This window comes from Salvia splendens, chromosome 19 (genome assembly GCF_004379255.2).
Source record: "Salvia splendens isolate huo1 chromosome 19, SspV2, whole genome shotgun sequence".
NCBI lineage: Eukaryota > Viridiplantae > Streptophyta > Magnoliopsida > Lamiales > Lamiaceae > Salvia > Salvia splendens.
The window spans coordinates 26475148-26614907 of record NC_056050.1 but is presented as its reverse complement, the minus strand read 5'-3'; the positions used below and the strand labels follow the sequence as shown (position 1 = coordinate 26614907).

The 139760-nt window shown below is 38.0% G+C and overlaps 16 protein-coding genes and 1 pseudogene across 29 annotated transcripts; 10 read left to right on the top strand and 7 right to left on the bottom strand.

Moving 5' to 3' along the window:
- Window positions 1-1604: 1604 nt before the first annotated feature.
- LOC121779722 (chaperone protein ClpB1) lies at window positions 1605-5305 on the top strand. 2 transcript variants are annotated; one of them, XM_042177112.1, is made up of 5 exons: window positions 1605-1764; window positions 2088-3266; window positions 3352-3533; window positions 3614-4714; window positions 4800-5305. In XM_042177112.1, exons 2-5 carry the CDS (start codon window positions 2114-2116, stop codon window positions 5091-5093), a joined length of 2730 nt encoding a protein of 909 aa, XP_042033046.1. In that variant the 5' UTR covers window positions 1605-1764; window positions 2088-2113; the 3' UTR covers window positions 5094-5305. The 2 variants fall into 2 exon arrangements, with proteins under 2 accessions (XP_042033046.1, XP_042033047.1); XM_042177113.1 differs by having other exon boundaries at window positions 1611-1764; window positions 2112-3266.
- A 1213-nt stretch (window positions 5306-6518) lies between these two features.
- Window positions 6519-9548, top strand: LOC121779914 (protein CANDIDATE G-PROTEIN COUPLED RECEPTOR 8-like). Its single transcript, XM_042177380.1, has 6 exons — window positions 6519-7007; window positions 8078-8269; window positions 8635-8794; window positions 8888-8990; window positions 9067-9148; window positions 9229-9548. Exons 1-6 carry the CDS (start codon window positions 6726-6728, stop codon window positions 9304-9306), a joined length of 897 nt encoding a protein of 298 aa, XP_042033314.1. The 5' UTR covers window positions 6519-6725; the 3' UTR covers window positions 9307-9548.
- An 851-nt stretch (window positions 9549-10399) lies between these two features.
- Window positions 10400-15090, top strand: LOC121779376 (PLASMODESMATA CALLOSE-BINDING PROTEIN 3-like). Its single transcript, XM_042176714.1, has 4 exons — window positions 10400-10556; window positions 10952-11191; window positions 11492-11525; window positions 14588-15090. The coding sequence occupies exons 1-4, from the start codon at window positions 10505-10507 to the stop codon at window positions 14811-14813; spliced, it is 552 nt and encodes a 183-aa protein (XP_042032648.1). The 5' UTR covers window positions 10400-10504; the 3' UTR covers window positions 14814-15090.
- Window positions 15091-19337: 4247 nt separating this feature from the next.
- LOC121779963 lies at window positions 19338-23260 on the top strand. 3 transcript variants are annotated; one of them, XM_042177452.1, is made up of 3 exons: window positions 19338-19764; window positions 21453-21678; window positions 21913-23260. In XM_042177452.1, the coding sequence occupies exons 2-3, from the start codon at window positions 21475-21477 to the stop codon at window positions 23128-23130; spliced, it is 1422 nt and encodes a 473-aa protein (XP_042033386.1). In that variant the 5' UTR covers window positions 19338-19764; window positions 21453-21474; the 3' UTR covers window positions 23131-23260. The 3 variants fall into 3 exon arrangements, with proteins under 3 accessions (XP_042033386.1, XP_042033388.1, XP_042033387.1); XM_042177454.1 differs by lacking the exon at window positions 19338-19764 and adding an exon at window positions 19771-20274; XM_042177453.1 differs by lacking the exon at window positions 19338-19764 and having other exon boundaries at window positions 20288-21678.
- A 303-nt stretch (window positions 23261-23563) lies between these two features.
- Window positions 23564-27411, bottom strand: LOC121780282 (angio-associated migratory cell protein-like). The gene is made up of 12 exons (XM_042177826.1): window positions 27283-27411; window positions 26503-26604; window positions 26313-26363; window positions 26145-26186; window positions 25898-26017; window positions 25139-25284; window positions 24909-25059; window positions 24727-24810; window positions 24391-24506; window positions 24249-24307; window positions 24032-24131; window positions 23564-23952 (listed from the first exon to the last, which is right to left on the bottom strand). The coding sequence occupies exons 2-12, from the start codon at window positions 26600-26602 to the stop codon at window positions 23725-23727; spliced, it is 1197 nt and encodes a 398-aa protein (XP_042033760.1). The 5' UTR covers window positions 26603-26604; window positions 27283-27411; the 3' UTR covers window positions 23564-23724.
- Window positions 27412-32802: 5391 nt separating this feature from the next.
- Window positions 32803-46043, top strand: LOC121779305 (formin-like protein 20). Of its 9 annotated transcripts, XM_042176610.1 has the most exons (17): window positions 32804-33423; window positions 34323-35029; window positions 35140-35361; window positions 35440-42245; window positions 42660-42774; window positions 42963-43034; window positions 43228-43326; window positions 43419-43460; window positions 43617-43697; window positions 43790-43840; window positions 43922-44003; window positions 44069-44163; window positions 44279-44350; window positions 44436-44552; window positions 44637-44705; window positions 44794-44860; window positions 45174-46043. In XM_042176610.1, the coding sequence occupies exons 1-17, from the start codon at window positions 33351-33353 to the stop codon at window positions 45302-45304; spliced, it is 8901 nt and encodes a 2966-aa protein (XP_042032544.1). In that variant the 5' UTR covers window positions 32804-33350; the 3' UTR covers window positions 45305-46043. The 9 variants fall into 9 exon arrangements, 4 of the variants coding, with proteins under 4 accessions (XP_042032545.1, XP_042032544.1, XP_042032543.1 ...); XM_042176609.1 differs by having other exon boundaries at window positions 43790-44003; window positions 44637-44681; XM_042176608.1 differs by having other exon boundaries at window positions 43790-44003.
- Window positions 46044-51240: 5197 nt separating this feature from the next.
- On the top strand, window positions 51241-54065 carry LOC121779593 (vesicle transport v-SNARE 13-like). Its single transcript, XM_042176934.1, has 6 exons — window positions 51241-51410; window positions 51722-51837; window positions 53063-53121; window positions 53214-53393; window positions 53531-53701; window positions 53790-54065. Exons 2-6 carry the CDS (start codon window positions 51744-51746, stop codon window positions 53952-53954), a joined length of 669 nt encoding a protein of 222 aa, XP_042032868.1. The 5' UTR covers window positions 51241-51410; window positions 51722-51743; the 3' UTR covers window positions 53955-54065.
- A 158-nt stretch (window positions 54066-54223) lies between these two features.
- On the bottom strand, window positions 54224-59102 carry LOC121779592 (two-component response regulator-like APRR1). The gene is made up of 6 exons (XM_042176933.1): window positions 58301-59102; window positions 57009-57170; window positions 56803-56936; window positions 56207-56377; window positions 56013-56121; window positions 54224-55579 (listed from the first exon to the last, which is right to left on the bottom strand). Exons 1-6 carry the CDS (start codon window positions 58431-58433, stop codon window positions 54705-54707), a joined length of 1584 nt encoding a protein of 527 aa, XP_042032867.1. The 5' UTR covers window positions 58434-59102; the 3' UTR covers window positions 54224-54704.
- A 2941-nt stretch (window positions 59103-62043) lies between these two features.
- On the top strand, window positions 62044-63666 carry LOC121778265 (thioredoxin-like 1-2, chloroplastic). Its single transcript, XM_042175584.1, has 4 exons — window positions 62044-62559; window positions 62657-62839; window positions 62933-63097; window positions 63198-63666. Exons 1-4 carry the CDS (start codon window positions 62356-62358, stop codon window positions 63408-63410), a joined length of 765 nt encoding a protein of 254 aa, XP_042031518.1. The 5' UTR covers window positions 62044-62355; the 3' UTR covers window positions 63411-63666.
- A 17195-nt stretch (window positions 63667-80861) lies between these two features.
- On the top strand, window positions 80862-83999 carry LOC121778463 (protein NRT1/ PTR FAMILY 5.8-like). The gene is made up of 4 exons (XM_042175818.1): window positions 80862-80981; window positions 81072-81289; window positions 82110-82624; window positions 83102-83999. The coding sequence occupies exons 1-4, from the start codon at window positions 80912-80914 to the stop codon at window positions 83892-83894; spliced, it is 1596 nt and encodes a 531-aa protein (XP_042031752.1). The 5' UTR covers window positions 80862-80911; the 3' UTR covers window positions 83895-83999.
- A 5417-nt stretch (window positions 84000-89416) lies between these two features.
- LOC121780278 (pentatricopeptide repeat-containing protein At2g03880, mitochondrial) lies at window positions 89417-92464 on the bottom strand. Of its 2 annotated transcripts, none has more exons than XM_042177822.1 (2): window positions 92109-92464; window positions 89417-91882 (listed from the first exon to the last, which is right to left on the bottom strand). In XM_042177822.1, the coding sequence occupies exon 2, from the start codon at window positions 91834-91836 to the stop codon at window positions 89905-89907; it is 1932 nt and encodes a 643-aa protein (XP_042033756.1). In that variant the 5' UTR covers window positions 91837-91882; window positions 92109-92464; the 3' UTR covers window positions 89417-89904. The 2 variants fall into 2 exon arrangements, with proteins under 2 accessions (XP_042033756.1, XP_042033757.1); XM_042177823.1 differs by having other exon boundaries at window positions 89417-91866.
- A 1005-nt stretch (window positions 92465-93469) lies between these two features.
- Window positions 93470-93943, bottom strand: LOC121779254 (probable calcium-binding protein CML46). The gene has a single exon (XM_042176569.1). The coding sequence runs from the start codon at window positions 93941-93943 to the stop codon at window positions 93470-93472; it is 474 nt and encodes a 157-aa protein (XP_042032503.1).
- Window positions 93944-98961: 5018 nt separating this feature from the next.
- Window positions 98962-101926, top strand: LOC121778468. Its single transcript, XM_042175824.1, has 4 exons — window positions 98962-99409; window positions 101234-101272; window positions 101434-101518; window positions 101699-101926. Exons 1-3 carry the CDS (start codon window positions 99029-99031, stop codon window positions 101515-101517), a joined length of 504 nt encoding a protein of 167 aa, XP_042031758.1. The 5' UTR covers window positions 98962-99028; the 3' UTR covers window position 101518; window positions 101699-101926.
- A 6448-nt stretch (window positions 101927-108374) lies between these two features.
- Window positions 108375-111479, top strand: LOC121780294 (malate dehydrogenase, chloroplastic-like). Of its 2 annotated transcripts, none has more exons than XM_042177846.1 (2): window positions 108375-108486; window positions 109986-111479. In XM_042177846.1, the coding sequence occupies exon 2, from the start codon at window positions 110000-110002 to the stop codon at window positions 111233-111235; it is 1236 nt and encodes a 411-aa protein (XP_042033780.1). In that variant the 5' UTR covers window positions 108375-108486; window positions 109986-109999; the 3' UTR covers window positions 111236-111479. The 2 variants fall into 2 exon arrangements, with proteins under 2 accessions (XP_042033780.1, XP_042033779.1); XM_042177845.1 differs by having other exon boundaries at window positions 108439-108593.
- A 948-nt stretch (window positions 111480-112427) lies between these two features.
- Window positions 112428-117081, bottom strand: LOC121779958 (annotated as a pseudogene).
- Window positions 116813-120230, bottom strand: LOC121779959 (probable arabinosyltransferase ARAD1). The gene is made up of 4 exons (XM_042177446.1): window positions 119937-120230; window positions 118603-119734; window positions 117523-118019; window positions 116813-117191 (listed from the first exon to the last, which is right to left on the bottom strand). Exons 2-4 carry the CDS (start codon window positions 119521-119523, stop codon window positions 117170-117172), a joined length of 1440 nt encoding a protein of 479 aa, XP_042033380.1. The 5' UTR covers window positions 119524-119734; window positions 119937-120230; the 3' UTR covers window positions 116813-117169.
- Window positions 120231-128776: 8546 nt separating this feature from the next.
- On the bottom strand, window positions 128777-130788 carry LOC121780058 (myb-related protein 306-like). The gene is made up of 3 exons (XM_042177584.1): window positions 130346-130788; window positions 130026-130155; window positions 128777-129547 (listed from the first exon to the last, which is right to left on the bottom strand). The coding sequence occupies exons 1-3, from the start codon at window positions 130476-130478 to the stop codon at window positions 128956-128958; spliced, it is 855 nt and encodes a 284-aa protein (XP_042033518.1). The 5' UTR covers window positions 130479-130788; the 3' UTR covers window positions 128777-128955.
- Between the last annotated feature and the right edge of the window lie 8972 nt (window positions 130789-139760).

Below are 139760 nucleotides of genomic sequence, written 5' to 3'. Positions count from 1 at the left end.
CATATGGGGTACTACTTGGCCGATGACATATACCCAAGGTGACCTGTTTTTGTAAAGACGATCAGCTGCCCAATGGGTGACATGAGAGTTTTATTTGCACAAAGCAGGAGGCTGCCCGGAAGGATGTGAGCGGGCATTTGGTGTGCTCAAAGCGCGGTGGGCAATAGTGAAAGGTCTGACGCGTTTCTGGTTCAAGGAAGTCATTGTCGATGTCATGTATGCGTGCATCATCTTGCATAACATGATAGTCGAACACGAAGGTGGAAGAGTCACTGATTGGGGCGATGATGAAGGTGGATCTAGCTTCAGCACGACGACCCCGCCCCACGTTTGAGGATTACCGATGGGCTTCAATGAGGTTCTATCTAGACATGCCTTAATGCGCAACCAACAAGACCATGCTCAACTCATTAACGACATGATTGAAGAAGTTTGGAACCGTAACCGCTATTGAGAATTTGTAGTTTTTTTATTTAGTACTGTAACCTTTGAACTTTCAATGAAATAAAGTTTTTTTCCAATTTTTGTAGTATTTTAAATATTTAAATAAATAAAATGCTTAGGGCAGATTATAGAGCGGCCTATAGGGCATCCCACTGCAGGTGAATGAGTAAAATGATAAAATGCTGATGTGGCGAAGCATATAGCGCTCTATAGGGCAGACTATACCGTTGTGGATGCTCTTATAGTACAAAAAATGTAATGGAGCTAATACACTGAAATGAAAAAATGGAATATGTTGTCGGACTGGAGAAGTAATGCTTTATTTGTCTACAAAAGTAATTTTATCTACAAAAGTAATTTTAAGAGGAAACGACTCAATTTTTAAAATTAGTAAAAGTAAAAATATTGCACTGGTATTATGAGTGACAACAAAACTCATACTCCCTCCGTCCCTGAAAATTTGTCACCTATTTCCTTTTTTGTTCGTCCCTAAAAATTTGTCACCTTTCACTTTTACTATTTTTGGTAGTGGACCATACATTCCACTAACTCATTCACACTCACATTTTATTATAAAACTAATATATAAAAGTAGGACTCACATGCCACCAACTTTTTCAACCCACTTTCTATCATATTTCTTAAAACCCGTGCGGGGTCAAATGATGACGAATTTTGGGGGACGGAGGGAGTAGTATTAATTATACTACTCTATCCGTCTTTTTAAAATAGAAATGATTTCATCCTTATAAATAGAAATATTATTCTCTTAATAAGATAGTATTATAACTTATTTTATAGTAATATTTTAATTATTTTTTCTTCAATCACTCTTTAATTTTATATTATATTAAAATTCGTTTTCAAAAAATTTTATTTCTAAAAGATATATAAAGTTTTAAAAATAAAGTTGTAGATAAGTGGAATGTGCAAATAAATTAATTTTTATAAATAATATATTATGAAATAACATTTATTACCTAAATTTTAAAATATTTCTTCATGTCAAAAAGTTAGTGATATTTTTTATTTGAAGGTATCAAATGACGAGAAAGCGCCACGTAATAAAGAAAACAAGGAGAATATAAAAATAAAAAGTGCAATTATTAAATTCTAGTAGTTTCTAGCGGCTGCTTTCAAATTCCAGAAATGTCTTTTGACCTTATCAAAACTGCCGCTTTATCTCGCCTCACTCTTCGCTTCTAACGCAAACATCAATCAATAATCGCAATTCACACAGAATTCACCAAACAATCTTTCGACGCTAGATTCATCGAATCCGAACTCGTAATCACGCGTTGCCAGTGTTGTTTAGCACAGGTACGATCTATGTTCCATTATCGAGCAGTTCTGTTTATTGATCTTCTTTTACTACGATTCTGTTGGTATATTCCTACATTGTTGAGTATAAATTGTTTTCATGGAGTTTAAAGTTTTAATCGATAGCTTTGGCGTCAATTTGTTTGATGCTCTGTTTTTCACTGTTGAAATAGAGTAGCAATGTAGAATTTTGTCATGAATTGCATTGAACAAGTTGAAATTCTACCAATTATCGTTGTTTTGTGTGTGTGATTGTGTTTTTCGCGTATGTCGCAGTTTTTTTTCCTGGTGTCTGATGATTGTGTTTTTGAATTCCGTTGCAGTTAATTTCAATTGATCATACGCAGAAATGAATCCCGAGAAGTTCACACACAAGACTAATGAGACCCTCGCCGCGGCTCACGAGCTCGCAATGAGCTCAGGCCACGCTCAATTCACTCCTCTTCACTTCGCCGCAGCGCTGATCGCCGATGCAAACGGTATTTTCCGGCAAGCAGTGGCCGGGGCAGGTTCCGGCGAAGATTCGGTTAAAGCGGTGGAGAGGGTTATCAACCAAGCGATGAATAAGCTGCCGTCGCAGACGCCGCCTCCCGACGAGATACCGGCCAGCACGTCTCTGATCAAGGTCATCCGTCGCGCTCAGTCGCTGCAGAAATCGCGTGGCGACACGCACTTAGCAGTCGATCAGCTGATCCTAGGGCTTCTGGAAGATTCCCAAATTCAGGACCTTTTGAAGGAGGCCGGCGTGACCACCGCTAAGGTGAAATCGGAGGTTGAGAAACTGCGGGGTAAGGAGGGGAGGAAGGTCGAGAGCGCTTCTGGTGACACCAATTTTCAGGCGCTAAAGACCTACGGCCGTGATCTCGTGGAGCAGGCAGGGAAGCTCGATCCGGTTATCGGAAGAGACGAGGAGATTAGGAGAGTGGTAAGGATCCTCTCGAGGCGTACTAAGAACAATCCGGTTCTAATTGGGGAGCCAGGAGTTGGTAAGACTGCGGTGGTGGAGGGATTGGCACAGAGGATCGTTGCTGGCGATGTTCCGAGCAATCTTGCCGATGTGAGGCTGATTGCGTTGGATATGGGCGCGTTGATAGCCGGAGCTAAGTATAGAGGGGAATTTGAGGAGAGGTTGAAATCCGTTTTGAAAGAGGTGGAAGAAGCTGAGGGGAAGGTTATACTGTTCATCGATGAAATTCATCTAGTTTTGGGGGCGGGACGTACAGAGGGGTCGATGGACGCTGCGAATCTCTTCAAGCCGATGCTTGCAAGGGGGCAGTTGAGGTGCATTGGCGCGACGACGCTTGAGGAGTACAGGAAGTATGTCGAGAAGGATGCTGCTTTCGAGAGGCGTTTCCAGCAGGTGTATGTGGCGGAGCCCAGCGTTGTTGATACGGTTAGCATCTTGAGGGGTTTGAAGGAGAAGTACGAAGGGCATCACGGTGTTAAGATACAGGATAGGGCGCTTGTGGTGGCGGCGCAGTTGTCATCGCGTTACATCACTGGTGTGTGTTCAGGCTAGGCTGTGATATTTTGCGTTGTTGTCTCCTATGCTGTTTTCATTGTCTAACGTTTTCGAGTGTGGTGTAGGACGGCATCTACCGGATAAGGCGATTGATCTGGTTGATGAGGCCTGCGCGAATGTGAGAGTCCAGCTCGACAGCCAGCCGGAGGAAATTGACAATATGGAGAGGAAGAGGATACAGTTGGAAATTGAGCTCCACGCTCTAGATAAGGAGAAGGATAAAGCTAGCAAGGCTCGTCTTGTTGAGGTGAGTATTCATTTACGATTGAGTATGTGTTCATGCTAATTATGTGATGCAATGATCTGACATTTTTTACTATTTTGTAGGTGCGTAAAGAGCTCGATGATCTGAGGGATAAGCTGCAGCCGTTGATGATGAAGTACAAAAAAGAGAAGGAGAGAATTGATGAGCTCAGAAGGTTGAAGCAAAAGAGGGATGAGCTAACATATGCCTTGCAAGAAGCAGAGAGGAGATATGATCTTGCGAGGGCTGCAGATTTGAGGTATGGAGCCATTCAGGAAGTTGAAGCCGCCATTGTGAATCTTGAAGGTGGTGCTAGTGAGAATGGGATGCTTACGGAGACTGTGGGGCCGGATCAGATTGCTGAGGTCGTGAGCCGCTGGACGGGTATACCTGTAACGCGTCTTGGCCAGAATGACAAGGATAGGCTGATCGGTCTTGGTGAGAGGCTGCACCAGCGTGTAGTGGGGCAGGATCAGGCGGTCACTGCTGTGGCGGAGGCTGTGTTGAGATCGCGGGCTGGTCTTGGAAGGCCTCAGCAGCCGACTGGTTCGTTCCTGTTCCTTGGTCCAACCGGTGTGGGTAAAACGGAGCTAGCCAAGGCTCTGGCTGAGCAGCTCTTTGACGATGACAGCTTAATGGTGAGGATAGATATGTCCGAGTACATGGAGCAACATTCCGTTGCTCGTCTGATTGGTGCTCCGCCTGGGTACGTTGGGCACGAGGAAGGTGGCCAGTTGACCGAAGCTGTGAGGAGACGGCCTTATTGCGTTATCCTGTTTGATGAAGTGGAGAAAGCCCATCCGACAGTGTTCAATACTTTGCTGCAAGTTTTGGACGATGGCAGGCTGACCGACGGGCAAGGCCGGACGGTAGACTTCACGAACTCAGTCATCATCATGACCTCGAACCTTGGAGCTGAGTATCTTCTGAGAGGATTGAGCGGGAAGTGCACCATGGAAAGCACTCGTGAGTTGGTGATGCAAGAGGTGAGGAAACAGTTCAAGCCGGAGCTGCTCAATCGCCTGGATGAGATAGTGGTCTTCGACCCTCTGTCGCACGACCAGCTGAAGAAGGTGTGCCGCCTCCAGCTCAAAGACGTTGCAAAGCGTCTGGCAGAGAGGGGCATTGCCATGGCCGTCACTGAAGCAGCGCTTGATGTCATATTGGCCGAGAGTTATGATCCGGTAAGATCTGTTGCTTGGTTTCTGCATATATATATCAATAACCGATGTGCTGTGTTGCTGACTATGTTGTTATTCATGCTCTCAGGTATATGGTGCACGGCCTATACGGAGGTGGCTGGAGAAGAGGGTGGTGACGGAGCTCTCGAAGATGCTGGTGAAGGAGGAGATAGATGAGAACTCCACCGTGTTTGTTGATGCTGCAATAGATGGAACAACGCTAACGTACCGGGTTGAGAAGAATGGAGGGCTCGTGAATGCAGCAACGGGGGAGAAGTCGGATATATTGATCCAGATCCCTAACGGGGTGCGATCAGATGCAGCCCAGGCGGTGAAGAGGATGAAGATTGAAGAGATTGATGATGAGGACATGGATGATTGAAGATTTTAATTGAGTTTGGGGTTTTTTTCTGGTTGTTTTTGGCTGTGTTTCTTTGTTTGGCTCCTTAATATCAAGTGTTGGAGTATGGTAAATAGGTCCTCTATAACTTCCTCGCTTGATTTGTTTGAAAACTATCATGTGGAGTAATAATTTTTACTCTTGTAATCAATGTATAAATACTTTTGCAGCAATTTATTTTCAATTTTTATCAATTCTTGACATTTCTCGGTGCTTTAAATTTCAAATGACTGATATTAGTGAGATGTTTTGAATGAGATAATATAGAGGAATAAGGATAGTGAATGAAACACTTGAAAGGAAACATCAGAAAAGAAAGTGAGATGTTTTAAGTGAGACACTGGAAATGATAGTGAGGCGCTAAAAGTGTAAGTGAGAGAGATTGCGTATGAAACTATGAAAATGAATGTGAGGACTGAGGACTTGGAATGAGAAATCGATAAATTGGGACTGAAAATGAAAGTGTGATGCTTCGAATGAAACACCAAAAAATAAAATTAGTTATTATATTTGAAGTGAGAGAGACATCGAAAATAAAAAGAAAATCTAATGTTTAAAAAAATGAGAAAAGAAAGTCTAATGCTTTAAAAAAAAAGAGACGAGTCAAACATCGAAAAGAAACCGTGACGCCTCAAACATTACACTGAAAAAGAAACTGAGATGCTTCGCGAGATTCATCGAACGAGACATCGGTAATAGACTAGGAATGCTATGTTTTAGGGATTTTTGATATAAATTATTAGAGCATCTGTAGTACTGCCCTAGCCATCGGCGTGCAGTTAGGGGTCGACTAGGGCGGTATCACCGAGCCGATATGAGGAGAGAGAAATGCCCCAGCTCACGGGCATGACCGAGAGGCACTAGGCGATCGCTAGGCGTCTATTGCGCGCCGAGCTGTCCGAATAATTTTTTTTTTGTAATTTATTATTTCAACTATGTTTTGATAGAATAGACTAATTGAGTAATTGAAACAAACATAAATGAAGAGACATAAATTTACGTTGTTCACCAGCGTTGTGTACCGTCGTTTGGCTAGCGGCAAACAATATAGATTCAAGACATACTAACAAACCCTATATATACGACTCGTTGCATTTTATTTTATTCACACCACTCGTAGAAGTTTTATTTTTAATTTTTTATTTTATTTTATTTTATTGAAGTATGTTGGAACTTTCTTTATTTTTTGTCTAATTATTAATTTCGTATTTGTATTAATTTGATAAAATGAATGTAATAGGAGGACTATGCTGGGCTTTTGCTAGGATGTGGGAAGTCTAGGGCATTGGCTAGATTGTGGAAGGATGAGATGCCGTGGCAGGAAGAGTTTTAGGTTGGACTGTTGCTAGGCTATGTGACCGAGCCTTCGCTATTGCGGATGCTTTTAATGGGTGAAAGGAGAAATTACCAAATTCAAAAGGGTCATGTGTGAAAATATCGAAACGTCAACCCACAGTTCATCATCATTTTCTCTCTCACCGTTTTCGCTCTCAAATCATTGATCTCCGATCTCCGCTTACTACAAATTATCAATCGAAAGTTGTTGAAGTATCGCGGTTCTCCCATGATTGATCAGATGATCATCGCTCCTCTAAATTGAATCGAATTCGGCGAATGTCAAACCCTAACATAACCCTCGCGATTGCTTCAGAGCAGAACATTACGGATCCTCCAGCGCGGATTTCCGAATGGTACACCTCACAAAGCGAAGGGTGCAACAGTTTCTGGCGCGAAGCGGCCCTGCTCGTGCCCTCAGTTCTGCTGGTGCTGTACTTAGGGTTCCAGGCAAGGCGCAATGTGAAGAAGCTGCGCCACCGGAAGTCTTACGTCATGATCGCGTACTACGCCCTCCTGTGGCTCTCTGCTCTTCTCAATTTGGCGTGGGCTGCTCTTCAGGTGATGTTTGTTCCTCTGAATTTTGGATTTTTTTTTGGAGTGCGTGTGTTTGTGAATCCTTAGATTGAGCTGCTTTTCGCTTTGTTATCGTGTAGATTTAGGCGATTTTAGTGACTTATTGCTGCAGATTTTTAATAATCACTATGTGTTAAAAGTATTGGTTTTGTTTATTGTACTGCATTTTCGATATCAGTATCTGTTTGTAAGGGAGGGATCATAAAAATTTGTCAATTGAAACTGAAAGGTTGAAGTATGAGTTGCTAGTTGCCTGATCTTCTTAAATAGATCTATTGTAGGCTCTTTAGTAGGGAGTGTTTTAAGCATGCCTTGGTACCATGTTATTTGGTTAATTTCAGTGCAGTTTAAGTTGAGTTGACATGGTCATTCTCAAATGTAACGTGAGAATACTGCACACAGATATGCATGATAAACACACGTGATAAAGATGGAACAAGTTATAATTCATCAGTAGGGGAGAGGGTTTTTTGGAACAACTGCTGTAATTTGGTTAATTTCAGTGCAGTTTCAGTTGAGTTGACATGATCATTCTTAAATGTAACACACGAATACTGCGCACAGATATGCACGATAGCACACACGATAAGATTTTATTGGGTGATGGAACAAGTTGTAATTCATCAGTAGGGGAGAGGTTTTTTCGGGGCAACTGCTATAATTTGTTCGGGTTTTAAGTTTTCCATGCTATGAAGTATTATGTGTGCGTTTCTGAAGAATCCTTTGTTTGCGTTACTGTGACTGTCCACAATCTGAACTGAACGGTAGTCAAAATCAGTTTTTGCTTTTGCTCGATTTGGTTGTTCAGTGAAGAAGTATAGTGGTGCCTGATGTTTTGAAACTACAGTTATAGATATGCATTGTAGGTTTCACTTTCTCCACTAATTCTTTTGAAATTTGTTTCCCAGTGATGTTAAAACTGTCACTTCCCTAAAATGTCTGTGTGTATAGTGTTGCATTGCTCTATTAACACTGAAGGTTGGCATCCCAAATCATCCCTTTCCCTCTCTCTCTCTCTCATTCATTTTTAGTGATTCATTTGGTGATAAAATCAGGGATGGGAATGTGCTCCTGAAAAGGCAACTGCTTGGAACCTGTTATCGTTGCTCACAGAATGTGGAATGCTAACTCTGGAAATTAGCATAGTAGCATTCCTGCTTCAGGAGAACTATGCTAATGGATTGGAAGCGCTAGCACATACTTTCTTCGTTTCAGGTTCCTCTGTTGTCGTTGATGTGCTTATCCAGGTAATGAATATCTCTCTTTTCTTATATATCATGGGTTTTAAATAAATCTAGGATACAACTAACAGATCTTACTCATCATCACATGATTCACACCAAGACATAGAAACGATAAAAAGAACGAAAATTAACTTCTGGGTAAGAACAAGCTTGTGGAAGGATATGATAGGTTATATCCCAATAGAAGTTGCATAGAGAATCACTGACAGCAATAATGAATCCCTATCTTTTTTGATCCCTTCTTAGAGTTTTCGTGTATTGCTTTAATCTTTCTGCGAGTAGAATCCATTTCGTGTATGTTGAATTGTTGAACTCCCGTGCCGCCAACTGGCGTTTACTCAAAAGTACGTGATCACTCTTCTCTATAGGCTATCTTCATATTCGGATTTGGGGTGCCCCTCTTCACTAACGCTGATACTGCACGCTGGGGAAAATGGACTCTACTCTTTGTTCATACTTTGCTCCTGTCTGCAGTCTACTGCTACATACTATTCGTTCACTACTCAAAATGGAGGGATAAGTTGCCACGTGAGTTCTAAGTTTCTTTCATATTGAAAACCTTTTGCCTCTGTTTCAATCATGTGCTGGGACTAACGTTCAAAATATGTTTAACAAATGCAGCTAGGCCTTCATTCTACAACTATGTGGTCACTATGTTTGTAGTAAATGTTTTGGGATTGTGTGCTAGCGGAATGGCTGGAATCGGTTTTGGCTTTGGATTTCTGTATGTATCTTAACCAGGTGACCTTCGATCTAGTACAGTGGTCGTTTTGATTCTGCTAATGAAATTGTTCCATCAGGTTGTACAATCTTGTAGTCATCTGCCGTCACGCCCTCTATCTCCCCTTCCTTTATGTAACGTTCCTGGCCGACTTTTTCCAGGTAAACGTCGTTTAATCTGTATGCAGTAGAGAGAATTGCAAGATTAGTTCTTTTTTTTTAACAATTACTAATGTTTGCAGGAGGAAGACTGGCTCTTGGACAACGCGTATTACTCAGAGATGAAAGATGCTGGTTTTTTCGACACTGAGTGGGACTAGCGGAGGCAGCGTCGGATCCAGGCTGGTGCCGGGCGGAGAAGAAATGGAGTAAGCATGGAGCTTTTGGGAGTTATAGCCAATCTGGATCGATGGAGAAGAAACAGAAAGAATAGATAACAGTTTTAACTAATGATTATGTAAAGTGATGTGTTTTTTTGGATAATTGTGGGAGCAACTTAAAGCTAAATGCATATTAATGCTAGTTCATTAATTTCAGTAAATATATTTTTATATTTGTTTCTTTTTGCAGCCTCTTATTTTGTTTATTTGGTAGTATTAAATCAGCATTTACTCTGTGAATGACTTCTTCTATTATCAGTATTTACAATTAATAGAGTACAAGTATTTTATTAAATATTGATTTGTTGATAATTAAATTAGTAAGTACTGATTTAATTGATACAATATCACTAATACTTCCAAACTTAGGGTATAATTACTTACGGGCAATATCTCTTTTCACTTTTTTACTAGCGAGTTACTAACGAGAAAGTTCCGTTAGATCTCCCTCCAACATATCAAGTTCCATTTGAATTTGAATTTGGAAAAAAATGAATTTCAACGAGAAAATTTCTCTAAAGCTTAAACTCGCAATGTGAGTGAGACTTCAGTTTGTGGGATCCAATTAGAATATGGAATTGGGGCACGTAAACTTTTTCATTTTAGATGGAGTAATTTTTTCATTTTTTTCTTTTTTCTTATTCTTTTCTTTCACAAAATACGTGATCTGACCAAACCGCCACGTGTACTATGTCTTATCTTCTCTAATTCTTTTGCTAGACAGATGAGAGGTTCGATCCAATTAATCACCGGTCCAATTTAATCCTCAAAACTAAAATCCCTCCCTCGTAAGTGAACACGCGCCGTGCGATTAGCCACGAAACGGCCATGTTGCACGCGCTACTCGGAAACTCGCATGAGAGAGCGTGCAGCACTCCGGGTGGTGCACAAAAAAGACGCACACAGAGCTCAAGCGGTCCCAAAAAAGAAAGCGCAAATTAAGTCGGAGAAGGCGACACCAGCACCAGGCTGGCCCCACCTTCTCCCCCACATTCTGCACTCTCTCTCTCTCTTCCTCTCAAAAACATTCACCAATTAATAATCGCTCTCTCACTCTCTCCTCCCTCTCTCTCTCACTTCACTTCCACCATTCTCTTCTTCTCCCTCTCGAATCCAGCTACACTGCGTTCAATAATCAATGGCTGCTTTCCTGCTTATCACTCTCCTCCTCTCCATCGCCGGCCACTCCAGTAAGCTCCTCATTTCACCACTTTTTTCTCAAATCAAAACCTCCAAATCTTCGCTATATAATTTCAATTTCAATTTCACCTTTTAGCTCCTCAATGCTCAACAAAACTACGCTGTTCTTCTTCCTAAATTCAATTTCACCTTTTAGCTTCTTTTATTTTCTTTCTAATTTTGTTACTTTCACTTCAGCTACTTCTCTAATACGGAGTAGTAATTACTAAAATATTGTAGTTGCATTTCAATTTCTCCTTTTTAGCTCCTCAATGCTCATAAAAAACACGCAGTTCTTCCTACATTCACCTTTCAATTTTTATCATCCTCTAAAAAAATTAGGAAAATAGTATAGGTGCATTTTCCTGCTTAATTAAGAAATGGAAGTAATTATGATTTGATATAGGCGCGTTGTGGTGCGTGTGCAAGGATGGATTAACCGATCCAGTGCTGCAGAAGGCGCTAGACTACGCATGCGGAGCCGGGGCGGATTGCAACCCGATCCATCAAACCGGGCCGTGCTTCCAACCCAACACCGTTAAGGCTCACTGCAGCTACGCCGCCAACAGCTATTTCCAGAGAAACCGCCAACAATCCACCGCCTGCGACTTCGCCGGCGCCGCCACCGTCACCTCCTCCGATCCTAGTCAGTTTTCCTTTTCCTTTTTTGATTTTACTTTAAACATTCACAACTCTATTTTTTTATAATTTCGAGCTTTAGAATAGAGTAGATCGAATGGATTTGATGAATATTCGTAAATTAAAAAATATTTTCAATTTAATCTCTACATTTTATATGTATGCTAGTATGATTAGATGTGAATCAAAATTAGTACTCCGCATTATATTTTATAATTTTATTTAATGTTTATCAGATCTGCTTTGTGATTACTGAAAATAAATTATTGATTCAGAATTTTTGTCTTTTTTCTTGTGGATTTTTCAGGCATTTCTGGATGTTCGTATCCAGCAACTGCAAGGTAATTTTAATTAACTTTTTTACAATCTTACCAAAAAGATTTAATTTTTGTCATTTTGATAGTACTATTAATATACCAATTTACTCACATTGTAGGTTAGATACCATGTTTATTAAAACTTGTGTCCAAATAAATTTATCTTTTCTTGGGAAGAAGTATATAATTGTGTAGTACTACAAAATTTTGTTTCATAATCTTGAAATGAAGCACGAATATATAATTGGGAATATGACAGTTCACTCTTCAATGCATTATCTGAAACCCTGTTGGTTTTATTGGGGTTTGAAATCCCTAATTTGCCCTCCAGTTGTATGGAACCACCCACCCCCATATCAAAATTTCCTACTTTATGTCAAGTCCTTTTTCACTCAAAAGAAGCTATCCTCTTTCTATTCTTGTCATTATGCTGCATTGGAATCCAATTTGAACTGCATAAAAATTTCAACTTTAGGTTGAGAAGATAGTTTAGGCCATCCACAACACCGTTCCTATACCGTTCCTATATCGTTCCTTAAATCACTATTTGAGGGCCCCACTGTACTTTTTTACTCCATTCCTTAACTAAGGAACGGAACCTGCAACCCTCCGTTCCTTAACCGTTCCTTAAATTACTATTCATTCAATTTCATTTTTTTTTATTTCCAACCCAATTCAATTTAAATAAACACACTTCATTAAAATTAAAATAACATTACAACTTAAAATTCAAAAAATAAAAAAAAAAACATAATTAAAATACTAAAAAAATAAAAAATGACATAATTTAAAATACAATTTTATAGAGACAACCAAGAATGAGTTTGTCCCACATCGAAAGTGGAACATAAAACATTCAAGGATGTCTCTATAAAATAGAGATAACCAAGAATGAGTTTGTCCCACATCGAAAGTGGAATATAAAACATTCAAGGATGTCTCTATAAAATAGAGATAACCAAGAATGAGTTTGTCCCACATCGAAAGTGGAACAAAAAACATTCAAGGATGTCTCTATAAAATAGAGATAACCAAGAATGAGTTTGTCCCACATCGAAAGTGGAATATAAAACATTCAAGGATGTCTCTATAAAATAGAGATAACCAAGAATGAGTTTGTCCCACATCGAAAGTGGAATATAAAACATTCAAGGATGTCTCTATAAAATAGAGATAAACAAGAATGAGTTTGTCCCACATCGAAAGTGGAACATAAAACATTCAAGGATGTCTCTATAAAATAGAGATAACCAAGAATGAGTTTGTCCCACATCGAAAGTGGAACATGAAACATTCAAGGATGTCTCTATAAAAGAGAGACAACCAAGAATGAGTTTCATAAATTCGCAAGCCCATCAAATATATATGGGCTAATACGAATTTCTAGTATTCATTTATTTGTAAAAATTGTTTTTAAATATAAAAAACAATTTTTATAAATAAAAAATATTTTTTTTAAAATTCATTTTTTTTTTAAAATGAATTTATTGCGTCAGCGTGACGACGCCCACTCGCGGGCCGGCGAGTGGGCGTCACGCACGACGCAGGGCGAGCCACGTCGCCGAAGCGCGTGGCGGCACGGACCGTGCCGCGTCTCGTGCCGACGGCACCCGGGACGGCATGGGAACGGAACCGCGACGAAACGCAGCGCCGCAACGCGTTCCGCTACGGTTTCGTTCCGAAGGAACGAAACGCGGAATGCCCGCGGCCCGCGTTGCGGGTGCCCTTAAAATTTCAAGACTTTAAATGGTTTCCCTTTTTTGTCCGTACCCTTTGCCCTTTCCTTGATCTGTTCGTGCACTTGCATAAAACATGCTAGTTAATTTGGGGTTGTGTGGTTATTGCATTTTAAGCTGTCTAGTTTCGTGTCGAAACACTTGATCCTCTATCCCGTTTTGGTGTATACACGCTAAGAAACGGTGCAGTGGATCTCGTATTGAGGTGGAGGTTGCTTTATACTCCTCTTGCCCAATTCAAGATTTGCCACATTTCATTTTCGATTTGTGCCAACTAAGATGAACATATAAATTTTCTCATCTCTTCAATAGTTGAAATACTCTCATCGTTCTTTCTATTTTACTACGCTCAACAATTCCACCTAAAATACTGTATCATTCAAGAAATTGGTCATCTTGATTGGGAGGACGAAGGGATTAAGTTTTTGTATTAGATTCTTGTTTGTTGAACTAGAATGGCATCTTCCAAAAGGTCAAATATGCTTCATAAAGAATGGCCTTTTTGGACCATTGAAGATTCACTCCTATCAAATGCAGAGATTTAGTTTTTGGAATAAACAAATTGAGTTTGGTATTCGTATTAAATAAAAAATTCATCTTTCAACTATCTTTCAAGATGTTCCAAAATAATGATGGGAAAATGGTAGAGCATCTAAAGCTTTAGCTATTTCACGTTTTTCATCACTCTTTACTCCTTTAGTCAAAAAAGTAGTGGTGGATATTCCAAGATTGCCAAAATTTCTGCACCCATGAGAAAGCCACAGGAGTCTACAGACTGTAGAATTTATGGCAGTAATTGCTTACACTATTACACAACCAATCACTGCATATTTATTTTTTTCCTGAGAAAAACAAATAAATGTGATGTGTGCTCGACAAATAAGGATCTATGTATCATTATTAGAATTGGATGGAGTTAGGTGTGTCCTTAGTTCCCTAACATTGAGCATTCATTCCTATAGCTAGTTGTCTTCCTTGTGATCACGGTTCACGAATAGACATGGTGTGTAGAATGGACGGGATCCCCTTTCGGTCTTCAACCGTCCTATGAATCTATGATGTTATGCAATATCAAGAACGGGATGAATAGATTCATCTGTCAACGAGTGCAATGCCCCTCGTATATTTTACACCGTACTATAATTAACTAGCTATCGCATGTGGACGTGCGTGAATTTGAGGCGAAATGACACTAAGTTTGGATTAACACTAGTTTTTCTTATGCCATAAAATTAATTTGAAGTAGATATTGTCAGAAAATCTTGTCCATTTTTTTTATAACTTGAAATGTTGTCAGAAGATCCCTTTTCATGACTCATAAGTAACATGATTTGCTGTTAATTTGTGCAGTGCTTCCACCACCCCCACAATGGGGACTACGACTCCGGTCTCCGGGACAAGGGGTAACACCCCGGGCATGACAAACCCCAACACCGGCGTACTAGGCAACCCCGTTCTAGGCCCGTCAGGGATGAACCCCAACACTGACTTGAGTGGTGCAGGGATCCGGCTCTCCAATGCCGTCTTCCTCTGCTTCTCGGTGTTCCTCACCTTCTCAGCACTCGTTTTCTGGTGAGCTCGAACACGGCGGCAATGGTGTTCAGACAAGTTGCTTCAAGATTCATGTCAATGGATGAAGAAATGATGGGTTTTGAGGCAGCTAATGGTTTTTGTTCCTCTCTCTCTGTCTCTTCTCCACGGTGTAAAAACATGATGGGATGCTCAATTCTTTTTTGAGTTTGTAGTTTTTGGTGGTTGTTTGATCTCTCTCTATAAATAGGACAAGTACTATTTGCAGAGTGCAACTTCAATATTATTAATTATTATTATTATTATTATTATTATTATTATTATTTCGTTGTAAATGATAACATCTATGTCCTAGATTATGTGTTAATCTAAGTAACTTCAATTCAACCCTTCCACAATTTTGAAATGATGATGATGGACAACGTAGCTTTTAATTATAACTGTTAGTACTAGTAAAGTAAAAGAGATGAACTAGAAAAAGTGGCTTAAGTAGAAAGAACAATCTACCATAACATACAATTGGTGATTAATTTTGATGCACAGACTAATATATGAAAACAAGACTATAATATTTGCTACCATATAAAGTTATGAGCAAAACTAGAATTTGACTAAACTTTATAATTTCTAAGAATATAACAAAAATATAATATTATTAATGGTACAAACTACAAAGTATATTTATATTCTATAGTCAAATTCTATAAATGAATAATAAGATGATGTTTCGCTTTCCAATCTATCATAAGATGTTACGAAAGATAAAGGAATAGATTATCAGACGAAAATCAGTTTAATTGGTAAAATAACTCTTCTCAATCTATTATAAGATGTTATGAAACAAATAGTAGGTAGTTACACAAAATGCAACTTAATTAGTAAGAAAGACATAAGTTGACTAGGCGCAATATAGACTATAGTATTGCGCATGAGGAGAAACAGTCTTAATTTTGTATTTATGACCCAATTTCGAAAGGTCTATTCTTTAGCTATATTAACTAGCTTCTATAATAGAGCAATTTGCATCATTTTCATTTATAACTTACACTCTGTAAATCATTAAAAAAAGAAAAGGAAAAAGCTAGTATTATTTGAGCCTTAGATAGTAATGTCTCATAGAGAAGCATTTATAACCTTTAAAATCTTAAATTGATAAAATGCATCTTTCAACTTATTTTTAAAGCCTTTAAAAATCTCTAAACTCTGAAGGAGAAACACAAACAAATCATAATTGTAAGTCTATAAAATGAGAAACTATTATTTATAAAAGTGTTTTAGCTTCCGCACTTAATGAGGATTCAACAATGACAGATCCATGTGAGGTCGAAGGATCGATCGACCTGTTGTCGAAATAAAGAACGAAAAACTCCATTGAATTTGGTAGCTTGTTCCAACCCTTGGTTTTGTTCTTTGTCGTTTGATGTCGTTGTTAACACCGGTTGGCGTTGTATCACCTTTGTTTTCCGACTAGGATCTACGAACTTCTTCGGTGTGTGAGGCTCTACGGGTAATTGCCACAAAACATTAGTAACAATTTTATGAATAGGAAAATAAATACTCTTTTTTGTTAAATGTGAGGAATAGTAGGAATTTGGCACTATCTGATTTTAAGAAATTGCGAAAGCGAAACCTTAAAAAAAATATCTATTTGAGACATTAACTGTTATTGAGACTTGAGAGGCATGGAAGAATTTTGAAAAAAAATCCAGTGGACACAAATATATTCATGAACTATTTTCATTTATAATTATAGGGTTATATTTATTAATTTATTTTATATTTATCAAATTAGAATAGAGATTAACATTAAAAATTAGTTATATATTAATATTGGTGGGGCCACTACACCCACCACATTCACAATATAGGTGTGACATATTATACACTATCTAAGAAAAAAATTGTGATATCTCAACTTTGTTACTTCAGATATGTCTCATTGGTAAATATATAAATGTAATTAATTTCGAAGAATAACTAAATCCTGATTATGCAATTTATTGAATAATTTTTCGATTAAACTAAACTAAGACGAGTCAATTTTGCCGTTTGAGATTTGACATATTGGTTGATGGTTGATACTATTTAAATAAAATTAGCTATTTGAGTACAACCTTTAAAATTAGCTATTTGACACTTAATTTGACTCAGGATTTATGTCATGAATTTATGAAATGACATCAATGAAAGAGAAATGAATTTATAATATGATATGGATAGAATCATAGAATAGCAAATGTAAATAGTACATGGAATACCAAGAGTTTTAGTAAGTACATTATGTAACTTAGAAATATTAAAAGATCATCATAATTAATAATACTAGTAAAATAAGACTTAATTTGCTACTGCTGTTATTAATTAAATTAAGACATTAGTCCTTCAAATAATTAATTTTTTGTAAATCCAGATCACGATCGACTTCTATTATAAATATTATATGCAAAACTTTATCATGGGTAGTTGGAAGAGTTTAATGTATATTAATTGGAATCTCAAAATGGGAGAAGTACTGTCGTTAATTAATTACTCAACTATTTAATAATGAATATTTTACATAGGATATACTATAACATCATAGGAATCTAACCTCAATATGATTTTTGTCGAAATTAGAAAATCAATTTATAATTATTCAATGTTGGAATTTTGCAATAATAGCATATGCTTACGAAAGTTGTTGACACTATTGAACAATGATATAATTGTAAATTAATTAATCTAATTTGCGAAGATAAGTAGCTTTAATCAGTTAATAATCGAATTAATTGCATTCATCTAAATGTATTTTAAGGCTATTTATTTATTTATATAATGTTGTGATATAGTTAGAAGATTAGAGTTGACTAAGTGAAATTAAGACTAAATTTTTAATTAGTTGACATGTTGGTGGTTAGGTTTCTCTTATACTTTAGATTATAAAGAATATTGTTGGTAGAATAATTAAAATCCCACATTATTGGTAATATACAAATATAATCTTACTAATATAGAGCCCCCCCCCCCCCAAAGTAAAACCATTTCAATTAGGGCTGGGGAAAAATACCGAAATACTGGCCTTATCGTACCGAAAAAATATCGAAAATACCGAATTTTTGGTATACCGTGACTTTCGGTACGATATGATACCTTACCGAAAAATTTCGGTAAGGTAACGGTATGAATTTTCAAATACCGCGGTATGCATACCGGTGCATACCGAAATTCGGTATATATCGTAAATTAAGGTATATACCGTAAATTAAGGTATATACCGTAAACTAAGGTATATACCACAAAAATATATTTTTTATATTTTTAAATTATAAAATCTATTGTGAAATATAAATATAATTATAATAAATTATATTTAATTTATTTTTAAAATTATAAAATATAAATAATATTCTAAAAACTCTAATTTTCTATTTTAATTGATGTTGAAAGTCAGGTATACCGAACTTCGGTATGGTATACCGAAAATGAGGTACGGTATCGGTATGGAAATTCGTCATACCGAAAATAAGGTATACCGAAGTTCGATATACCGAAAACTTTGGTAAGGTAAAGGTATTATTTTTTCGCATACCGTATTTACGGTAAGGTATACGGTATGGTGGTTTCGGTAAGGTATACCGTACCTACCCACCCCTAATTCCAATGTGATTAAAGCTTGATTTATTTACAATTGAGTTTGTATCTTTTCAGTTTTTTTTTTGTTTTTTTTATATTAATCATAAGTGCATTAACGACACATGATAAGGTGCACACAATCATCCCTGACATGTATGCACCGTGCATGGAGCGCAAGGTTCATTGGAGGGTGGTGGTTCGTCTTGCCTCCATCACACTAACGCGTGCATAAATGTTGTTTTTTATTTCTTTTCTGATACCAAAATGATAAGTGAAAAATGAAGTGTATATCGTAACGTATCGAATGGAAACGTCCCCACATCTTCTCCTCCCATCCGTTCGCCCCCCCACCCGACCCCTTCACCCCATCCTCACCATCGACACCGTCTCCTCCATTGCCTCCCACTTCCTCATCCCCCCCTTCATGCCTTGTTATCGTCTCCCCCTCCTCCATCGCCATCACTATCTTCTCTCTCCTCTTTCACCATTAGCCACCTTACCTCCCCTTCTTTACTACCGTTTCCTCACTCCGATCAGATTTGTGCGCATTGTGAGCTCAAACTCACAATTATATCCAAAATTATATAAATATAAATAACAAAAATTAAAACGCACAAGATAGTAGTAATTTTTGCAGAGTGCCAAAAAAAAACAAAAAATGTCTATTTTAATGTAATACTATATCATATCCAAGCCCCTTGGCCTAGCGGTAAAGGGTGCTGATACCGCGTCCATCCTGGAGGTCTCGAGTTCGAACCCTGGGTGGCGTAATTTGTCTTTCCTCCTTGTTCGAACCCTGGTCTCGAGTTGATTTGTAGTTCGAAAATATAGTACTACTATCAATGCAAAGTCCACAAAAATTAGGGAAAATCTCAACAATTAACCTTTATCTTCACATATTTTAAAATTTAAACCAATCCACAGAATATATTGGGACCTCTGTCTCCCTCTCAGAGAGTCATATGTATATTGACAAATCCAAGTTTATATTCCTCTTCTCTCTCTCCACCTTCTTTGCTCAGTGCGTGTGGCCCCAGCAGATCCAGAAACAAACTCCAATCTTCTCTCTCTCACGCAGCTCACCTTTTTCGCTTTTCCTTTTGCCTTTGCTTCTCTGCAAATTTAAGCCTCCTTTTCAATGTTTTCATGCCTCCCTCCTCTCCCTCTCTCTAAAAAAATGCAAGCTTTCTCAAAGTCTTTGAGCTGTTTCAGTTTCAGTTTCATCCCATAATCCGCTCTCTTCACTGAGATTTTTTCCTTTCTCCAAGCACCCTTTTCCCGCTTTCATTGTTACCTGATTTTCCGAGCAATTTCGATGTTGGTGAAGTAATCAAGCTGTGATTTTGAGTTGGTTTTGGTTTTGGTTTTGGTTTTATCCTTTTCAGGTAAAGTTCCAATCTTTGTTGTTTTCTTCGAGAAGAAGGATTATGGGTCTGATCATTTCTTCATTTTCTCATCTGGGCATTTCTCTCTTCTCAGAATGCCCCACTGTGTGCGTGTGTGTGTTTGTGTTTCTTTTGTCTTTCTCTTTTGGGATAAGTTGAGAATTAATTGGTGTGATCTCTCATAATTCAAGACGGTTTCTCTCTTGTTTCCATTTTCCAAATTCTTGGTGAAAAATCTCCCAAAAAAATCTCAAATTCTTGGCTTTTCTGGTTCATGGTCAAGAACACTAATCGGTGTGATGCTTTAAAGTTGAGATTTAACTGGTGTGATCTCTCATAATACAAGACAGTTTCTCTCTTGTTTCCATTTTTCAAATTCTTGGTGAAAAAAGTGAATTTATCTTCCTAAAATATCAAATTCTTGGCTTTTCTGGTTTATAGTCAAGAATTGGTGTGATGCTTTGAAGTCCAAATCTTATCTTGTCACAATCTGATCTTCTGTTGGAGGTGGTGAGTTTTTTTTTGGCCTAATGTCAACATAAGGAATCATATTGATGGTTTTTTCCTTGCTTAGCTGGATAAATGTCGGCTTGATCTTATCAAACGATAAAGTATTCTTGGATACTGTTTGGTCTTATATGGATGTGCAATTTTGTGAAAAGTTAGTTAGATTTTTTCATACTTCTCAAATTAGGACAGTTTTGGATTATATGATCTCCTTCTCAGAGGCTTGTGTGTTTGCTTTTCTTATTTGAAGAAGGTGGTTCTTGAATCTTTCTAGTTTGTACTTGTGTGTTTGTTGCAAATTCATATAGTTAGTAGAGAGAGGATAGGTTGTAGAAAACTATATGAAATGCTTTGGTTTAAGAAATTTAATTTGTGGTGAAGTTTGTGGAGAGTGATGTCTATTGCATGATAGAACTGTTTGTTTCTTCATGATTTTCTTTGAATTTCTGTGTAATCTTTGAGTTTTGGAATGTGATGTGTTAGTATGTTCGATCTCCGTATTCGTGTCTTTGTTCTGTTTGTATCAGATTTGGAGTTGAAAGAGAGGATAGTGTGACGAAAACTTTGTGAAATGCTCGTGATTTAATGTCTTAAGGATTTCATATTTGTGGTGAAGTTTGTGAGGAGTAATGTCTATTGCAGGATAGAACTGTTTTTTTCTTCAGAATTTTCTTTGATTTTCTGAGTGATCTTTGGGTTTTGGAATATGGTGTGTTGGTATGTATGAATTTTGTATTCGTGTGCTTGTTCTGTTTTGAAATTTGAATCAAATTTGGAGTCAGAGGAAGAGATGGTAGTTTGAAGAAAACTATTTGGAATGCTCGTGATTATTCGTATATTCGTTTTCATATATGTGGTGAAGTTTTTGATGAATGTCCATTGCTGTCTGTATTGCAGGATACAACGACTTGTTTCTTCATGATTTTCTTTAAATTTCTGTGTAGTCTTTGAGTTTTGGAATATGATGTGTTAGTATGTTCGAATTTTGTATTCGTGTGTTTGTTCTGTTTGAAACAAATTTGGAGTCGGAAGAGAGGATAGTGTGAAGAAAGCTATGTGAAATGCTCATTTCTGTGAAATTTTGTGCGATCTTTGAGTTTTTGAATGTGGTGTGTTAGTATGTTCGATTTGAGGGGATATTGAGCTTCTTTACGCGCAATACTAACTTGTGTTGTTTTCAGTTCAAGGTGAGTCGGAGCGACTATGCAGTGCAGTAGCTACACGCCCGTGTATTGCCACTCGAGAGATCTGAATTCCGGTGCAGGTGGCTATTCTTGGCACCTGTATGGAGAAGAAAGAGGCTACAACGACACGATTTTTGTGCCATCGTCTGATCAGTACTTAGGTTATGACAAGGGAATGGTGAAACAGATCATACAGAATCACGAAGCCACGTTTAGGTTTCAGGTATTCGTCATCAGACCTTTTAACTTTGTTTCATCTGTTGATTGACACGAAACGTTGATATATATGTTTAGTATTCTTCGTTCGTTTCATCAAAACTAGAGTGGCCCTCTCGACATAAAAATGATATTAGGAGGGGGCAGTCGTGTAGCATGAGAGGAACGCAATGGAGATAACATGTCATCGATTGTGGGAGAGTTGCGTAATGTTTAGCTGTTTAATGTTTTCAACGCACAGGTTCAGGAGCTGCACCGGTTACACGGAAGGCAGAGGGACTTGATGGATGAAATTAGAGTGAGACGGCATTTACTGTCTCAAACATCAGAATCAGTCTATTCCTCGTCTCATCCCGGGGTTGGAATTCCTCATAAGCCTTCTCCTGCAATAGACTGGCTTCTCGGAAATCTTTCACCTCGTGAGTTGTCTGAGCTAACATCAAGGAACGTGCAAGGGCCTAAACGTTTCGTTGCAGAGAGCTTTCTGAGACCTGCAACTCTACAATCCGAGTGTGGCATAAGAAGAAATAGTAGCGAACGAAGTGGAATTGTCGACCTTGATATTCCCGCTCGTATGTACCAAGACTATCAGGTGCAGCAGTTCAAAGCACCCGAGTTGACATATCGTACCCCTGAGAAAATATCCGACTTCCTGCATGCTACTCGTCCTGACTTTGGTTCGACTAAAACATGGGATTTGTCGAGATCCAGTTCGGATATCAGGAAAACGTATTGTTTCATTGATTTGAACGAGCCCATACAGCCGGAGTCATTGCCTACTAGTTCGTCTGATCCTCTTGGATCCTTCACTGGTCTCGATATTGATTTGAATTTGTTACCATTTGAAGACGAACCGATTGTACAGAACGGATGCAGTGACATTTTCTTGAAAACAGAAGGTTACATCGACTTGAACAGTGGCGTAGCAGACGAGCACCTGGCTCCATCGAGCTCCTCGACTCCTGAGCAAAGATCGTTGAAGGGACCAGTGAGCCCGGAGAACGAGGAGCGTTCGCCTCCAAGAGGAGAATCCGAAGATATTCAGCTGGAAACATCGGAAGAGCCATTCGTTGAACTCGATAACACCACTGCTGCAAAAACTCTAGTCACGATTTTTTCCTCCGGAGTCGAGGTAGACGCTGATGTTCTCGATCCACTAGCAAACTTCCGAAACCTGTGCTGGTTTGCTGAAGTGGTCATGAAACTTGAGACAGATGCAACGGAGGAAAACACTCTAAATTCGTCTCGTTTCAGTAAACGCTCTTCCGGGAAGTGCCAGAAGAGGGGGAAGAAGGGCTTCAAACAGGGCAGCGCGAAAACAAGGAAACAGTCCAAGTTATCAATGAGCTCGATCTTGAAGCAGTCCGGTGGTGCTGTAGTGCGGGGCTGGGGAGGGACGAGGAGACGGCAAGGAGGCCGGAGGCGTAGGGATAGTCGATTCTTGCCTGTGATGGTTTGATTGTTAGGATATGTTGCTCGTTGTTGGAATTAGATTCTTGACTGGATGATATGTTGATGTACATATACAAATGAATTAGTCTTGCTGCTGTCATTGATTTGTTCAGTTAATTGAGATTAATTTGTTCTAAGATTGAATTAGCCCGAGATTGTCCAAACTTAATTTTGTAATACACACAGAAAGAGCAAGAGGCTCGAGACTCGAAGCCGATATTTCATGTGTATTTTAGAATTCGGTTAACCAACATGTTAACTAATTGATTACGACCGAGTTATACTACAAAATCAACTCAAAAAAGATAAATTTGATAACAATACATTTCCCACAAACTAAATATATATTCTATACTATTGGCATTAGTTCACAAATTTATTGAAGATTATTACGCTTCCACTTGAGTTCCATATATATTTAGTGTTCAAAAATCTGAAAATGAAGATAAATAAATCAAAACTTCCATAACAGTATATAATCATCCAAGCTATGATACATATACAAATACCACACTTACTCAACACAAGCTTTTAAGGTTGTCTGAAAAGTAAACCAAAAGATAATGAAGATTGAACTCACGATTCTGCCATGAATTAATATCTATCTGAACTCTGCAATCTCAAACACCCGAGCGGTTTCATCGATCGAAACAGACACAAGGTATTCTCCATTAGACGACACAGCCAGGGATTGAATTGCATCGGAGTGTCCACTGAGCACTTTGGCACAATCTCCGGATAGGCTGTCCCATATGCGTACCTTCCCGTCAAGACAGCCTGTGGCTATGTATCTCGAACCGGCAAGCCATAGCAAACATGTCACTGTGTCCTGCACAACGTAGGGTAAGCATGCACTATCAAGCCTGCCTCTATCGAAAAAAGAACTCATGACAACTAGTTTTGCAAACCTCGTGTTCGCATATGCAACGTGGAGATGAATGCTGGTCCCAGATTATAAGCTTCTGGTCCAGGCCTCCGGTTGCAGCCCTCCAGCTATCACGTCGAGAGCTACAAGAAGAAAGTTATACCAGTAAATATTCTACGCAATTTTCACAAGAGAATGTCCGAATGAATCTTTTCTAGGTTTAATTCATCCAGGAAGAGGAAAAAGTGGCAGGCGAAGACCTTGGTTCGAAAGCAACGGACTCTACTGATTCTGTATGTGCATTCAAGGAGAGAACAACCTGTGGATTGAGACATGGTAAGATCATTCATTTGCTTAAGCAGTATAAGAAATAATGAGAGGTGAAATGAGGTAAAGAAGTACCTTGCCCGTGGATATATTGACAACGTGCACCGAACCATCGCTTGAACCAGTAATGACAAGACTAGAATCGGAGCTGATTGTCAAGCATGTGATTCCTTCAGTGTGATAAGGATGGCCTTTTAATAAAAATACAGTTCGTTTATCAGATTTGGTGTGGTAGCAAAAAAATTGCAGATATGAAAGAATTTAAAGAAAAGAAAAGGAGAATGGAATAAGTAAAATAATAATGGAAATGGAAGTCGTAAATAGTGTAACCATATATAGGAATACAACAAACAGGCAGCTCGAGCTTCACACATAAATGAAAATGAAAATGAAAACCAACCAAATGTATACCTCTAACATCATGAATGATTTCCGCATTTCTAGGATTCCAAATTTTCATAGTTGCATCATCAGAACCACTACATATTGTTTTACCTTCAGAAAGTGAAATTATCAGAGGATGAAGCCACCAAAATACAAAATCATAGCAAAAGGAAAGGTCAGAGGCTTTTCTCATGACAACAAGTCCATACCATCGGGCGTAAAATCTCCGCAGGTCACACTACCCCCATGACCTGAGAAAACATTGAGATAAGCGCCCCCCTTGTCAGCATTCCACATCCAGATTGAGGAATCCTCAGCACCAGCCAAGACTAAGTGTCCTTTCGGATGCCACCTAACCCACTGAACAACACACCGTTGATATAGCATAAACATGAAGTAAACTATGGCAAATTACACCTCCATAACTTTGTAAAATCACCTCAATGCCTGCACCAGGACCCTCAAGAGTACATTTCAGTTCTTCCTTTGCTACGTCCCACACTTTCACTACTCCATCCAAGCCTCCAGATGCAATCAGTTGTCCATCCATGCTAAAGGATAAACCAGACACAGTTTCCTGGTGGCCTGTAGTGGATGTTTAAGGAGATGAAACATACAAACGGACGTACTAAAATCGTTTCTACTATTCGATAAAAAAGAAGTTGTTCAATATTGAGACATGCACTTCATAAGAGATAAGGTTAGCAAATAATTTGATAGACTTATGCTTTAGTAGTCCGAAAAAAATACCATAAAAGCAGTATTTACATGTCTAGTTCAAAAAGTGAAACAATTTGAAGGTGATTCTGTAGTTGAAGTTGTATTATTGTCAGTGCTGCTAGGACTGCATTTATACCATGCTATAATAATAAATTAGCAAAACTGACAATTTAACTGAGTAACTTTATAGAAACAATAAATTCTTCAGCAATATATGATTTTCACTATATAATAAGTAAGAAGACATGGACAATTTTTGATAAAAGTCAATCTACTGAACTTGTATTTGAAAAGTTATAGTAGTATATTTTTCATCCAGTTCTTTGCTCCAAGAGGATTTAAAACAAGAAAAAATTGTTGGAAAGGTTTAGATTGTTGATAAACACATACTTAAAACTCTGATACATTAAAAGCCATTTACGTTCATATATCAGACAACTAAAACTGTGAATAGGGAGACAGGAGACCAATTCCACACCTTGCAATTCAAAAATCCAATCCCCTTGACCAATCCTCCACAAAAATCCTTTATCATCTCCGCCTCCAGTTGCCACTAGAGAAGCATCTGTTGGACTACAAGCAGCACTATACAGTTCACCTAGATGCAAAAGAAGCATATATTAAGCACACATAATTAGATGTACAAATCAGATCAGATTTTTAAGAATGAGTAATATGTGCACAATAAAAATAAAAAACAGAAAGACGAGAATAGTATAGGTCACCTGTGTGACCAGTGAATATATGTACAGAATCATCAACTCCATCTGCAGCCAAAGAAGGATGATGGGGTAAGACAACAATACAAAATTGTTTTTCTTTCACAAATGCCAACATGGATTAAATTTAAATAAGTGACATTATTGAAAGAAAATTGCATTAAATGGACGCACCGAATTCTTCTTCTCCACCAGAGCCACCTTCGTCATCCGCATCAGGGAGTTCTAAAGCCACAATTAGGTGAATCAACACAAAACGTACGGAAGCACATGACATATATTATAAAGTGGATAGAGTCTCAACCAGCATGATTTTAATCAAATACACTCTATAGAAGATAATAACACAGCTGCACAATTGTACCTTCTTCATCGATTTCATACTCGTTAATTATATCACTTTCATCTATGAAAGTCTGCTCCCCATTATCATTGTCATCGTGGACTGGAGATGGCACATTCATTTCTAAGAAAACAAACATATTATTTAAAGTCAACAAAGCTAAAACGATAAAAAATCAAACAACACAGCAGAATAATCATATCAGAGTGTGATACTATTAGACTAATCAAACTCAAGCATCAACCAACGTAATGCCTAAAAATGTAGTATAAACATATATACATAATTTCTTCATTGGCATCCATTTACCGATCTAATCAAATCTTTGAAATTTTCACATAATCTTCAGATGCAAATCAGTTGAGAGAAAAAAATTAATTCAGCAGATTTCAACCGTAGTTCTCACACAAAATCAACAAAATGGACACAGCATCATACGGTTCATACAGCAATGAGCAGTAATAAATATACAAATCGATAACGATACACAAGCTTAAACAGCCTATGAATATAATAGATTGACCAGAAATTCCAACTTCAATTATGCCAAAACATCAAAAGCCAAACTATTGAGCAAAACACTTAATTATATATCAAAATTCCTACCATACAAGTTTGAGCATCACGTAAAGCCAATTACTATGAAACACTCCCAAATCAATTTACAAATTCACGGCCAGCTCAATTCAAGTACAACTTTCGCTACTTCAATCTTTTAGAATAAAAGAGGAATAAGAAAAAAAAATGACCGATTTTCCACAAGCAATAAGCTTCGGTGTGAAGCTTCAAGCTTTCAAATACCTCTTTAATGGAGGATGGAGAAGGAGGGGAGAAGTGGCGGCGCTGGAGAGCTGAAGAACGTTGGTTCACGCGCGAGGAAGAAGGCAAATATGTAGAGTAGTAATGAAGAATTTAAAAGGGTTTTGTTTGATAAATTTAGGGCAATTTTCATTTTAAATCATAAATTTTAAAAAAAATAGAATTATAAATCACGATCATTGGAATTTTTGCAATTATCTTATCCGATGAAATAAATTTAAAATCGTTACTTTTTTTAAATTTTTTTGCATACCTAATTGAATAGTAAATTTCTAGCATGTCTCCAATCAGCAAGACATTTTTTTTTATATTGGCACCTAATGTTTTGAAATTTTCAAAAAATTGTATTTTTCCCACTAATTTTGAAATTGATAAATAATATCACAAACTTCTTGGCCCTTCGTTTGTTATTTTACACCAATGAAAAAATTCCAGTAAATAATATTATTTATTGTAGTTTCTCGACAACAACTTCGAGAGTTTTAGGATTTTCAATCTTTGAGAATAGTTTTTCTTGAAGCACACCCTTCAAATTTTTCTTGAATCTATTAATATAGCCGAAATTTTTTCATTGGTTGAAAATAACAAACTCGAGGTAAAGTTCATGATATTATTTGTCAATTTCAAAGTTCGTGGGAAAAAATTAACTTTTTAAAAGTTATATGCTTTTAGGGGTCAATATCTCTTCTTTTTTCACAATTGATGGTGTTTATTGAATTGAGCAGAGAAAAAAAATTTCTCTCTTCGTTCCATTTTTTGCGAAGGATTTTTTGTTAGCAACAATTTAGTCTTGCTTTTTGATAGCTCAAGATAAAGATTACTATCATTTTCCAAACCAACATTTTCCGCAATTATATATCATTCTCTATCTTTCCAAATAAAATAAGAGAATTTCATTGTTTCAAATAATGATTTAAAAACCTCTTCATCATAATTCATAATATAATCAACAAACTTGAGATCAAACACAGGTTGTTGGTTGAAAAAACTAGGAAAGTTAGTAGTTTGAAGTAGAAAAACACAGTTGCTTTAGTCTGAAAATTTAACAAACTCTAGATAGATATATGTATATATAGAGGTTGGATGTTCAAAGGAGTCCTCGGCGTTTGAGGTCTTGCTTAACGCAATGTTGCTTTCCCTTGAGATGCTGCTCGAACGCGTCTTGGTTCATGCAAGGAACTCCGCACACCTCACAGATTATAGGCGCTTTCGAGGATTTCTTCCCACCACTCTCCTTGCAACGCTGCAGCTCTTGCACCTTGGCAGTGTGCTTCTGCCCCTTGAAGTGCATCTGCAATGCACCAACGTCGCTGCACCCGATTTCACAGAGGTCACATTTAGGTTTCGAGGCAGTGGTGGTGATGGTGGATTCCCTCTTCATTGTCTTGAAACTAATCTTGGCCTTGTGCTGCCGCCCTCTCAAATGCTGCTGCATTACTAAGGCGCTCGAGCAACTGGCCTCGCAGAGATGGCAGACCAAATTCTCCGCGGGCTTGCTCATTTTGCTGGGAGGAGGTGGTGGTGTGGCAGGCTTCTCGGGCGTTGCTTTCCTCTTCAAGAATGAACGAGGCCGTGTTGGGACGAAGGTCTTCGCGGGAAGTTTGAGCTCTTGAAACTGACTAGGCCTTGGAGATGGATTTCCTCTTGAAAATGGCAGCTGAGAGATAAAAAATAGATTAAAAAATGAAAGTGAAAAGTTGACATGTCACATTGAAGAAGTGAGTGCACGAGAGAAGTTTGATGGTGATTGCACACAATCACAACTCAAACACAAAGTCTATTGTGGATTCAACTACCAACTCAGGGGTCCACTCATGTACTTGGAGAGACGTAGTGGCGAATCCAGGATTTTCGATATGAACTTGCGAAATAAAATTATACTTGCAGTTTATATAATCGACTAATCTTTTTTATTATATTTCTTATATTTTCACGATTATAATCTTTGTCTTTATTTTTTATTTTATATAAAAAATCCTTCATTATAAATAATACTAATAAGTTACTACTCCTTCCGTTTCTCCATAGTTGAGTCATTTTTCCATTTTGGGAAGTTCCATTATAGTTGAGTCATTTCCCTATATAGTACTAACTTTTTTCTTTTTCTTACTTTACTCTCTCTTACTTTATTCACTTTCTACTTTATTCTCTCTACTTTTTTATCTATTTATTTAACACATTCAACATCTCTTTCTTAAACTCCGTGCTAAAATTTTTTACCTCAACTATGAAGAAACGGGGGTATTTTTTAGTTGAATGATTTCTATCGTCTGTAACAAAGTTTTTAGACTTTTACTACTATATTATAAATAATTTATTTCAACCTTTAAAACGTTTGTTATCTTTATTCTATTTAAAATGATATTTTTAGATTTTTATAATATGCAAATTTTGTTTTAAACTTTTGCAAAGTAGGTTATCTTTACTAAAAAGAAATCATCTTTTGTCTCCGACGGGAAAACTTTAAGAATACAATTGGATTTAAAATTCATCCATTACATGTAATAGATTCTATATCATGATTTTAATTTACTTTTGTTTGATATTTTATTTTATAAGTATTGAAATCACCTAAACTTTTTCTATTTATTGAAATATTAGCTACATGGAGTAGTATCTATTACAATGTAAATTAAAAAAATAATGAAAATAAAAATAAAGATATTATAAAATTAATTGATAGCTATATAAACATTTATTACACAAAAATTAAATAATAGTAGTAGAAATTACATACTAATCAAATCAAAATCAATTTGAAAAGACATTGAGTACATTTAATAAAATTAAATTGAAAAGAACAGTGGGTATCGTGAAAGAGCGGTGATGAGGCCAATAAAGTTTATCAAAAATGGCCATTACATTTACATTATGAGGGATCGAACCTGAGTTTGTGTTTGAAAAAAGAGAGCTTCTTATCACTGGGCTACTGACGAAAATTGCGAAAGAAGGTACCAATATAGTATTAAACTAAAAGATTTTGGGGGTACAGTTCCTGTGTGCATCCGCCACGGGAGAGACGTGGTGATCAAAGGGACCTCGAAGAAGGTAGTATAGTAGATTCAGTTATGCTTAGTTTAATTAATGGGAGATTATGATGTAGTACAAAGATCATGGAGTTGTTCCAGATTGTTTTGAGGTAGACTTTATATATGTTGGAGATTATGATGTAGTACAAAGATTAAGGAGTTGTTCTAGATTGTTCTAAGGTGGACTATATATATGTTGGAACGTTGTAATACTTTTTTTATTATGAATGAAATACTATTTCTCCCTATTGCTATTCATGGCATGTTTCTACTTTACTTTCTTCTTTATGAATTCTTTCATCGGTCTGTGCAAAGCATAGAAAAGTATGAACATATGCCTTTTTCACTAAATAAAATTTAGCTCCTACCACCCAAAAAAATTATGAATACATATAAGCACTCAATTTAATCAACATCCAAAATTTTTTAAAAAAAATGCTCAAGAAGCATAAGAAACACACATCCCAACCGCGCAAAAGTAAACAAGATTTCACATCACACTAAAAATACAAGCATTTCCCGTTCTTAAAAAACCCCAAAACCCCCCTAAACCCTATCAAGAATCTGCACCCCATCCCTACGGCTTTCACCACCCCACACCCGTCGAAGAAGAAAATAGAGAATTCAAAATGAGTAGAAATTGTATATTTGTTAATTAAACGATTTTCTTTTCGACTAATTCTTTTGTTATTATGATTTTAATATATGCCGAAATTAAATTACGAATGAGTAGTATAATTAATCAATTATGTTTTCGATGTATGTTTTAATACATGCCACTAATGGGTGTGCTATAGTATTACTAACTCATTCTTAAATGGCCAACTACAACTAAATGATAGGTATTGAATCATTAAATCATGGCACAAGATCATCCGATCAGTATCAATGCAATATACAAAAAATGTCAATGAGGTGTGTTAATGTCAATTAACAAGTTATACTAACTTATAAAAAAATATCTCAAAACTTTAAATAATTATAATTATCTTAATTTAAATTTTACACAACATATATCAATTGCATATATTCCAATGTCAAAATTCTAAAAAAATTCTTGAATTTTCGTATTATTTTAAGAAGAAGTTTAATGTCAACGTAGCTATTAAAATATGTCAATATAATACATATACAATGTCAATGCTAAATTGTGTTTACATATTCAAGGAATCATAATGATATTTTTTATACACTATATTTACAGTTTGTCCAAATCCCCAAATTTGATACTCATTCTTCTTATCTTTTTAAATTAAATAATAAAATGAAATTACAACACGTGACAATTTATAGACCACTAGACCTCTGAAAATTATATACGGCACAGACAAAATTCAATTTTTTTAAAAATTTGTATATTAGTCACCAATGCCTGAAAAATGTAAAATTAAGCTAAAGTATTTTGGTTTCAAATTATACTTAATTTTCTAGTAAATCAAAAAAATGAAATAATTGAGAAAAATAAAAAAAATTATGGAATAATAAAAAACGAAAACTATCTTCTTCTCTCTCCTCTGCATGCATCGTTGCATCTATCCCTGCATTAATGGGGTTTTTCTATTTTTGTACTAGAATAGAGTTAGCATTCCTAGTTTGTTCTAGACTTTTTTTTTGTTCCGGGTTTGGGAGAGACGCATGAGCCTCATGCGTCTCCTTTTAATGAGACGCTCATAGAGACGCATGAGGGTCATGCGTCTCTCTTTTTTTTTCGTTTTTTTTTAACGACGCATGAGGGTCATGCGTCTTAGGGAGAGACGCATCTCCCTCATGCGTCTTAGCCCATATATATTTCGTCTTAGCCCATATATATTTAATGGGCTTTCGAATTTATGAAACCATTCTTGGTTGTTTCTCTTTTATAGAAACATCCTTGAATGTTTTATGTTTCACTTTCGATGTGGGACAAAATCATTCTTGGTTGTCTATCTTTTATAGAGACATCCTTGAATGTTTATGTTCCACTTTCGATGTGGGACAAAATAATGCAAAAGAGAGACAACCAAGAATTATTTTGTCCCACATCGAAAGTGGAACATAAACATTCAAGGATGTCTCTATAAAAGAAAGACAACCAAGAATGATTTTGTCCCACATCGAAAGTGAAACATCAAACATTCAAGGATGTTTCTATAAAAGAGAAACAACCAAGAATGGTTTCATAAATTTGAAAGCCCATTAAATATATATGGGCTAAGACGAAATATTAAATATATATGGGCTAAGACGCATGAGGGAGATGCGTCTCTCCCTAAGACGCATGACCCTCATGCGTCGTTAAAAAAAACGAAAAAAAAAGAGAGACGCATGACCCTCATGCGTCTCTATGAAAGACGCATAATTGTCATGCGTCTCATTAAAAGGAGACGCATGAGGCTCATGCGTCTCTCCCAAACCCGGAACAAATAAAAAGTCTAGAACAAACGAGGAATGCTAACTCTATTCTAGTACAAAAATAGAAAAAACCCCGCATTAATCCATCTTCTTCCAACATATCTCCAATTTTTCTTCCCCTTTGCTTCAAACCCTAAACTCAGAATTAATCGATTCTGAGAATTGATCGCATGCTTTTTCTCTCTCAGCTGCATGATCTCTCTTACCCTTTACATTATTTGTTTTGGAAAAAGTGAGGTTAACGAAATCCAATTTTAATCGGGGGATAATTGTTTTCCCTCTCAGAATTGATCAATTCTCTACTGTTCCAGTTGCCCTGCAGAATTAATCAATTTTCCCTCTGTTAATTGAGCTCAATTTATCCCACATTGCAACAATACACTGGTTGATTGCGGGGGTCAAAACCTTAGCTGAAATTAGCAGCTTTCTGCTTACATATTGGTTGTGTGTGTGTGAATTGACCGAATTCAGGCCGCATTATGGCGGCAGTGAAGATGTGATCGCATTTTGGTGCTAGTTAGTGAGTTATGGAGATGTTTTCGTTGATTGCGGTTGGAGAGAACGGAATCGAGGGATTGGGTTGGGAGGAGGAGTGTTGGATCCAATCAGGGGTGAGACAGCGCCGCTAGAATGGCGCTGTTCAGAAGGTTCTTCTACCGGAAGCCGCCGGATCAACTTCTGGAAATCACTGAGAGGGTCTATGGTATGCTTTGATTGCATTTTGATGGCATTTTAGTTTTTGTTGTGTGGTTAATGTAGTTGGAGATAAATTGGAAGGATAAGTGCATCAGTGAACTATTTCATGGCTTCTGCCTCTAAATCTTATAGATTTTGAAGTCCTTTGATAACTTTGTAGGTCAAGACTGTTTGTGGTAGTGGTAATTTTGAGCCTGGTGATTAGAGTTGATCCTTCATTTCCTGTGAGGATATAGGTATAAACTGTGTTGGAAATTTGTTGTTACTATTGAATGCTACCAAAGTTTTCCCCCGCTTGTGGTTTCTTGTTTTTTCTTGGTATTATTACTTGAGAATGAGGGATTGCATTTGAATGACATTGTTAAAGTGGACGATTGTGTGAACTGTTTCTGCTTCATGACGTTTTGCAAACTGTAATGGGGTCGCACCTTTCCAATATTTGGTTATAGAGTATGGATTTTGAATGGTACTGTTATATGAAGATTGGAATTGTGCTTTTGAAGTACTTGGATAAATTTGTAGTTCAAAACCGTTTGTGGTAGTAATAATTTTGAGCCTGATGATTTGAGTTGATTCTTCATTTCCTGTGAGGTGTGATATTGTGCTGAGACAGAGTTATATGGTGCAACAAGTAGTTTAGGGTATTTTGGCATCTTGACAATGCTGTATTCGAGCTGGTGTTGGTATTACTATTTGAAAATGGGGGATTGCATTTGAATGACATGGTTAAAGTGGACGATCATATAAACTTTTCTTGCTTCATGACCTTCTGCAAGCTTTAATGGGGTCTCACCTTTGCAATATTTGGTTATAGAGTATGAGTTTAGAATGGTACTATTGTATGAAAATTGGAATCGTGAATTACAACAAAATGATGATGCCATTTGTTTTTTGTTCTCAATGCAGTGTTTGATTGCTGCTTCTCCACTCATGTGCCTGACGAGGGTGAGTACAGGACATACATGAATAAGATTGTAGCTCAGCTGCATAATCAGTTCCCTGATGGAACTTTCATGGTTTTGAATTTCAAAGACGGGGATGGTAGGAGCCTATTTTCTGATCTGTTAGCTCAAAATGGTATGACGGTCATGGATTACCCTCAGCAGTATGAAAGGTGTCCGCTGTTACCTATGGAGATGATCAACCACTTCTTGCGATCGAGTGAGAACTGGTTGACAGTTGAGGGCCAGCATAATATTCTTTTAATGCTTTGTGAAAGGGGAGGATGGCCTCTGCTTGCATTTATGCTAGCTTGCCTTCTTCTTTACAGGAAACAATATACTGGTGAGCAGAAGACACTTGAGATGGTATACAAACAAGCGCCCAAGGACCTTCTTTCCCTTTTGACTCCTTTGAATCCACAGCCGTCTCAGCTCAGGTATCTTCAATACATCAGTGAAAGAAATTCTATGTTGGATTGGGCAACATCGGATGCGCCTCTGGCCTTGGATTGCATAATACTCCAAGCCCTTCCTCGATATGACCAAGGACAAGGATGTCGACCGATAATACGAGTATATGGTCATGAATTTTCTTCCAGATTGTCCAGTATAAGCACAAAGCTTTTGTTTTCACCTTCTAAAGTGACAAAAGATATGCCTTACTATCAAAAGGTAATGGCATGATATTATATTTAAAAGTTTAATTTGAATTCGATTCAATGGTTGTTTACTCTAATGATTTCTCGGTTTAACCAGGCTTTGATGATGATCTTTGACTGCAGGAAGAGTGTGATCTAGTAACAATAGATATCCATTGCCGTGTTCAAGGAGATGTTGTCCTTGAATGCATCCATTTGGAAGATGATCTAGTGAGTGAGAAAATTATTTTTAGAACCATGTTCCACACTGAATTTGTACGGGAAAATATTTTGATGCTGACCCACAGCGAAGTAGATGTTCTTTGGGATGTAAAGGACCTTATCTCGAGGGAATTCAAAGCAGAGGTACAATTTTGTATTGCGTGCATCAAGTGTCTCAGTTTCTGTTACCTTACTTGTTGAAAACCTACCTCTCTTTATCAGGCTCACTTCTCAGATGAACCTTCTCTCCTGCCCATCATCACCACAGAAGTTGTGAACAAAGATGACGAAGACAGTGAAACAGAAGTTGCCACTCCTGAGGAATTCTTTGAGGCGGAGGAGATCTTTAGTAGTTTCGTTGGTGTGCAGGATGACATGGTGGCATCTTATGACTATCCAATTGAAGTTAGTGCCCATGTTGATGTAGCTAAATTTCATAAAACTCTGGTTGATGAAGGTCGTCACGACATTCCCTTGGAGGATGAACCGGAAAAACAAGTGCTTCAAGAATGTACTATAGATGAGACCAGTAGTATTTGTGGCAGCACGGTGGAACAACAAGTGTTTCAAGAATATACTATAGATGAGACCAGTGGTATTTGTGACAGCACGGTGGATCCTATTAGCAACTCATTGCATAACGGGGAAGTCCAACCAGAGGCGTATGTATTTTCTGAGGTAGCCACCGACGCTGAAACCTTATATAAGGATGATGGTACGAGCAGCAAGTATGAAGAAGATGGCAACAAACAAAGTGAAAAGGAGGGTTCAAAACAGAAGTTAGGTGGTGATAATGATGAGCACAAGGGTCTTCACGACATTGTTGATGAAACCACAGTTGATAAAACTCTGGTTGATGAAGGTCGTCACGACATTCCCTTGGAGGATGAACCGGAACAACAAGTGTTTCAAGAATGTACTATAGATGAGACCAGTAGTATTCGTGGCAGCACGATAGATCCTATTAGCAACTCATTGCATAATGGGGAAGTCCAACCAGAGGCGTATGTATTTTCTGAGGTAGCCACCGACTCTGAAACCTTATATAAAGATGATGGTACGAGCAGCAAGTTTGAAGAAAATGGCAACAAACAAAGTGAAAAGGAGGGTTCAAAAAAGAAGCTAGGTGGTGATAATGATGAGCACAAGGGTCTTCACGACATTGTTGATGAAACCAAAGTTGATAAAACTCTGGTTGATGAAGGTCGTCACGACATTCGCTTGGAGGATGAACCGGAACAACAAGTGTTTCAAGAATGTACTATAGATGAGACCAGTAGTATTCGTGGCAGCACGGTGGATCCTATTAGCAACTCATTGCATAATGGGGAAGTCCAACCAGAGGCGTATGTATTTTCTGAGGTAGCCACCGACTCTGAAACCTTATATAAAGATGATGGTACGAGCAGCAAGTTTGAAGAAGATGGCAACAAACAAAGTGAAAAGGAGGGTTCAAAAAAGAAGCTAGGTGGTGATAATGATGAGCACAAGGGTCTTCACGACATTGTTGATGAAACCAAAGTTGATAAAATTCTGGTTGATGAAGGTCGTCACGACATTCCCTTGGAGGATGAATCGGAACAACAAGTGTTTCAAGAATGTACTATAGATGAGACCAGTAGTATTCGTGGCAGCACGGTGGATCCTATTAGCAACTCATTGCATAATGGGGAAGTCCAACCAGAGGCGTATGTATTTTCTGAGGTAGCCACCGACTCTGAAACCTTATATAAAGATGATGGTACGAGCAGCAAGTTTGAAGAAGATGGCAACAAACAAAGTGAAAAGGAGGGTTCAAAAAAGAAGCTAGGTGGTGATAATGATGAGAACAAGGGTCTTCACGACATTGTTGATGAAACCAAAGTTGATAAAACTCTGGTTGATGAAGATCGTCACGACATTTGCTTGGAGGATGAACCGGAACAACAAGTGTTTCAAGAATGTACTATAGATGAGACCAGTAGTATTCGTGGCAGCACGGTGGATCATATTAGCAACTCATTGCATAATGGGGAAGTCCAACCAGAGGCGTATGTATTTTCTGAGGTAGGCACCGACTCTGAAACCTTATATAAAGATGATGGTACGAGCAGCAAGTTTGAAGAAGATGGCAACAAACAAAGTGAAAAGGAGGGTTCAAAAAAGAAGCTAGGTGGTGATAATGATGTGCACAAGGGTCTTCACGACATTGTTGATGAAACCACAGTTGATAAAACTCTGGTTGATGAAGGTCGTCACGACATTCGCTTGGAGGATGAACCGGAACAACAAGTGTTTCAAGAATGTACTATAGATGAGACCAGTAGTATTCGTGGCAGCACGGTGGATCCTATTAGCAACTCATTGCATAATGGGGAAGTCCAACCAGAGGCGTATGTATTTTCTGAGGTAGCCACCGACTCTGAAACCTTATATAAAGATGATGGTACGAGCAGCAAGTTTGAAGAAGATGGCAACAAACAAAGTGAAAAGGAGGGTTCAAAAAAGAAGCTAGGTGGTGATAATGATGAGCACAAGGGTCTTCACGACATTGTTGATGAAACCAAAGTTGATAAAATTCTGGTTGATGAAGGTCGTCACGACATTCCCTTGGAGGATGAATCGGAACAACAAGTGTTTCAAGAATGTACTATAGATGAGACCAGTAGTATTCGTGGCAGCACGGTGGATCCTATTAGCAACTCATTGCATAATGGGGAAGTCCAACCAGAGGCGTATGTATTTTCTGAGGTAGCCACCGACTCTGAAACCTTATATAAAGATGATGGTACGAGCAGCAAGTTTGAAGAAGATGGCAACAAACAAAGTGAAAAGGAGGGTTCAAAAAAGAAGCTAGGTGGTGATAATGATGAGAACAAGGGTCTTCACGACATTGTTGATGAAACCAAAGTTGATAAAACTCTGGTTGATGAAGATCGTCACGACATTTGCTTGGAGGATGAACCGGAACAACAAGTGTTTCAAGAATGTACTATAGATGAGACCAGTAGTATTCGTGGCAGCACGGTGGATCATATTAGCAACTCATTGCATAATGGGGAAGTCCAACCAGAGGCGTATGTATTTTCTGAGGTAGGCACCGACTCTGAAACCTTATATAAAGATGATGGTACGAGCAGCAAGTTTGAAGAAGATGGCAACAAACAAAGTGAAAAGGAGGGTTCAAAAAAGAAGCTAGGTGGTGATAATGATGAGCACAAGGGTCTTCACGACATTGTTGATGAAACCACAGTTGATAAAACTCTGGTTGATGAAGGTCGTCACGACATTCCCTTGGAGGATGAATCGGAACAACAAGTGTTTCAAGAATGTACTATAGATGAGACCAGTAGTATTCGTGGCAGCACGGTGGATCCTATTAGCAACTCATTGCATAATGGGGAAGTCCAACCAGAGGCGTATGTATTTTCTGAAGTAGCCACCGACTCTGAAACCTTATATAAAGATGATGGTACGAGCAGCAAGTTTGAAGAAGATGGCAACAAACAAAGTGAAAAGGAGGGTTCAAAAAAGAAGCTAGGTGGTGATAATGATGAGAACAAGGGTCTTCACGACATTGTTGATGAAACCAAAGTTGATAAAACTCTGCTTGATGAAGGTCGTCACGACATTCCCTTGGAGGATGAACCGGAACAACAAGTGTTTCAAGAATGTACTATAGATGAGACCAGTAGTATTCGTGGCAGCACGGTGGATCCTATTAGCAACTCATTGCATAATGGGGAAGTCCAACCAGAGGCGTATGTATTTTCTGAGGTAGCCACTGACTCTGAAACCTTATATAAAGATGATGGTACGAGCAGCAAGTTTGAAGAAGATGGCAACAAACAAAGTGAAAAGGAGGGTTCAAAAAAGAAGCTAGGTGGTGATAATGATGAGCACAAGGGTCTTCACGACATTGTTGATGAAACCAAAGTTGATAAAACTCTGGTTGATGAAGGTCGTCACGACATTCCCTTGGAGGATGAACCGGAACTACAAGTGTTTCAAGAATGTACTATAGATGAGACCAGTAGTATTCGTGGCAGCACAGTGGATCCTATTAGCAACTCATTGCATAATGGGGAAGTCCAACCAGAGGCGTATGTATTTTCTGAGGTTACCACCGACACTGAAACCTTATATAGGGATGATGGTACGAGCAGCAAGTTTGAAGAAGATGGCAACAAACAAAGTGAAAAGGAGGGTTCAAAACAGAAGTTAGGTGGTGATAATGATGAGCACAAGGGTCTTCACGACATTGTTGATGAAACTCAAGTTGATAAAACTCTGGTTGATGAAGGTCGTCACGGCATTCCCTTGGAGGATGAACCGGAACAACAGGTGTTTCAAGAATGTACTATACATGAGACCAGTAGTATTCGTGGCAGCACGCTGAATCCTATTAGCAACTCATTGCATAATGGGGAAGTCCAACCAGAGGCGTATGTATTTTCTGAGGTAGCCATCAACGCTGAAATCTTATATAAGGATGATGGTACGAGCAACAAGTTTGAAGAAGATGGCAACAAACAAAGTGAAAAGGAGGGTTCAAAACAGAAGTTAGGTGGTGATAATAATGAGCAGAAGGGTCTTTCAATAGCCCATATGAAACAACCTGTGTACAGATCAAGATCCGATCTAGATGCAGTTTTTACCAGTAAGAAAAATAAGGAGCAAGATTCACCAGATGTTGTAGCGAGGTGGATACCTTCTAACAAAGGTTCTTACACGAATTCAATGCACATGCATTATCCTCGGTCGAGACATAACAGTGCTCCAGCATTATTGACTCTCGGCAAGGATTCTGTGTATGGGGTGAAAAGAAAGCCCCAATCTGCTCCTGCATCCCACTGTACTTCTCCATGGTTTCCGGACTCATCAGCAGTCGAAGCGGCTGTTGCCCCAACTTCTCCATCTAAATCGCAAGTCATAAATCCTTGTGAACTTAGTCTAGTGGAGATACGTACCAAACACACTTCTCCATCTCCCATCTCTCCTCCATCAGAAGCACCTCCTCCTTCAGAATCATTATCAGAAATACATGCTTTACTTCCCACATCAATTCCTTGTGAAGAAGAACTGAGCTTGTCACTTCCGCCTCCACCACCACCACCACCTATTGCTCTGCAACTTCCGCCTCGACCTAGGAGGCTTCCACCTCCGGCTCAGCCCACTCCTACTCCCACTGTAACGCCTATGCCTTCGCCTCTGCCTCCATCTCAGCCCATGAGCACTCCTACGCCTGTGTTTCCGCCTCTGCCTCTGTATCAGCCCTCGACCACTTCTACGCCTGTGCATCCCCCTCCCCCTACATCTCAGCCTACAACCATTCTTACGCCTGTGCATCTGCCTCCGTCTCTACCTCCATCTCAGCCCACGACCTCTCCTCCGCCTCCGCCTTCGCCTCCATCTCCATATACACTTGTGCCTCCTCCTCCGCCTCCATCTCCAGCCACACCTGCTCTATCTCAGTTCACAACCACTCCTACAGATGTGTCTCCGCTTTCTACTCCAACTTCATCTGAGCCCACCACTCCTTCGCCTGTGCCTTCACCACCATCTCAGCCCACAACCACTCCTACGGATGTGTCTCCGCTTTCTACTCCAACTTCATCTGAGCCCAACACTCCTTCGCCTGTGCCTTCACCACCATCTCAGCCCACGACCACTCCTACGAATGTGCCTTCACCTCCTCCTCCATCTCAGCCGACCCCCACTCCCACAACTCCACCTCAGTCTCCATCTCACCCGACATCCATTCTCATGCCTCCACCTCTGCCTCCATCTCATCCCATGACTACAACCATGCCTACACCTCCGCTTCCATCTCAGCCAATGCCCATTCCCACGCCTCCGCCTATGCCTCCACCTCACCAGCTGAGGCTGCCTCAGCTGGCCTCCGCTTCCATGTCTCCACCTCAGTCTCCATCTCAGGCCACATCCATTCCCATGCCTCCACCTCCGCCTCCATCTCAGCCAATGTCTATTCCCACGCCTCCGCCTCATCCTATGCATATGCCTCCACCTCACCCTCCACCTCCACCTAGGTCTCTATCTCAGGCCACATCCATTCCCACGCCTTCACCTCCGCCTCCACCCTTTCCATCTACTCATACTACTACTTATTCACTGGCAGCCCCACCTGCACAGGCATCATCTCCATCTCTCCAGGATTCGACTCCCCCATCATTGTCTGTAGATTCTAGCTTAGCCATAAATTTGAAAGGAAACCAAAATCATCCTCCAGTACCAATACCTCCTATCTCATCGAGCATGGAGAATACTAGTACCGTCATCCCACCACCTCCACCTCCACCTCCACCACCAATTTGGTGTAAAATGGTTTTAGTGTTATCAAACTCTTCAACTTCAGGTCCATTCCCATATACTTTTCACGCTGCTTATCCATCACTACCTCCTAATCAGGGAGTTTATTATCTTCCACAGTCTCTACCTCAAATGACTAGTGCTCCACAACCAACATCAATACCTCCTGGTTTTCCAGGACTTTCACAACCCCTTGCTTTGTTTGGAGCACCTACTCAACCTTTTCCATCTCTTGCGACTGGTGTTACACTAACTCAACCTTCACCCCCACCTTCTGCTTCAGGAACGTTACCTCCCCCAACATCCTGGGCTTCCACCCCCTCTCAACCTAGTGGAGGAGCACCCCGTCCCCCTCCCCCTCCCCCTCCCCCTTTTGGTGGAGCACCTCCACCACCCCCTCTGCCTAGAAGAGGTGGACCACCTCCACCACACGCTTTGGCTAGAGGAGCCCCACGTCCACTACCCCCTCCTCGAGGTGCACCTGGCCCACCACCGCCACCAGGTCCACCGGGAGTAGGAGGTCCACCACCACCACCACCAGGTCCACAAAGAGGTCCACCACCCCCACCTGGAGTAGATAGAGGGATTGGTGCTTTTAGGGGGCAGGCACGCCTTGCAGTAAAAAAATCTAAATTAAAGCCGCTTCACTGGAGCAAGGTGAGCCGGGCACTAAAAGGAAGCTTGTGGGAAGAATTGCAGAAACAAGGAGCCCCTCAAGTGTACTACTCTTCCTCTCTTTGTTAAATTTCTTCAGTTAGACATGCTCCGCTTATTGTGTATCTTCATTATCTTCTATAATTTCTTTGAGCATTTTTCACCCTCCTTCCAAAATAATATCAAGATATTGTTTTGAAAATTAATTAACTAATTTTCAAATGTGCATTCATTTGAATGAATTAAATCTGTTCTTGATTTATTGAAGTTACCAAAATCCCGTCCTCTAATTCTAGTGAGTAACATTATGCGTTGATCTATATGAACTATGCATGTTGCTTTGTGTTTAATGCTTATACTGCATGAATTAAATATCATCTATGTTCATGGACTTCAGTTTATAATATGAGTTTGTTGTTTATTTCCTTTTGTAGCTTCTGATTCCTTGAAGTTACTGATTTCTTGCCCTCTAATTCTAGTGCACCAGAATTTGATGCGTCAGAAATTGAGAGTCTTTTCTGTGCAACAGCCCCGGGAAAAGACAAAGATGGAGCCAAGAACGCTGCTGCAGCTAAGCCTACCAAAATCCAGCTGGTAAAGTAGTATTGGCAATCCAATAATTTTTTTTCTTCAGTCGTTTCTTTTTGGGAGTAAACTATAGAGCGGCGAAATACCAGGCTACCAGCTGATAATACTTTTCACATTGTGATCAATTTACTTTGCCATAGCTTGGATAAACAAGATATATTATTTTTCTTATTCTATGGTTTGGCATCTTGTAGATTGACCTAAAGAGGGCCTATAACGTTGAAATCATGCTTACAAATGTGAAAATGTCACTTCCTGACCTAATGGTAAGCTAAACTAGTGCATCTTTTCTGTCATTTGTTTGTGTTTGCATTGGTTAATTACATAATGGATATGTTCAAAACAAATTTGTTTTATGGCCAGGCCAGGAAATTGTGTGAAACTATTTAAAGCTTTATACTACTAGTTAGTAAATTGTCACATTTTTCATTTAATATCATGCATGGTTTGCTTTCACAGACCGCGATACTTTCACTGGATAACACAGTTTTGGATGCTGATCAAGTGGAAAATCTTATTAAGTTTTGTCCAAAAAAAGAGGAGATGGAGCTTCTCAAGGTGAAGTATTGAAAGACAATAACTGTGAATTTGTAACAACTGTGATCTAAGAAGCTGTCACTTTTATTGATTTTTAGCATTATTTCTTTTAGACATACACAGGTGATCCAGAGATGTTGGGAAAGTGTGAACAGGTCTGTGAACTGGACCCTAACTTTCACCATTATGCTATTTTATTTTATTTTTTTCTTGGTGCTCTGGTTGATGAAATGAAGTTTTTTGTCCCTAATCAAATCACATAATTTTTCAGCACAGCTTCATTTTTGTTTGTGACAGTTTTCATGTTTTAGTTTTTCCTAGAACTGATGAAGGCACCACGGATGGAAACTAAATTGAAGACTTTCCTTTTCAAGATTCAATTTAACTCTCAGGTCTGATTGATGCCAACAAACTTCGAGACTTAGTAAATTCTGCAAAATTTCCCATGTTTTTCTTCTAATTTAATTTTATTTATCGCTCCCAGCTTTCTGATTTCAAAGAAAGCTTGGTTATCGTAAACTCCGCCTGTGAAGAGGTAAACAGATGGATTCTAGTGAGTTCATGGTTTGTAGTTATAATCACTGGGAATGAATTTGACATCTTCCTCATGCTTCAGGTCCGGAACTCCGATAAACTAAAAGAAATTTTACAGAAAATATTAGTTCTTGGAAATACATTGAATGAGGGAACTGCAAGAGGTGTATCCGTATTTATGGAATTAGTAAATTTTGCCAAAATTATGAAAACTTTCTCTGCAATGTAGGTGCCGCCGTCGGATACAGACTGGATAGTCTTTTGAAACTGACGGATACACGTTCAACCACTAGCAAAATGACACTTATGCATTTTCTTTGTAAGGTATCTGCATATTTTATTTTTAACTTATTCTTCATGTATGTTTAATATCAATATTGGACCAAAAACACATTATGAACAGAGGATCACATTTTGAAACTGTTTTTTTGTTTTATAGTCCCTTGCTGCTAAGAATCCAGATCTTCTAGACTTTTACAATGATCTTCCTAACCTGGAGGCTTCCACCAAGGTTCTTTCTCAGCTACACCACAAGATGATACTTAAATTTGATTTTGTAGATACCCTAGAATTGAAAATGACTTCCCTTTCCGCAGATTCAACTAAAGTCGTTGGCAGATGAAATGACATCTATCTCCAAGGGTTTAGAGAAGGTGAAGCAGGAATTGGATGCTTCGGAACATGATGGTCCTATCTCCGAAGTTTTTCACAGGGTACAAATTAGAGCATCTTGTACATGCTAACACAATTTTCCGAATCATGAAGTTGTTGAATTTTCATTTTGATGTGTTTGGCAGACTCTGAAGGAATTTATTGGTTCTGCTGAGAGTGAAGTAACCAATGTAATGAACACATATGCTGTTGCGGTAAAATTTGACCTATATTATCATGTGACAGCCTCAGAATTTATTTGCTTTGGTAATGTGGTTATTCATCATTTGAAGCGTTTGGCAGGGTAAAAATGCTGAAGCAGTGGCTATGTACTTTGGCGAAGATCCTAACCGAATCCCTCTCGAACAAGGTAACTTGGAAATAATCCATTCTTTTTTTCTGAAAAATATAGGAAAATGCAACGTTTTCCCCAAAAATGTCGTTGCGTTTAAACATAAGAATTTTGTTGCGCAACCTTTGAGCAATATATCCATAAATGCACATCTGACTGGTTTTCCAATCTCGAAAAAATTCGACTCGCCATTTTTGTTTGGGTGCCAAAATGTTGCAATTATGACATTTGTGAGAACAATGTTAAATATTTGTGCCCCTTTTTCCTTTTCTTTTTCTTGTGTGACATTCACATTTCAGCCTGCTGAGCCTGTGTTTTTTAATGTATCCAGTCACTGAAACCCTCTCAAACTTCGTGAAGCTATTCCAGACAGCCTGCGAAGAAAACAGTAAGCAGGCTGAAGCAGACAGGAAGAAGGCTCAGAAGGAGGCTGAAGCCGCAGAGAACGCGTCGAAGGTGTAAATATTGTAAAACTAAAATATGAGAACAATTGTAGCACAGCCCCTGCTGGAACAACCAGATTTGCACCTCCGGAAAATGAACCCGGAATGCTAGCGGCTGCTTTGGATGATGCAGGCAGCCGATATGCTAGTCTTGGGGATGTACTTACCACTTACCGGAGGAGGGATTCTTCACAAACCAAGTCATCAGAGGCCGGGGACAGAGCTGGGGGGGGGCTCGAGCACCCCAGTTGCTGGAAATATCCGATTCAGTTCCCTCGAAGCTATATTTCTGGCCTGGCCACTGATCAGAGGTATGTTCGGCCCTCTTATCCATCCCCGAGATAAATGTTGAACACGGGCTGGATTGATTGAGGCTGATTGAGCTCTCCCGTCCGAGTGGAACCAGAGCCTGGTCGGATTTTTGTAAATCCGAGCTGTGTTCCGACGTCAGCTATATGAGGATATCATGGGAACTATAATGCAGATTGCTGATGCGAAAATGTTTCATGTACAAAGCACTAACATTCATACTGATTCTTTGGTGTAGCATAGAAAGAAGAGAACCTTCCAATATATTTTGTTGTACAGCAGTAAAGGTAAAGTGATAGAGTGTATAAGAAAATAGGCTGTGGTAGTCGAGTATATAATCATTTTTTAGAGCAAGTTTTAGGTATTCCCATTGATTTTTTATTAGAATTATCATTCATTCATTCGTCAAGGAAAAAAAAACTTTGGTTGGGTAATAATTGTTTTTGTTAGAAAGAAATGTTGGAATTTGATTGATTTTTTTTTTGTTATAGTGTTATTGATTATAGCTCTAGCACTCGTATTCGCCTTGAAGAAAAACATAAATTGCAGTTTTTCTCATTATGGTCTTATAGAACGACAATTACTTGATACTGTATATGGAATAGTATTACTCCATGTAGTGAAATGATAAATCTTGTACTACAAAAAAAATCTTGTAGTTTGTATCATGCACCCGAATTTACATATGGAAATGATAAATCTTGTACTCCAAAAAAAAGTCACTTAATTCATTATATCGGGTATAGTTGCGAAAACAGGGAGAAAATGAGTTACAAACCAAACAATTGGATGCATAACTAGTATGTTTATTCGAATGGGCGATTTGGTAGGATAGATAATTCATTTATTTAGGAGTTATAGTAATTAAGAATGACCTAAAACATGTGTATACTTATCTATGTTTTGGATTATTTTTCCAAATGTTGAATTGGTTGTAGATTACATGTGTCGAACTAGTAGTAGAGTAATTGGAGTAACAATCGAGGATTGGGTTGGAAGAATCCTATTTCTCAGACGCAAGATTCTCTATTTTTGAAATCTTTCTATTTATGGAAGGTTTACTTTGACCAAACTCAGAGATTTTCTATTTCAAAAGAGGTACTACTATATAAGGAAGATATCGATTGACCTAGCATAGATTTGTTATTGTTGAAAATAAAGTTTGGACCTGCCAACATTATTTTCGTGAATTACTCTACCTCTTTGACCAAATTACAATTAATATTATGTATCCACAATCACCAATAATATTTTTAAATAATTGTAGGAGATTTTATAATTCAAATGAAGTATACTAAATTGAATGTTTTGAGATATATATTCCTCCCATCTCCTTTTCATACTGCTTGTCGTCACTATCTTCTAATGTGGAATGAGTAGTGATCTGCGACCAACATCAATATGATAATTTGAGATTTTCACAACTCCTTGGAGGAGCCCCACATCCACCATCCTCTCCTATAGGTAGAGGGGTCGCTGCTGGTAGGTGGCAGGCAACCCCTAATGAATCGCCAATTCAGCTTCAATAATGGTGTGATTCTCTATCTAGAAATGGCGATGCGGATTGTGATTTTGACGTTGTTGAATGCTCGATCGGCGCTCCGCCCCTTCGGATTGGGGGAGAACGGTGGAGCTCCGTTTCTGAGCGGAATGCGCTTGTGTGAGGGAATGAATCGCCAATTCAGCTTCTATAATGGTGTGATTCTCTATCTAGAAATGGCGATGCGGATTGTTGAAGAAGCTCGTGAATGATCGAGGTGAGAAGAGAGTCGATATTTCTGTTAATTCATCTTGTCTTCTTCAATTAAAAAAAAATACTCATCTTTCTGTTTTGTTTCTATTTGTGTAAATATTAACGGTTTTGTATTTGACCTTCCAAATGCAGGTTTATTTATTAGTGCAAAATGAAATTGTAAACTCTTTACCTATCAAATTTTTATAGGAACATCAAATAATAATAAAACATTTTATATAGACAAAAAATTGGCAACGTTAAAGTATAGATGACTTAATGTAATTGAATTTTTTTTGTAATTATTTATGTACATATCAAATATTTTGTATTAATATAAAATAACAAGGAAGTATTTTGTATGAATAATATGATCACTTCACTAAATTTATGATCTTTGAAATGAATTTTTATAACTAAATTGGTGACATTACATTTTAGAGTATTACTGCCAACTTTCTGTAAAAATCATGGATTAAATATGCCCGGTCAATGGATTTTGACCAAATAATAAATGTGACGAGACATTTAATTTTGTGAAATTAAATGACATAGCGTCGATCTACATTTTACGTAGGTAAATGTAGTATATTCACTTTCTCAAATCCGATTTCCGGTGAGTGAGAAATAGTGGATTAAAGTTGGGCATAATTAGCTTTTAATTAAAGCTTGGAGATGGAGCTTAGGGAATAATTAACTAGTGTTAATTATCCCACATTGGAGGATTAACACATCTTTAATGTGTATAAATTAAGTGACTTTATGTTACTTAATAATTATAGTGGACCAAGATGGGTGAAAGAGCCCACACGCGCGCACACGCGCGCGCCGCCGCCGCCGCCCGCCCGCCCGAGCCCGAGCCCGTGCCCGTGCACGTGCTCGCGCTCGCGGTCACGGGCCGCGGGCCCGAGCCCGATCCCGATCCCGATCAAGATCTTGGATGTAAAGACCGCGTTTCTAAATGGTGAACTAGAAGATGAAATCTATATGGAACAACCCGAAGGGTTTGTAGTACCTGGACAAGAGAAAAAGGTATGCAAGCTCGTGAAATCCCTATATGGATTGAAACAAGCGCCATTGCAATGGCACTTGAAGTTTGATAATGTGATGTTATCAAATGGGTTTAAAATCAACGAGTGCGACAAATGTGTCTACATCAAGAGCACTAATAACGGTCATGTTATAGTGTGTCTCTACGTTGATGATATGTTAATCTTGATGTAATTCTTGGAATGAAGATTCTAAGAACGAATGATGGAATCATCTTAACACAATCACATTATGTTGAGAAGATATTGAATAAATTCAAAGCCTATGATGGCGCGCCGGTTAAGACTCCAATTGAACTCGACGTTCACTTGAGCAAAAACAAAGGCGAGCCCGTTGCACAAGAAGAGTATGCACGGGTCATCGGGTGCATTATGTACTTGACTAATTGCACTCGACCTGACATTGCTTGTGCCGTGAACAAGTTAAGTCGTTACACGAGCAATCCAAGCAAAGAGCATTGGAGAGCTCTTGTGAGGGTTTTGAGATATTTAAAACACACTCAAAATCTTGGGCTACACTTCTCGAGATACCCCCCGGTACTTGAAGGGTACCGTGATGCCAATTGGATATCCGATAATAGAGACTCACTTTCAACAAGTGGATATGTCTTTACTATTGGGGGTGGTGCTGTATCGTGGAAATCCACAAAACAGACCTGTATAGCCCGATCAACAATGGAATCGGAGTTCATTGCCTTGGATAAGGCTGGTGAGGAAGCCGAGTGGCTTAAGAACTTCCTTGAAGACATTCCATGTTGGTCTAAGCCAGTGCCACCAGTGCTGATTCACTGCGATAGCTAAGCGGCTATTGGAAGGGCAAACAATGGTTTCTATAACGGTAAGTCTCGACATATACGTCGACGACATAACACCGTGAGACATTTGATCACAACAGGGGTGATTACAATTGACTATGTGAAGTCAATAGATAATCTAGCGGATCCGCTAACCAAAGGGTTAAACCGTGATCAAATGAATAAGTTGCTAGAGGGAATGAGTTTGAAATCCACAAACTAAAGAATTGTCATAGTGGTAACCCAACCATGATGACTGGAGATCCTAAGAACTTGGTTCAAAGGGACAACTAAGCTATGAGAGTTCATGGAAAAACACTCAAACTATATCGATTCCCTAGAGAGCAATAGAGTGTTGGAGAACTTGCCTCGTGGTAAAGGCTAAGTCTATGACTTTTAATGGTTCTTAAGGATCTCAAAGAGATGGAATTCTCAAAGAGACCAAGTATGGCAAGGTACTTGACTAAGAATCACCTATGTAAGTGCGAAATGTGGTCGCTTCATAAAAAAACGCACTTATGAATCCAAAGTGGTGTCCAAGACCGCAATGGACACAAAACGTGAGAACGGATGAGGTTGAGGTGTTTAAGCGTTAACACCATTGTCTCAGTGCACGCCGTGGGGGATTAGTTCAAAGCATCGCGCTACTAAGCCGCCTGTGTATCCGATGTTGTCGACTATGGAGGGTTCAAAGTCAACAACTACCTATCCTTATGCTTATATACCTCGCGAGGGTTGAGCTTGTGTCTGCATGCATATGCATTCGGCTATTTCCACTCATGTGGGGGATTGTAAAAATCATGGATTAAATATGCCCGGTCAATGGATTTTGACCAAATAATAAATGTGACGAGACATTTAATTTTGTGAAATTAAATGACATAGCGTCGATCTACATTTTACGTAGGTAAATGTAGTATATTCACTTTCTCAAATCCGATTTCCGGTGAGTGAGAAATAGTGGATTAAAGTTGGGCATAATTAGCTTTTAATTAAAGCTTGGAGATGGAGCTTAGGGAATAATTAACTAGTGTTAATTATCCCACATTGGAGGATTAACACATCTTTAATGTGTATAAATTAAGTGACTTTATGTTACTTAATAATTATAGTGGACCAAGATGGGTGAAAGAGCCCACACGCGCGCACACGCGCGCGCCGCCGCCGCCGCCCGCCCGCCCGAGCCCGAGCCCGTGCTCGTGCTCGCGCTCGCGGTCACGGGCCGCGGGCCCGAGCCCGATCCCGATCTCGATCTCGATCTCGATCTCGATCTCGATCTTGGACTTGGACTTCCACGCCTGTAACCGACGTCGGTTACGTTTTTGCCATGATGAGCCTTCAATGGCTGGTTGACCCTGCATGGTGGTTGGCCTATAAATAGGCTAGCCATACCACTGCATTAGGACACACACCTACAAGCATTCTCTGCATAAGCTCTCTCCCTCTCCCTGCATTGTCTTTCTGTCGAAGCTCTGCCCTCTCCTCCATCCCGTTCGCCGGAGCTCTGCTGATTGCGGTGCTGCATCAGAAGAGACGTAGCCGTTTTACCTTTGGGGACGACACGCCAAACCGAGAGCACTACCGGGGCGTATCTCGTCTTGCGGGAAGAGGCCTCCTCGACTCGGCTGTCATAGCATACTGGTTTAGTTGTTTCATTTTCGTTGTAACTTCAGTTCATTTTTGTATTCCTTCTTTTGGGTTGTATTACGCCCGGTTTTGTTATCTTGTAATCCCAGAAACCAAGATATCACGTCATCAAATGTGAAGCTTTCATTTTCATCAAAAAATTTTATACAGTCTTATTTTGTGAATTTAATTAAGAGTTGATAAATTACATACTTGTATTTCTATTTTATAAAACACGTTAGTATTTTGAATGGAACGTCCTAAAAATTAGTTAAATGAGACTTTAGGGAATATGGGATCTTATAAAAAACATTTTAAAAATGAGTATATAATTGATAATTTTCAAATTAATGATAGTACTAGTTTACACAAAACTTTTGTAGAGATAAAAATTATTGTAATTAAATTCTTACATTGTTACTAATAGATTAAATCATTAAACTATCATAATAGATTCAGTTGAGCTTCAATCTCCATTATCGTTTTAACAAACAATTTTCCGAAGGCCATTAACCTTAACCGTTTCTAGATTGTTCCAACAAATTTTCACCCCATTCCGGAGTGCATCTCCGATCATTGCCTGTTAATTTCCGGCGCCGATCCGAGCAATTGAAGGTAAAAATCGTATCGATTGATCAAAATTCAAGCGCTCCTCATTTCACAATTCACATTCTCGAATTTCATTGAATTCCGGTGATTAATAGCTTCTGTTTATCGAATCAGTGCTGAAATATCTATATGGATTGGTAGATGCTGGTGTTGACGGAATGATTGTGGTGTATGATTTTAACAAACTAGAATAAGCTGATAGTTTAAAATTCGATCGGATATCTGTGGCGATGAATAAAATATGAGAAATGAGAATCTGTAATGTTTAGGATTATTTAATTAATTTTGGAATTGAGCATTGTTGTTGTGGATTGCAGGAGATTGTTGAGGGGTTAAAGGATGAGTCAAGTATTTGAGGGTTATGAGCGGCAATACTGTGAGATATCTGCTAATCTTTCGAAAAAGGTTACTTCAGCTACTGTTCTCGATGGAGGTGAGGCGAAAATTTTCCGTTCTGCTTTGAGTTTCTTATGAGATTTATACATTCAGTATTGTCAGTTTGATTGTTATGTGATGATTCTGACCTAATGTCTGTGAATCTCTTTGAGGAAAGGCATTGTTGCTTCTTGGTGGATGTAGGATGACACTTTGATAGAGTAATGTGCAGCTCACTGGAATCATTTATGAAATGTTAGAAAATGGATCGAAACATTAAACGTGGTGGTACTCATAATTTGATGAACATATGTGGCTGTGTATGTTTTGAATTTTTTTTGTGGATAGAAGTCTGTCCATAGCATTTAGTTTGATGATTTCATATTTTAAACAGTATGTTATTTGAAATTTTTAACATGGTGTCTTGTTAAATTTATGAATATTTGGATTTCCATCTAGCTGCACATTTGATGCATCTAACATGGACGATTTAACTATGCATCCCTACTACCTTCATCCTATAATATTCTCTTGGTAGAATCAGACTTAAACTTAAAATGCTGATTGATGCATGGTGTTTAAGATTGATTTTTCTGAGGTGTGTATGGTTATGACTTATGATGATTGGGCGTTTCTTGACTGTGTCTGGGGGGGGATGGTATTGGGGATTGTAGGAGGATGAAGATTGGAATGCCTGTAAATTGTCTCTTTTAAAGTGATCAATAGTTGAGAGGAGATCCATTTGCCTATTTTCAGTATTTGCTTTACATGGCAGTTGATGAAAATATGGAAATATCACATTTACGATTTGCTGACGATGTCGAACAAGCTGGTTTATTTCCGTATTTATATCATATTTAGGACAGATTGTATCATAGCTGCAAAAAGATTCTAGTATTTGTTAAAGTTCAAGTACCATTTACGTATTTCTGTATTTCTATAATAGTATTTGGGACAAAAATTGAATCCGCTTGTTGACAATAATCTCAAGCTATTTTAGACAAGGACTGAGTTACTTATGCCATAAAGTGCACGTCTAAGAAGTCCAGATAAAATCTCCCTTATAGTTTGACAGATGTAGCGTTTTAAGTTGTTAGTATTTATTTTTCTTGATAGTCAAATCTGCTTGCTAGGCCGTCTTTTAAGTTCTTATAACTTAGAAACTGTGACAGAAACAATCAGCCATCAATTTATGGATGATGAGTTCACATAGTTCCTTAAAGCATGTAATTTATTTTTACTTCCATTTGCTGCTGATATTGGTGGAACTTTCCCATTGGCAGAACAAAAGAAACAGAAGGTATCCGAAGTTGCAGGAGGATTAGAAGATGCCGAGGCACTGGTAACTGGCTTACCGACACACATATGAATAACGAATGATTCTTATGCCTTTAGACTCTATACTAACATCCAACTTGTGCTTAAACATCCAAGATACGTAAAATGGATCTAGAAGCTAGGAGCTTGCCGCCAGGTGTGAAAGCTACACTTCTTGTCAAGTTGAGAGAGTACAAAACAGACTTGAACAATTTGAAATCAGAAGTGAAGAGGATTGCATCGGGTAATGCCAACCAAGCAGCTCGGGATGACTTGATGCAGTCGAGTATGGCGACGGTACTGATTCTTCTATATCTCTTTTAGTATTGTGGCTTTATTTGTCCTATAAGGAATCATGTTTCATACTTATTTGGTTTCTTTCCCCCATAGATTATCTAATATACTGGTATTCAATTTGATGTTGGATTGAATAGGCATCAGCAGATCAACGAGCAAGGCTGCTGATGTCAACTGAAAAATTAGGTAAGTCGAGCGACAGGATCAGGGAAGGTCGTAAAACAATGCTTGAAACTGAAGAGCTTGGAGTCTCGATTCTTCATGATCTCCACCAGCAACGGCAATCCCTCCTGCATGCACATAACAACGTACGTCACGTGTTCTTGTCTTGTCAACCTCCTTCTGGTGAACCTGTTTAGTTGAGAGTGCATTACGATTTTACAACCCCTTTTGCAGCTTCATGCGGTGGATGATAACATCGGCCGGAGCAAAAAAATTCTGACCAACATGTCGAGAAGGATGAGCAGGAACAAATGGATCATCGGCACTATCATCGCACTCTTGGTAATCGTCATAGTCGTTATTCTCTACTTCAAGCTGACCCGCCACTCGTCTTCATAACTGGAATTGATTCCGTTGTTTTGGATACAATCTCTATGCCACATGATTTGCATTTGTCATCCTTGAGTTGTTTGATTCTCAAATAAATCGATACTACGACTCATTTTGCAATTTTGATGTCACTTATAAAACGTTTCAATACGACTTCATTTTTTTGATTTGTAGCAGTTTTGACAGACAGTATTTCTTTGAAAAAAATGATGTTTCAAAGCTGGAAAATTGTTGATATCAAAATTGCTACACGTCAAGAGGTGGAGTAATCGTAGAAATGTTTGAAAGAAGTGTGAAAATTGCAAAATGATTGATAGTTATCAATAGTACAACATGTATAAGTACCTCTCTACTCTAAGAATATCTTATTCCCTAACAACATCAAAACATATACAGCAAACAAATACAGCACAAATTTTGTTCTATTAGACACAAGTCAAGTAAAAGAGAAGGCATAAATTGCCATAGAAATGGATCATGTCATGAGTAGTTGTCACAGGTGGAAATCAATCTATATATCTAAATTTACCTTTTCCCTCTTTGGCCTATCAATCTGAGAATCCAGTGAGCTAGTTAGGGAACTTGCTGAATTCCACGAATCATCTCGTCTGCCTGGCCCCGCTGAGAACCCCCAAGAATAGCTCTACATACCTATCTTCGTATCCTGAGATATTTATCTTTAATGATCACATCTAGCTGATCTCAAAGACGAATGCAGAATCATTTGGTAATGAATCACATGGATGCACCATCTTCATGTCAAATTTCCATATTGGCTGTTTGATCTTCCTCATCGTACTCTTCCTCTTCTCCCTCATCATCTTCGGTTAGCGCAGGTTGGCCATTGAGATCCACGTTAACGCCATTTACCTTCCTCACAAACTGGCCCCTTATACGAGGTCTACGTTCAGCTAGTTTTTTCCTGTTCACGTACCTGATCTTCTTGTCAAAGCATCTTTCCTTCCGTTTTTGCCTGAACTTTAACAGTGCTGCCTCTCTATGATCAACTTTACTTAACTTCACTTCACTGAACATAGAATTCCCAAATGATGTCCATGGATGTGGACCAGGCATTTGACCTGGATGTGGGCATAAGCCAAACGGGTAGTACGGATAAGGTGCCATTCCCGGGATATGAGGAGGACAGTGTGGAACATGACTGAACTGAGGAATCAAAGCAGAATTGGCATGGTTGCTCGTATCGGGGAGGTTTTTGGGATACATAGATGCTGATGACATTGGCACTTGATTCATCACCCCGGGCAAGTAATAAGGATATGGGGTCTGGTTATAAGCAGCCGTCACATCATTAGGAGAATCATTTCCTAAATGCATATGCTCATTAGGAGGAGTGCTTGACCTGTCCATAACAGACGATTCGGGGGCACTGTTACTGCTTGGTTGGTCATCTTGTGGTGAAGGGTTTTCTGGGGTCTCTCGAGTTTTTTCTCCTTGAATGATCGAACCCACTTCACGATTCAGTATGTGATTCTCCACGAAGCTCATGTGTTGAGCTGTAATTTCAGGAACAGCATGGTTGATGCTTTTGGATGTGCTGGATTTGACGTAGGTGAAAAAAGCAGAAGATTCGCCTATCTTCAATTCGCTCTTCTTTAAAAAAGGTAAAATTTGTCCTGAAACAATTTAAAAGCACACTTGGGAGTTAGGCTTATGTCATAAGGATTGAAAAACAAAACACTCAACAAAAGATTGCTTAGATCAAGCCTTAATCTTTCAAAATTTCAGTAAGAAATTCAAGAACTAACTGAGAAGAATCTAAAATACAGCAGCACACAGAAGAAATCAATGAATGATAACTCATATGCTAACATTGCTGTGAAAACTATCAGAGAAACTCAAAATTACAATTCTCTAGCATGTAAATGCACTTTAGCTATTCGATTCACGCTTCGAGCTTTTAGCTAACAGTCACAGAAAACATATGCAAATAAGCCAATAAAAAAACAGTTTCAGTTTCATTCTTCAAATACACACACACATATAGACATGCACAAGATTAGCAGCTTTTAGTAGTCACAAAATGATTAAATCTTGTGATTAATTTACCTATCCTCATTTCATATGTACGCCTGTCACTTATTCCTGGCACATCAGGCTGACACTCCCGACGAGTCTCATCTGCAGTAGCTATAGGAACAGCTGTGGTGGTATTTATCTGAAAAAATAGATGCAAAGACAAGTCAAATACAGGCACACTTAAAAGGGTGCTTTCAGACTTCAGTACATTAAATTAACCTCACCTCATTTTCTTGGTGAGTTGAGACACACATCTCTGGGTTAGTACTCTTTCGAGACTTGTCGTCTGTGTCATCCGAAAATAAGGTAGTGCTATTGGTGTTAGCGTCATCACTGTGGTCTGACACCACCAGATCAAAATCATAACTTATGATGTTCTTCTCCACAAGTCCAAGCTGTAGATAGAAAAGTTAGACACATGCAACCATTGTATTTATACTAAAACCTTAGGGAATATATGGCTAATGTACTCTGTCAAAGTAAACACAATAAATACACGCAACACTCCACATACAAAATTTGACAATAGGAATACGACACCTGGCTTCAAGGTAGCCCGGGTGCGAAAAAGAGGTATGGTTTGCATGATGTAATTTATGGTTAACAACCATTTATCTAGCAGTTTATACGGCTAGTCAGTTGAAGGTAACTGATGTTTGCCAAGGGTGCAACAAAGAAGAAGTGGCTGTAGCCGGTGGAGACCCATTATGAGCCAAGATAGTAAAAACTCAGAATTTACGATTGATTTATTCAATATATCCCTTTTTGAAAAATATTAAATTAAATGATAACTACTTCGTGTAAAGTAGATAGTATGTACCATTCTCCTTCTTCTCCACATGTGAGTCCACAAGTTCAACAGCTCATTTGTACGTAATGGTTTCACTAGATAGTCGGCTGCTCCAAATTTCAGGCACTTGACAACGAGAGGAACCTCATCTTGAGCGGACATCACTAACAAAACGCATGCAGAAAAATAATTAAATTAAATTCAAATATTTATAATCAAATAAAGTGGATACTTACTTATCACAGGAATTCGTCGCAACTCTTTGTCCCTCGTAATGTACTTTAACATTTTCAGTCCTTTAGACATTGGAAGCTCTACCTCAGAAAGAATGATATCTATATCAGGCCCCTCTGCATTCAGTGCATCGATTACCTGTCTTGGTGACTTTACGGTAGTCACTGAAAAGAAAGATCCATTACATTCAGCACCAAAACTCCATAAATGGTTGAATGCATTAAAAGAATAAAACTCAAATCAACTTTCCAGAATCAATAACTAGATCCTTTTTTCTCAGTTCTCAAACTATCACCAAATCAAATACGTATTTGTTAGTGTATGTACTACCCAAAATCACCAGCAGGAGTAGAAAGCAGACAGCATACAGATTCGGAACTTGAAAGAACATGAATCTAATACAGACATCTGTTAGCGCGTGTGATGCGAACTTTATAGATGAGAAAAAAGAACAGAAACCCTCACGACATACTTATACGATTGAGAATATTTCCAAAATGTAGTACTAAAGCAACTTACTTTAGAGATGGACAGTACTGCATATATACAGAGTTGAATGAACTCCTATAGCTTCATCAACTGATTAAGTGACAAATGATGTAAAAGTTAATTAGAACAAGTTCTTAAGTAAAAACTCCAATATTTTTCATGTGAACTGCCATGACAAAGATGAAAGTGATACAAGTAAGGCGGAGTTCTGCAAGGTTGATATAGCCAACAGCTGGACTCATGTTTAAGTGGTGATCCAGATTCCAGCCGATCCTCAGGAAACCTTACTGAAGTACCGAAACTTAAGGAAGCCAGTTGACTTAATTCCAGTTACTTACTCATTGGGTCTAATGAATTCTGTGATTAATTAAAATCTTTCCGATATGTAACTTAGAGCACGTCAGCTTCTAAATAGGGCAACCTACATCTCGAATGAACATACATCATAAATATCGGCAATTAAGCCTGTTTTCTATAATAGCATAATTACCATGGTAAAGATCAACAACAAACTCCAGCTTCCTTAATCTTTTCAATCCATGAAACATCAGTATCACAACTACAGATCACTAAAAACTTCACAGCTATTTTATAAACAAATAGCAGAAGTACATACATGACTAAAGCACACATATTGCAAACAAGAATCATCAATATATCGAAAATAACTAACCAAACATACACATATTGATAACAAGAATTCATCCACATAACAAATAACTAACTAACCATAAAAAAAAGCAACTTCAATCAACACTCAAAATCAATGAATTCCAAATCAAGAAGAGGAATAGCAAATCAAAACCTTGATAAGAACATCTACACAAAAGTGTAGAAACCTCCTCAGAACTCCTCACATCATTATCACAAAGCAAAATCCTCACTTTACTCCGATCAATAAACCCGTCCCCGGCCTTCGCTATCTCACTCTTTTCCATCACTATCCTCAGTCCTTACTCCTCAGCCTCCAAAACTAATCTCAATCACGAACTAGGGTTCCAAATTGACCCCCAAAACCAATCAGCGCTACACAAACTCCATTCTCACACCTCAAAAACCTCCCCAAATCGATAAACCGCCGACCAAAAATGATCAAAACCACTCCAATCCAATCCAATTCACCGCCAAAATCCACCACAAACATCCATTCCTCCAGATCATCACCACACCACAAACCAAACCACAGAACTCAGCTCAATATCAATTAAGTAGCTGCTGCGTCGACGGCGTCAAATCAAATCATCAATCAGCCAGTTGACAATCCCCGCTTTCCATAAACGGCAATCAATCATCACAGGGAGCAGCTGAAATAGGAAACTCCGAATCCAAACGGTCACCCGAGCCGCCCCGGCGCACTTTAGAACACCACCTATCAAAACCTGTATCTATCTATTTCTATCCAGTGAATGAATTTCCTTCGCTTGTTGCAGAAACGCTCAGAATAAAGTGCCGAAAAAGGAGAGAGAGAAAAAGATATTTTAATAGCGCTTTTTCTTCTCCAATTCTGTAGTGGTGGCTGCTAAAATGAGCGGATCGTCGAGATTGCGTGAAATGGAGGGCGGAGATCGAGCGCATCCGGCGCAGCTTAGGGAAATGGATGACGTGGAGGGCTAGGAGAGGCTGGATGGGGAGATATTATATCGATTAAAGAGTGAATTATATTTATGTTGATTCAATCATGTTACGAGATATTCCTTTGGCTTTTTTGGTGTATTTTCCACTTGGATTGGGGAATATAGCTCACTTGGTAAAGATCTGTTTCTACAATTGGGTTGCCTCGACAATGAGGGGTGCACTTGGATGGTGGTGAGGGTGGATTCGGCAAATCGAACTCGTAGGGTGGGTATTGTGAAAAAGGTCATTGTCGAAGGCAGATGCGATGCTGCGAGTGCCATTAACGATCGATAACGGGTGATGACGAAACTTAACCACAACCTCGAATAGTTGGGAAGGAGTTGTCGACCATGAAGTTAGCGTAAACTCTAATGGTCACATTCAATGGAGTTCTATTATGGATTCTATGATAGCACATGAATCGAATGGTGTTTAAATCATGAGATCCAATGATACTTAAATCATAGAAATCACTGAAAAATGTCTTTGTCAGCATTGAAGGGAAAGGTGGTGCGACGGATCTTGCTGACAGTTAATGGAACACGAAGAAGAAAAGTTAACCACAATCACAGATACTCCGTCCGTCCAAGGAAGATGACCCCTTCTTTGGGTGGCACGAGATTTTATGCAGTTTATTTTGTGTGATAGGTAGAGAGAGTAAAATAATAGAGAGGGAATAAAGTAGATATAAAAGAGTTTTCCTTTTAGTAATAGTCGTCTTGGGTGAGACAAACTAAAAATGAAAGTAGGTTATCTTCGATGAGATGGAGAGAGTAATGGCAAGTGGCCGTCAAGCCAAGAGATACACGACAATTCCAAAGAATAAATTTAATAGAGTTTTCGATTGATAAATGATACTCCATTTATCAATTATAGGAAATGATATGCCTATCTTTTTTTATTGATAAATAATATGCCTTTGTGGTTTTGGGTTTGACTTATCTTTCATTATTACTAGTTTCATTTGTTAAAGTGCATATACCAAAGTTGTCCCACATATTTTATGATCTTTTAAAGCAAATTTCAGTCTCGAAATTATTGAATACATCCCTTCAATAAGATGTCAAGTCGATTTTTATATAGTAATCTTTATAGCTTTATAAAAAGCCCAAATAGTGTTATTCACGAAATGGCCCATTAGCTCAGTTGGTTCGAGACCTGCATGGGCCATATCTTTGTTTTCTTATGTTGTAAATTCTCTATTTATTTTGGGCTAAATGGGCTTAGAAGGGCTACGGATTCCTTCTCGTTAATTTATTGGCCCTTTACACGGCCCACAATTAGCCAATTTTTAAGTAACTGGTTGTTATAATTTATTGCTTAATTTTCTTCTCAATTTTCATAACAAATTTTGCTGGAATAAATTTGTAGTCGAATTTAAAGTTAAATTTAATGTTTTTCACATTTAATGTTATTTTATTGACTACTTAATTAGGATTTTATATACAGACTATTAGAATCAATTTACTATTAATTGCAATTTTTGGAAACTCCCTTTAATAATGATATATACAGACGGATTAATATTTACAACCGACCACAGAAATCATAAATACAAAAATTTGATGATAATTTTATACATCAACCAAAATATTCCAAAGCTGCCGAACACAAACCTGACCAAAATCTATAATTACGCAATTCTTATCCACTTTGTAATAACAAATTATCCGCAAATTAAATTTCTGATTTGATTAACAAATTATCCGAAAATTAAATTTCTAATAACAAATTTCTGATTTGAATAACATAGAAAATCACATTAACTAACTACATTGCCGTTCTATTCGGGTGGCGTTCGGTTGTCATGACTAATATCATAGACTATCTATCTAGGATTAAGTTGTGAGATTATTTTAGTTGGAGGGGGAGACTATGATTAATTATCATGAGACTATCATCTAGGATTAAGTTGAAGGGTTCAATCTTATGAATCAAATATGATACATATTTAATCATGAGATTTAATCTTGTCAACCGAACATCAAATGGAGGTTATTAGTAAAATTATTAATTCGGGATAAATTTCCGGTGTTAGGTGATTAGTCAATCTATTCTACAGAATTTTCTACTAAAAATTTTTAGAGCTAGCAAATTTTGATGTTGATTTGGAATGAGTCAAAACTTAGAAACGAGATTATATAAGGTCAAATTGTCAAATAAATTAGTAAAGAAATCAATTTTTGAAATTTGTATGTTTCGCAATTATTTCATTAGTATATTTTCTAACAAAATTCACGATTATAAGAAAATAAGTTAGCATTTATAATGTATAATAACATTTGCAATGTTTAAAATCAACTGCGGCCTAATAATTGCGTATTTTGCCAAAATGAGACGAACAAGATAATTGCAAAAATTACTAACTGTGTGGAGTAATTGATAACTCAGATTTTGAAGTGTGGCCACACTGCAAATATTACGATCTTCGTTATTTATAATTCAGTTTTTGAAAAAGGTAACCGAACTAGAATTTGACAATTATTCCATTGTCAAAGTCAAATAATTCATTTAGTTCTTCGGTTTCTTAGATAAAATAACATTAAGAATTTAAGATACAATCTATGATTGAGTTTGAGATTGTTTTCGTGATAGTGGTTAGCTATGACTAATCATCCCATGATTATTCATCTAGGATTGAATTGTATGATTAAATCCCATGAACTAAACACACTACAAATTTAATTCGAATACAATCTTGCAAACGGAATGAGTGAATATATATTTGACAACTTGCCCGAATTCAAATAATCCAAGTACTATAGTTTAATCCAATGAACAATAATCACAACGAAATTAAATCAGTTTTATCCGATTATTAAATTCCAGGAATTTATTTTTAAGTTAAAAAAATACTAAAAAGGAAACATTTTAATTTTGGATAAACTTATTTTTTTTCAATTTATCCATTCCCTCTCTCTCTCCCTTCACTATTTGTATCTCAATTCTTTCAATTCACGCTTCTGTATTTCCAAAGCTTCAAAATCACAAACCCCTTTCAATTCATCCCAACCCTTCTCTCTCTAACAAGAGAAACAATCACAAGAAGAAAACTATACATCGAATTCCTCCTATTCCTTGAAGCGCCTCTTTGAACACAAGTTTATATGTGATTTATTCTTGATTGTAAACAAGAAAATTGAGGGTTCTTCATCCACAAAAAGGAATTTTTTTTGTGGGTTCTCTGTTTCGTTTCATGGTATTTGTTTTTCTAGTTTCGATTTCGTTAAAAATCGGTGAAAAATCATGTCGTGTCTACCAGCTGCCTTCTCTGTTTCTAGTTCAAGCAGCCTGATCGTGAGCAATCGAGAGAAAGGGTCCTCGATTGGGGGTTTAAAGTTGAGGAATCCTAATTCGAAGGAAATTTGGGGGAACACTCTCGATTTCACAGATCAGAGAGGCTTCATCACCAATTGGAGCAACAAAGCCCCAAATTTGGACCCTGTTTATGTGAGTATCTGTTTTCAAGCTTTGATTTGGGATGATTTAAAACCCCCCAAATTTGGCATTTCATGTTTTTGATAGTGATGTGTTGTTAATTGTGAAGGCACAAGGAGCAATTTCATTTCCAAAAGCTCAAAAATGGTGGGAGAAATCTCTGCAGCCTAATGTGATTGAGATTGAATCAGCTCAAGAATTGGTGGAGGGTTTGAGGAATGCTGGTGATAGATTGGTTGTTCTGAACTTCTTCTCTCCTGGCTGTGGAGGGTGTAAAGCTTTGCATCCAAAGGTGAGAATTTGGGGGTTTTTTAAAATCAAGATTGGATTTTTACTTCAATTATTGTTTCTTGATTTGATTTGTTGTGTATGTATGTGTGGGCAGATCTGTCAGCTTGCTGAATCAAACCCTAACACCATTTTCCTCACTGTGAATTATGAAGAGCACAAGCCCATGTGCTATGCCCTCCATGTTCATGTCTTGCCCTTCTTCAGATTCTACAGAGGTGCAGATGGGAATGTGTGCAGCTTTAGCTGCACCAATGCAACCGTAAGCGATTTCTTTCGATTGAATTGGATCGAGAATTGCATCCATTTGTGATGTTTGATGCAGATTTTGACTTGCGGTTGTGATTGTTTGTTGTGTGTAGATCAAGAAATTCAAGGATGCGTTGGCGAAGTACGGAAAGGAGCGATGCTCCCTCGCCCCGGCTAAGGGTTTGGAGGAGAAGGAGCTCGTGGCATTGGCATCGATGGATCTTATATCGAAAGATCTGGAGGTGCGAGAAATGGCTGGAGCTGCGAAATCGACCTTGTTTAGCAAGGTTGAGCTCAAGGAAGGCAATGCCATGGTTGCTGCATAGGGTTTTGTCAAGATTTGGAAATGCTATATATGTGTGTTTTTTAATACAGTTTTGTCATGTTTTGTTTGGAGGTGTAAATATGTTTTTCATATGTAATATTCCTATGATTTCAGGGCTGTTTGTTTTAGATATAAGCCCTGAAAAAGTATTTGAAGAATGGTTCCAAAATGGAGCACCATTTTTTGGTGGTGTTGTTAGATTTCTCATTTGTATGTTGAAGAATGAAGATGCAATTAAATGAAATGGATTTAGAGTATGAGAAATTGTTTTTTTTAAAAAGAGGATCAATGCATATTAGGTGGAGTATATATATGTGTTTTGGATCTTATTTTTGCTAAAAGAATACTAATAAACATGTTTATAAGTGCTAAAAGAACAAAATTTCTCATATGAATCGATTAACTTTGAAACATCTTTAAAGAAAAATAAAATAGATATATAACTTCTAAGATTCTATTTTTGCTAAAAGAATAGTGGAGTAATAAACATGTTGATAATTGCTAAAAGAATATTTTTTTTACATATCAATCGATTAACTTTGAACATCTCGAAAAAAATAACTTCAGAATATCTCGAAAGATAAATATGAATCGATTAACTTGAAACTTGGAAGGGAAGAAGATAATTGAGAAAAGTAGCAAGTAGGAGATTGTGTTTTTAGTATTGTCACATGATTAAAAAGAAGTGACTAATTTCTTTTTGTTACAATGTACTATAAAGTTGTGCGCTCAACCAAATAAATAACCAACCACCAGAGATTATTTGTCTTTTTTCCAAATAAAAAAAGTTTTGATATTATGGTTTATGTTAGGATATGGATATATAAGAGGTGGGGTCCTACAAACTGGAAACTGAAACTTTTTTTATTTCAATAAATAAATTTTTCCCTCTTTTCATTAATTTTACTTTCTATATTATTAATTATGTCCATAAGAAAATGAGTAAACAATTATGTAATAATTTGTTTCTACTTATAAAAATTATAATATCAAGATTTTGAGATGGGAAATTTTACTGATTTGAAATGAAGCAGGTGGTTGAAGCAAAATTTATTTTCCATCTACAAAATATCCATGTCATTTTCCCACTTTATGTTTGTCGATTTCCACTATTTAATGGAATCAAATCCAAAAAGCAAATCGAAACGTGTGATTTTGTAGCTCACCATTTTTCTTGGATGAGACAATAGACATTACACTATAATGAAATTATTTCATAACGTGACACTTGGTTTTATGAGAGGGCTTTGTCACATTTATTACTTTTTCAGCTATCAAAAGCCACTAACAAAGTTCGAAAATAAAATTATTTTTAATGAAAAACTACACCTTCAAATTTTTTTTTGTAACTGACACAGGCAAAGCTTGAAAACAAAACAAATTTACCGAATATAAGAAACGCGTATTCTATCATGCAACAACTAACTAGGGAGTTCCGTATGGACTGTTTCTAACACATGCATTCCTCTATGAAACCTATAAGCATAATGTGACATAAAGTCAGCAGCAAAATTCCCTTCTCTGTGCACATGTTGTACCACCACTTAATTAAAATCCTTTAATAACTCGTGCACCTTGTGCACAATTGCCCGTCAACAGATGGATACCTCGAGGAGCCCCATAATCATAGAAACTCCGACAAAACTATCACTCTCTACCTCTAACTTCCGAAAACCCAAAGTTTTAGCGATGTGTAACCTATAATACATAGACTAAATTTCTGCAGTCAAAATGGAACAAACTCCAATATTGGTAACAAATCCACCTTTCCAACTTCTTGTAGCGTCGTGGAATAGTCCACCCCCAAAAGCACAACTCGAGCTTCCTTCCAAAGACGCATCTGTATTTAATTTGATAGAATCAAGTGAAGGGGGCACCAACATACCAATATTGGCTTTCTATTTACTCCAACTCCTATACATTCTACTGATTTAGCTTCTTCCACACTCCAGACCATGGTCATAATCCGTGCCATAACACTTATTAAACTCAATTTGTCCCCTTAAAAATGAAGTCACATCTGTTCTTCCAAATTTGCCAACATCCAACGCCAAATAATGTGCACCACCTAATACCACTACCCAACAAAAGCTTAGAGCTTATATTTCTAATAATCCATTCTGCCAGACTTAGACTACTATCAAAAAAATCATCAATCTCACCATATCTTAGCAAGCCTTCCTATGTCTGTCTCGCAATAAGACAATCGCGTAGCATATGTAATCCACGTTCTGAGTCATGACCACACATGCTACATACCGCCGATGTAGATAACTGTCGTCGAGCTCTCTCCTCATTAACCAAAACACCATTATTGAGCAACAACCAAAAAAATATTTTTATTCGTTAAGGACCATACCAACTCCAAACTCTCCTCAATAGCAGGAAAACCGTCGGGCTTTGGTCCTCAAACAACAACATCATCCCCTTGTGACTCCTCTGGTGGCATAATAACAGCTATGATTTCGACAACATCTCTTAGCACTAAATGTTGAAATTTAGACCAATTCCAACCTGAGTTTTCAACAAAAAAATCTACTGTTTTGTAAAGCAGATGCTCGGGGATAAGCTGAATAGCTGATTCAGACAACGGTCCACTTAACATTGGGACCCATCGATGATTCCAAAATTGGACCCTCTTCCCTGTCCCCAATGCCCATACCAAGTTCCTCTGCATTAACGTCCAAGAGCTGCAAACAAGCCTCCAAAAAGGCGTGTAAGAGGTATTGGTATATGGATCAAACTCAATTAAGACTCAAACTTGTACTTTGCACATAACAATCTACCCCAAAATGACTTTGGTTTTTTTAAGTATTTCCCAACAAGCCTTCATGCCAAAAACAACATTGACTAAGTGTAAGTCTCGAAACCCCATGCCGTCTTTCTCTTTTGGTCGTTTAATCTTACTCCATGCCACTTTACTCAAACATTTGGTTGCCAGATTGCTCCCCCACACAAAGCCTCTAATAGCCTTTTCCATCTCTTCACATGTGCTCAAAGGGATACTGGATGACTGCATCGCGTATAGTGGCATAGAGTTTAGCACAGCTTGAGCCAAAATAATTCTCCTGCAAAAGATATCTGATTCGAGCTCCAGCTTGCTATCTTTTCCTTCATCCTATCCAAGATATAGATATAAATACCTTTGCCTATCCTCTAATGCAGAAGTGTCACACCCAAATACCATGAGCCAACCTTTCCATGCATAAAACAAACAAATACGGAGAAAGCGAACTATTTATAATTTGAATAATTGAATCGAATCGGATCATATTTCGATTTGGATATTTCAAATTTTTAGATAGAATCAGACTTCTTTTCCTTAAAAAATCAAAATATGGTTTTGGTGTTCGAATTGTTTTTTAAAACAAAAAAAAACATGTTAACAGTACTAATTTTTTAACAATGAAGAGTATTTTGTAGATCCTATTATTGATATTATTTATTAGTTTCGTATATTTCTAAATGCTTATATATATTACGATGATGATGTATAGTATTTCTATTTCAAAGTATAACAGTCATTATTATTAGATTTTTCTTCGTAATGTCAATACAAAATTATCGTACTGATTGATTCTATACAAATATAAGAAGATTATGTTGGTCCCACAATCAATAATAGATATTGACAAAATATAAAAAACCATCACTAAATTTAAAATCAAAGTCAAGTGAGACGTGTACCATGGCTATTGGAAAAAGCAATCCAAAAGTAAAAAGCTATATCTATATTTAATCAAAACCATACGAATTTTCGAGGCCTTCATTGTGCCGTACTTTGTCACGTGTATTGTCACCAGTGGATTATATTAAAGTATTTAATGTAGTCGAGCAATAATTTTGTGTAAAACGTAATTTATTGCTTTTGAATTATTAACAACTAATGTTTAAAGTGATATAATTTGGACCGTATATTTTGCTACTTACTACTACAAACTAATTCTATTGGAATGATTTTTTGACCACGCATAATTTATAGTAAATCCATAATAATTAAATTTTGATTATTTTAGTTCTAAAGAAATAAATTCATTAATTAGCAATCCTCCTAGTCCAGCTAAACGTGACATACATTAAATTTGTCTAAGTGAATGCATTCATTTATATATTTTATACGCCAAAATAATGGTATCTGAATTTGATTATTTTAGTGATTTGGCTGACAAGATCACACACAAATTCAGTTTTGCTGCAATAAAGAAATCCTATTTCAAGTTAGAAAATTTTTATTAGATTAATAAAAAAATATTGCAGTCAAATTATCCAAACAACACAGTAACGCACAAAAATCTTCATTTAAACTAAAATTTTGTCTTTTGAGGGGTATATTATACATTAATTTCTAATGTAGCAAAAGAAAAAAAATGCTTAGAGTATCCACAATGGTTTTCACCCAGCCATAGCCGAGCCATAACTTAGCCACAAACTCCTCCGGCCACATCATCAGCACTAAAAATCCCCCTGTCACATCATCAGGACAAGCAAATAGCCCAGCAATAGCCTAGCCACATCACTCCTAATTATATAAAACAAATAATAATTGACAATCACACAAAATATGAAATTAAATTTACGACACAGATACGGGAAAATTCAACAATATTATTTAAAATTAAAAAGTATATTAAAAAATACATTAATTTAAAAAAAAGTATATTAAAATTAATACATTAATTTAGAAAAAATTACATTATTTTAAAAAAAAACCGACCTCCGCCTCACTCCTCGTCTCCGTCGCCGCCGATACCCCCCCCGGTGCCTCGGTGGCCTTCAAATCGTCACGCATGCTCACGAGCAATGCGTGAAGAAAGCTCTTCTCCTCGGGGTCCTCTGCCGCCTTCCAATCGGCTAAGATCTTGACCATCTGAGCACACGTTTGTTGACGCGCGAAGAATTTGAGATCCTCTGTCGACTGGCCAAGGGGGGATGCCGACTGGACCTCCTGGGACCCCCCGGAGCCCCCTCTCGCCTCCCGTTGCGCCCGCCTTTAACCAACCGAGCGAGTTCGGCGAGCGAACGATGGAGGGGACGGGAGCTCTTGAGCACCCTCGGAGAGGTCGTGGGAACCGCCGTTGCTGCCGCTGTAATCACCGGTATAGTTCAGTCGTTGCTTCTTAGGCCAGCCAACGTCGACACCTGCCCAGAACTTCTCGGAGTCGTTCAGCACCTCATAGCAGTTCCATTAGGTGAACTCCTTATACAACCCAGACTGGGGGAAGGCTTTCTCCGCTATCCTCCTACAGTCATCCTCCGTTTGGCCACTCTGCATGTGGAGGGCGTTGGTGTACAAGCCCGAAAATCGGGAGACCCCAGCCCTGATTCGGTCCCACGCCTTCCGGCACTCCTCCCCGGTGCCCGGCCTCCCTTCCGGGCAAAATGCCTTGTAGGCTGCTGCTATTTTGGCTCACATGCTTATGATCCTCTAATTGTTCGAAGTGAGAGGATCATCGCATACACTCACCCACGCCTTGAACAGCGCGTCGTTCTCCGCATCCGTCCACTTACTCCGTACCGGGCAGTCGTCCTCACCCGGCTACGACGACTCGCCGACCCTCTTGCCCTTCCCACTGCCCTTCTTCTTTGGGGGCCCCGACCCCGCCCTACTCCCCCCGTTTGAACGGGAGTTTCCGGAACACCGAGAAGATCAAACCACAACTCCTCTAAGGAGAAAGTCTCATATTGCGTGAACTGCGCCTCCGTTGGGGTCGATGTATGAGAAGAAGCAATCGAAAAATCAAATCTGGGGCGATAGACGTTGTCCCCTCCCCGGCGTTCCCTGCGTCGCCGGTACCCCCCCGGCGTCCCCTGCATCGCCGGTACCCCCCGACATCGTCTGCATCCCGGGTGCCTACCTCGGCATCATCTGCATACCGGGTGCCCACCCGACATCGCCGGTAACCCCCCGGTTGCCATCCCGGGCATCATCTGCTGCCACGGGTACATGTTGTAGTACCCGGGCATCGGACCCCACACACCTCCCACGGGTACCGGGGGAGTTTGAGACCCGCTCGTCATTGGATTACCTTCGTTGTTATTCTCAATTTCACGTTGTTGATTTTGTACATAAATTAAGATAGAGAGAGTACTCATTAAAACAAGTGGTGCGAATGAAAATGACGTGCAAAACGCTTATACATAGTGTTTCAAAAATAAAAAAAAAAGAAAATTTCGCTCGCTGGTCCGGAGCCTGTAATGGCGGCGAGCGGACCGGCGAGTGCATCGGCCAGCGCTCGCGGATCTACGTGCGCTCGCTGATTTTTTCGCCGAAATGGAGCTCGCCTGTTACAATAGTTCAGCGAGCGAACCGGCGAGCGCCGGAGATCGGCTAGCCAGTCCGCTCGCCGCCATTGTGGATGCTCTAATATCGATATATATCAGTGAGTGCATTATCTAGTGTTCCACTAAAAAAACAAATAATTCCTGCTGACCAAATCCCCATTCCTAACAATATTTTCTACCTTATTACTAAATTACATATATTAAAAAATACTACTCTAGTCAATCCACAATAAGAGTCTCGCTTTGGCATTTTAATTCATCCCATGATTAAAAATCACATTTTTTTTTACCATAAATAGTAAATAGGTCTAACATTCCAATGTCACAAATAGTAAATATGTCTAAAATCCACCTTTACTTCCGACACAATATTTTATACTGTCATATTTATAAAACTACATTTTTTGTATCTAAATTTTGAAATTGTAATAAAAAAAAACTTCAAAATTATTTAAGTGGGTTGTTTGTTAGCATCTCTTGTCCAGTATGTGAGTTCATGATTTTAGAGAAAATCCACTTATCTACACATATATACATCACACATGATGGGGTACGTACTAAACAAGCCCAATAGCAGTGACGGCCCATCAGCCCAAAGCCCAAGGAAGAGTATCAGTTCGGCATTACCAAAGAGTTCGGCCCCAGCCTACAGCTCGGTAAAAGCCGACCAGTCAAGCTCTACTCTCAGATCGGCAAAAGCTGCTCGGCAATAGTTCAGAAGTTCGGTCTCAGTATTCGACCGAACTGGAAGATAGTCAACTCATGCAGGATCACATGCAGGATAGTGGATCAAGCACAGAGATAGTGGACTCATGCAGGATCTCATGCAGGATAGTGGACCCATGCAGGATCTCCATGACCTCCACGACATTCACAACCATCATTAGTGGTGATGCAAGCCACGATCTTAGTTCAATGTATAAATAGAACTCAGATCAGATAAAGAAGGGTTAAGCTCTCTAGACATAAAAGATCATATAGCAAGTTTGTATTGTAAGCTGTAGAAAACAGATCAAGCAATACAACTCTGCCCTCTTTTCTTCCCGTGGACGTAGATTTACCTCAGTAAATCGAACCACGTAAATCTCTGTGTCGTGATCTGTATTTTCCTGCATTCATCACCATCAAAAATTCGCCAAACCATCACTGGCGCCGTCTGTGGGAAACAGAGAACCAAATTTGTGATAAAGCGAATTTCTGACCCCTTTTTCCACCCCAAAAAAATGCATACCAGATCACATACTACCCGTAATACCGTTCGTGAAAACCATGAGGAAGCTAGTCCAGCCCGCAGGTCCGGAAAACAGCCTCGGGAGACATCTACTTCCAGTTTTCACGATGAAGGAACAAGCCGCTCAAAAGGTCCACATACCGAGTCTTCCCAGCAGCCTGATTTGAATGAGGCTGTCAAGCTGTTCTTGGCTGAGAAGCAGGATGAGTTCTTAGCCTTCCTGCAAAAAAGCCAAGAGCCAAAGACGAAAACGGTGGATTCTCCTTCCTCATCCAGACATGAAAGTCACTACCGCAGTAGTGCCGTGTCTTCCAGGAAGAAGAATCCTCAACCCCGACATGTTCCTGTTCCTCCTCGGTACCGGAATCACAGGAGATCTCCATCTCCTCCATACCGAAGAGATGTCGGGTTCGCCATGTACGGAGCATTGAAGACTCCGTTCTCGGACGATATCACCCGAACTCCCTTGCCACAGAACTACCGAACTCCGTCGATGACTTATGACGGGTTAGTGGATCCTCATGATTTCTTGGGACGCTATCAGTATAACATGGCGAACCAGGGTCTCAATGAGGTCCATATGTGCAAGCTGTTTCCCGAGCTGCTTATCGGGAACGCAAGAAGGTGGTTCGATAGCCTCCCCCAAGGCAGCATTAGATCTTACCGAGATCTAATGGATGCTTTCCACAGGAGGTTCTTTCAGAAAGCGGAAGCCCGAATCACTTCGGCTCAGCTGCTTTCTATACGTCAAGGTCGCGACGAAAAGATCAGCGACTTCATGACGAGATTCCACAAGGAATGCCTACAAGTAGATGATCTCAACGATCTACTTGTCATTTCGGCATTCCAAAATGGAATCCTGCCCGGAGCTCTCTACAGAAAGCTCGTGGAATGCAGTCCGCAAACAGCTCAAGAGATGTGGGACATTGCGGACCAATTCTCCCGTGCCGATGAGGCAGACCGTCGCAAACGGTCTTTAGACAGCTCATCCCGAGGAGACAGGAGAAAGCCCGATCATAGCGATCAGGGACAAACTCGCCGAACTCCTTTTGGCGATCAGGGACATCCTCGCCGAACTCCTTTTGAAAGGATTCAAAGGACTCCGGTGCAAGACCGATTGGGGCCACGTCTCAATCCTGAGAAGCCGCCCGCTCAGTTCGTACCATTGAACAAGTCAAGAGCGGAAATTTTCGAACTGCATTCCGATATGTTCGAAAAACCAAAGCGGATGACGAAATCGGCCGCGCGTCGACCTCAGGATCAATATTGCTCCTTCCATCAAGACCACGGTCACGATACCGAGGAGTGCCGACATTTGGCTGCAGGTATTGATACTCTTGTGAAAGCAGGGACATTAAAAAAATACCAAAGCAAGCAGCCGAAAAAGAACAAAAAGCAGAGAGGTGCGAACTGCGCTCCTCAGGATCCGAAAAGGCAACAGGATCCCGAAGACGATGACGAGCAGCAATATGATGGAGTAATCCTGACTATTGATGCTCTCCCTGCCGGGAAGACTAAATCGTCCCTGAAGTCAGAGCGCAGAGGCTCCAATCGAGAGGAGCCAACGCATAAAAGGCTGAAGCAGGACGAAGTGATTACATTTTCAGATGCAGATCCCGTCCCGGCCATCTCTCCTCATCAAGACGCTATTGTCATCCAAGCCGGAGTGGCAAACAAACTGATCCACAGAGTGTTTGTGGATACAGGAGCGTCAGTCAGCATTCTTTTTAAAGAATGTTTCGATAAACTAGAAGTGGATCCAGCTCGGCTTAGTCCGGCACCACTTCCTCTGAAAAGTTTCGCCCAGGAGGACACCCGCCCTGAGGGTATTATCAGCCTTCCGATCACGGTGGGAAAAGCGCCTACAAGCTCCAGTACGATGATCGAGTTCTTTGTGGTAAAAGCTCGGTCTCCGTACAACATCATCCTGGGAAGAGACTGGCTCAACGCAGTTCGGGCCGTTTGCTCTACTTATCATCTCACCATCAAGCTCCCCACTAAAGGGGGGATAGCGGTCATCCGAGGTGATCAAAAGAGAGCAAAAGAGTGTCTGCAGATTGCGCTTAAAAGTGCCGAGCAATCAGATCGGCATCATCAAGCATAGCAATCACAGCAGCCGGAGTCAGAGGCAAGCGAAATGACCGAAGTCACACCAGAGCCGAACTCAATGACCGTTCAGTTATACGAAGATGATCCATCCAGAACGGTCAAGATCGGTTTCGCGGGAACGCCTCTACTCCGAGAAAAGACCATCCAGCTCCTCAAGGAGTACAAAGATGTCTTTGCATGGTCTCCGTTGGACATGACCGGAGTGCCCTCTGAGGTAATCACTCATCGGTTAAATATTGATCCATCAGTCCGGCCTATAAAACAGAAGCAAAGACTCTTTGCGGCAGAAAGAAATCAAGTCATCCATGACGAAGTCCGCCAATTACTGAAAGCGGATGTATTATTCGAGGTGAAATATCCCTCTTGGGTGGCCAATCCTGTGATGATCAAGAAAAAAGAAGGAGGGTGGCGGATGTGCATAGATTTTACCGATCTAAACAAGCACTGTCCTAAAGATTGCTATCCCCTTCCGAACATAGACAAAAAAGTAGAAGCTTTGATCGGCTTCGAAATTTTCTGTTTTCTTGATTTATACAAAGGCTACCACCAAGTCTTAATGGATGAGAATGATGCTCCAAAAACGGCTTTCATTACTGACTTCGGCATCTTTGCTTATAAAAAGATGCCGTTCGGTTTAAAGAATGCCGGAGCCACATATCAAAGGATGGTAGATAAGCTTTTTCGGCATTTGATAGGAAAGGAGGTTGAAGTGTATGTTGACGACATAGTCGTTAAAAGCAGAAGCACTTCGGAGTGCGAAGACAATCTCAAGTCCACTCTCGACGTGCTCCGAAAAGCCAACCTCAAACTCAATCCCCAAAAATGTACCTTTTTGGTAGATTCGGGAAAGTTTCTAGGTTGTTGGGTTTCAAAGGAAGGACTCAAGGCAAATCCGCTTAAAGTTCAAGTTATTCAGAACATGGCAATGCCGAAGTCCATACATGATGTGCAAAGGCTAACTGGATGTCTAGCCGCACTGAATAGATTCCTTTCCCAAGCAGCCGAAAAGCAAATGCCATTCTTCAAAGTATTAAAGAAGGCACCAAAGTTTGAGTGGGGAGTCGAGCAGAAAAAGGCTTTTGACGAGCTCAAAAGTTATTTAGCCGAGCTTCCTATTCTCTCTGCTCCAACAGATGCTGAAGTGATATTCTTATACTTAGCGGCATCGGATCAAACCATTAGCGCGGTGCTCGTACGAGAAGAAGGCCTAAAGCAGCTTCCCATCTACTTTACAAGCCGAGCATTAAGAGGTCCAGAAACAAGGTATCAACCTCTGGAAAAAATTGCTCTGGCGTTAGTAAATGCAGCAAGGAGACTGCGGCCATACTTCTATGCTCACAAGGTATGCGTCTTAACCGATCTGCCACTTCGGCAAGTTTTGACCAAGCCAGAAGCATCAGGCAGAATCGCCAAATGGGCCATAGAGTTGGGAGAACACTCAATCGAATACCTACCTCGGAAAGCCATCAAGGGACAAGCCTTGGCAGATTTTCTTGCAGAAGCAAAGTTCGATCAAGCAATCCCTGTCATTGCCGAACAGAAAAATTCTACCAATGCCGAACTAGCACAGCCCCTGGAATCCGAAGTAGAGCCACCGGACTGCTGGAGCGGATTCGTAGATGGAGCTTCGAATAAAACGGGAAGTGGAGCTGGTATTTTACTTATCGCTCCCGACGGACACGAGGTAACTTACTCACTTCGGTTCTTATTCCCAACTACTAATAATGAAGCCGAATACGAAGCTCTCCTTGCCGGACTCCAGCTAGCGCAAAGTCTATTTATCAAGTCTCTCAAAATCCATTGTGATTCACAAGTCATAGTGAATCACATGTTGGGTACAAGTGAAGCCCGTGATGAGAGGATGAGGAAATACTTGGACAAAGCGCAAAGCATTAGCCGAAGTTTCTCTTATTTTCGGATAATCCGCATTCCCAGAGCGGAAAACAACCGAGCAGATATTTTAAGTAAGTTAGCCTCATATCCAAGTTCAAAGGTGGAGGAATTGATGCACAGAAGCATTGATGAAACTGAGGTACTTTCAGTAGCCAGCTCGCCGAACTGGATGACGCCGATCTTACAGTATCTAGATCAAGGACAACTGCCCGAGGATAAGAGAGAAGCTCGGAAAATCACATGCCGAGCCCTTCGGTACGAACTTCATGCAGGAGTCCTATACAGAAAGTCCTACCTTCAGCCGTTATTGCGATGTGTAGGACCAGAAGAGACGGACTACATCCTTAGAGAAGTCCATGAAGGATCTTGCGGTAGCCACATCGGAGCTAGAGCTTTAGCTAAAAAAGTTCTGAGATGGGGATATTATTGGCCAACTTTGGTACAAGACGCAGTGCAGCTCGTCAAAACATGCATGAAGTGCCAAATCCATGCAAATATCCCAAAGATGCCGCAGACCGATCTATATGCTATGCAAAGCCCTTGGCCTTTTATGCAATGGGGCATAGACATAGTGGGACCACTACCACAAGCTCCTCGGCAAATGAAATTCCTTATCGTTGCCGTGGATTACTTTACAAAGTGGGTAGAAGCTGAACCATTAGCTACGATAACGAGCTCGAAGGCACTGGATTTCGTCTGGAAGAACATAGTGTGCCGATTTGGTTTACCCCACATCCTCATTTCGGATAACGGGACTCAGTTCACCGACAAGACATTCAAGAATTGGTGCCAAGAGCTGAATATTCAACAGCGGTTCACTTCGGTCTCCCACCCACAAGCAAACGGACAAACGGAGGTAACAAACCGTATCTTGGTGAAAGGGTTGAAAACTCGGTTAGAACAAGCCAAAGGACAATGGGTAGAAAATCTCCCTCAAGTCCTATGGTCTTACCGAACTACACCCAAAGCTTCCAACGGTGAAACTCCGTACAGTCTGGTGTACGGCGCTGAAGCCGTGATTCCGATTGAGATCGGCGTACCCAGTCCCCGAACTCTAAATTTCTCCTCAGAAATGAATGATGACGGACTGAGAGCCGAACTAGATCTGGCCGAAGAAAGAAGAGAATTGGCCTGCATAAAAGCAGCCAAGTACAAGGAGCAAGTAGCCCGGTATTATAACCAAATGGTGAAAAAGCTGCAATTTCAAGTGGGAGATCTCGTCTTGAGAAACAACGAAGTAAGCCGAGCAGAAAAGCTGGGCAAGCTCGAACCCACATGGGAAGGTCCATATCGGGTGTCAGAAGTCCTCGGCAAAGGGTCTTACAAATTGACTCACATGTCAGGAGAACAAGTACCCCGAACATGGCACATTTCCAACCTCAAGAAGTTTCATTTGTAAGAGACAGTCCGGTCAGTCCGTCTTGTGTCTAGTTCAGTCCTAAGGCTATGTGCGTTTTTGTCTCTATGTGCTTTTTATTTGTCTAGGTGTGTTTTGTCTGTCTATGTGCGTGTCGTCTCTTACAAATGTTGCTGAGGTATCTTGTTCTTCGAAGGCTGATCCCCTTTTTAGAACATATATAAGCCTACGATTGTGAGTCCAAGCTTCTAAAGAGGATACAAGACCACAATTCGGCTTAAGAAACAAGCAGTTCGTCTGAAACGAACTGCAACAATAAGCCAACGATTGTGAGTCCAAGCTTCTGAAGAAGATACAAGACCACAATTCGGCTTAAAAAAACAAGCAATTCGTCTGAAACGAACTGCAACAAATGGATAGTCCGATCCACGCGATAAAACTCGCCGAATTAGGACAAGGGAAAGTCCGATCCAAGCGATAAAACTCGCCAAATTAGGACACAAGCTTAGTCCGGTCAAAGATGTTTATTTCATCAGACCAAAGACGAGTCCGGTCAAAGATGTTTATTTCATCAGACCAAAGACGAGTCCGGTCAAAGATGTTTATTTCATCAGACCAAAGACGAGTCCGGTCAAAGAAGTTTACTTCATAAGACCGAGGACAAGTACGATGAAATTTTTTCGCTAAGCTGTAAATACACAGTGTTAGAAGCGAAAACAAAATTTCATTTTTCAAATCTTGTTCGGCACACAACTCCGCTACCCTACGAGATGGCGTTACGCTATTACAAAGGACTATTCTACTGTCCAGGGTTGCTAAAGTTAAGCCACCTATTCACAAAATCCTCGTGAAGCCGAGTTCGGGCGTTCTCGGCAGCTGAAGAATAAGCAGGTCGACGAGATGCTCTAATCGACCTACCGCCTCTTCCCTGAGCCCGGGAAGCTCTAGCACCTCGGCGGCGAAGAGTCTCTTCACGAAGCATTTGTTGATCTTGCTCACTCATAACCACAGCTCCTCTGCGAACTTCAGTCCGTCCTCGACTTGACGTCTCTGGTTGTCCCTGAGTTCGTTGCTGACTTGGAGTAGGGTTTTGAGCAAGTGAATCAGAGGCTTGAGCTGGAGTACTAGCATCTGTTGGCGGGAAATGCCTGAGGAATCTCTCAATTGAGGGACGCCGGGAAAGAACTATGTCGTACCGAGAAGCCCAGCGCCGCAATGATTTCACGACTTGTTGGCAAGCCGAGCTCTCCAGCGCATTGTTCCTCCGGAGTACATTATATTCCTCCCACAGTTCGTCAACTCGTTCCTGAACTTCAGAGATGGTCATTCCCCCGCGCCTGCAGATGAAATCCTCATACGCAGTCCTCTCAGCGACGGCGGTATTCAGCTCGGCCTCCAGATCTTTCTTTTCGGACTCTAAGTCCTTATTGTCGGCCTCCAGCTTCACTGAACGAGCCAAGAGTTCGTCATTCTTCACCTGGTCAGCTATGGCTCTTTTCTCAGCTTCGTCTAAAGCCGAAGAGTACAGCCGCTTCCAGTGAAGTACCTCCAGCTCCTTAAGAGTTCAGAATATAGAGCAGCTATGTCAGTTCGGCATTTCAGATTACTGAGCAGGTAGTAAACCACAACAGGAGTAAAAGAGAGTACGAAAGGCTATACGAAGACACAAGAGCAGAAAGAAGAATTTTTTCATTCATAAGAAAAATTTTTTTTCTACACAAGGGCTTCAAGGCCGTTTTACAAGAAGGAAGAAACTAAACTAAGAGAAGGGAGACGAAATCATACTCCGCCAGCTTCGTCTCCGCCTTCTCGGTGAGGTTCAGCTTCCTTCTCCTTGTCTGCTTCAGCTTCAGCCTCGGCCTCCCTGCTCTCCCCAGTCTGCTCGGCGCCACCGTAGCCGATCTGCTGCGCCTCCTGCTCGGCCTGCTCATCGCCGGTCTGCCGCTCATGCTGCTCGGTCTCATCCTCTCCATGGAAAATTGGAGCGGGTGAAACTGACCCTATGGAGGCAAAGATAGCCTCCATGTTCTCATCGCGGTCAGCTCGGCAACTACGAACTTGGTCTGCAGAAAGCAGGACCGAGGACGAAGCAAGCTCCTCAAGCACCGGCAGACTCTGAAGCCGAGCTGCTATCTCTCGGCTGTACAGAGGCAGGATGACTTCGGGACCCTGCTCGGCTTTATCGGTCATCAGTTTCAGCAGATCACCGACAAAGGCTGAAAATTGGTTGCTCAGAAAGAGTTTCTCCGCGAAAGCACGGAGAACCTCCCCTTGGGCAACCACGGCGGCAGCATCCCTCCGTTTCGTCTGCTCTCGCTGGATGACGAGCTGGTTTTTGGCAAACTGAGCTTCATCCTGGGCCGAAATCCTAGCAGCTCTGGCTTTCTCAAAGTTTGCCTCAGCCTGCTCGGCCCGGTGACAAGCAGCCGCCAACTTCCTCTGCATCTCAGCATAGTCGTTGGACGCTTTGGAGAGTTCAACGGCGACGAGCTTGGAGAGCATATCGTTCCTCTGAAAATGGAAAAAGCAATAAGTCAACAGAGGGGCCACAAAAAATACAGGAAAAAAGCAAGGCCAGAAAATCAAGAAGAGAATTCACCTCGGCAAAGTCCGTGGGCCATAAAAAGGGCTCACAGATATGTTCCGAAGTTGACTCCGGCTTCTTCGGATCCGAAGAGGTTTTTTGCCTCTTCGGAGTCCTCTCGGCATCAGACGCCGAGCTGGTGGTTTTCGGCCTCTCCGGCTCCTTGGACTCCGAAGATTTGCGGCTCAGCTTATTCAATATGTTCACTACCGAAAAACAAGGAAACAAGGTTAGTTTTCGCCGCTAAAGCAGTAAGGCATAAAAAAGAAATCCTCACCCTCAGTCTCTTCGTCCGAAGACGAGATATTGAACACGAGGTCGCCCTTGACGAGCTCAGTTTCCGAGTATTGTTTCCTAATCATAGGAATCTTATTGAGCTCGCCCTCGAGCTCGGCCAACGGTTCTAACCGAGGATGGGGAATCACGGACTTCGGCCCTCTCCAAGGAAAGCCCGGAGCCGAAGTCCTATTATAAAAAAAGAAACGGTTTTGCCATTTCGGCCACTTGGTTTTGCAGAAGGCCCTAAAAGGCTGTAAGGGGATCAAGTAAAACCAAGATCCCTTCCTTTTAAACTGGAAAAAATTAAGGATTGTCCGCACAGACAGATCCTTATCTAGCCTACGGAGTTCGGCAGCAAAAGCCGACAAGTGCCTCCAAGAATTCGGAGTCACCTGACCTAAAGGGAGTTGAAAAAAATCAAGAAGCTCTACAAAAGGTGGGGGAAGAGGGAAACGAAGCCCGCATTCTAAACAGGCTTCGTAAACGGTGGCATAACCCTCCGGCGGGTCGTTAGCCCTATGATCATCGTCGGGAACCACCGCCTTCCCCCCGGGAAGAAGATATTTTTCGTGTAGAGATATCACGGTGTCCTTATTCAAGACGCTGTGAAAGTATTCTACAGTCTTCTCCCCGGACTCTTTCCGGCTAGAAGACCCCTTACCCCTTTTCCTACCGCTACCTGACTCAGAAGAAGAAGAAGAAGACATAGTTCTTACTCTTCGAAAGTCTGAAGAAATTCTCAAAAAAATTCTTGAAAGCGGAAGAAAATTTTTACGCGAAGGAGATAGAGTGCAGAAGAAGCTATAGCAAAAGTGTTCAACTGATGAAGAAAGGACGTATTTATCAGATTCGGAGAAGATTTCAAAATCATCGCACCGTTTCGAATCCCACCTTTTCAAGATTCAACGGCCGGATTTTACTGTCGCATTTAATGCAGTCACGCGCAAGGCACGTCCCCTGACGTCAGCCTCCCCCATACCTTTATCCAGAATGCCGAAGTGACTCGCTTCGCCGAAGTGATTCACTTCGCTTTTCGGGGGGGGTAGTGATGGGGTACGTACTAAACAAGCCCAATAGCAGTGACGGCCCATCAGCCCAAAGCCCAAGGAAGAGTATCAGTTCGGCATTACCAAAGAGTTCGGCCCCAGCCTACAGCTCGGTAAAAGCCGACCAGTCAAGCTCTACTCTCAGATCGGCAAAAGCTGCTCGGCAATAGTTCAGAAGTTCGGTCTCAGTATTCGACCGAACTGGAAGATAGTCAACTCATGCAGGATCACATGCAGGATAGTGGATCAAGCACAGAGATAGTGGACTCATGCAGGATCTCATGCAGGATAGTGGACCCATGCAGGATCTCCATGACCTCCACGACATTCACAACCATCATTAGTGGTGATGCAAGCCACGATCTTAGTTCAATGTATAAATAGAACTCAGATCAGATAAAGAAGGGTTAAGCTCTCTAGACATAAAAGATCATATAGCAAGTTTGTATTGTAAGCTGTAGAAAACAGATCAAGCAATACAACTCTGCCCTCTTTTCTTCCCGTGGACGTAGATTTACCTCAGTAAATCGAACCACGTAAATCTCTGTGTCGTGATCTGTATTTTCCTGCATTCATCACCATCAAAAATTCGCCAAACCATCAACACACATCCATAGAGAGAGGGCTCAAAGTTGGTGTTAGAATCTTTTGTGTCATTCACCTTGTCTCCATCTCCCTCTTGTTCCTATCATCTTCATGTTTGTTTCATTTCTCTCTCATCATGCCTGAACCTCACACATCAATGGACGGCGGCGGAGGTGGACTCAATAAGCCTTGTATTCTTCTCATCAGTAAGCAAGCACACACACACACCCCTCTCTCTCTCTCCCTCTCCCTCTCCCTCTCGTGAAAAATAATAATTAAAATTTGGAACGTTGCAGTTATATCTGGAATGGAGAGATTCGCATTCAAAGGGGTGGCCTCGAATCTGGTCACGTATCTCACCGATGTAATTGAGATGAAGAATTCTTCCGCCGCAAAATTCGTCAACAGCTGGGTCGGATTCACCTCCATGCTCCCCTTGATCGTCTCAATGCTCGCCGATTTGTATTGCGATAAATACTCCACCATTCTGGTCTCCTCCGTCCTCTACGCCGCCGTGGGTTCCTTTGTTTGCTTTATTTTTCCACAATTCATGTTCACTTAGTGGAGATTACACATGCATCCCTAGTCATCCCTAATTCATGTTGGCAATTGAAACTAAAAAAATTACATATAACTGTCTCACATCGGTGTTAAAAAAAAAAACTGAAACTAGTATATAAATCACATGGCCCACTCCTCCTATCACCAATTGGTTTTAGGATGGAACCCATGGATTTCTATCATGGTATCAGAGCGGGTCGCCGACGGTTGGTCATATTTAACTGACCCAGCAGTATATCTGGGCTGAAACCGAAAAAAAAGACTGACCCAGAAGTATCACTGGGCTGAAAATTTGGGCCAATGGTCCAACCGATCGAAAAAAAAAAATGGCCCGATTGTCTAATCGATCATAAAAAAGTCCAACCCCTCACCTTGAAGGGTTTGAGGGAGAGTGTTGGCAATTGAAACTAGAAAAATAACATATAACTGTCCCACATCGGTGTTAAAAGAAAAACTGAAACTAGTATATAAATCCCATGGGCCACTCCTCCTATCACAATTGGTTTTAGGATGGAACCCATGAATTTCTATCAACTCCACCATTCTGGCCTCCTCCGTCCTCTACGCCGCCGTGGGTTCGTTTGTTCGCTTTATTTTTCCACAATTCATGTTCACTTAGTGGAGATTACACATGCATCCCTAGTCATCCTTCCACTTTATTGTATGTGTGATTTCACTGTGTGTCAATAAATTACATCCTCAATAGTCAATTGGATATCAAATTGAATGTGCAGTCGACGATCCTAACACGCCTTCCTTTGTGTAATATGCAGGGGCTATTAGCATTGACATCAACAGCAGTGACATGGCCTTGGGCACATTCAAACAAGGTGCATTCAGTTTCATCTCTATGCTTGTCTCTGTATCTCATCTCAGTGGGGCAGGGAGGGTACAACCCTTCACTGCAGGCGTTCGGGGCCGAGCAGCTGGAGGCGACGTACGAGGCTCTGCCTGTTACGGGAGGCGCGGAGGAGGGGAAGGGGAAGAGCTGGTTCTTCCAGTGTTGGTACTTTGGGGTCTGCTGTGGCAGCCTGTTGGGTGTGTCGGTGATGTCGTATATTCAGGACACGTACGGGTGGGGTTTGGGGTTCGCCATCCCAGCGCTGTCGATGATCGTGTCCATTGTCATGTTTCTGTGTGGCGCACGGTTTTATGTGCAGAAGCAGAGCAGGATTGGGGATGTGAGCGTGTTTGAGGTCGCTGTCCGGGCTGTTAAAGCAGGCGTGTCGAAGCTGATCTGTGGCGGGAGTGGCTCCTTGAGGAATGAGTATGAGGTGGCTGAGCTTGAGTGAGTGTTTTTGAACATTTAATGCTGTTTTTTTGTCACTCTTATACTACTAATTTTGAGCATATGATGCATATCTCTGTCACAAATTCTTGAGCTTGTGTTGCATAGTTGAGTTGGAGAAGAATCTTGTTTGAGCATTTGATGCAGATTTTTGTTGGCAAGTTCTTGAAATTATGTTAGTATTGTTTAGTGGGAATGAATCTTGTTTGAATGTTTGATGCATAGTTATGTTGGAAAGTTCTTGAAATTATGTTAGTATAGTTTAGTGGGACGAATCTTGTTTGAATGTTTGATGCACATCTCTGTCACAAATTCTTGATTTTATGTTACATAATTGAGTTGGGGTTAGTTAAATTGGAATGATGCACATTTTTTCACCAAATTTATAAAGATGATATATAATGAGTCATGTTTTTGAACATTTTGATACATATTTGTGACAAATTCTTGACAATGAATGTTGGATTGTGGATGCAGGCTTGAGGAGAAAGCAGGGCTGTGCAGCCAAGATGAAGAAACCGGGAGCACGCGACAACAGGCAAGCGACGAGCCTCTGAAGGCTCTAGAGGCTGCAAAGGTTGTCCTGCGCCTGCTTCCCGTGTGGACAATGCTACTGATGTTCGCGGTGATCTTCCAACAACCCGCAACGTTCTTCACCAAGCAAGGCATGACCATGAGAAGGAACATAGGAAAAAACTTCAAGATCCCTCCAGCCGCGCTACAAAGCTCGATCACCAGCTCCATCATCATCCTCATGCCATGGTACAACAAGCTCTTCATCCCGTTGGTCCAGAGCCTGAGGCGCAGCGAGAAGGGCATCTCCGTGATGGAGAGGATGGGGATCGGGATGTTCCTGTCCGTGGTGGCGATGGTGATAGCAGCCCTGACAGAGAGGTGGCGGCTGCGCATATGCCAAGACTCGTGTGAGGAGGTGGCGTTGAGTATATTCTGGCTGCTTCCGCAGTACATTCTTCTAGGAATATCGGATATATTCACGGTGGTGGGAATGCAAGAGTATTTTTACTCAGAGGTGCCTACGAGTATGACGACGATGGGGATAGCGTTGTACACGAGCGTGTTCGGGGTTGGGAGCTTCGTGAGTGCGATTTTAATAACGGTGATCGAGCAGGTGACGAGTGGCGGGGGAGGGCAGGGGAGTTGGTTTTCTGATGATATGGCTCAAGCTAGGCTTGATAAGTACTATTGGTTTTTGGCTTTTTGGAGTGCTTTTAGTTTGCTAGCATTTCTTGTGTTTTGTAAGTTTTTTTAAGAGGTAGTAGGATTCAAGGACTTGGATTTGACAATGATTTCAGCTTAGGAATAAATTTTACATTGTAAATTATCCTTACCTACTTGATTTGATTCAAATGATTAATATGGAGTACATAATATGGGAAGGACTACAAAATTTATTCAACCAAATTTTAAATATGGCTTAGACTTAAGAGAGTATTGGTTCAGCTGCACCCCTTGTAACGAATGATACACCCCTAAATATGTCATGGATGATCCAATCTTACCGAATGAAAGTGTAAAATAAAAGATCAATTTGCCATTTTGGTAGTAAAAGTTGTGAAATTTTATGCATAGCAATTTATATTGTTAATGAAACTTAAGACCCGCCCAAAAAGTGAAAGAAACTTTAAATAGATAAAAATGAATTTATTATTCATGACAAAAAATTACTCCTTTTTAGGGTGATATAAAATAGTATTTTGTTATATTGGAAATACAAAATGCTATTATTGGTGACTTTGACGACTTTCTATTAATGGCATAGAAGCGTAGGTTTTAAACTCTATCCTTTGCCACATCCAGTTGAAAACATAAAAATAAGAGTAAATGTCAAATCTGATACTGAACATATGCTCATTTTACGATTTTAGTCATATATTTTATCTTTTGAATTTTTGCATCCTGAACATTTCAACTCGGATCACAATTGGTCATACACTAACAATTCCGTCAATTTTTAAACGGTTTTAACCCGATTTTGATGGTTTTAACAGTCCCATTCGGGTTAAAACCGTTTAAAAATCGGTCAAAATCAGGTTAAAACCTTATAAAAATTGATGGAATTGTTAGTATATGACCAATTGTGATCCGAGTTGAAATGTTCAGGATGTAAAAATTCAAAAGATAAAATATATGACTAAAATCATAAAATGAGCATATGTTCAAAACCAATTTTGTCCTTTAATCAAATAATAAATACTTGCTACCTATTACAATATTCTTCAACACAATAACTCCAAGCACTTTCATTTATGTTCAAGAAGACATTTATTTTATTAATTTGGATTTGATATATATTTTGGTTCAACTCTACTTATTATGCATTGTAGACTTGTAGTAGGTAGTACTTTTTCTACCTTGGACGTGTATTGTCTCAACTTTATGACGGTGAAGTGTGTTTTAGTTGTTATATAGTACTCCCTCCGTCCCACATAATTTGGGACACTTTGACCGGGCACGAGTTTTAAGAAATATAATGAAAAGTAAGTTGAAAAAGTTAATGGAATGTGAGTTCTACTTTTATATATTAGTTTTATAATTAAATGTGAGTAGTAATGAGTTAGTGGAATGTGAGGTCCACTACCAAAAATGATAAAAGTGAAATGAGTCAAATTATGTGGGACGGCCCAAAATGGAAAACTGGGTCAAATTATGTGGGACGGAGGGAGTACTTACTATATCGTTTTTATTATCTTAAAAACAATATTCATATATATTCAAATTGTACTTATATTCTTTTAATTTTATGTTTGTTAGATACCTATACCAAGTTACGCAATCTTAGTGTGAATTGAAATATGAAAGTTAAATTTTATAAATGAAACATCAAGGATCTAATTAGTATAAAGATAACCCATGTAAAGTGAAAGTATTAAGTATATACTCAAAATGTAGTTTATACACACCCAAATTCTACAATTTTTTATAAAATAAATAACGTCGATTAGATAAGATGATACCAAAAAGGCGTAGGTCGTACGTGTAAGCCCATGCTGGATGGGCCCATATTTTGCCAGTAATACTGCTATTGGGCCTTCAGTGTGGGGAGTTTTCTAATAGTATTATGTGAAGTTACATAATACTCCATCCATTTTAGAATATGGAGTAGATTATATAAAGTGTGGCATCTCATACTTGATTAAAAATTTGTAACCAAGTCACACAATATGCATCAAAAGCAAATGTAAATACTCCATTATCAATCTGCATCCCCTAAAAAATTAAACACACTGTAATTTGTTATGGTTTATTGGGCTGGTCTTAAATGCGCACAAGCCCATGATACGAAAATTAGCACTTAATCATCGTAATTAATATCATAAATAGCCAATTAATGATATTTAGGGGAGCATTAAGGTCCTAATTTCCCCTTGGTGTTATACACAAAATTAATATCAACCATTAGATAATTAAGTTAGAAGGGTGAGATTTAATTGACCGTGTTATATTAATAGGCCGAAATGGTTCATTAAAGGGCAAAATGGTAAAGATTGGAATTTTATTCAGCAATGATTCACATGCCTCCCTCTCTCTCCATCATTCAACCCACATTCATCTCTCTCGTCTCCACTCACTTCCTCCACACCCAAAACCCTAGCCGCCGCTGATTTTCATAGAAAAACCACAAATCACCGACGATTGAAGCTGTGAAAACGAATCCCCCGACTTCTACTCATCAATATAGGGTCGAGTTTTGATTATAGGCGCAAGCCGAAGTCTATGGTTGTTTAAAACCACGAAATCTGGTAAAACACTCTGTAAAATGCGATTCCTAACCTAGATTTCAGTTGAGGTTACATAAGAGGGCAGTCTTTTGATATTTGATGTTGTTTTTGTTCATTTCAACACATTGAATTTTGATTCCATCAATATGGATGCTCTTAGTACTCCTAGTAACTATTTTTGTTTATCACAGTGGAAATTTGAATCAATTATTGTAATGATTTCTAGCTTAAAACTATCCACTTTTAACCAATATAATCCCAGTCGAGTCGTCGACAACTAATATATGATTGGGATACTGTATATTAATATTTTGGTAAAGACTGAAATAAATACTCAATTCGTTCTTAAAGAGTATGAACATTGGATTCGACATGAGTTTTAATATATTATTGGTATAGTAAGAGAGATAGACAGATAAAATTTTTTAAGTATTGTTAGTGGAGAATGAGTCTCACCTCATTAGAGAGATGAGAGTTTATAGAATTGGAATGTTCATACTTTTTAGGAACGAACAAAAAAAAATAGTTCAGGCTCTTTATGGATGATGGAGTATTAAAAACAAACATAGGAAAAAACAATTAATAAGACGTGTGGAGCTGACGAAGATTTCTTGATTTATGACAAACACATGTCCCTACCTCAATTATGTGGCAATTACTCCATAAAATTACACTTCAATACTAAAATTGAAATTGGCATTGTAAGTTTATTTCAAAATAATACTAGTATTAATATTAGAGCATCCACAACAGTGGCAGCCGTCGCCACCGCCGTCTGCGCCGCTGGAACTGATGTGTCTCGCCGCCGCAGCGCTCACGCCGCTGGCACGGCGCTGCTCGATGCATCGAGCAGCGCCGCGCCAGCGAGCAGCTGACTTGTCGTGCGGCGATTGGGCAACGGCATAGCTGTTGCCTTTAAATATTTTTTTAAATTTAAAATCGGTTTTTAATTAAAAAAACTGATAAAAAAAATAAAAAAAAAATTCACTTCCCAAAAAAATTATAACCATTTATTACTGTTTTTACACTTTATTTATTTTTTATTTTTTCCCCCCAAAAAATACACACTTTCATCTATAAATACCCTCACTTTCACACCAAAAAATTCACATCAATCTACAAAATTATCATCTTCATTCTCCAATATCCATTCTCATCTTCATTCTCCCATATCCATTTTCATCTTCATTCTCTCATACCCTAACAATGTCCGGCCAAGGCGATGACAACCCGCCCTCTCACGGTTGGAACCCCGAATGGTTTGGTGCACAACCGTTTCCTAGTCCGGAAACGGAATATTCGGCCCCTCCTCTCACCCAAGATTCGGCTGTTCCGGGTGGCTACCAGCCATACCCAATAGACGACCAAGGTGCCTCCAAAGGGCGATACGGGTGGACACTGGAGCCTAGGCCGACCGCCCCCTCCCAAACTCCGCCGGCTCCTACTCGTAGCGGTGTCCGAACACCGTACACTCCGGCGGAGATGGATAAATTGTTCAAGGCGTACTTCGAAATCTCCGAAGATACGGCGGTTGGCACGAACCAATCCGGCGATCACTTTTGGTGGCACGTCTCTTGCCGGTACAATGCAAACCGGCCGCCGGGAACGATCGAGCGCAACGAGAGTATGGTGCGCAACTGCATCGGCCAAGCCAACGAAGAAATTGGCAAGTTCAATGGCTATTTCCTCCAGGAGTCGCGGAATGCCGGGAGCGGCCGGAGCGAGGTCGACATCATCACTGCCGCGCTGAGCACCTACCAATCCTTGAACGGTAAGTCGTTCAAGTACCTCAACGTTTGGCAGGAAACGCGGTTCCACCCGAGGTATATGGGAGGCGTAACATCCTCCTCGAGCGGCTCCTCCAAACGGTCAAGGTCGGTATCCCTATCCGACTCCGGCTCCGTAGAAGTGGCTAGCCAACTCGCCAGAGCTAACTTGGGTAGCCCCGACGCCGGACCAAGCGGTTCCCAACGCCGACCGCAAGGAAGGAAGAAGGCGGCGGCCAACCGCCGGCGCTCCGCGACTCCATTGGCCCCCGCCCCCGAACCCGCACCCTATGTTCCACCTCCACCCCCGAACAACTCGTTGTGGGCCCTTTTGACCCAACTCAATATGGCCGATAGGTCAACTATGACTCCCACGCAACTTCAAACGCACGAGGACATGATATTGGGTCTCAAAAAACAATTGGGGTTGGTGCCGCCAGATGCGTAGTCTTCCTCGGGTAATATTAGCCAATAATCATGTAATTTTTTATTTTTAGGAGTTTAATTATGTAATTTTTAATTTTTAGTATTTTAATTATGTAATTTTTAATTTTTAGGATTTTAATTATGTAATTTTTAATTTTTAGGATTTTAATTATGTCTTTTTTATTTTATTTGTAATTTGTAATATTTATTGTGGTTTTTTAATGAATTTTAGTATTATGGAAATGTTTTTGTGTAATTGAATTTTAAATTAATTTTGCTCGTTCTTGCGGAAGAGCACAATTGTGGGTGTTGTGCTCTTGCCAGAGAGCAGGCAGAAAAGGTGTGGTCGGGCCCACAACCGTGCCGCTGGCAAGAGTACGGTTGTGGATGCTCTTAGTACTCTCATTTTGTGAGCAAATATATGTTGTGTAAAAATCTTGGTTGTATAAATCTGTGTTTAGAAGGAGTACAAAATAGTCAATTCGATTAGGTGCTTTTATTGTGCAGAGAGTATTTGTCTCAACTTTTTTGGATTCGTTCTTAAATTTTTTTCTTAGTTGGATTCTTCTCACTTAATTTTTTGGAAAAATTAAGAACGAATACAAATTTATTCATGGATAAATTATTGTGCAGAGAGTATTAGTCTCAACTTAAGTGAGTCGTTTCATTTGGTACAAATATTAAGAAAAAAAATGTTTGATGAGTTATAGAAGAAAAAAAAATGTATGAGATAAAAGAAAAAATAAAGTAGAAAATTGAAGAGAATAAAATTTAATTTTTATCAAAAAGGAAATTAGTTATCTAATATGGGATGATTCGAAAAGAAATGTACAACTCAATTAACGTGAGACAGATGGAGCTTGAGAAATATTTTATTATATTATATAATTAAAATAAGTATCATGGGCATGCCTTGATTCCAAATAATTTAGTGTGTTGCACAGACAACTCAATCATATGCAATTGCTTGCTATTTCATAATGTTAACTTGAGTGATTGGTTCTCCAATCGATCGACCTAAAATAATAACTACGACTTCTCCCAATTCAACCAGATCGCCATGAGTCGGATTCCGTCCATAACATAATCGACCGATCCAAGACGCACTCCTACAATTTAAACGGGTTCGAATGGTTACTGGTTGTGCTCAAAACGTTATGAATCTATCTACCGGTCCAATCCCAATGTCTCGATTTCAAGTGGCAAATCATCACGTGCCCCCATATAACGACCTTTCCCGCCTCATATCAAAATACCAGTCTGTTCGATGTACAACAATGTGTTGAACTACTTCAACAAATCTACGCGTGAGATATCAAATATCTAACGTTCCATTCTTCGTTGCACACTACCAATAATCACCGCACGAGCAAGCCCCGTCGTGAAAATGGTGGTAACGAACCGGATCCCTAACGATGATGCTTCTACCTTCCACTTTCGACAAAAGCTTTGCAAAAACATGGCAGTCGCCACATATCCTCAGATTCTTTCGAATTCTAACCGTCTTCCCTTTCGGCAACCTCATGATCCCGAAAACAATAGCCAGTTTCTCGCTGTGGTAGACAAGCGAGTTCTCCATCTGCTCTCCTTCAACATCTTGATACACAAAGCTCGTGTCCGGAACATAGCCCTCTTCCTTCAATCTCCGAACGACACGCCCCAGCTCTTGATGAATCTCCGGATGAGCGTTGTCGCCCAACGTGAAAGCATGGACTTGCTTATCTACCTCAATCCAACTGCATCCCGGTTCTTTCTTGATCCCTCGGTCCCTCATGAGTCCCCTCAGTTTCGCAACCTCGTCCCATCGTTGGCCGTTGGCGTATATATTAGACAGAAGCGTGTACGTCCCTGCGTCACAAGGATCCAAGCTCAAGACCTTCTTCGCTGCATACTCGGCTAAATCCATGTCACGGTGAACCCTACACGCACCGAGCAAAGCTCTCCATGTCACAGCATTCGGTTCGCATTTCATTTCATGAATCAGTTTCTTAGCTTCGTCAAGCTTCCCTGCTCTTCCGAGGAGATCAATCATGCAGCCGCAATGCTCCCTTCCCGGATCAACTCCAAAGTCCGTCTTCATCGACTCAAAGTAACACCGTCCCTCCTCCACTAGCCCCGCATGGCTGCAAGCAAACAGAACCCCCAAAACTGTGATGTGATTCGGTTTCATTCCCGATCCCCTCATTGCCCTGAATAGATCTATCGCTTTCCGGCTGTAACCGTTTTGGGCAAAGCCTATTATCATGGTGCTCCAAGAGATCACATCTTTGACAACCATTCGAGTGAAGACGAAATCAGCGTCTTTCAAACTACCACACTTGCAATACATGTCTAAAAGGGCGTTGTTCAAGACCAAGTCTCGATTAAACTTGATGACATGAACGTGAACCTGTCTTCCCAGCTCCAACAACGCTAAACTAGTGCAGCCACGCAGAACACTCGTTAAAGTCGACTGGTCAGCCCAGAAACCAGATCTCTTCATCCGGATAAACAGATTGAGCGCTTCCTCTCCATCACTGTTCTGAGAAAAACCCCCAATGATGGAGTTCCACACCACAATATCCGAAGTTCCCATCTCGTCGAACATCAAAAGCGCTGATCTCGGCTCACCCCATTTGCAGTAAACATCGATCAAAGCACTCCTGACGAAAACATCCAACTCCAAACCCACCTTGATTATGCAACAGTGAAGCTGTTTGAGGGTCGAAATCTCCTCAGAGGCTCTCAGAACCGAAGAATACGTGTACATATTCGGCTGAACACCATCTCTAAGCATCATAACCAGCATTCGCAAGGCCTTATACTTACACTCTGAATTAGAGTACGCAGCGATCATGGTTGTCCACGACACCACATTCCTCCCGACCATCCGGTCAAACAAGAATTCCGCGTCATCCAGCAAATTAAACTTCACATACATGTTCAGAAGTGAGTTGATAAGGAAAGTCTTCGGCTCATAGCCATCCGAGAAGACATGACGGTGGATTAGCTTCCCTTGTTTAACGGCTCCACGGGCTATGCAGCACTTAATTAGCTCGGAGTAAGTGATCGAATCCGCCCATAGCTTATGTTTCTGCATAGAATCCAATGCCTTCATTGCATTGGGAAGATCCTTTTGATAGCAATGCATGGTGAACTCATCGACTATATCCCGGTGATTATTCGACGATCCACCCGGTCTCGTCCTACCCTCAAATACCCGAACAGAATCGAATCTTCGGAGCTGAAGAGCCACGTTTAATACTGCTATAGGGCATTTGAATCTTGACATAATTTTCATAGCTAAGACTGAACACCACCGAAATCATAACTGCAACATTTTCAATCTGTGAAAAAACATTCATTTAACCAATTCAATAAATTCCTAGAAGTATTCTGCAAAAAATAAGCACCAATTTCATCCATAACTTCCACAAAATACAGTAAAACAGGACAACCGATCATAAATACCAAATTGGAGTTATATCTTACACAATTTTCAATCCAAATCCTAAAATGTTATCACTAATCTGTATACTCACAAGTATCGCAGCTTAGTTTTCTTGATTGTACCTCAAAGTGTGAGAATTTGTTCTTCATCTGCCTGCCGCTTCATTTCACCGCCGCAAAACCACAGCTCGACACTCCCGTTTCCGCCGCCAGATGGTTATAGAAATCACAAAACGCCGCTGTCTTCAGCTACCGTGTTTCGAGGCGAGGATGGTTTCTTTCTCTATTAAATAACAAGAACAGGGTGAGGATGCTTGCTTATGCAGATTATGTGTTTGTTGAAATTACTGAATGAGTATTTCAAGCTGCTTTTTCGTAAAACTTGTGTATTAGGCGAACAAGGAGTAATTATGTTCGATTAATTTATGGCAAAGATCCAAAATTTGAGAGAAAAAACAGCAGATTATTGAAGAAATATGAAAAAGAAAAGGAGGAAGATAGATATGTGGAAATTTAAATAAATAAGTATATATATACACAAAATAAAGGAAAATTAGTTTGGGTAGTTTACAGGCCAAGGTCCATCAGTATTTTATTTTCAAGGCCCATTTGCTGTACACATGGTGGTAATTTTAAAATTAATTAAAAAAAGAACAGAGTTTAATATTGTTAATTTGCAATTATTCCATGACGAAATATTCAAGCCACTTACTTGATATAATGTGTCTCATAATCATAAAGTTTAACATTGTCCCATTTATCATACAAAAATTTCTAAATATTGTTTTTAGAGTAGAGGTTAAATTTAGTCCTAAATATAAGACCAAAATACAAATTTGGTCCAAAATCCTTTTTTGAAAAATGAGTCCATAATAAATGAAAATGTTGCCGAAGTAGTCCTTTTTTGGACGATTCCGTCATAAAACTAATGGTCAATGCTAATTGTACAGTGGTATGATCGTTAGTTTTTTAACAGAACCGTCAAAAAAGGACCACTCTGATAAGGATTTCAATTTTATGGATTTGTTTTTAAAAAAATAAATATTTTGGAACAAATTCCTATTCTGGTCATATTTTTAGGACCAAAATTAACATTTACTTTTTTTATCCTAATAGTTTTCCTTCATTTCACATACTTGTCTTAATTATACACTAGTATTTACTCAGTATTCTATTTTAACATCTAACCTTACATCCATAATAATTAAAAAAAAAATAATTTTTGGTTTTCAAATTTTCACCGGATTTGGATTTTTGAAATTTAAGATTCACATATATTTACATTCTCTAAGATTCGAATTTTCAGATTGCTACAAATTATATACTAGCTCCTAACCTCTACGCATGCACTTCAATATTTAGACCACAAGGAGTCCAAGAAAAATAAAATCACACATAAAAAAAAAAACTTCAATATATACATAATTGTAATTAAGAACAAACCAAAACCACAAAGACTTACAAGTTACAACCAACAACTAAAACTAGCAACAAAAACTTTCCTCAATGAGCTTCACAAACTCCCCAAAACTAATCCTCCCATCACCATCATCATCAAACACCATTATCATCCTCTCACACTCTTGTTGAGACAACCCCACCAGCCCTAGTGAGCTCATCACCTTCTCCAACTCCTCCGCATCCACGAACCCGTCGTCGTTCTCGTCGAACATCCCGAACGCCTCCCTCACCTCCTCCACCAACGGCTCCACCCCCTCGAAGATGCCTTCGATGTTCTCGACAGAGTCCTGCGAGAACGGCTCGAGATGAGGCAGCCGCAGCCGCCTCATCACGACCCCAACGTCGCTGCCAGTGATGCTGGCAGCGACGCTGTTGGTAGGCCCACGGCCCGACTTCTGCAAGTCGGGCAGTGGATGATGAAACAAATGGCATAAGAGGAGAGATATGAATGTGATCATATTTTTTAAAGAGGCGATGATATGTGAAATTGACGACATTTTTGAATGTGTTAGGGAATCGACTTACATTTTTTTTGTGGCATTTGTTAGTTGATAATGTTGTAGATTTATAGAAATGTTTGGAGTGGAATAAATTAATTTCTAGGAAGTTTCTTTGAAATTTTGTGTAAGCTTTGTTGAAAGTGATAGTATAGTAAAAGAGTGTGGATGGACTTTCCGAGTAAGTTGTGGAATAGGGATTTTTGTGTGAATGAATTCATTGTTTAATAAGTGGTTAAATTAAATACTAATAATTTGACTGCTTAGTGATAAACGTTAATGTGGAACAGTTACATAACTTTGGAGCTATTTTGAATATTCCAGTTGTTCCAGAATAGATTATACACTTATGTAATGATACCAGATTTTAGGAATTTTTATTTTATGTGTTAATTAAGAGACGAATATTACTTTTATATTATATGAAAGAGAGCTTTTTTTTCAAAAAATAAAAATATGACATTGTTAGTATGACAAATTAAAAATGAAAGTGAGACATATTTTATACGATACAGAAAAATATTAATAAGAGGGAGACTTGGTGAAAGTGAAAGTCAAGGAATCCAATGATTGATAGGTTAACCCGTTGTTTCCTTCCTATGAAGCATGAATAATGACCAAAAAAATTTACTTTTTGTATGTGATTTGAAACGTAAACTTAAAAACAAGAACAACAATATAACCGTACAAAATTATTTCAGAATAAATATATATACGAAATTTCACGATTAGTTCGATTTGTTTCACTTAATATGGTGTAATTTTTCATTTTATCATAAAACAAAGTAACACTTATTTTTAATTACAAATTGATTTACAATATCAATTTTTAATTACACTGCTAAATTGGTTAATATTGTAGATTTGTAGTGCAGGCTTCTCTAGATAGTAGACCAGAAAAGGAGTAGAATTTCTTAACATTAGTATTGGTTGATTTCATAGTCTCGAAATTGGAAAATTAAAGAGACTTCACTCAAGTAAGTGGTAAGAAAAATATTAAAAGAATGACTTGACTTAGTTATGAGTTTACACGAAGACTTTGCTATGTCAAAGAAAGCTATATTAAATTCATCGACAAAATTCTCAGCAAGCAATTGCTTCGTTCTTAGCTTTTGTCACTTTCATCGACTCATTTTTTTTTATATAAAAAAACAAATGATGGCATGGAAAAAAATGACTACTACTATTATTATATATACAAAAATGAGTATTTAATTTAAAATTATTATAAAAGAAAAATAACAATAAATCCAACAAAACTAATAAAGACACAAAATTCATCTTGAAATTATTCATGAAGCTGATCACACACTAAAGAGATCTGATATTCACAAACGACAAGAAACCATAGCTGTGAACTGCGTCAATTGCTGATTTTCGATAATTTGAAAGTATCATAAGTTGCGTTGTTCGACACTATACAGTAATATTATCGGACTTAGTTAACTAATCATAACTATTTTGTTTGGAACTACTATCGCATAATCCAATCGTTATTCTATCCCCATCTTGTATAGGCAGATTTAAATAAATTTTGTAAGTATATATTTAATCACCAATAATAATGACAATGTTTCCTAAGTCAAGCACGTCTTAGTATATTGTTTAGAACGGTTCAAACTAGGCAAGTTAGCTTAACTATAAGACAAATTTCATAGATGACTTTTATATTAGAAGTTAAAATTATTCTTCATGACTTGTGAGAGCATCCACAACCGTGCTCTTGCCAGCGAGCATGGTTGTGGGCCCGGCTCCATTTTTTCTGCCTGCTCTTAGGCAAGAGTACAACACCCACAACTGTGCTCTTCCGCAAGGAGGAGCACACTTCAATTTAAATAAAAACATTTTCATAATATTAAAATTCATTAAAAAAACCGAAATAATATTACAAATTACAAATAAAATAAAAAGGACATAATTAAAATCCTAAAAATTAAAAATTACATAATTAAAATCCTAAAAATTAAAAATTACATAATTAAATTCGTAAAATTAAAAAAATCCACTACGCGTTACCGAATTTCGCCCACATGGGTTTGATTAGGTCTTCTTGTAGCTCAACGTGGGTTCGGGTATCGCGCATTGTGTGCCTTGTTTTGATCCTCTCACCCACCGTCGTATGCACACCTCGGCGTGGGGGAGACCTCGCGCTTGAGCTTCCGGCTTCATCCTCGTCTTAGAAACTAGTCGTCCTCGGTCCTTCGTCGACTATAATCATGTTGTGTAAGATAATACACGTATACATGATGTCGGCGATATTGTTCAAGTACCACAGCCGAGCCGGGGCCTTCACGATGTTGTTCGTAGTATTCTTGTTCTTCGCGCTCGGCTTCTGCAATGAGATGGGTGAAATCCATTTGAGGTTTTGAGTGAGAGATGAAGGTGTAGATAAGTTGTATGAAAAATATGAATGAGAGATGATTTGAAGTGAAAAATGGACGATGAATGTGTGTATTTATACATGATTTTGGGGGAAAAAATAAAAAAAATGCAGAAAAAAGGACAAAAAACAAGCATTTTTTTGGGATTGAGAAAATATTTTTTTTATTTTTTGGTATTATTTTTTATTTTAAAAAAAGATTTTCCAACGGATATGCCGTTGGCCAATCACACGCTGCCACGTCGCCTGCTCGCTGGCACGGACGTGCTCGATGCATCGAGCAGCATCGTGCCAGCGGCGCGAGCGCAGCGGCGGACGACGTTTTCCGTGCCGCTGGCACAGACGGACGGACCTAGCAGATGCTCTAAAATTGACAAATGAGGATGGATATTCCGAAATATTTAATCATCAAGAATTTAAGATACACACAAATTATTGTAATCTAATAGTGGTACTTTTCGTTGGGATTGAAAATTCAGTTCATTGGGTATCTATCAATCGTAATTTAAACCAAAATAGGTCTCAATTGTTATTTTAGAATGCAATCAATTAAACCAAAGTTTTAATTTAATAGTGCTAAGAGCATCCGCAATGGAGGATGTCCCGTCGGACGTCCGCTATTAGGCGAGGGAGGGGCGGATGCGGACGTCGGCCGCGGATACCTCACATCCGTGGCTTTCCGGTGACGTCCGCCACTGCGGTGCCACGACGGAAGTCCTGATTTTTTATTTTTTTTAAAAAACTCTATATATACCTCTCGTTGAACTTAATTTCATTCGCACCACTTGTTTTAACGAGTCTCTCTATCTTTACTTTCATTTCTTTTGAAGAAAAATGGAGCACGATAGTGATTCTCACGCCACGAGCGAGTCACAAACGCCGGCGTTTCCCGTTGGAGGTGGGGGAAACGCCGGCGGAACTGCAGGGATGATGCCCGGAATGAAGCCGATGATGCCCCAAATGGCGGGGATGGTGCCCGGGTACTACAATATGTACCCTTGGATGTGTGGGATGGTGCCCCAGATGCCCGGAGTGAGTGGAGGGATGACGGGGATGGCGCCCGGGATGATGGGGGGAATGATGCTCAGAATGGTAGCGGGGATGGGGGGAATGATGCCCGGGGATGAGCGGGATGATGATGCCCGGTATGATGTAGGGCATGCCTGCCGCTGCGGGGGTAGCAGGCTGGGGGCCCCCTAATCACCTGGGGACAATGTCTATCGCCCCTACATGGATTTATTATCTAGTGATTCCCCCCAGAGTACTCATCTGGAGACTCAGTTAACCGGCATTTGAGACTTTCTCTTTTGAGGAGTTGGGGCTATCTCCGGTCAGGGAGTCTCCCACTAAGATGCCACCGGGCAATGGCAAGGGAACTACCTCGTCCTCGCATGCGGGGGACGAGGGTGGGGCGAGGGCCGGGGGGAGAGGAGGCCGGCACTGGAAAGAGGACCATCTGGAGCGTGGCGGAGTGCGTCGCGCTGGCTCAAGCTTGGGTCGGTGTAGTCGAGGATCCCTACATCGGGGCTAACCAGTATATCGACAGAATGTGGTGGCGCATTAGCCAAAGCTACCTCCAATTCAAACCGCCAGGTGGGAAGCCTCACGATGGAGAACAATGCATGAAACAGTGGGAGCGGCTGAGAAGGCAGGTCAGTGATTTGCCGGCATCTACCAAAACAATCTCCGCACGGCAACCAGCGGCATGTCTGCCGAGGATGTGAAGGTTCTGTCCATGCAGCAGTACCCCGACAGATCTTTAAGTTCGACGAATTCAATTATTGGGAGGTCTATCTTGTGGTGCAGAATTCCGCCAAGTTTTGTGCGGGTGTTGAAGCTGGCTGGCCGAAGCGGACGAAGATCAACGCCTCCGGCAGTACAACAACAGTGTCGGTTCCCACGACCTCCCCGACGCCGAGGCAGAGTTCCTGACCCCTCAATCGTCTTCCCGCCGCCGTTGCCCGGTTGGATAAAAGACCGCGATACGGATGGCTAGGGGTGGCGCCAGCAGGTCCCACGAGGTCCAATCGGCAGCTCCTTCTCAGGTCACTCCCAAGCTCAGCCATCTCGCCCGCATGCAGCAGAGCCTGCTAGACACCATGGAAAAGTGGCAGGCAACGACTGACCCCTTATATAAGTTGATGCTAAAGGATGTCATCGACGATATAAGGTGCGATTTGGGGATGCCACCCCTACCCGGGAGTGACGCCGGGACTGGCCACGAGGACGACGAGGAGTGAGACGGGGGTCGCGTTTGTTGAAGCTTTGGGTTGTATTTTTTGTAACTATGTATTTTTTTAAAAAAATAATTATGTATATTTTTTACTATTTAAATAAAATCGTTGCATTTTCCCCGTATTCGTGTCGAAATTTTAATTTCGTAAATTGCATATTTGTGAATTTGTGAATTTTTATTATTGTGGATGTCGGTCAGGATATCCTTGAGGATGTCCGCCATTGTGCAGTGAGATGTCCTTATAACGTGGCAGGAGATGTTTTTGGGAAGTCCGCCGGGACATCCGCACATTGCGGATGCTCTAATACTGATAAATTTTATACTAATACTAAATTTAAACACTCTATAATCCACGAAAAATGGCAAAACGAAAATTAACTTATCTTAATTTTATTTATCAAATTTATTTTTAAAAGTAATTGATTAGTTTTATCTTGTTTTATTTGTTCACATTTCATCCTCCCAAAAAATGAACCCAAATTCCACCACCGCCGGAAATCGCCGCAAGGCCAAGAAATCCACTCCCTTCCCCTCCACGCGGTGGCTCCGGTCCACCAGCCCAAGCCGGCGGGTTTGCCCTCCACCCTTCGCATCCGCAATCGGCGACGGCGGCCTCTTTGTCGAAGAGCTCTCGCAATTTGAGGCTCTTCGAATTTCGCCGGAGAGCCCGAACCCTAGGAGCTCCCCGCACAATGTGAAGCAGCAATGTTGGGAGAAGGCGGAGAAAATCAAGGGCCGCGATCCGGATAGGTGGCGGCGAGACTCCTTGGGCAACACTGTGTTCCGGAAACTCGCCGGCTGCCCAGGCTGCCTCTGCCATGATTACGATCACATTGTTCCTTACTCTAAGGTAGTCTTTCGATGGCAATTGATGGTAAAATTAGTTCGGTACACGGAATTGGAATTAGAATTAAAATTCTACGGAATTGTAATTCAATTCCAAATCATTTGTTTGGTAAAAATGATAGACGGAATTGAATTTGAAAAAATTTATATGAAGTGTGTGTGCAATGTGTGTGTAAGTGTGTGCAAGTGTGTGCAAGTGTGTGTAAGTGTGTGCAATGTGCAGTGTGTGCAATGTGTGTAAGTGTGTGCAGTGTGTGTAAGTGTGTGCAATGTGCAGTGTGTGTAAGTGTGTGCAATGAGTGTGTAAGTGTGTGCAATTTGTGTGTAAGTGTGTGCAATTTGTGTGTAAGTGTGTGCAATGAGTGTGTAAGTGTGTGCAATGTGCAGTGTGTAAGTGTGTGCAAGTGTGTGCAATGTGTGTAAGTGTGTGCAATGTATGAGTGTGTGTGCAACGTGTGTGTAGTGTGTGCAGTGTGTGTAAGTGTGTGCGTAGTGTGTGCAGAAGCCAAATTTTATAATTTTATAGCTATTTTGAAATCCAATTATCTACTTTTGATATGGAATTCAAATTGTGGAATTGAGAATGAATTCAAATCCAAATATTTTGTGATACCAAACCTTGAATTTGGAATTCAAGGCTCCAATTTCAATTCCAGTAACGTACTCAATTCCAATCCAAATATTTTGCTTTTTTGTTCATTTGGGAAAAGATTTCCAGAAAAAAAGTTGAGAAAGGTTTCTGAAATAACCGAATATATGCTTTGTTTGTTGCATAAGAGTATATGATTTATGTTGGGAATTTTTTTCAAAGACGACTCTGCTTTAGCATATATAGGTGGTGCTCGATTCGTTAGAACATAGATACGATAGGACTCTGATTTATGTTGGGAATTCTAATATCTCGTTCAGTTGCCATTTTTCTCAAAAACCTGGCCCACGACCCTGTATACCACCAACCCGTTTCCATAGTGTCAAGGTTACATTGTGCCTCACAATTATCTCTCCCACGGTCCCACCCCACCCCACCCCCGTGACTAATTTAATTGTAGATAAAGTATATTTTGGCGCCGATGGCTTGAGAAACTATCACTTAAACATAATACTTTGTCTTATGACGTGAATGTGGCTAACGAGCATGAACCACCTTGTTTTCATCTTCAGCCAAATTGGTCACTAGAAATGCATTAACATTTGTGAAACGATCCCAATGAGTAGACATTGGTTTAACCTTTTAAGTTGTTTTCAGTTTGTTTTAGACCTGATGTAACCATATCACTTAACTGTACTGTCAAAGTTGTGATCTTGCTTGTTCACTTCATCTCGGATAAATCTGAACTCGGAGGCTCAGATTGCTAGTTCTAAGATCCTTATTCATTCCAATTTGTTGATTCTTTCTGGGCTCGGAATCTCAACCTGGTGTCGGCCAGTAGCATAGATTCCGTCATACTGTGCAGATTACGAAACTGTGCAACATTTTCTAATTTCGTACAACAGTAAAGTATGTTTGCATAAAGATCGATGGTTGCCTTTTTGTTCCTGATGTCTTGAATTTCTTGGCTTTTTGACATTTTTATGACAAAATGTGCGTTCCACCTCGCCTTTTTTAGGACGATTAGGACTAGATCGAGACAGTAGTCTTACTAGTATGTCGTTTTTTTCCTTATCTTGCATTATGTATTCGTATTTCGTACTACAGTACAATATGTTTTCATGGAAAGATCGATGGTTGTTGTATGTATCGTATTCGTAACTTACCAAAGCCTTTTGTTTCTCGAAGTTTTTTACTCGATTTTGATGCTGCTTATGAAATCCAAGATTTGCTATGCAGGGTGGAAAAAGCACCTTAGAAAATTGCCAAGTTTTGCAGGTAAATTCCTCCTAATAACTCCAAACATTGCCTATCTTGAAAATGAACACATTGTTACCAATCAGTCACTCCCTCCGTCCCATTAATACCGTCTGAAAAGGCTTCGGGCACGGAGATAAAAATCCAGTTTTTGTGTCTAATCCACCGTTTTTGTTGCACAGGCAACTGTCAACCGATCCAAGGGAAACCGGACTGAGATCTCCAAAAACGAGCTTATTCAGAGAAGTGCCACTTGCCGGGTCTAAGGTATATTCGACTTCTTCTACATTTGTCTCTTAAACTCTGAAGAGTGATTTGAATAAAAACATGACATTTCAATGAAACGTTAGAATATGTTCGAGCAACCAAGGTTAGTGAATCGGTGAATGAAATAGGAGCCAATGTGACGGATTCTTTTGGTGAGAATGTCGTTTTTTACTGGTGCAGGTCGCGAAATGGACTTTCTTGAGCTGTCGTCCTATGGTAATGTTCGTCGTGGCCAAGATTCCGGGGGATGTAAGATTCAATGATGAGATTAGGATGCTGCTAAGGAATTTCTCATATAGATGGGGAAACTAACTGTATTAGTTGCTCGAACTGTATATTCATCCAATTTATACTGCTAAATATTGGAACGAAGTTTGATTTTTAGTTATAAAATTCTTATACGTGCAATACCATATTGGATACTATATTACTCCATCAGTATAACAGGAAGGATGACATAATAAATACTAGGATCCGTCCTGAGAGTTTGTCCCATTTTTCCATTTTCCGTCTCACAAAATTTATCTCATTTCACTTTTTACTAGTTTTTGCAGTGGATCTCATATTTCACTAACTCATTCCTACTCACATTCTATTATAAAACTAATATTCTACTAACTTTTTCAACCCACTTTTAATTACATTTCTTAAAACACGTGCCGAGTCAAAGTGGAATGATATTTTGGGGACGGAGGGAGTATACGAAAATTGAAAGGTAACATTTCACTAGGAAAAAGAAAAATATAAAAGTAAAAATTTCACAGGCCCATCACTCAGAAATAATTTCTTCTACTTAGCATAGGCCCATTAACACTAGCTTAGCATGGTGATGTGGCTAGGGGTGAATATTCAGTTTCACTTTAGTTTTTTAGCCAAATAAAACTAAACAGAATTATCTAAAAAACCGAAATCTAACCGATAAAATCTGATCCAAGCTGAAAAACCGAAGTTGCATAATTATAACCAAAAAATTGAAATCCAAACTACAAAAATTGAGCCTTGTTAAACCGAATACCACAATATATTCAAAAATAAAAAAAAAATATGAAAACCCAAAATTTAGTTTTTTTAATTAACACAAAAGAGATTTGTTTTTTCGGTTTTTATATATCCGAACCGAGGCGAAAAACCGAAATTTGCCAAAATTTCAATCCTAACTGAATTTTAAATTTCGATTTAGTTCGGATCAGACATTCGGTTTTCGGTATTTTGACCCTTAGCTGCAGCTGCAGTAAGCACTGTCTCTCGGGCATGGATGTGTGCAAAAGCCCGCAGACAGGGCAACGAGTGGAGACGTGACATATGTCATTTCACTTATTTTCAATTTTGAAAATGCTATTTTATTTATTTATTGTTCTTTTTTTAATTTGTAATTTTTTAGTTTTCTATTTAGTCATGTAATGAAATTATTCCCTTTTGTTTTATTCATAAATCTTAATTTTAATATATGAAAAGAAAAATAATAATAATAATAATAATAATAATAATAATAATAATAATAAATGTAAATAGTATCAAGTGTTTAAGAAAAGAACAAATAATCTTAATCTTAATCTTAATCAAGTAAGGATTTCAATTTAATTTATCCTTTGAACTATTTTTGATTCTTTACTTACACGTGAGAATTTGTAGGACTCCCTTGACATTTACAAGGTGGGGAAAGTTGTATGAATAAAATTAACCAAAAGTCTAACTAATCTTTAGAGTGTGAATAACATTTGACATTTTTATCATTTTATGTCACGCTTCACAGCTTGCATATAAAGAGAGTCAATGACTAAATCTACCATTCACTTGATTAATTTGGTATATAAGTCAAAAGGTTCAACGTAAAGAAGATGATTACTTCTGCTCACATGCTAAAAATTATGTAGTGGTGACAAAGTTGTATGTGTTAATATTTATGATTATTTTCTTCACAAAAAAGTAAAAGTATATATAAATAAAACTTATACTATATGAATTCATTTTGCTAGAAACTTTCGATTTTTACTTCAACATATGGTTAAATTGTATTGGTGTATTTTACTCTTGACTCTTACTTTTTTTAAAAGTATATTAATTTATATTCTCGACTTAATTTAGAACATAGTGAATTTGTATACTCTTGACTCTTACTTTTTTGAAATCATTGTGAGTACTTTGCTTTGACACATTTCATGTACAATTTACTAGGTTAATTTATTGGTTGGAGGGTAAAAGCACCTCTCAATGTATTTTTTTAATTCGTTTCAAATCATTAAAATTTTCGTATTTTTGAATGAATCATTGTTTAAAAAGATAAATGGTAGAAATCCATGAAGTTATGGTCAAATATTGATTCGTCTTGTTATTTTGAAAATCAGCAAGAAAAATCATGAAATTTTGATTCGTTCTTAATTTTACCATGAATAAATTTTTTGGTGAAATTTTATCTACATGTAATAGTCGAAAAATCATAAAGGGATGTCATCGTAGATAAATTAAATAATATTATCTTTTTATAAGGAAAACAATCGTTTGATTGAATAATATAAACAAATATTACACGTAGTGCCATAATTTTTCACTATGGAATAATTAAAAATAAATCTAAGTTTCAATTTTTATGGTTAATTTTTATATTATGTAATATATTGACCAAATTTTATGAATTTATCCTTAAAAATTCATATAATTACGACAAAACATAGAAAAATTAATATCTCTACATTTAAATTTTTTTTAAAAAAATATATAATCCCTTCCCAAACAATTTTCTAAGTCTATCCCTACTTAGAATGAAATTAATGCAATTTTCATTTTTAATTTGTGGAAAGTTCAAGTCTATCCCTACTTAGTTTGAAACTAATGCAATTTTCATTTTTATTTTTTTGGAAAAGGTTCAAGTCTATCATTATTAGGAATGAAATTAATGCAATTTTCATTTTAATTTTTTGGAAAGTTCATTGAAATTAATGCAATTTTCATTTTTATTTTTTTAGTGAAGGATCGATGCAAGTACCGCTGTCAAGGTGTAATTAACTCTATCGAAGTTTAACAAAATAACACGTCACACGATTAAATATATATGATGCGTTAGGCCTCAAATCAATACAAAAAATGAAAAGTCCACTATATAAATTAAAAAATAATAAGTAGTATGTATATATCATCATTTATTATTATTATTTTCAGAATTAATTATCTAGTAACAAATTTTTTTTATCAAAATAATTAATCAAACTGGAAATTAATCCACAGGATTCCGTAATCATGATGTGAACCTAAATATTAAATACATCACTATAGCCTTGTAGGAATTGTCACATTCCACTAGCAATTGCCGAACCATATTTTTGTTCCAAATTTGGCTTAAACAATTCTCATCATGTCTTCCACTACTTCTCTAATCAAAAAGTCCAACATTTATAAAATATCATCATATCAAAACCTTCATGCAAACTTCACATTGTTGACTTACTTTTAAAAAGATTATAAACAGACATATACAGTATATGTCAAGCTAGATTTCAGATCAGCTGGAACTTTAAATCTATTCTAATGAATAATTGGTCCTTCAACTTTACATTATAATATTATAATTGAGTTTTTCTTTGTTCGTTTTGCTTGTAAAGCATCTTTTCATTATGGGTTAATTAATTTATTATATATTTTCACTAAAATAATTATATTTTTAATTGTGACTAATTATTTTTTTATAATAACAAAAGGGATAAATTCAATGACTGAATTAGGAAATAATCCAAAATTCCAAAATCCAGATTTGACAAAACTAAAATTGGAGACTCAATTATTGTACAAAAACGTGGCAACATCGAAGGACCCATTAATTATTTTATCATTAATTCTATGTTATACATAATTATCATAGTGTAACAACTTTCCTAATACATGCCAATATATTGCAATCAAAACACCTTTTTGACCTTTGTGATAGTAAACCATGCACCATACAAAGTGCACTACTGCCCACTTCCCACATTACCAACAATCCATCTTTTCAATTTGCCTTTTGGAAACTATATATACATTAATCCACTTCTTACATTTCACACACACATACATGCATATATAGAGAGAGAGGGAGAACAAAAGAATAGGAGAGAGAGAGAGAGAGAGAGAGAGAGATAATTGGTGTGTTGCATCAATGGCTAGCACTTGCATTAGGGTAATGGTGGTGATACTATGCTTGTATTTGCACATGAGCATGAATGGAGCAACCCCATTTACAAGTAAGCAGCAATCAATCATGAATTATACATAGTGAAATTGATAGTACTAATTTTTGTTACATCTCTCTTTATTGCAGGAAGTTCAAATCTTGTGAAGAAAATCAAGCGTGATCAATATCAAGTTGAAGAAGGAGCCCTTTTGGTACTTAACCAAATCTTGATCATTTTGTAGAATTATTAACAAACATTATGTTATAGTAAAAATTGAAGCCATCTTAAATTTGGAGTGTAAATTTGCAGGAAAACCCTAATTTGGTGGTGAGAAGAATGGAGATAGAGGTGAATGACTATCCGGGATCCGGGGCGAACAATCGACACACACCAAGGCCTCAAATGAATAGAAATTGAATCATTTGGTAATAGTTGATTCAATATTCTCTATAATAGTAGATGTTGTCCAGTTTTCACAATGAGAAAACGTAGGCATAGTTTTGATTTTAGTAGGAAAATCAGTTATGTTTGGAGGGATCATGAGATGTAATTTAAGTTATGGGATCTGAATATCTAGGTTATTTAAGGAGATAGTTGGATGAATAAGTAGTGTTCTAAGTATTTTTCTTAATTTCTTTTGTAAGATCAAAGTTCATGGCATGAAGAATAATAAGTACGAATATGTTTGTGTCTTTTGTTTTTGTTTCATGATTTTATGCATCTCTATACATTTGATTTCCCTCCATGAAAATGAAAAAAAAAAGAATTGTAGCTTGATGATTTCTTCATAAGTAAATTTTGAAATCAGTTAAGCTCTCAAAAAAATATATATGGTCATTATCCATCTGTTCATTTAGTTTTAAAGCAAATATCGAATTAATAGTGTATTTTATTACATTAGGATAAAACAATTCAGATCTATTGTGGTTGTTAAGATATGCCATAAATTTATATATCATGCAGCTTTTTTCAAGTTGAAAGTTTGAAAGTGAGAGGTTTTTAGGTAAATCACCATATTTTAAGGGGTGCCACAAAGGTCTCCACCAATTACAAAATTTGCTCAATTGTTTATTGGGATATCAAACAAGTGCTATTTGAGGTGGTGCACCATCAACCTTTGGTGCAATTTTGATTGAGCAACAACCTCAAAATGCTCTTATTTTGGATGGGTAAATAATTTAAATTTAACGTCGCGCCATAGAGAGCTCGAATATGAAACTTTTGACCTTATGCATTAACCTGACTACTGCTTGCCAACACACACACATGGTGAACGACATATTAATTCTCATAAATGATGCTCACATAAAATATATAGCATATTATTTTCATATGCATTAGATCTATTACTGACATAAAATTATACTATAAATGTTCCATTAATAATAATTAAATTTTGCATACAATACATTTTTACAAAATCTATTAATACACCATGGAGATCTTGGATTTAATTGAATGTAAAGGGCTAATACCCCTTTTATTAACAAAGAGATCTAATTTTAATTTCCTCCAACCTCTTTCTCCAATTATTAAAATATGCCTGATTGGATGATATCATCAAATCGGACCACGACGCGTCTTAGTTTATAAGACACTTCCCCTTCAACCGATAGATTGAGAGTTCGTTTCACTCAAGCATTTGCTAGGAGGTCAGTTTTAAGTTTTTACTTAAAAACTGATACTATTATCAATCCTACGCCTAATTATAATAATCCATAAATATATCCTTTTGGTTTTGGATTGAACATATAAATACTAATCCAATAAACACACTAACAAACAGCAAATAGTATATTTTTTACTGATGGGCCGAGGCCTAATGGCCCGATAAAAATTTTGGGCCCATTTTAAGATCATGTACACTTAAAAAATTATGGCAGATCGAAGTTGAGGTGGCCCGGCCCGTTTTATATCAATAAGTGTAGTTTTTTTTATGAATAAAAAAAGACTTATGTTACTTTCATAGTGATGCAAATTTAATTCTAAGAACAACTCGAGTCCAAACCTATATTTTAATATTCCCAAATATATATAAGCAAAAGTAAGAGTCCAATTGATTTCATTGTTGGCTCTTAGCATGCTTGATAAGTAAGTAACCTTTTGGAAATTTGTTTGGACACTTTTCCAATGCCCACATATATAAGCTTTTTTTGGTAATTGATTTTTCTTTTAGTAATGACTCAATAGCCACAAGGTTGCCAAAATAAATATTACTTGTATCTAATGAATGAACTAGGGGTAAACATTGATTTTGATTGAATTAATTTAAATTATTGGGAAAATCAGAATTTTGAGCGACCAAAAATATGAAAATCTAAATTCAAAATTTTCAATTTTTTAAAACTAAATCCGAACCGAATTAAAAAATTCAAAAAATCCAAGATAATTTTTAGTTATCGTTATGCATTAGGTATAGAAATATTTAAATAAACATAAATAAAAATTCAATAAATAGAAATTAGGCTAATTTTAAAAGACAAACCAAATTAAAAAAAATAGACTATTTTTTATGAACGAATGAAGAACATACTAAATATAATATAAAATTTCGAACCGAATTCAATATTTCGATTTGGTTCGGTTCAGGGGGTTATTATTGAGATATTCCATAAAATAGAAAAAAACAAAAAGAATAAGAGTTGGTGAAATTGGAAATATTTGTGAGAGATTAAATCGAGGGCTATTTGGCGGAGAAATTAAGACGCCTCAACCACACACACTCCAGCGGGTCTGTGCGTGTTTTGAAATCCCACCTTTTTATATTCTCCAAAAACACCAAACCTGCATTTCTGTCGAAATCAACGTCCACGCTTACAAAAGGTTCCCATTGTCTTCCCTTTTCCTCCCTTTTTCTCTTTACCTAACTCCATTTCTGCTCAATTTTCGCTCTTCATTGATTTTCGCTCTTCATTGATTCCTAAATCGGCGTATGTTTCGATTCCTCATGCTTTAGCTCGTAGATCTGTTTGCGTATTCATTTGTTGGAAGTGCTGATTTGATGTATAATGTGTTAATTTGCGTTTAATAGATTCGTTTTTTTGTTGATTTTTTTATTATGTTGTGTTGCTTCTTATTGATTTCGAGCTGGTTTACTGTGTGTGAGCTGTGATTGAATAGATCTAAAGTTTTTATTTAGCTTGTGGTTTTTTAAGCTGATGTACTTATTCCTTGAGATTTCTGTTGCGATGCTTAATTTATTTTGAATTTCTATGTTTATTCAGTTGTTTCTTTTTCCATATCATTTGTTAAGTTCTATAAAAGGAAGGAAAAAATGCAGATTCTTTAGCTGGTTTACTGTGTGTGAACTGTGAGTTGCTCATTGATGTGTGCTGTGGTGAATTAGATCTAAAAATTTTCTTCAATTTATGGTTGATTAAGCTGATATTGTTTGAAATTTACTTATTTATTGAGATTTCTGTATGCAAGCCAGCAAGTTTTATTGGATGAAAACTGCCAGATTTCAGTTGTTCCTTTTTATTTGTTATGTTATGTTGTTTCTTATTGATCTTCTGAGTGTTGTTGGGATTAGGAAAAATGAGAAAAGTAAAAAAGGAAGTTTTTTAGCTGGTTTACTGTGTGTAGGGTGCTTATTGATGTGTTCTGTGATACAATAGATCTAAACTTTTTCTTCAATTAGTGGTTTTTTAAGCGGATATTGTTTGAAATTTACTTATTCCTTGAGATTTCTGTATGCAAGTGTTCTTTGATGAAAATTGCCAGTTGTGTTTGGATGCTTAATTTATTTTTGAATTTTTATGTATATTCAGTTGTTCCTTTTTCTTTATCATCGGAGAGTAGATATGAGGCTGCTATACTATACTCATGAAGTGTTTGGTTTGGAAGCGGTTTCTGACATAAGAAATGTAGGAAATTAAATTATGTTAGTTGATGTTAAGCTAAAGGTCGAAGCATTTGTCACTTGACTCACTTAGAATACAATGAGATCTGATTCTCAGCGAGTGATTAGATATGCATACTTGCCTAGTCATAATCCCCGGATGAAGGATACACCACTAAATGGATTTCATATGAGTCGTGCTGTTCAATCACGATCATATTCGGAACAATAAATCGTTTGCCTTTGAATCCGGTGGAAAGTTTGTTCTTTTCTACCTGAACACTGAACGTAGGTTTCTATCTGAGAGACTGATGCATGCTGAAAATTTGAGATTTAGTAAGCTCTTGTTGTGTTTGTCCGGTTGGATTGTCTTCACTCTTTTTATCATGCAAAAACTTGCATACTGTGTGCACTTTCTGGATTCTTTAGGTTGTTTAATTATGTTTCCGAGAAAGTTTATAGTTTAATCCGATCCGTGCAGGTTGCAACTGTAAGATGGCCGCAACACCAGCAACCGGTTTTTCTGTTGGATCCACAGCATCTGCTGGGCCCAAAGTTGGCTTCACGCAGTTGAATGCTTCCAGCGTGAAGTTGAACCCAAAAAAGTACCTCACGAGCTTCAGTGGCCTCAAGGCAGCAAACTCTGTGAGTTGTGAGTCACAATCGTCGTTCTTGGGTGATGAAAGCACTCTAGTTCTTAAGCAGGGCTACAATTCTATGGCCCAGAAATACAGCAACAGATCTTACACTCGTGTTCAGCCTCAGGCATCGTATAAAGTGGCTATTCTTGGAGCTTCTGGCGGTATAGGCCAGCCACTAGCCCTTTTGGTCAAGATGTCGCCACTGGTTTCCGAGTTGAACCTCTACGATATAGCAAACGTGAAGGGAGTTGCTGCCGACCTCAGCCACTGCAACACCCCGTCCAAGGTGTCGGATTTCACAGGAGAGTCTGAGTTGGCTGCTTGTTTGAGAGACGTGGATGTTGTGGTCATACCAGCTGGTGTTCCGAGGAAGCCAGGCATGACTCGTGATGACCTCTTCAACATCAACGCCAACATCGTGAAGACCTTGGTCGGGGCCGTCGCTGACAACTGCCCCGATGCCTTCATTCACATCATCAGCAACCCAGTCAACTCCACTGTTCCGATCGCTGCTGAGGTCTTGAAACAGAAAGGAGTTTACGATCCAAAGAAGCTCTTCGGCGTCACCACTCTTGACGTCGTCAGAGCAAACACATTCGTCGCCCAGAAGAAGAACCTGAAGCTGATCGACGTCGACGTCCCAGTCGTCGGGGGTCACGCAGGGATCACCATTCTGCCCCTGCTGTCGAAGGCGAAGCCGTCCATCACTTTAACCGACGAAGAAGTGCAAGAACTGACTGTGAGGATTCAGAATGCTGGGACCGAGGTCGTCGAGGCAAAAGCAGGAGCCGGGTCCGCCACCCTCTCCATGGCGTACGCCGCGGCGCGATTCGTCGAGTCTTCGCTCCGAGCGCTCGACGGGGACACGGATGTCTACGAGTGCTCGTTCATCCAGTCCGAGCTGGCCGAGCTTCCGTTCTTCGCATCAAGGATCAAGCTCGGGAAGGACGGGGTTGAGGCGGTGATATCGTCCGAGCTTCAAGGGCTGACCGAGTACGAGCAGAAGGCGTTGGAGGAGCTCAAGACGGAGCTGAAGGCGAGCATCGAGAAAGGCGTGGCGTTTGTTCAGAAGCAGGCTATCGCTGCGTGAAGAATGCAAGTCTTGGTACAGCTCAAGCGGCAGCATCTATTTTGAGGGTAATAATAATGAAAGTGGTGCGGCGATTGGGGCATCTTGTTTCAGTTTTGTAGGCGTCTTACTAAACCCATCGTCACTTTCTTTTACTGTTTTACATAGAAATTGAGTTATGTAGTGTTTTTACAAGTTGTGGGATTCTGTGTTTATTTATATTTGGTAATAACATTGCAGAGACAGTGTTGCTACGCTGTTCAAACTGCTGCATTCTGTTTTCTCTTCTATCACTCTCTCTCTCTCTCACACACACACACACACACACAAACTGCTATATTTGGTTCTATGGATTAGATAAAATTGAATCTTATGAATATTGTAGAGTTTGATGCATTAGGCAAAATTGAGTCTTCTGAATATTGTTTGATTGAGCAGATAAAGTTTGATACTTAATATCAGGAAAATGACACGTACGATTAATTGGTGCTTAATCGTGGGACAATGACATGTAGGGTTAGTCTTGGTTTTCTTCGTGTGACAATTAATCTCGGGTTAACTTAATATCGGACAATTTTGGAAAAGCTAATCTTGAACAATTGAGCATCCCCATAATAGACTCGAACAAACCAAATCACTTCTAAAACCTTTATATGTGCACATTTTGAGACACTTTCTTCGAAACATAGTAATGACATAAGAGCATCCACTATAGGCGGATGCTTTCCATCGCCCCGCCCCCTTTTTTTGTCCACAGCACCACTTTTTTGTCCATAGCCCCAATTTTTTCCTCCACTGCCTCACTATAGGCGGACACTTCCAATAGCCCCAAAATTTTATAACCAATTTTTATTTTAATTTTTTCGTTGAAGTTTTTAAATCAGCTGAATTGAAATATTTACAAAACGAGGTAATTGAGACCGAATATTCGTTGTATTGGCAAAGGTAAATATTTACAATAACGACGGTACGCCGCCATATCCCGACGGCTGGGAAGTATTGCCACCATATCCCGATTCGTGCGAGCCGGGGGATTCGTCGTCTCCACCGTGCATTTTTTTAGAGTGAAAGTGTAGATAGTGATGTATGAAAATGAAGTGTGTGAAAGTGTGTAAAAATGGATGGTGGAGGAGGAGTATTTATATATGTAATTTTTGAAAAAATTAAAAAAAAAAAAAAATTAATCAAAGGGGGCGGACGTGCATAGCCCGTCGCCCCACTATAGACCGCCCCACCCATCGCCCCATTTCGCCCCGCGGCCCCCACCATCGCCCCGCGATCGCCCCGTAGGAGGCGATGCCTCTACCGCCCCACAATAGCCCCATTTTTCTTGTCCGCCACGGGGCGGACGTTTGCTGCACTATAGACAGCCCCACAATAGCCCCAAATTTTCGTCCGCCCCATTCTCTCCTATAATGGATGCTCTAACACGTCTTTCGTTCTGTCTGTCAAATAGTAGTCTCATTTCAACTCGAATTTCTTCAAATTCGTGATGAATAAGGAGAGTCATAATTGTGAACGAACGAAGAACATAAAAAATAAAAAATGGATTATCAAAAGAGAGAGAAGTACTTAACTAATTGAAAGTAAGAACTTTTTTCCATATTTGATTGTGTATGATTCTACATCTGTATTCCAAATATCAGTATCCACCGGAAAATCGGCCAGCCTTGTCGCGGCAGCTCAATGCGCTCCGTCCTTCCTCCACCCAGGTGCGCTTAACTTCGTGAGCCTCACTGATAAACCTCGCTCACATTCCGTTATCATTCCATCTCAACCTCAGACGACGCTCATTACCAATAGTCGTTGCAAGAGCAAACCCCGTCTCCAAAATGATGAAAACGAGCGCGATCCCTGATCACCACTCTCCGGTTGTACACCGAAGACAGAATCTTGAAAAAATTATGACAATCCACACATATCCTCAGGTCTTTCGCAATCCTCAACGTAGTCCCGGGGGCGTAGAGAGAATCCCGAAAGCAGCCGCGAGTTTCTCACTATGGTAGGACAAGACATACGCCTCGCTCCCAGATTCAGCCCTTTGCATCTCAGAGGATATCTCAGCCACATAGCCGCCAATCCTCAGCTGCTGGATGATCTCTCCGAGCATCTCGTAGATCTCCCTCTTCCGCGGATGCAAAACATCGTCCGCGAAGAACTCGTGCGCCTTCCCCTTCAACTCGATCGTGCTAGAAGCAGGCGTCGTGTGAATCCCTTTATCCTTCATAGCTTTCCTAACTTCCATCACCTTGTCCGAATCCCCACACGACGAATATATGTTGAGAAGGAGCACGTAGTCCCCGGCTTCTTGAGCCTTCAGTTCAACGAGATGCTCGATTACTCGCTCCCCAAGGTCAGCATAGCCATGAATCCTGCAGGCTCCGAGCAACGTCCTCCACATTGTTGCGTCCGGCTTGATTTTCATTGAACGGACAAGGCCTTATGCCTCGTCCAACAGCCCTGCGCGGCCGAGGAGATCCACCATACACCCGTAGTGGCGGACATTAGGCGTGACGCCAAAATCGTGCGTCATCGATTGGAAATACATCCGGCCCTCGTCCACTAGCCCCGAGTGGCTGCACGAGGATAAAAGGGCAGTGAACGTCTGCTCCGCCGGCGAGACCCCTTCGCGCAGCATCCGTTCAAACGCCTCGACAGCGTCCCTGCCGTAGCCGTTGCTCGCTAGTCCCGAGATCATCGCAGTCCACGACACAACGCCTCTCCAATCAGCCGAGCGGCGAAACACCTCGAACGCTTTCTCGACACACCCGCAGCGGGAGTACATCGTTATGAGGGCGTTGGAGACTCTTCTCGAACTGATCAAGCCGTGTTCTAAGATAAAAGTATGAACTTTCTCTCCCCATTCCAACGAATTCAAGCTGCCGCAAGCTTGTAGCATCAGCAAACAAGTGACGTCATCGGGGATACATGAATTCGACCTTCTCATCTCATCAAACAACGCCAGAGCATCGCGGGTTCGCCCGTTGCGAGTGTAGCAAGAGATCAAGACGTTCCAAGCGACAACGTCTGGTTCAGGCATTTTGTCGAACACTTTGCAGGCGTCGTCACCTTTCTCCAGAGATGAGTAGAAATCCATCAATGTTGTCTGCAAAAGCGAATCAGATAGGTACCCGTCTCTCCAAATCCTTCCGTGAACCTGCATCCCGTTTCTCAAGGATTCCATCTTCGCGCAACACTTGATGGCGGCGGTTGCTGACAACGCGTTTGGTGAAATGCCGGAGTGAAGTAATTCATGGTAGAATTGAAAACCTCTGCGGGATGAATCGCGGCGGAAGGAATGGGCCCTTATTAGGGTGTTGTAGAGGGAGATGTTGGGGTCTGGGAAGGCGGAGAAGACTCTGCCGGAGTAGGATAAATCGAGCAGCGCGAGGCGGGAGAGGAAGGCGAGGAAAACGGTGGGGTTTAAGAAATGGGAGGAGCGGAGAAGGAAGGAGTGGAGTTGGAGAAGATGAGGTTTGTGTTTGATTGATTTTATGAGAGAGATGATCTTCATATCTTGACGATTCGCGCTTACCGGAGGAATTTGCCGGCGAATTTTCTCTCTGCAAATACAAATCCATCTCAATAATATTTATTTATTTAATAACTACTGAATAAATAAATAAATAAATACTAATATTTGAAATGAAAAAATAGTTGATACAAACGAAATATACTATTGAATTTTAAATTGTTAATAAAGTAAGTATGAGTTTCTTCTTTTAAGAGTTTCTCTATTTGTATGTGTGTGATTTGATAATATTCTAGTATAAAAAAAAGAATGAGAATATAAAATCCAGTTGAATTATAAGATCATTTGGGAATTGGGATCCATTTTTAAATTCCTTTAAATCAAATTTACTGATTTTATCTATTATATTATCACGAATAGTAAGTCCGAAGATAAATTCCTATGTAAATAGTACGAGTATTTTTTTTAATCTTGTCTAAGTCCATATTTGTCAATAAGATGAAGTTCCTCTTACAGTTACACTAGACTTAACCATTTAGAGACACAAATTCAATTAAATTCAGCTTTTCATACAATACATAATTATTTACTTGTGAAGGAAAAACTTTAAATAAAATCGGTTTAAAATAACAAGAAAAAAAAAGAAATACTTGTACTACTATACAACAAAACTAGCGAAATGGATTCATGGACACAATCCATTTTTAAAAGAGAGCGAAAACAAAATTCGATACAACGCATTAAACCCGAATACGCAGGGCTTTTAGGAATTCTTCAAGCTTCAGGTCGATGGTACAATTCCATTTTCTAGATTTGTCATTGTCTACTAAGAAACAAATCAAATTTTTAGTATGTGACATTTTCTTCAATAAAGAGTGTGTTTAACCATGATAAAAATTTAATAAAAGGAAAAGAAAGTCTTGCATGGATTAGTGAAAATTCTTTCTTTTCTCCATCCCCAAAAAATTAAAAGAATAGGAAAAAAATAGAAGTGTAGTATATTTGAAGGACTATTACAAGTTTGAATGCAGAGAGATTTATCTTAGTGTTGTACATAATCTAAAGACTGAAGTAAAGAAAAGCATAAAGGAAATCCATTAAGCACAAGTAACCAAGACTCTCTCTCAATGCAAGAGTTTTGCCAAAAAAAAGCAAAATAATGCTTTGTAATTTTGTTTGGGTGATTTTTATGTGTACTATCAACATGTCCCTAGTAATTTTCCACTTTATCTAGCTTTTTTGCAAACTCACTATTCTCAACTTTAGTAAGCAAGCCACTATATTTGAAAGTGATGTAGAACACAACATTTTTTAATGACTTGGTGTATTTTGGAGTGTGATTCCAACAAACCAAGAAAAGCTATTCATTGTCCCATTTAAAGGTTCTCATACGCTACATTGGATGAAAAATATCACTATAAAGTTCTTGTATTCTCAAATGCAAAAAATTGTGTACACCTTAATCTACGGTGCATCTTCCCTAATTAAATCCAATTAGGATTTTATTTGGACGAATCTACTAGTGTTGATATATGAAGCCTGAAAGGAAGTGAATTAGTTAAGACCCAACACATGTTTTACTCTAGGCCCATTACATTTCCTAATGTTACTAGGAATAAGTCTTGATATAGAGCTGGTGTCTCTCTTGTATCCGAGAATATACAGTAAAATCTCTAGCTTAACATCACCCCTAGTAGTAGATACATATTATATTGAAGTAGGTAAACAATTCTTGTGTTTGTCTTGTTATATTTGTGATTACTTGTGTGTTTATTTCTATTAGGCACGACAAGCCTAGATTCGCCGATCTAGACATTGTCTTAAGCCGACGACCTACATTCTTTAATAGTCTCGTAAACCTAAGTTTACAACATTGAATCGATTCGTGCACGAGTGTGGCTCACTCACTCCACCGCTAGGCTAACTTCCCGGGTTTTGGCAGTTTTTTTTTAATGATGGTCTAAAGAGGAAGGGAAGGAATAGGGAGTTTGAGAACCAATGCTAAAAAGATTCTTGGCTTCTCAAGGTTGATGCTTTTTCCAACCAACTTTTGGTTCAAACCTGTCAAAATGTTCTAAAACAGCCTTATCATTGCTTATGATTGGGGTGAATTTAGCTTCTCTAGATGTTTTGGGACCCTTTTTTCTACTTTGTGCTTTAATCCAACATTAGATTTCAAGTACAAATAAGGCATTAAGCAAGCAGACAAGCACCCTCATTTTCAGACAAAGAATCTATCTCACTCTCAAAGATGTGCCGCTCAACTTACCGGATCGCCCTTCTCGTATTCTTCTGTGTCGGGCTGCTCTCGATAACTGTTCCCACGGCAAGAAGCGTCGGTCTTGCTCTAAGACGGGGAGGAGGAGGGAGGCTTCTCGTGGCCTTAGAGGAAGTGGACGTGCCTTTTGAAACCGCGCATTCGCCTGCAATGACTTTTGATTCGAACCAATCGGAAAAGAGAACGGTCCGAGGGGGATCGGACCCTATTCACAACCGGTCCTGACCCTGCAAACGACGAGGTTACAAATTTTCGCTGCTCTTGATGCCTAATATCGTGCGATTGTTTCATTTGTCTAGATGTTGTATCTTCTTCGTATACGCAGCTCGCTCGAAGAAGCAAACATGTGTTATAGATTCTAAGCATTGATCACATACGTATTATGCTCATTTTCACATAGGAATATACAGTTCACTTCCTATTTGAATCAAGAATTATATATAATTGCAAAAAAAACAGAGTTTTCATATTCTACACAGCAAAATTGGGGATAGCAAAAAACATTCAACTATGGATTCCTAGAATTCAAGATTTTATAAACATTATTGAAATTGTGACCTGCGGTAGCGAGTCCTCCGATGCACATCGAGCTTAGTGTGCATTTTCTTGCGGTAAACAGTCTGCCAGATCATGTCGACAGCGTCGTTAGGCCGAGATGGGTGCTGGTACTCGAACTGTCCAGCAATCGCCTTCAACTTCTCCCACATTTTGGTCCACTCCTCTTGCTTGATGCCTCTGAGAAGATTCAGGAGGTAGCCGTTGCTGCTCACGGCATCCGATGCACGGACGAATATGCAGAACTCCGAGTAGTCGAGAACATCCTCGTACGGTAGCTCAATCTCATCGCTGATGATCACGGGGACGCAGTGGCTTGCGATGGCATCGAACAGGCGATTGGACGAAGGGGTGTCTCCGGCGATGTTTAGGCAAAACTTGGACGAGGCCATTCCCTTGCCCGCCTTGCTGATCCCGTGCGCTTGGACGCTCCCGAATGTGAAGTGCACGTCGCTCTCGTCTTTAAGAAGGTAGAATAGCTCTTGACGAATAGCTCCACCCTGAAAAACCGAACAAACGGTATCCATACCATAGATAAAAACAATAAGTTAAATGGTCGATTTTTTTCCGTCATTTTTGTGAATAAAATGTTCCCCGCAAAAGATTTCCGACGATCGGGATATCGTTGTGGCAGACGAAAATACACATCCCTTGTCTACATGACAATTGTGTATTTCGTTTGCCACAACGATATATCCCAACTGCCGGAATTTTTTAGAGACAGCAAAGTGTACGATTGTCGAGTATCTCTACACAATATATCCACAGTTACAAGCGCCTAAAGAAACCATGAACACAGTTTTTGTACGATAAATCAAGATTCTAACAATTACCAAACTAGGAAAAGCATCATAAATCTTTATTTATTACAACTACATAAGTCTATTCGAGATCTAATATAGCCTAACATCAAAGTCTTACATATATCAATCTGAAAAGGTAGCTCAAGTAAACAAAAGAAACTAGACATGTTCGTATTCTTTGAACTCTATGACTGAACGAGCTCCACGCGAAGCGGAATAAGCATTAAAGACAAATACTTTATCGAACGGGTATATGTATAGATAGAGAGATAGTACTTACATCCTTCCGATAAATTGCTCCTTGAAAATAGGCCAATATTGGCCTCTCACTGAAAGGGGCAGAATCAGCAGCCGGAATCGTTCTCACCATATGCTTGTATGGGGCAATCACATCCTTCTCGACATTCGCTATTTCAGGCGGATATCTCCCAAAATCAGCGAGCACGAACATAGCCGACCCCAGCTTGTCCCTAGCAAGCAGCATGCTATTCGGGTGATGAGCCAAAATCAGATGATTTCTCCCACCAAATCGCTTCCACTCGCTCCGGCCCTTCAGAAACAAAACGAGCCGTTCCTGCAGCATCCTGTCGAGGCTAACGTTCTGCTTCCCCTGTCGCTTTGAGTGCCGGTTGTAGCTCAAAGACGAGAAAAAGGGCACAAAAATTACATCAGCTTCTCTCGAGTTGTTGACTCTGATCGCACTACACGGCCTGGCCACATCCGCGCCATTCGATGCAAGAAGGTCGAGAGTGAGCCAATACTCCGCGCTATGCTGCAGATTCAAACCACCGGGGTAAGACGGGATTACGCCCCTTCCATCAATGCTAGGCCAAATTTGATGATCCTCGTTCTCCCTCCAGCCTAGCAACCCGAAATGAAATTCGAGAGGCAAGTCATACATATATACCCTAAGAAGAGCCCGCTCTACGTCACAAGACAAGCCCTGTGAGTTGAGCTCACTAACTAAATTCGCTCTATCAAGAACACGACTCCCCTGTTTACTGCCTTCTCTACTCAAGTTCGAGCCAGCCGGTGATGCATTGCTCAAGCTTATAAACGGGAAAACCGGGCTAGGCGCTGAAGAATGACGGAACTCGATAAGGGACAGTGTTGATGAGATCAAAAGAAACACTGAGATTGCTATGAGACAAGAAAGATGCCTTGATGGCATAACCTTCTTCTCTGAAATTGATGAAGACATTTGCACATCAAAATTGCTCCAAAATCTTCCAATTTTATTCCCAGATTCATATAAATGGAAATTATATGGAATCAAATGAATCCCAATCCTACTATATTACACATGTTTTAGCAATTTCCCTACAAAAATTGAATTGAAGAATAAACCCTAGAAATCAAATGAATTTCCTTTGATCATTACATTACTCAATAAATAAGACCCAAAATCCAACCTGCAAAAGTGAAACACACACAGGAAAGCATATGAGCATCGATAAATTCAAGAAACAGAAATCTCAACATAATTACAAGCTCAAAACTTTGCCAAGATTCAATTTTTTTATTCTGGGCCATCAAGAATTTATACAATTTATTCAAATTTCATCACCATAAACAAATTACCAAAGCAGAAAAAGATGGGCAAGACAGAGATACCTGTTTTCAGCTGAACATCAGCTCTCTTCACCAATTTCTTGAAATTCCCACTAAATCTTGATCATCTCTACAAAAGAAAAACCATTTTTTTCTACACTAAATTTGAATTTTACAATAATTACACTGATTCAATAAAAAATGCTTGCAGGGTTTGAGAATTTTGAAATAGAGATTTTGCAGGCTGCTATATAATTTATTATTATTTCCTCGATTTTGGTTGTGATTTTGACAGATGTTGAATACCAAGAACGGATTTTTGCCTAATGTCATTATTCTTGAAGGCCACCGAGTCACTTTCTTTCTCCCATACAATATTTCTTTACACAAGTCAAGTTTTTGGTATGAATATATGTAAATAATTACTCCCTTTTTGGTGATTATCTGTCATTTTAATTTTGGGTTTTAAATATTACATTTTGGAGATGTTTATCAAAATAAGTAAAAAATAAATGAAACATATATTCGTTGAAGGACTGAAAAGGAAATGCGAGACAGTAATAAGGATGAAGGGAGTATTTAATTTGTATGAATTTAGGTAAATTTTCATAATCAACTATTGTGCACTTTATTAATTTTCAGTAAATATTATTTTATTACATAGATTTGATAGAAACAATATATGGAGATTGTAGTAAATGAGTGGGGGTGGGATATGGAATGTTTGGTGACAACGACTGTTTATTAGAATATTAATAAGGTTTCATAGATTGATCGAATTAGAATGAATCGTGACATTAATTTGTAAGAAATGAAGCCCATTTATAGCAAAGTCTATAAAAAGAAATGAGGTTTTGAGTGGGGCTGTGTGTGCAATGTTGTAGTAATACATACAACGTTGTTTTGTTAGACTTAAAATAGTTGTTTGTTTTTATTACTTTGTAAATGAAACGATTTTATGATATTTTGAAATATTAAATTTTGACAAACAATATTTTTTTAAAGATAATTTGTGACAAAAAATATGGCCTTACACAAAATAATAAAATAACAAAATATTGGGCCTCATCTTATACCTACATAGCCTCAATTTTCTAAAGATGTTGACAAACTTTCTAGAGGCCTTTTTGTACATGGGCCAATGAAGTAATAGCAAATGCTTTGATGAGTTTTATATTTACCTTCATAAAAATAATTAAAGCATATAACCGTAGTACTAGTATGTTAGTTTATTTCCTTCACAAAATCTACATACAGAGTCTCAAAATTTCTGAAAAAAATTGCTAAATTTTACTTGTTTTACTCTGGGCTTTCAAGAGATTTCTTACATTTAAGAAATAGGAGTACTCCCTCCATTCCGCTATAGTTAAGACGTTTCCTTTTGACATAGAGATTAAGAAAAAAATGTTTATTATGTTAAATAGAGAGAATAAAGTAATACAGAGAAAACCATATATAGAATAAAGTAGATAAATGAATAAAATAGAGAGAATAAAATAAAAGATAGAATGAAGTAGGAATGGAAAAATACAACTCTAACTCGCACCCGATTGACCCGTAACTTGATAGAGTTGGCCCGAAGCCCGCTGGGCTGACCCGACTGACATCCCTATGTCATATCATTTCACATATAACATAAAATTGATAAATTCTAAGATTTCTGGTTTTAACTTAAAGCAAACCAAATTATTATACTGTTAGCACTAAAAAAGTTGACCTTATCACTTTCAACTATGTTAGCACACATCTCGTCATAAAGACTAAAGCCAACAAATTAACCTTATCTGTTCCATTTACCTTTATATAATTATTAGTACTAAAGTCCTAAATTAGTCTCTTATATTTGTAAAAAAAAAACTTTTCAGTTCTATATATTAAGTGCGTTAGCTTCTAGTCCTAAACAATATGTTTTGATTCATATTTAACTGTTCTGTCAAAAGTAACAGTCATTCGCATTTTGACCTTATTGATGAGTTAAATATGGACCAAAACGTAATTAAAATGTGTAGGATCAAATATGTACCGGATCACTTTAAAAGTAGTTGACCATTAATTTATCACGGAACCGTTAAATATAAACCAAAATATATTGTTTATGACGAAAAGCTACTTACACATTTGATGTTTCATACTAAAATATATTTTGAGCAAATGACCAATTTTGGATTTTAGTGGATGATTATGTATATAAATACATATGCATCCTTGTGTGTCAGTGTGGGTATATTCAGTTCTTCTTCACGATACAAACTGTTCTCTCATATTATACTTTGCAACTTAATTTTGTAGGAAAAATTAAGCAATGGCGAGACAGATAATTGTGCTCAGACATGAAGATGGAGTCGTCTACATGAAGTGCATGAAGAACCATGGTGCTTCTCGACACAACTGATTCAAGAAAAGTAACTGTCATTCACATTTTGATCTTATTGATGAGTTAAATATTGACCAAAACATACTTAAAATGTGTAGAATCAAATGGAGTATGTACCAGACCATTTTAAAAGTAATTGACCGTTAATTTTTTTACAGAACCGTTAAATATAAATCAAAAGATATTGTTTATCACGAAAAGCTAATTACACATCTAATGTATCGGACCAAAATATATTTTGAGCAAATGGCCATTTTGGATTTTAGTTGATAATCATGTATATAAATACATATGCATCATGTGTGTCATGTGTCTGTGCGTATGTTTAGTTCTTCTTCCCGATAGAAACTGTTCAATCATTTCCATCGAGTTTTCGAAGTCAATTATTGAAAATTGTAATAGAAAAACACAAAAAATATAATTACAACTAACACTACACACATTTTGAAGCTTGTGGTGCTTCTCGACACAACTGATTCGAGAAACGGTCTTTCGCATTTTGATCGTATTGCTCAAAAATATTTAGGTCTGATACTTTTAAATGTGTAATTAGCTTTTTGTCATAAACAATATGTTTTGGTTTATATTCAATGGTTCCATTAGAATTTAATCGTCAACCACTTTTAAAGTTATCCATTGCATTTGCACAAAAACATTTTTGACCTTACACATTTTAAGCATGTTAGCTTTTGGACGAATATGCAAGCAATGTACATGTGTGTGTGCGTGCTGTGTGCGCGCGCACACACACGTGTGTGCATTGTATTTGTGTGCGTGCGTGCAGTGTGTGTGCGTACAGTGTTTGTGTGCGCGCAATGTATGTAGTGTTTGGATCTTTTTTCAATTATTGAAATTTCAAAATTTTACATTATTAAAATCTAAAAATTACAAAACTGAGTTGATAATTCCAAAAAGAACGATGATTTCTAAGATCAAAATATATCAAATAAAGAAATAAAATGGAAATAATAATAATAATAATACATATGTAGGACCAAAAATAATACTAGATAAATGTACAAGACTAATTTTGGATTTTAGTAATAATTATATAAAGATAAATGAAGCAAATAAGGTGCTATTGGCTTTATGTCGAGATATAATTTTGTGCAAACAATATAGTTGTCTTTATTTAAAAGTAAAAATTTTAGAATTTATATTTTTGTGTTTTTCTATTTCAATTTTCAATAATTGACTTCGAAAACTCGACGGAAATGATTGAACAGTTTCTATCGTGAAGAAAAACTAAACATAAACACACTGACACATGACATACATGATGCATCTGTATTTATATACATGATTATCAACTAAAATCATAAATGGTCATTTGCTCAAAATATATTTTGGTCCGATATAATTAGCTTTTCGTGATAAACAATATCTTTTGGTTTATATTTAATGGTTCCGTAAAAAAATTAACGATCAACTACTTTTAAAATTGTCTGGTACATCTACACATTTTAAGTATGTTTTGGTGCATATTTAACTCATCAATAAGATAAAAATGCGAATGACCGTTACTTTTCTCGAATCAGTTGTGTCGAGAAGCACCACAAGCATCCCCGAAGATTGTGGTGTACATTAATATAGGTGAAAATTTAATTATACTTTTATCGGATCAGTCGTGTCGCGAAGCACCACAGGCATCCCGAAGATTGCAGGCACGTCTGTATACTTTTAATGAAAATAACATATGTGTAACACCACAAAAATATGTGGTTTTGGGTGTAAATGAAACCACTAGATAAAATAAAACATCATAATTAGATATTTTGTTTGTAAATCTTACGGAACCAATTCATGATTTAAATAACCTATCCCTTAACTAAAATATCAATGTTGGGATATAAGTTCATTTCCTTGTAATCTTCAGATGTACATGTTATCAATACACATACAGAATCTGATAATTTAACATGATACATTTGTTAAATAAAATCAGTAGTACCGGGAAGCACCGCAAGCATCCCGAAGATCACAGGAACATCCATACACTTTTACTGAAAACAATAGTAGTATGTCTTTAACATCACCAAATTCTGTCGTTTTATAAGCAATACACTTTTGCTTTTCGGCTCGTCACAAACTCCTTACACTATTTATAGTTTAAGTTAGAATTAATGCATTTATATGTTAGATTAAGTTAAGAGCTCCTTTATTAAGTGTTGTCTCATTACACTTACAATTCTAATTTAATTACACTAAAAAATCAATTCCAAATTTACGGCCTAAAATGAAAAGTGCGAGTAACATGAGACGGAGGGAGTATATTTAGTTTACAAATCTTACGGAACCGAACATATTATAATCTAAAATTATTATATAAATGACTTACCTTGATAAAAACTCAAATGTTGGGATATAAATTGGTACTTAAATTTCATTATAATCTCTTGATATCCATGATATCAATACACATACCAGATCCACATTTTGATATTTCAATACATTCATAATACAAAACGAAACAAAAGATCCAAATTGAAAATAAATTGAACAATTCCAACCCATATAAATGCATTGGATTATTTGAATTTCCAAATAAAATAAAACCGTAAAATACATTGAAGACCTAGTAATCTCCAACTACTACCATCCTGTGATGATCACGGTGGCAGCCACAGGCATCGCAGTGCAGCTCCGCGTCCGGCCTTTCCGGGCTTGGCGGAGAGGCCATGAACTCCCCGCAGCCATCGACTGCGTAAAGTCCGAGATGAGCAGCATGGTTCTTCATGCAGTCCATGTAGACGACGTTCCCCGGGGCAACTTCATGTCTAAGCACAATTATTTGTCTCGCCATTGCTTAATTTTTCCTACAAAATTAAGTTACAAAGTATAAAATGAGAGAACGGTTTGTATCGTGAAGAAGAACTGAATATACACACAGGGGCGTAGCTAGGATTTCATCTGAGAAGGGGCAAAATTTTGTATATAGGAAAAATTTATCTATTTAAGAAGGGGCAATTAGTATAATTAGAGTATATAATTGGAAATTTATATGTAAATGTATAAGAGTGAGGTAGGGGTGAGGAGGGGCAATTGCCCCAGCACCTTTCAAGCTGGATCCGCCCATGTATACACACACTGACACAAGGATGCATATGTATTTATATACATAATCATCCACTAAAATCCAAAATTGGTCATTTGCTCAAAATATATTTTGGTATGATACATTAAATGTGTAATTAGCTTTTCGTCATAAACAATATGTTTTGGTTTATATTTAACGGTTCCGTGATAAATTAATGGTCAACTACTTTTAAAGTGATCCGGTACATATTTGATCCTACACGTTTTAGTTACGTTTTGGTCCATATTTAACTCATCAATAAGGTCAAAACGCGAATGGCTGTTACTTTTGACAGAACCGTTAAATATGAATAAAAACATATTGTTTAGGACCAGAAGCTAACACACTTAATATATAGAACTGAAAAGTTTTTTTTGACAAATATAAGAGACTAATTTTGAACTTTAATAGTAATAATTATATAAAGGTAAATGGAACAGATAAGGTTAAGTTGTTGGCTTTAATCTTTATGTCGAGATATGTGCTAATTTAGTTGAAAGTGAAAAGGTCAACTTTTTTAGTGCTAACAGTATAATAATTTAGTTTGCTTTTAAGTTAAAACCAGAAATCTTAGAATTTATCAATTTTATGTTATATGTGAAATGATATAACACAAGTTTTTGTATCTTTCTATTTCAATTGTCAATAGTTGACTTCGAAAACTCTTGAACGACCAATTAGTAATTCCTCATTTCCATTAAATGTTAAGCATTTGTTTTACCGTGCATGATTTTATGGAGTAGTTTTGTGAGTTGAGTGGAAAGATAATAGAGTAGAGATGATGTTATTTTTATTATACTATATCACTTTAAATGAGATAATAAAAAAGAAAAACATTTCATATTTAATGAGATGAAGAATTTTTTTTTTTTGGGAAGATTCCAAAACATTGAAGTTGATGGGACCTTAGTTGGGATTTATTCAACTCATGTAACCTAAGGCATCTTTTTCTTCAATTTTTCCACTTTTAATTGAGGCAAATAGATTTAATTGCGGCGAATGGGTTTGAAGAGACACGTTTATAATTGAGGCAAATAGTTTTGAATTGACGAATTTAAAATTGAGAAAATAGATTAAAAGATCAGATATGGTTCTTTTTCAATTATTTCATTAATTTGAATTTTGAAAAATTATGTGTGATTATGAAGCCAAAATACTAAATAATAGTGCTATTTGATCGTTATTATGGATGACCATAAATACTCTTCTTTCATAAAAATGTACAAATTTAAATTTTATATAGTATTTATAAGGTCTAATTAATATATCCGCGATCTTAATATAGTACTTATAAGGTCTAATTAATGTACCAGGTCTAATTAATGTACCCACGATCTTCGGAATATAGTGCTTACAAGGTCTAATTAATGTACCCGCGATCTTCGGGATACTTGCGCCGCTTTGTTATTTGATCATTATTATGGATAGCCATAAGTATTCTCCTTTCGTAAAAATGTAAAAATTTTAATTTTATATAGTATTTACAAGGTCTAATCAATGTACCTACAATCTTCGGGATGCTTGCGGCACTTTTCGATACGGATGGCCATAAGTGTTCTCCTTTCATAAAAATATACAAAATTAAATTTTATATAGTACTTACAAGGTTTAATTAATGTATCCGCAATCTTCAGCATGGATGACCAAAACATATTGTCTAAGACGATAAAAAAATTTAGATAAAATAGGACTAATTTTGTATTTTAGTAATAATTATATAAAAGTAAAAATAGAATAGATAAGGTCAACTTGTTTGTTTTTTATGTCGAGATATGTGGCAACCGCTAACAATTTTTTCAAAATGAAATGGGACAAATTTTATACTTTAGTAATAATTATATAGAAGTAAAAATGGAATAGATAAGGTCAACTTGTTTGTTTTTTATGTCGAGATATGTGCTAACAGTATAGTTTATTTGAAAATTATAAAGTCAACTTTTTTAATGCTAACAATATAATTTGATTTGCTTTAATTTAAAACGAGAAGTCTTATAATTTAAAAATTATATGTAATACGTGTGATAAGAAATCTTAGAATTTATAAATTTTTATGTAATATGTGCAATGATATCACACAAGTTTTTTGTGTTTTTCTATTTCAATTGTCAATAGGTGACTTCGAAAACTATTGAACGACAAGTAATTCCTCCTTTCGATTAAATGTTAAGAATTTTTGGGAAAGATTTCAAAATCATATAAGTTGATGGGACCTTAGTTGGGATTTATTCAATTCATAAAACCTCAAGCAACTTTTTCTTTCATTTTTTTGCACTTTTAATTGTGGCAAATATATTTGAAAAGACACGTTTATAATTGAGACAAATAGATTTGAAGATATACATGTTTATAATTGAGGCAAATAGATTTAAAGATCAGGTATAGATCTTTTTCAATTATTTCATAATTTGAATTATGAAAAATTATGTGTGATTTTGAAGCCAAAATACTATAATAGTATTATTTGATCATTATTATGGATGGCCATAAGTATTCTTCATTCATAAAAATATACAAATTTAAATTTTATATAGTACTTACAAGGTCTAATTAATGTACCTGCAATCTTCGGGATGCTTGTGGCGCTTTTCGATGTGACTGATTCGATAAAAATTCACCCTAACTTTTTCACCTATAATAATACAAGATCTAATTAATGTACTACGTTACATTTACTTAAATCTATTCTCTCAAAAGGGTCTAATAAAGTCTTGACATGAATATCTATTTAATTATGTTATAAACGTAGTAAGTGAGAGATAAACGTAGTTTTCTCTAATTCAAATCAATCAAATAATAAAAAAAATAATTACAAATGTACATAATACTATTAATTTTTAAATTTTACTGAATTATATTATGAATTAGTTTTATTATTTGTAAATTATATGTACAATATGTTTCTATTGTGGTTAATCATTGTTACAAAACCAAGGAGAATTAATTATCTTTGGTATTGCGATTTTAACTGTTTCAGAAAATAAATTTGAACCGAATTGAACATCTAAGTTATGAAAAACTGAAATTTGATCCAGAGAAAATATTCGAAATATTTGAATTGAATTCAATATTTCTATTCAGTTCGATTTGATTAATTTCTTGCTCACCAACCCCCTAGTGGCCATTAATGATTCCCAAAGCATTAATAAATTTGAATTTACTATTTTTATTTTTGTATAATTTTTAAATAACCAATATGTTTGTATTGTAGTTAATCATAGTTACAAAACAAGGAAGCATTAATTGACTTTGGCATTGCAATTTTAACAGTTCCTGAAAATCCATTCGAACCGAATCGAAAATCCAAGTCATGAGAAAAATGAAATTCGATTCGATTGAAATATCCGAAATATTTAAACTAAATTCAATATTTCGGTTCGACTCGATTCATTTGTCACTCATCCACCCTCCGGTGAACATTATGATTCCCAAATCTCAAAAAGTCAATGCTCCACATAAAGAAGAGAGCTTATTTTATGAGAACTTTAAACTTACGGAGTAATTTACACTTCTTTAGCTTTTTTTCCCAACATTTCAAAGAGCCTAAAAACCTTAAAATAACAACATTATAAGTAACATTAAAACCTTAATTAAAAACTGCTAAGTTGTTTTGAAGATATAATTATTCTTTTTCTTCAAAACAAATCAGCAGTTTCCCTCAAGGCCATCTCCACGAAATCCCCATCTTGCCCCTGCACCTCTGCCCCATCAAACAGCCACTTATCCAGCAATCCGAAGGGCATTTGCGTCTCTCCACAATCCGCCTTCAAATTCCCATTCTCCACAGAGATGTCCGAATTCGAGCGAGCGAAGGTCGCCGCCCCCTCGCTTGGGCTCGAGCTGAGCCCGAGCGAGGGGTTCTGATCTCCGCTGTAGCTCGATCCCGCCTCCTCGCTTTTCGGCGCCCCTTTCATCCAATTTTGCAGCAAGCGAGAAATGTTCTCAGCGCTTGCTGCATAGACAGACGACGACGACGCGAGCGTCGTCGTCGTCGATTTGTCTAGAGAGAGGGCCTCGCATAAGGCCTGTTTGGCCGTGTGGATATTTGTTTGGAGACGCCTCTCCCATTTGCCCTTGGAAACCGATCCCGAGGCGGCCGCGCCATTTTCGATACGGTCGGGATCGTGGCCTTGGTTCTTCCCAAGCTTCTTTCGTAGATGCGTGTTCCAGTAGTTCTTGATGTCGTTGTCTGTTCTCTGCGGTATGTACGACGCTATCGCAGCCCATCTGAAAATAATTTAATTTAAATAATGTATGTTTATTCGGAAAAAAAAAGTAAAAGTCAAAATCATTTGAGTCTTCTCCTCTAGTTTCAATAAAATGAAATTAGAGACAATCAAAACGTATACAAATAACGAGGTCTCGAAATTCGCATTTCTACGAGTCCCCGATGATTATTCCAATAATTATATATCCAATTTGACCTATGGACGAATATGCTAGCATACAATGTCTATATATACCGACCGATCATAGAATACAAATTATGATTTATTCGGATTAAGCTTCCTTCCTATTTGTTTAGAAGTTTTTCTTATATACGACTTTATAAAATATAAATTATTTATTCGAAAAACTAGACAACGCTTTTTGTTCCCGATCAACCCTAGATAGTTTCGAATCTTGCGTAAATTTTTTGGTTTTTCTTTTCTTTTTTTTCTTTCTAATTAAGGTAGCGTGTGTTATGAGTGAAAATGTCACGAACCGGTTGCCAAGAAGAGCTTGGAGGTGGATGATCATTTTCTCTTCTTGCTCGTTGAAATTGCCGCGCTTGATTCCCGGCCGGAGATAGTTAGTCCACCGGAGACGACAACTCTTGCTGCACCGGAGCAAACCTGAGATAACACCACAAAGAATTCAACAAAAATTTAAGTAAAAAAAAAAGAAGTGCATTATTCAAGAAGAGAGGGTAGGTAGAATATTTATTACACACCTATTAATTTCACAACTAACCCAAAATTGAGGTAAAATTAAAAAACAAGGAACAGCTCTCCAATTTCATATTTTTTGAATTTTTTTTCTTGCCTGTATTAGAAGGAACAGCTCTCCAATTTCCAGGCCCATGTTCTTGAATGTAAGAAACAAGGATGATATCTTCTTCAGGAGTCCATGGCCCTTTCTTCACACCAATTTTGTCACAACAAGGTGGTCTTCCCATATGAGAAAGTTTTGAATTTTGTAAAGATTTTTTTAGGTTTCCAATTGGAAAAAAAGGGTTTATGAAATCTTGTTTTTCTTGAGATGGTTAAGATGATCACTTGTGTTTTGAAGAGAGAGAGTAAGAATGACAAGAGTCTAATTGGAGGGGATAGGAAGAGTGTGAGGGATTATATAGATTAAAGAGAGTGTGTTTCTTGTTTAGGGTGAGAAGGGAGGGATGTAGAAAGGGTTTTATTTCATTAGAAGATTCAAATGAGGACAGCAAGTTGCATAATTGCATTTACTCTTTTGTTTGCAAAAGTCAAGCACCTTCTAATTTCTATCTCTCATTGTTCATACATACTATCATAGTACTACTATTTAATAGAGATGGAAGAGACGATGTACCGTACCAAAAATATAATCGGAAAATATTGATACGAGAAAAATATCATACTGAATTTTTTGATTTATCAAAGTTTCAGTATATTCGTTTTTACGATATACTTAAAATTCTGGTATACTAAAATACTGTTTCATTCACTGTATATTGAAAATTTGATATTTTCAGTTCAACAAGATTGGTATACTTAGTACTCCATTTTTTTCCACCACAAATATGATAAGCTATTGAAAATGCAAATGTGGCAATCAATGCTATTAATTTGATGCACTTCATGGAAAATTGAAGTTTCACTTAAATTATACAGCTTTTTGTACCATTATTGTCCTTTGGCTAATTATGTTATTTCAATTCTACAATTTTTACATAGTTTCCTCTGTATTAGAAACAAGGAATGGACCAAAATTATTTATCTCTATATATAGTTTAATAATGTAGAAAAATAGACTATAGACATGAATATAGTATTTTTTTTACGTACGTCTCGGTTGATTAAATAGGACAAATTTTATTTCAATGCTTTTTCAATACTTGTCTCATATGGTTGAATTACCAGAGTAATCAATCAAATCATCCGTGTAACTCGTATCGTCAAATATCAAGCTTAATCAGTTGTCACATTTTCCGATTTCCAAAATAAATGTGGTACTCATTTATCAATTTATTCAATCAAGTTACTAGTAACCTAGCATGCTTTTAAGTTGTGACATTGATTGTAGAAGATGGGTATTTTCAGGGAAATAATTATCTTATATTGAATTAGTGTAATGTTTAGGGTTATTCAAATTTAAAATCTATATACACATATATATTGCCATAAAAATATTACAAAATGTGTATGATGAAATACATGTATATTACGAGTTTAACTAATCAATATATACATAACTTGATCATGATTTGACAGCGCATATAGGAAAATTTGTAATATATATATAACTACAAGAAAGCAATATATGTAGGATACATCATATCACACACATTTATAATATCTAGACATATCATAAAAAAATGATTTAGATTGGTATGATCATTTCTTGTATGGCCTAGTGGTCCTTCGAGTAAAATCAAATTTATTGCAGATTTTGACAACAATTAAAGGAACCAATTGGAATTTTCTTTTGCAGCTATTTCACATGCAGACATGAGAAAATGTTTAAAACAAATTTAAAGCGAATTATAGAAAAAAAAAATCAAATTTACCCTAAATTGACCGACACCATTATTAATTATATCTTTAAATTTATAAAAGAATAATACTTATGAAACCTGCAAAATAATAATACTAACATGCGTGTACGAAATATATCTTTTTGTTGCTTCTAGAATAACTTCAAATAAAATTAGAATCCAAATAAATACTTACTAATTACTCCTATTAAGTATGCATTGGAGATTTGTAAAAAAATTTAATTTTTGTGTGACTATTTTCTCTTTACTATTAATAATGAAGTAGGTTTAGTACGCTATAATATATGTAGAGCCGTAATAGATAATTATTAGGTTCTTTTGCTTTAACTAATTGCAACTATTGCGATAATCTATATATAGACTATAATTCTATAGGTACTCTTTTAATGCTTATAACACCATAATCCAAAACTAAGATTAAATCTATACCCTTAGATTTTGAAATGAGTGGGTGAGATTAAAGCTCAAAAATTTTATTAAATAGTAGACAAAATATCAACAAAAGGGTAATATCGTCATTATGTTATCATATGATAATTTTGTGGGTGTTTTTTTATATCAACATAATGTATTACAAATATCAATAATATGACATGAGAATATCATTGAGATTTTTTTTGCATTTGCTGATAAAATCTGCTTATCAACATGTACGAAAATTGAAATATAATTTATCAAATTTCATCATCCGAACATCGTCGGAATCCTTATAAAATTATCTTTAATTTGATATATTTTTTTTGTGAAAAATAATTTAAATCGAGAGAGTTATGTAAATTTAAAGTTTTAAGATGATTTTGATTAGAGAGATTTGACATTAATACCCTTTAAGTTTATTTAATAATTTTTTTAATTTAAAATATAATGCATGCCGCATTATTTCAACCACTATATCTTCTAATCTAATGGCTAAGATTTGATCTTAATTTTTGATTGCTAATTAGTTAGCAATTGATCACTCCCCATAATTCTATAATCTAAACATAGGTTTTTAGTTTATAACCACGCAATTATTTCACTTTTTGTTCACTAACAAACATTAGTATTTTTTCTGTATATGCTAAGAGAGTAACCATAGTATATATATTAATAGACTCATACACGTTTCATTCAAGAATGTGGACATTTTGAGTGGGATGGAAGTAAGTACTATAGTGTCTCTGACATAAATTTTAAAAAATTGCTTATCGGCGCTGTTTAGTATTTCAGTAATCGCTTTAGTTTTTCTTTGTGGGTTTCTCGTTTATTGATATTTGTCATTATCAGGTTCAATTTCAATTGACCGATTTTAGAAGATTAATTGTGTTGTTTGCTCTTTGCTTCAGTATGTTTTGTGATGCGAGATCCATATATACCTCTGTCCTGTCATTACAATTAATCAAATGAGCTAAATTTTACTATCTTTAAAAGTTTATTTGTCCTTGACATGTTAATAATTAATCAATGATTTAATAGACTCGACTATTTAATGTGCAAAGGAGGGTAGTCAATTAGTTGAGCATTTACCACTCAATGATAGTAATTTGTTTCTCAAACCTCTCATAATTGAGATGCCCTAAAGTTAATTGATTATACATGTGCAAACATGGTAGGTTCTAACTAAGTAGTGTTTCTAACATTTTGTTTTCCTTAACTTTGGGAAAATAACCTTGATGAACATTAATTCATAAAAAAAATCCACATATAAATAATTTAGACTAAAGGTCCATTTCGGTCCTTAACATATTGCGATTTTTAAATTTTAGTCCAAAACATTATCTTTTGAATTATTCGGTCCCTCACAAATAAAAACGGATCACATTTGGTCCATTTTGGACGGTTCCGTAAAAAATTTGACGGAAACATGTCGGCTTCTGACTCCTGGTGTTCTGCCGCTTCTGCTCACCGTCAAGTCGTCGTCTCGCCTCCTCTCCCTCTCCCTATCCCTCACCCTCGACCACCTCCCCCTCCCCCTCGCCGTCGTCCAGGAACCCTCCGCTACGGCTGCCTTCCCCCGCCGCAGTTCCACCTCCTCCTCTCAAATCGTGGCTGCGACGACACCGGAAGGCGTTTACTGGGGATTGATTACTGAGTTGAGCGAGGCGAGGAAGGTGGACGTCGTGGCGGAGGTGGTGAGGGAGATGATGTAAGGAGGGGGTGAGGCTGAGGGATGAGACGGTGACGACGGTGGATGAGGCTGAGGGATGATGGAAGGTGGACACCGTGGCGGAGGTGGTGGAGGTGGTGAGAGAGGTTTGGGTTTAGGGTTTCCGTCAAATATTTTACAGAACCGTCCAAAATGGATCAAATGTGACCCGTTTTTATTTTTGAGGGACCAAATAATTCAAAAGATAATGTTTTAGACTAAAAAAATCGCAATATGTTAAAGGAATGGACGTTTAGTCAACAATTTAATACCAATCATCATTCTAGAAATTGCCACCCAATCACTAACATAGCTAATACCACACATTAGAATATTTCTCGATATAGATATATGATTTTATACTTTTATTTTTGTAGAAATCATCTTCTGCAAGCAGTCACCAAAAATCAATTCTTTTCATAGTATATCACTCACAAGTGTCAACTTGTGGGCCAGCCCAAAACCATTTGCTTGATTGCACGGGCCCACTATAATCACATAATATAACCTAGCCCGGCCCGGCCCGGCCCATTTCATATCTTCTCACGCTGTCGACTACTACATGATTACTTAATTATTTTATTCATAGGTACACGTATTATATTAATCATCTAGTATAATTGTATTGTATAATACTAATCAAATACTCCATTTATTACGGATATGTGTCAAATTATGTTCATGGTCCCTCCTCATTTATACTCAACCCAAAACCATTTATTTCATTATTTAATTAACTATATGAATACTTGTATTCTACTTGATTTATCCTATTAAGAAAGGCTCTTAAATTTGAGCAGAACTGGAATTTAATATAACAATGTGTATTTTGCAAAGATGAGAAGGAGAAGATTAAACACACATTCTTTTGTGAAGATTGTCAACCAAACTATACATAGTTCTATTGTTGTGTGATCAATGGAACATCCTTCTCTATCTTTTCAAGGAACCGAAGGCATACCTTTTTTTTTATTATCGTGGATTGAAACTTTGTTTATAAAATTTGATTAAAAAATGTGAATTTCGATGTTCTATATCATGGTCGATGGGAGTTTTTCTTTTATCTTATTGAGGGTCTTGCTAATATGCTCTATCTCTCTTTTATTGAAAAACTTCTTTGATTAAATTAGAAGATATTTCATTATACATTTTTTATATGGTAAATGGTTAGTTAGTTGTCTAATAATACAAAATAACCAATAATTACGAATAAAACAAGTCAATAAGTACCACAGAAACCTATTTAATTTTTCTTGTACAAAATCATAATTTTTATTTATGTACTAGATAAAATGCAAACTCTATATTTTGTACAAACTCTAAACTCCTTAACACAATGTCAACATTGTAAAATTTCAATATTTTGATGTCAACACAACGTCAACCGGTGACTATTGACATTTTTTATTGCTATTATTTTGTCATCTATTGATATTTTCTAAATATACAGATCATAATTTAAAATTTATACAATATTTAGAATTTATATTTAATTAGTATCCCTTCCATCGAAATGTAACATCTATCATATGATATTATGATTTGCCACAAAGAGACCCCATTCCCGACAAATAATTGAATGCATATATATGTGAACATACATGGCCGCAGTCTTGACTTGGTGAGTTCAATATTAATTGGTGTAAGATTAATCACATATAAATTACTTTCACTATTTTTAAAATAAAATTTTAAATCTTATGAACATAAGTCAAAGGACGTAGTCACGGATAATATGATAGGACCCCTTTTCCCATCCAATCAGAAACCGACTAATCGTCTTGTATAGATAATGTGTATATTGTAGGATAGTAAATGCACTTACTTTTAAAAATAGGTTTGATTTATTATTTTGTTAAAAATGCAAAATAAAGTTTAAAAATAGGTTTGATTTATTATTTTGTAAACAATGCAATTATGGAATTGATGGTGGTGTGCACATTAATATGTTGTCTGGATAAGAATTTCTTGGATGATTGGATCTATTGTTAGTCGTTCTAAACTCCTAGAATCTATTACATCTTTTTGGCTTGTCAATTACTCCCTCCGTCCCACAAAATTGTCCCATTTTTTCATTTTCACCCGTCCCACAAAATTTATCCCATTTCACTTTTTACCATTTTTTGTTGTGGACCCCATATTCTAATAACTCATTCCTACTCACATTTTATTATAAAACTAATATATAAAAATATGACTCATATTCCACAAACTTTTTCAACCAGTTTTTATTACATTTCTTAAAACATGTGCCCGGTCAAAGTGAGACAATCTTTGTGGAACGAAGGGAGTATTTTCCTTAATTTGTTTGTAGTGATTTATGTAAGCCATCATCCATTTCATCCCTAATTATTAAAAATAGCATATGTGATTTAAGAGTCTCATTATCCACAAATTCACTCTTAAAGACCGAACTAGAGGCCAAATTAGGGTCATCCATTTTCTTAATCTTGTGGTTAGAATTAATTTACAATTAATTTAATATTTTATTCAATAAAAACTTTTTTTTAATTTTTTTAAAATTATTTTTTTTCAAATTTTTTTAAAAAAATTTGTTATTCAATAAAAACTTGCCGGAGTAAATAATGAACTATATTCACTAAATAATGAACTAAATGGAGTATGTTGTGAAGTAATTTTGACATGTTATTAAAATACATTAATGATACAACAAATTTTAGTGTTAAATGTTAAACGGTAGTAATGAACTATATCCAATAAATAATTAACCAAATGAACGTTAGTAATGAAGTAAATATAACATTTTATTGAAATACAATGTTAACTGTAAGCGGTAGTAATGAACTTACTTCATTCAGTCATGCTATTACTTCATTTCATTAGTTTATTACTTCATTCCGTTTGTTTATTACTTCATTCAGTCATGCTATTACTTCATTCCATTAGTTTATTACTTCATAATGTGTTATGACATAATTATCTGTCAGTTGAATTAAATTCGGTATGTAATGAATGCGAAAAATTACTTCATAACATACGTTCATTTAGTTCATTATGTAGTGAATATAGTTCATTATTTACTCCAACAAGTTTTTATTGAATAAAAAAAGTTAAAATTAAAAAAAAAAAATTTTAAAATTAAAAAAAGTATTTATTGAATAAAATATTAAATTAATTGTAAATTAATCCTAACCATAAGATTAATAAAAATGGATGACCCAAATTTGATCTATAATTCGGTTTTTAAAAAGAGTTCGACATTGATCACAACTTTGTGATTTTGTGATGTAACTAGCAAATCTACAAATAATTAGAAAAATAAACAATATGGATAATTGTCGGTTGTTACATATATATAAATCATAGACTTCATAGTTTATACTCTATATAAATACTATTCCCCCGTCCCAATTAAGTTGAGACATAACTTTTGGGCATGGACTATAAAGATTAAGAAATTGTATTGAAAAGTAGGAGAGAGAAATAAAGTAGAAAAGATAAAAAGAGAGTAAAATAGATGATGGAATAAAATAAAAGTGACTAGATGTTTTGTTTTTTATTAAAAGAGAAAATGACTCATTGAGCATAGATTAACTATGAATACAAGTTATATATTTATATATAAAAATAGACAACTTTAATTTGTCATGATTTAGGTAATTATAAACACATTTTTTTAACTTCACATCAAAATGAGTAATACACCCCATATATATTAATTCATTTTCTAAACTGTCCCTATATAATATTTAAATAAATATATTAAGTTTGTAAGCATGCATAATTGTGTCGGTATATAAAAGGATTTTTTTTCTTGTTTACTTTTTCTTGTGCAATCTAGATATGCTATGAAAACTTGCACACTGATTGATATTAATGATGTAATAAGTATAAAAAAATTCTAAAATTTCAATAATTATATCAATCTCTTAATCCATCAACATATATAAACCTATTACAAAATTATAGGACTCGAGTCCAAATGAGTAGTGACAACAATTATTTAGGGATTATGATTGATTTATTTAAGTATAGTAGAAATTCATTAATATAGTTTAAAAATCGCGAGCAAAAAATTTAGTGGCTAATCAACGCGCCAGCCATGAAGGATAGATACATTACTCGATTCTTTTAATTTTAGTATCATATTTTAATCTCATAATTCAATTATATGGTTATAAATCATTATCTCATTCAATATTTGTACACATTCGTCATGGTTCGTTTCATTTTTTATTATCTCATCATAGGTTGGTTTTAATTGGTCGATAACTACCTACTGACGAAAGTTAGGTTTTTAGTTTAGTTATTGTTTGTCGTCTTGGTTTTCCTTTTTTTTTTGTTAATATCTTTTTGTCGTTATCATATCATCATTGGATTCTCTTTTTAATTAGAGAAGATTGTGTTGCTTGTTGTATCTTAAAAACTACAATATCGATAAATTTGTTGTTTTTGTCTCTTGTTACCTTACGTGCTTGTAAGGCTTGATTGTCAATTTTTTAAAGAGTCTAATAAGGGGGAGAATTATCCACAATTATATAGATTAGATAAGATCTTCACCAAGTCGATGTGGGACAGAATTTAGAGAATTTAACACGCCCCCTCACGTGTGGGCCGGAAAGGACATCGGTCTTCCATCACGTGGGTTGTCGATGTGGGACAGAATTTAGAGAATTTAACACACCCCCTCATATGTGGGCCGGAAAGGACATCGGTCTTCCATCACGTGGGTAGGCAATGCAAGAGAAACAACCATCGACTTGAGGCCGCTCTAATACCATATTAGAAATGGACCACTCACTCCTTAAAAAGCTTCATAAGGGGGAGAGTTATCCACACTTATATAGATTAGATGAGATGTTCACCAAGTCGATGTGGGACAGAATTTAGAGAATTTAACAAGCTCATTCTGGTCTATAAATTCTACTTTTGTTCATACAATCGATGATTAATAAAATTACTTTCACTGAAGTTCGTAACAAATACGCCCACAATTACCCTAAATTAACGATAAACACGAGCGATTTGCTCAATAAAAACTTGATGCATAATTGTGTAAAATTTATCAAGTTTATCAAGCTCGTGTTCATCGACATATCGCTCGTGTTTATCAAGTTTGATACAATTAATCTAGGTTTTAGTGGATGTTAGCTAATGGAGTATTTGCTCAATCCCCGCAAATATAGGGCAAAATTTTCAATTCGGACACAAGTAAAACCTACCAAATTGTACATATTAGCCATAAGAGTATAAAAATAAACGAAACCATCGAGATGCATGCACACAGGAAAAATAAAACGAAAAAAAAAGAACACAAACTCTTATTCATAAAGAAACCCTGACGTATATCTACATATTGCCATTGAATCAATGATCAATCATTTTCGATATTTCCAACTTTTGGTATTAATTTTTGTGAGGCCAAGTTACATATGCACCACTAATTATTTCCTTAGTGGGACTGAATTTCCACGAAACCTTAAATTTTTAGTGGATGTTAGCTAAGGAGAAAGGTGAGACTTTGAAAAAAATTTCATATCTACATTGAAATCATAACATACAAAGCTATCAACCTTTAATTGTGTATTTAAAGAATAAAAGTTATTTTTTTAAAATAAAAG

What these genes read in the sequence shown, in the direction of transcription:
- LOC121779722 (XM_042177112.1), top strand. Translation starts at nt 2,114, where the DNA reads ATGAATCCCGAGAAGTTCACACACAAGACTAATGAGACCCTCGCCGCG. An exon ending in GTCATCGCGTTACATCACTG is followed by an intron (nt 3,267 to 3,351) that starts GTGTGTGTTCAG and finishes AGTGTGGTGTAG; the next exon opens with GACGGCATCTACCGGATAAG. An exon ending in TGGCCGAGAGTTATGATCCG is followed by an intron (nt 4,715 to 4,799) that starts GTAAGATCTGTT and finishes TCATGCTCTCAG; the next exon opens with GTATATGGTGCACGGCCTAT.
- LOC121779914 (XM_042177380.1), top strand. Translation starts at nt 6,726, where the DNA reads ATGTCAAACCCTAACATAACCCTCGCGATTGCTTCAGAGCAGAACATT. An exon ending in ATGGAGGGATAAGTTGCCAC is followed by an intron (nt 8,795 to 8,887) that starts GTGAGTTCTAAG and finishes TAACAAATGCAG; the next exon opens with CTAGGCCTTCATTCTACAAC. An exon ending in TCCTGGCCGACTTTTTCCAG is followed by an intron (nt 9,149 to 9,228) that starts GTAAACGTCGTT and finishes TAATGTTTGCAG; the next exon opens with GAGGAAGACTGGCTCTTGGA.
- LOC121779376 (XM_042176714.1), top strand. Translation starts at nt 10,505, where the DNA reads ATGGCTGCTTTCCTGCTTATCACTCTCCTCCTCTCCATCGCCGGCCAC. An exon ending in CTCCATCGCCGGCCACTCCA is followed by an intron (nt 10,557 to 10,951) that starts GTAAGCTCCTCA and finishes GATTTGATATAG; the next exon opens with GCGCGTTGTGGTGCGTGTGC. An exon ending in CGTCACCTCCTCCGATCCTA is followed by an intron (nt 11,192 to 11,491) that starts GTCAGTTTTCCT and finishes TGGATTTTTCAG; the next exon opens with GCATTTCTGGATGTTCGTAT.
- LOC121779963 (XM_042177452.1), top strand. Translation starts at nt 21,475, where the DNA reads ATGCAGTGCAGTAGCTACACGCCCGTGTATTGCCACTCGAGAGATCTG. An exon ending in AAGCCACGTTTAGGTTTCAG is followed by an intron (nt 21,679 to 21,912) that starts GTATTCGTCATC and finishes TTCAACGCACAG; the next exon opens with GTTCAGGAGCTGCACCGGTT.
- LOC121780282 (XM_042177826.1), bottom strand. Translation starts at nt 26,602, where the DNA reads ATGAATGTGCCATCTCCAGTCCACGATGACAATGATAATGGGGAGCAG. An exon ending in CGGAGATTTTACGCCCGATG is followed by an intron (nt 24,811 to 24,908) that starts GTATGGACTTGT and finishes CACTTTCTGAAG; the next exon opens with GTAAAACAATATGTAGTGGT. An exon ending in AATCATTCATGATGTTAGAG is followed by an intron (nt 24,507 to 24,726) that starts GTATACATTTGG and finishes TTTTATTAAAAG; the next exon opens with GCCATCCTTATCACACTGAA.
- LOC121779305 (XM_042176608.1), top strand. Translation starts at nt 33,351, where the DNA reads ATGGCGCTGTTCAGAAGGTTCTTCTACCGGAAGCCGCCGGATCAACTT. An exon ending in AGGAGATGGAGCTTCTCAAG is followed by an intron (nt 43,327 to 43,418) that starts GTGAAGTATTGA and finishes TATTTCTTTTAG; the next exon opens with ACATACACAGGTGATCCAGA. An exon ending in ACCTGGAGGCTTCCACCAAG is followed by an intron (nt 44,351 to 44,435) that starts GTTCTTTCTCAG and finishes CCCTTTCCGCAG; the next exon opens with ATTCAACTAAAGTCGTTGGC.
- LOC121779593 (XM_042176934.1), top strand. Translation starts at nt 51,744, where the DNA reads ATGAGTCAAGTATTTGAGGGTTATGAGCGGCAATACTGTGAGATATCT. An exon ending in TAGAAGATGCCGAGGCACTG is followed by an intron (nt 53,122 to 53,213) that starts GTAACTGGCTTA and finishes TAAACATCCAAG; the next exon opens with ATACGTAAAATGGATCTAGA. An exon ending in TCCTGCATGCACATAACAAC is followed by an intron (nt 53,702 to 53,789) that starts GTACGTCACGTG and finishes CCCCTTTTGCAG; the next exon opens with CTTCATGCGGTGGATGATAA.
- LOC121779592 (XM_042176933.1), bottom strand. Translation starts at nt 58,433, where the DNA reads ATGGAAAAGAGTGAGATAGCGAAGGCCGGGGACGGGTTTATTGATCGG. An exon ending in GTGTAGATGTTCTTATCAAG is followed by an intron (nt 57,171 to 58,300) that starts GTTTTGATTTGC and finishes CTTTCTTTTCAG; the next exon opens with TGACTACCGTAAAGTCACCA. An exon ending in CAACTCACCAAGAAAATGAG is followed by an intron (nt 56,122 to 56,206) that starts GTGAGGTTAATT and finishes CTATTTTTTCAG; the next exon opens with ATAAATACCACCACAGCTGT.
- LOC121778265 (XM_042175584.1), top strand. Translation starts at nt 62,356, where the DNA reads ATGTCGTGTCTACCAGCTGCCTTCTCTGTTTCTAGTTCAAGCAGCCTG. An exon ending in CAAATTTGGACCCTGTTTAT is followed by an intron (nt 62,560 to 62,656) that starts GTGAGTATCTGT and finishes TTAATTGTGAAG; the next exon opens with GCACAAGGAGCAATTTCATT. An exon ending in GTAAAGCTTTGCATCCAAAG is followed by an intron (nt 62,840 to 62,932) that starts GTGAGAATTTGG and finishes ATGTGTGGGCAG; the next exon opens with ATCTGTCAGCTTGCTGAATC.
- LOC121778463 (XM_042175818.1), top strand. Translation starts at nt 80,912, where the DNA reads ATGCCTGAACCTCACACATCAATGGACGGCGGCGGAGGTGGACTCAAT. An exon ending in CCTCCGTCCTCTACGCCGCC is followed by an intron (nt 81,290 to 82,109) that starts GTGGGTTCCTTT and finishes TGTAATATGCAG; the next exon opens with GGGCTATTAGCATTGACATC. An exon ending in TATGAGGTGGCTGAGCTTGA is followed by an intron (nt 82,625 to 83,101) that starts GTGAGTGTTTTT and finishes TTGTGGATGCAG; the next exon opens with GCTTGAGGAGAAAGCAGGGC.
- LOC121780278 (XM_042177822.1), bottom strand. Translation starts at nt 91,836, where the DNA reads ATGAAAATTATGTCAAGATTCAAATGCCCTATAGCAGTATTAAACGTG.
- LOC121779254 (XM_042176569.1), bottom strand. Translation starts at nt 93,943, where the DNA reads ATGTCGTCAATTTCACATATCATCGCCTCTTTAAAAAATATGATCACA.
- LOC121778468 (XM_042175824.1), top strand. Translation starts at nt 99,029, where the DNA reads ATGAACCCAAATTCCACCACCGCCGGAAATCGCCGCAAGGCCAAGAAA. An exon ending in ACATTGTTCCTTACTCTAAG is followed by an intron (nt 99,410 to 101,233) that starts GTAGTCTTTCGA and finishes TTTGCTATGCAG; the next exon opens with GGTGGAAAAAGCACCTTAGA. An exon ending in AAAATTGCCAAGTTTTGCAG is followed by an intron (nt 101,273 to 101,433) that starts GTAAATTCCTCC and finishes TTTGTTGCACAG; the next exon opens with GCAACTGTCAACCGATCCAA.
- LOC121780294 (XM_042177846.1), top strand. Translation starts at nt 110,000, where the DNA reads ATGGCCGCAACACCAGCAACCGGTTTTTCTGTTGGATCCACAGCATCT.
- LOC121779959 (XM_042177446.1), bottom strand. Translation starts at nt 119,523, where the DNA reads ATGTCTTCATCAATTTCAGAGAAGAAGGTTATGCCATCAAGGCATCTT. An exon ending in GAGCAATTTATCGGAAGGAT is followed by an intron (nt 118,020 to 118,602) that starts GTAAGTACTATC and finishes TCGGTTTTTCAG; the next exon opens with GGTGGAGCTATTCGTCAAGA. An exon ending in CGGAGGACTCGCTACCGCAG is followed by an intron (nt 117,192 to 117,522) that starts GTCACAATTTCA and finishes CGTCGTTTGCAG; the next exon opens with GGTCAGGACCGGTTGTGAAT.
- LOC121780058 (XM_042177584.1), bottom strand. Translation starts at nt 130,478, where the DNA reads ATGGGAAGACCACCTTGTTGTGACAAAATTGGTGTGAAGAAAGGGCCA. An exon ending in AGCTGTTCCTTCTAATACAG is followed by an intron (nt 130,156 to 130,345) that starts GCAAGAAAAAAA and finishes GTGTTATCTCAG; the next exon opens with GTTTGCTCCGGTGCAGCAAG. An exon ending in CAAGCTCTTCTTGGCAACCG is followed by an intron (nt 129,548 to 130,025) that starts GTTCGTGACATT and finishes AATTATTTTCAG; the next exon opens with ATGGGCTGCGATAGCGTCGT.